Raw genomic sequence first — 144179 nt, 5'->3', positions numbered from 1 at the left:
AAAATGGCCACCGGAGGCAGCAAGTGCGCAGATTGAGATATCGGCTGGACCGAGTCCCCAATCTGCGCACGGCTTCAGGAACATGCCTGCCGGGAAAGCAATGATGCACTCTGCTCACCACCAACACCAAGCTCGCAGCATCGCCACACTTCTGCCGCCGCCGGCTTCCTGAAGAAGGGACTGTTATGATCTGCAACATGTACTAAGGAAAAATAGGGGAAAGCTGTCCCTACAGTAAGACTAAGCTGAATCCCTACGATGTAGCGGGCTGCCCGTTCCTAGCGAACAGACCCGCCTTAGTCCTCGGCTAGTCTGAACGAAGACCTATAGAATTAAGGGAGGGATCCTAAAAGAACTAAGAACTGGGACAAAAATGGGACACCTCCTAAACAGAAGTTGTTGCAGAACACAAAAAGACAAACTGACAAAATGTACTAGAGGTCCCAGAGGACGAAGCAAACTTGACAGAGAAAGGCACCGAAGCACCAGGCTAGAGAAACAGTCAAACACTGAAGTCCAGCACAGCCAGAAGGGCTGAGATGGGATATAAAGGCAGATGGTCACGTGACCGCAAAACACAAGATAGAACCCTCCTGTTTGTTTTTTCTAACAGTGACCCTGCTCCACCCCCACCGCAACCCCCCAGTAAGCCTGCATTTGGACTATAACACCCCCCCCACCCCAATTTACTCTCAATTTTTTTATGGGGGGGGGGGGGGAAATTACATCTTATAGTCCGAAAAATACGGTATGTATGTCTGTGTATACATGCGTGTGTGCTGTGTGTGTATACATATTTGTGTGCTGTGTGTACAGTACAGACCAAAAGTTTAAACACACCTTCTCATTTAAAGATTTTTCTGTACTTTCATGACTATGAAAATTGTACATTCACACTGAAGGCATCAAAACTATGAATTAACACATGTGGAATTATATACTTAACAAAAAAGTGTGAAACAACTGAAAATATGTCTTATATTCTAGGTTCTTCAAAGTAGCAACCTTTTGCTTTGATGACTGCTTTGCACACTGTTGGCATTCTCTTGATGAGCTTCAAGAGGTAGTCACCGGAAATGGTCTTCCAACAATCTTGAAGGAGTTCCCAGAGATGCTTAGCACTTGTTGGCCCTTTTGCCTTCACTCTGCAGTCCAGCTCACCCCAAACCATCTCAATTGGGTTCAGGTCTGGTGACTGGAGGCCAGGTCATCTGGCGTAGCACCCCAGCACTCTCCTTCTTGGTCAAATAGCCCTTACACAGCCTGGAGGTGTGTTTGGGGTCATTGTCCTGTTGAAAAATAAATGATGGTCCAACTAAACGCAAACCGGAAGGAATAGCATGCCGCTGCAAGATGCTGTGGTAGCCATGCTGGTTCAGTATGCCTTCAATTTTGAATAAATCCCCAACAGTGTCACCAGCAAAGCACCCCCACATCATCACACCTCCTCCTCCATGCTTCATGGTGGGAACCAGGCATGTGTTGTCCATCCGTTCACCTTTTCTGCGTCGCACAAAGACACGGTGGTTGGAACCAAAGATCTCAAATTTGGACTCATCAGACCAAAGCACAGATTTCCACTGATCTAATGTCCATTCCTTGTGTTCTTTAGCCCAAACAAGTCTCTTCTGCTTGTTGCCTGTCCTTAGCAGTGGTTTCCTAGCAGCTATTTTACCATGAAGACCTGCGGCACAAAGTCTCCTCTTACCAGTTGTTGAAGAGATGTGTCTGCTGCTAGAACTCTGTGCGGCATTGACCTGGTCTCTAATCTGAGCTGCTGTTAACCTGTGATTTCTGAGGCTGGTGACTCGGATAAGCTTATCCTCAGAAGTAGAGGTGACTCTTGGTCTTCCTTTCCTGGGGCGGTCCTCATGTGAGCCAGTTTCTTTGTAGCGCTTGATGGTTTTTGCAACTGCACTTGGGGACACTTTCAAAGTTTTCCCAATTTTTCAGACTGACTGACATCCATTTCTTAAAGTAATGATGGCCACTCGTTTTTCTTTACTTAGCTGCTTTTTTCTTGCCATAATACAAATTCTAACAGTCTATTCAGTAGGACTATCAGCTCTGTATCCACCTGACTTCTGCACAACACAACTGATGGTCCCAACCCCATTTATAAGGCAAGAAATCCCACTTATTAAACCTGACAGGGCACACCTGTGAAGTGAAAACCATTTCCGGTGACTACCTCTTGAAGCTCATCAAGAGAATGCCAAGAGTGTGCAAAGCAGTCATCAAAGCAAAAGGTGGCTACTCTGAAGAACCTAGAATATAAGACATATTTTCAGTTGTTTCACACTTTTTTGTTAAGTATATAATTCCACATGTGTTAATGCATAGTTTTGATGCCTTCAGTGTGAATGTACAATTTTCATAGTCATGAAAATACAGAAAAATCTTTAAATGAGAAGGCGTGTCCAAACTTTTGGTCTGTACTGTATATGTGTCACCCTGGCCTGGATGCCACAAATATAATAAAGCTGTGTCTGAGAGCAAGGGGGAGGTTCTCTAGTCAGGGGAACATTAGCATGCAATACCTCCTGTCTCAGGCCAGTAGGGGGAGCAGGCTGCCCCTATAAAAGCTGGAACTGGGGGCAGGGTTAGAGAGAACTGGACAACCTGTGTCTGAAGAAAGAGGTGTCCGAGAGCAGGGACAGACAGTTGTATTGCACCCTAAGAGGAAGTGTGGCAGTAGAAGAGCCACAAGCCAGAGACAAGAGGCGAAGTGAGCCTGTCTTGGCAGATAAAGAACTCCATTTTACCAGACTTTGGTGTCTGAGGATGTGAGGATTTCTCGTCCTGCAGCAGATAACCAGTCCGCAGGGGACTGTACATTCCTTGGCCTAAGAAGCCCGGAGGCTCTGCCACAACAGAAGGGACCAGCAAAGCCGTACCAGGCCGGGAGCAGAAAGGAACCCACGTTGCAGGCCATACAGGCGAGAATACACGGTGAGCTCGGGACCGTGGGCTGTTACCCTATCAGGAGGAGATAGCCAGAAGGAGCGCAGAGAGCACGGTAGGCCTACACCCTCACCCTGACCAGTGCCAATTTCCCAATGCTCTCAGACATCCAGGTCCCCTCCTAGCCGGGACTGTTTGTGGGTCAGTTCACCTGTTCTAGTAAAGACCCTGGACTGCAACCTGTTGTCTGTGTGCTCCTTGCTCCTCCAGCACTAACGGTACTGGGACGTCCTGCACCATCACCCCCATCTTCCATTATACTGCCCTGGGGCCGCACTCTTCCCGTGGGGAGTCACACTATCCCAGCAGCATATATCATCAGCCCCAACGGTCTGCCTTGCAGCGGCGGTTCTTAATAACTGCAATCCACGGGTGGCGTAGTCGGACATCACTTAAAACTTATAAAAGGACTGCCACTGGTCTGACCACCCTGAGCCACGGACCGGGTTGCCACTACTACCCCCATCGTCTCCCTATTGCCCGGCTTCGAGTACCCCACGGCCCAGGGGGTGAGTCATATACATATTTGTGTGCTCTGTATATACATGCTTGTGCACTATATGTTTACAGGGCCGCTATCAGGGCATTACTTCCCTTACTGCTATATGGGGCCAGGTGAGCAGAAGTACAGAGGCATGGCCCGGACTGTGTGGGCCTCCCCTCTTGTGCTTCAGCTCACCGGGCCCCAGAGTGCAACAAAGTGCCATGCGTCGGGGCGCAGCCTTAGGCAGCTCATGCCTCGTTGCTAGGAACTTCCCCGGAGCTCCATGGTTGTCAAACCTGAACGGCTGCGCAGCTCCAGCTCCCTCTGCCTTTTCCAGACTTCTAGTCAAGTGACGTCATCGTGCACTTGCCATTATTTGTGAGCGCCACAGACCTTTGCCAAGACACCAGAAGCGGAGCTGCGCCTGAAGGGGATAGTGAGGCAAGTATGAAAAAAATATTTTTCTTTATAAAATGAATTAAATGGGTGAGGGAGGAGGACTGCAAACGAAGTGGGGGACGGGGACTGCAAATGATTTAGTGGGGTGGGACGGGGGAGTGATGAATTGGGGTGGGGCAGCAAATAATGATAAATTGAGGGTGGGGGAGAGTAAATGATGTATTGAATGTGGGGGCAAGCAGTTGATAATTAATAGAGGGTGGAGGTGAGAGAGAAGACATGACAATGCATTGGGGCGGAGGGGGTATGTAAATATAATAAATCAGGGCACCGGAAGGTACAGAGTGTGGAGTTGTTGACGATGCAGGAGTTTGACTGGTAATGAGATGAGGGAAAAAGTACAGGTGCTAATTTATATATTTACTAGGTCGGAAAATGGCTACATATAGTTAGTGGGGTGCAGTGGTGGATTACAATTTATATTTGGAATGCTAGGTTGCATAACTAATTATATCTTAATAGTGGGTTCACGTGTCTATTCAGCTGTGTAGAAAAAGGGGAAAAAAGTGGGGAATGTGCTCTGGAAGCGATGCTCTAGATAACTGTGTATTATTTTCTGCAGAGACGAGTCCAGGCTGGAAGAAGTGATGGCGGTCTGCGCTGGATGAAGAAAACTAAAGATGAAAAGCTTCAACTAGAGATGTCACTGGTGATCACTGTATTAACTGTACACTATATACAGATCTCCTGTATATAATGTCACCAGTGATCACTGTATTACCTGAACACCGACACTATATTACAGAGATCTTGGGTATAATGGCACTTAGTACTGTGTTTTTTGTTTTTAATAATGATCAGTATGGTAATATTCGGTCACTATGCAGTGGTAATATGTGGTCAGGCGTTGATGTGGCGGTATTTGTGCCTTGTATGTGGTATTATTGGTCATTTTAAAAAAATGTATGACACATTCCCTTAAAGAAAAAGAAATAAAAATATACCTAAAAAGAGTATGGATATTTTAAGAAATATTTAATAGGTAGTAGTGTAGAGTAGGGCCGGCCAAAAGAGTCTACCTTGTCATGGGGGCAGCTTAAAAAAAATCTTTTGGCCAAAATAAAAGCCGATGGCTTTGTATGTGATGTTTGATGGGATCTGTTAATGTGTGATCGGTGAGGATGCGGTGCAGAAGTGGAGTTTTTCCAAGAGTGGGTGGTGGGACTGTGGAAGGTTCGAGGGGTGGAGGCAGAGCAGACGTGGATCCTGGATGGAGTCTCAAGGGGGCCTGAAAATTTTGCTAGTATGGGGCCGCAAAATTCCTGGCGGCAGCCCTGTGTCTGTAACATTCAATGTGTGTGTTACATATGGTGTATGTATGTAGCATCCACATTTATAAATACCAGCAACGCAGACGATAATTGATAGGTGTAAATAAGTCAGCAAATCGACCAACGAAAGAGTGAAATGCAGCTTGTTCATCGGGTGATTGGATTGTTCATCATGGAACAAAAATCATTGTTCACTGCAGCACATTGCCTGATGCAAACTGCAGATGTGCTTCTGATAACATGATACTGTATGGGGACAGCTTTATCTATTAGGGATTGTTCTGTGCCCATCATGCCTGGTCATCCGGTTTAAAAAGGCTGGTGAACAAGCGCCGAACGACTTCAATATTGTTGATCGCGCTCATTTAATGGTCTGAACTCAGCGCATGTAAATGCAACCTAAATATTTGAGTGTGATGGTGCAATATCTGAGCATCTAGGGCCCTACTTTAAACTTTTGCCCAGGGTCCCACTTTGTCTAAAACCGGTCCTTGTGGCTGGTCCTATGAGTGACTGACAGCTGTCTCCATATAAATGTGCACTTCACAGGTTTCTGCTGTTTTGTCAGCTTGTGGGCGGCACGGTGTGTACACCATATTGCACTCTATCTATACCAGCCAAAATTGTGGTCCAAAAGTCAAATAGTGCTTCTCCCCTTTGGAGTATCGCAAGTTATCTCATTTTGGAAACTACACCCCTTGTGGAATTTATCTAGGGGTGTAATAATTTTATAGACCCATAGGTGCTTCACAAAGGTCTTAAAAAACTGGGGTGCAAAAAAATAATTGTTTTTCCATGAAAATGTATCTTTGGCTCTAAATTTTTCATATTTTACAAACGATAACAGGAAAAATGTACCCCCCAAATGTATTGCGCATTTTCTTTGTGAGCACACAGATGCTCCCTTGTGTGGTAGAAATCCAATGTTTGGGCACATGGTAGGGCACTGAAGGAAAGGATTGCCATTTGACATTTCTAGCCCAATTTCGGCTCAAATAGATAATGGAGACAAGTTATATTTAACCCCTTTACAACCTATGACGTACCTAAACGTTGTAGGTCGCCTCCCTTTGAAGTGACTTTGAGGGGCCTATATGGCAGAATATACCAGAAAATGACACTTTCAAAAACTGCACCCCTTTTAAGTGATCAAAACCACATTCCATAAATGTATTAACTACTAATGATCGAGCACTAAAATGCTTGAGTGCTCGGTACTCCGATCGAGCAGGTCAGACGCTCGGACTGCCTCGACTTAAGAAAAAAAAAAAAAAAAGAGTATAAGGGAAGTCAAGGGAAAACGCAAGCATTTTTCCGGAAGGCCCTACCTGGAGGGCTGACGAAAACCACGCTCAAATGGAACGAGAACAGACTGGGGAAGACACCTGGACACATCAGACTCCCAGGTCCCTGCTGGGAACAAGGTTGTCAGAGTATTACTCCACTTTTTTACGGGCCGACAATAAAACATATGTAACGGGTCTGGGAGGCGGAACCTCTGAGCTACTATACAAGGGGGCGGTTCTTGTAAGGGAGCGGGTGGCGACCAGGCAGGCAGTCACAGCAGGTGACCGGGACAGTCTCTCGAAGAACGGGCAGGAGGTCACGGCAAGTGACCGGGGCAGTCTCTGGGTGAACGGGCAGATGGTCACGTCAAGTGACCGGGGCAGTCTCTGGGTGAACGGGCAGATGGTCACGGCAAGTGACCGGGGCAGTCTCTGGGTAAAGGGTTGGTACGGCCTGTGGCGGCTGATGGTAGACGTGAGCTCCCAGGTGAGCAGGCGAGAGTCTCTGGATAAACGGGTGGTCACAGCATGTGACGGCGGAGCCTCCAGGTAGGCTAGCAGACAGGCAGCAGATGAGCGCTCCCAGGTGAGCGGGCAGGAGTCACTGGACAGGCAGGTGGTCACAGCACGTGACGGCAGAGCCTCCAGGTAGGCTAGCAGGCAGGTAGCAGATGTGCGCTCCCAGGTGAGCGGGCAAGCTGGTCCTTAGACAGACTGACAGGAGTAGTAAGGCAGACCGTCGGACCTCAGGCTAGCAGGCAGGTAGCAGGATATCAGGCAGGAATTAGACAGCAGACTGGCAGGAATCTGGCAGGTATCTGGCAGGTAACTGGCAACGGGACCTGAGGGCTGAAGCAGAGTAGTGAACAGTGCTACAACATTGCTCGGGCACCTCCATTTTGGAGGAGGTGCCTTTTATATGGGAGGTCCTCCGGCAATTGGCCGGGGACTCCTTAGGACGGCGCGCGCGGTCCCTTTAAGAGAGGGGGAGCGCGCGCGCCCTAAGCACACTGCCGGGGAAGGAGCGCGTGCCAGAAGCAGCGGGGAGAGCAGCGCTGGAGGACGCCGCGCCAGGAGCGGGGAGGTGAGAGGGACGGCGTCTCTGCCTAGAACGAGGCAGAGACGCCGATGCTACAACATACAAGATCGAAGATTAAAAAATAAATAAATAAAAATATTCAGGAAAAAACATTATTTCCTGTATAATTAAAAAGAGAAACAAAAAAAAGCCTCCTCCAGTCTGGGCCATCTCCTACTGTATCTCCCTGTCGCCTATGACTACAGTTTATCACATAGTAGAGAGGGAAATAAAACTGCACCCACTGGTAGTCAACAATAAATGTAATTTTAACATTTTACTACCTTATCGGAGCATGTGGTATGTGTAACATGGGCAGACATATCCTGTTTAATCTATGAAGGAAGGACACAAACTCGCAAAGCCTATGCACACATTGCAAGAACTGCCAAAAATTAGAAGGAAGAGGGACTCTGATACACCCTGTATTAGACATAAAGGAGGGCCTCATATACATTCTGTTAAAATTGTTAGATAGTTTAACTCCTAGACTCAAAGCCTATGCAGGGGCTGCAAAAATTAGATGGAGGGACTGCAATACACCATGGAAGACAAATTTTGAACGAGTGCCATATGATGACCCTATAAAAATTTGCAGACAGTGATGCATAATGACCTTATAAAAATTTGGAGAGTATGATGATAATAACCCTCTTTAAATATGGAGGGAGGGCCGCATGATAACCCTACATTTGAATTAGCTTTATGTTCCGCTACGGTCATCTGTTGGGGGTTGAAAAGTTTGGGACAATCCAGGCCTTGTAAATTTTGTGTGAAGACCTCCTGCTGACCCTAAAAAGATTTTGAGTGAGGTCCACCGGTTGACCCTAAAAAGATTTTGAGTGAGGGACGCCTGTTGACCCTAAAAAGATTTAGACTGAGGGACGCCTGATGATCCTACATTTGAATTGGCTTTATGTTCTGCTACGGTCATCCAGTAGGGTTGAGAAGTCTAGGCCAATACAGGTCCTGTTCATTTTGATATGAGTCAGCCTGGCCGCATTTTTAGTTGACAGGTGGATGCGTTTATCAGTTCTTATTCCCCCGGCGGCACTAAAAACCTGCTCTGACAAAACACTAGCGGCATAGGAGGCCGGCACCTCCAAGGTGTAGAGGGACAGTTCATGCCACGTGTCCAGCTTGGATACCCTATATTTGTACAGCACAGAGATATCACAGAGCATGCTTGTACGGTCGGCTAGGTACTCAATCTTCAAAAACGTTTCCCTCCTTGTCAAACTACCCTGCGCATCAGGACCTGGGTGCTGGGAGTGTCTAATGAAACTGTCCCAGACATTTGATAGTGTTCCCCTACCTCTGTTGGACCTGGTGTGTGTCTCTCTCATCTCTCCTCCTTGGTTGCCCAATGATCTATGACCTGTATCCCCAGCGTTGTCAGATAGGAACTTTTTTTTTTTTTACTAATTATTCGACTAGGGCCTTCTGGTATTGCACCATTTTACTAGCCCTTTCCGTCGCAGTAAGGAGAAATATTAAGTTCTCCTTGTAGCATGGGTCGAGAAGGGTCAACAACCAGAAATCAGTGTGGTCCAAAATGCGTTTAATGCAAGGGTCACGGGAAAGGCAGCAGGACATAAGGTCTGCCATGTGCGCCAGACTGCCAACAAGCAAGACTTCCCTGTACTCACCAGGAGGACGACTCTCCATCTCCTTCTCTTCAACCCCTCCATGCTGAACACACGGCATGTAGCTGGTGTTAGTACCCTCTGTAGCGCAGGCAACCATCTACTGTTCCTCCTCCTTCTCTTCATGATCATCCAATCTGCACTGAGATGATGAGATGAGGCTGGGCAGTATCACTCTGTGCACTTTCTTCCTCCATCTCCACCTGGTCCACATGCAAAGCTTCCTCAAATTGTGAGCAGCGAACGTTTGAATAGACACAAAAGTGGGATGGTTACACTGAGTATGTCATCATTGCCGCTCACTATCTTGGTTGATTTCTCAATGTTTTGTCGAATCTCAGATATCAAACATCCATGCCCACTCGTCGATGGTTATCTGCAGAGGCTGACAGAAATACAGACGGGCATGATGTAACTGGTATTCAGCTACTGCCCTCTGCAGCACACAAAGCCTTGCCAACATATATAATGTTGAGTTCCAGCATGTGGTGACGTTGCTCACCAGTGGGTGAGCTGGCACTTGCAAGCGCTGCTGCAGCACTGCCAGACCGGCAGTAGCTATAGCTGACTTGTGGAAATGGACACACACGCAGTGTACCTTCACAAGTAGCTCAGGAAAATCTAGGGTAGGTGTTCAGAAACCGCTGAACCACTAAGTTGAGTATGTGGGCCAGGCATCGTACATGTGCGAGCTTGCCAAGCTTCTGAGCCACCAACAGGTCACGGCCATTATCACACTCGACCATGCCTGGTTTTAGGTTTAGCGGTGACGTACACAGATCTGTCTGGTCTCTTATACTTGTGCAGTTTGTCACCTAAACAAATTAGTTTCAGTACAGCCTATTACTGCTTCACTGAGGCAGTGCTTCCAGCTTGTGACTGATATGGATGACATGGTCTAAGATGACAATTAGGAAATGAAGGATGAGGAGAAAGGGGTGCAGGAGGTGGATGAAACCCTGATGGAACTAGGGGCCGCAATCCTTGGCGTCGATAGGACGTGTGCCATCCCAGGTTGTGACACGGAACTGGCCTCCATTAGATTCACACAGTGTGCAGTCAGAATGTAGCTTCCCTGACCACAAGCACTTGTCCACGTGTTGGTCGTTAAGTGGACCTTCCCAGTGACTGCGTTGGTCAGGGCACAGGTGATGCTATGAGAAACGTGCTGGTGTAAGGCAGGCACAGCACACCGAGAAAAATAGTGGCAGCTGGGGACAGAGTATAGAGGGCCGCTGCCATGAGGTTGCGGAAAACATCAGAGTCCACAAGCCTAAATCGCAACATTTCCAGGGCAAGCAGTCTGGAAATGTGGACGTTTACTATTTGGACCTGTGGGTAGGTGGCTGGGTATGTTTGCTTGTGTTCCAAGGCCTGGAATATGGACAGCTGAACTGGGAGCTGGGACAAGGAATTGGATGTGGTTGCTGATGGGGCTTGTGAAACAGGTGTAGGGCGGGAGGCATCCGCACCTGCGTCATGGACAGGGGATTGGTAAGCATGCACAGGTGCTTCTCACAAAATTAGAATATCATCAAAAAGTTAATTTATTTGAGTTCTTCAATACAAAAAGTGAAACTCATTATACAAGTCAAAACAAACATAGTGATCAATTTCAAGTGTTTATTTCTGTTAATGTTGACGATTATGGCTTACAGCCAATGAAAACACAAAAGTCATTATCTCAGTAAATTAGAATACTTTATAACAACAGCTTGAAAAAAGTTTTTAAAATCCGAAATGTTGGCCTACTGAAATGTATGTTCAGTAAGTGCACTCAATACTTGGTCGGGGCTCCTTTTGCATCAATTAATGCATCAATGCAGCGTGGCATGGAGGCGATCAACCTGTGGCACTGCTGAGGTGTTATGGAAGCCCAGGTTGCTTTGATAGCAGCCTTCAGCTCGTCTGCATTGTCGGATCTGGTGTCTCTCATCTTCCTCTTGACAATACCCCATAGATTCTCTATGGGGTTAAGGTCAGGCAAGTTTGCTGGCCAATCAAGCACAGTGATACTGTTGTTTTTAAACCAGGTATTGGTACTTTTGGCAGTGTGGACAGGTGCCAAGTTCTGCTGGAGAATGAAATTCAGAGGGAAGCATTTAGTGCTCTAAAATTTCCTGGTAGACAGCTGCGCTGACTTTGGTTTTGATAAAATACAGTGGACCTACACCAGCAGATGACATGGCTCCCCAAACCATCACTGATTGTGGAAACTCCACACTAGACCTCAAGCAGCTTGGATTGTGGCCTCTCCACTCTTCCTCCAGACTCTGGGACCTTGATTTCCAAATGAAATGAAATGCAACATTTACTTACATTTGAAAACAACACCTTGGACCACTGAGCATCAGTCCAGGTCTTTTTCTCCTTGGCCCAGGTAAGAAGCTTCTGGTGTTGTCTATTGGTCATGAGTGGCTTGATACAAGGAATGCAACACATGTAGCCCATGTCCTGGATAAGTCTGTGTGTGGTGGCTCTTGAAGCAATGACTCCAGCAGCAGTCCACTCCTTGTGAATCTCCCCCAAATTTTTTAATGGCCTCAATCCTTTCAAGGCTGCGGTTATCCCGGTTGCTTGTGCACCTTTTCCTTACACTCAACTTTCCATTAATATGCTTGGATACAGCACTCTGTGAACAGCCAGCTTCTTTAGCAATGATATTTTGTGGCTTACCCTCCTTGTGAAGTGCATCAATGACTGCCTTCTGGACATCTGTCAAGTCAGCAGTCTTCCCCATGATTGTGGAGCCTACTGAAACAGACCTTTTTAAATTCTTCAGAAGCTGTTGCAGGTGTTTTTTATTAATTATTCTAATTTACTGAGATAATGACTTTTGTGTTCTCATTGGTTGTAAGCCATAATCATAAACATTTACCAAAATAAACACTCGAAATAGATCACTCTGTTTGTAATGACTCTATATAATATATGAGTGTCACTTTTTGTATTGAGGAACTGAAATAAATTAACTTTTTGATGATATTCTAGTTTTGTGAGAAGCACCTGTAGAACAGGGGAAGAGGCAGTGGTGTCACCTGCAGGCACTGATTGTGGTCCCAGGCATTTGGCCCACCTAGTCAGGTGCTTTGATGACATGTCCCTGAGCATGCTGGTGGTGGTCAGGCCCCTGCTGATCTTGGTATGGCACAGGTTGGAAATGACCATTCTTTTATGGTCCACACTTTCTTTAAAAAAAAGTGCCAGACTTAGAAACACCTAACCCTTGGACAGGGAACTTCACATCTGTGGGTGCTCAGGGGAACAGTTGCCCACATTCTCCCTCTGTCCACCCTACTGCCTCTTCTTGCCTGTTGCAGATCCCTCCCCCTCTGCGCTGCTGGCCTTGCTCTGCATGGCACCTTACCAGGTTGGGTCAGTGACTTCATCATTCACCAACTAGTTTTCCACTTACGCACTCTGGTCCTCTTAACTTGTTGATTTAACATCACTTGTTGGCACCTGTGTCTCATCATAATCTACCCCTTGAGACACTAACTGCCATTCCCCCACCGTAGTCTTCTGACAGTGGCTACTCAAATATTTGTGCATTACTACACACGAGCTCCTCATGTCCCTCTTGAAACATGCAGGGGAAATGGCCAGAATCAATAAATGGAAAAGAAAAGAGCTCCTTGGAGTGTAGAAATGAGGATCAGGGTGAGGATTATGTGGTCCAAACTAATGGCTAGTGAGACTGGATCGTGTGGAGGACAGGGTGGTGCTGGGAAACATACTGGAAACATTACAATAGCAATATTAAACTCTGCCTAGATGGCTCTAATCCTAAACTTTCCCTCAACTGAATGCAAGCAACAGCGGTTTTACTACAAAAAGGAAAATATTTAGCCCTGAAAAGGACAGTTTTCGCTGCAGCCGACCAATCACAGTAATGCCAGTATCCAACATGGCCACATCATTACCGTGTGGCGGGAAATCCCCCCGCATGTTCATTGACTGTCTAACAGGCGCCAAACATGAGGAGCGGGGCGTCAAGCATTGCGCCTGTGCACCCGCGATACTCGAGTAAGAAGCATGCCCGAGCACCCAGACGCTCAATCGAGTATCGAGAATGCTCGCTCATCACTAGTGGTGACACTTTGTTTGAGAATCTCAGTGCACGATGGAATACTAAAATTTAGAGTCATCAAGGGGAGGAGTCGGCAGTCACTGCCGTAGCCTCTGCCTCCTCCTTGAAATGAAGCGTCATCAGTGATGATCATTTCAGGGGCTGAGATTGTGCACAGCGTGCAGGGACTATCACAGCGGGCGATCTGTGTTGCCGGTTCAGATCAGTAGTAACGAGCCGGCAACATAGAGGAGGGTGCACTGTCAGTGTGGTGCCAGAATATCAGACGGTGTGAAGGCAACAGTGCCGCCCTCACAAGTGACGCCACTTGAGGGGGTGGTGCTGTTCTCTGCACGCCAGGTACCCTGGCATCACGCTCTCCTATGTGTTGTCGGCTTGAACTACTGATCTTAATAGGACTATGATAAAAACATGCAATAACACTGAAGCATCATAAGTACATTTTTACAATGTGCACACAAGATGAACTTAAATAGGTTGTCTGGTCTAAAATGAAAAATGTCTGCAGTCACTGTGTGACTACAGACTTTTGAATCCCCCCAGCGCACGCACTGTGTGCTGCGAGGATTCACCTGTTTCTTAGCAGGGAATGGTGGTGATGCATGCGATCTGCATACTCTGGGGTAGAAGCAGTCTAGTGGGCGCAACTTCACTCCGTAGACAGAGTGACTGCACATTTTCCATTTTACTGTGCACAATCCATGGATAGGTGTAGAGTTGTTTTTGAAAGAAAGCAGCCATGTTTTCCTACTGTTATACAACCCCTTTAGCGCTCCATACCACTAATAGAGGAGGAGAGCATTCCTCTATTTCTTTCTTATGTTGTGAAATACATACGTATACTAGAATGCTTACATATGTAGAATTTTTGGTACCCAATGAGGAATTTATATATAGATGCCAAGTGCATCAATTGATATGTACTTTTTGCACAAACATCTCTGTAAAGGTCATTACAAATAGGGATATATCCCAGTTTTCTTTTCCAGACAGCTGCAGAACTTATCAGCAAGGATAGCATGTGCCACCTCTACCAGTCAGAAGTGACCTTTCTCTGATGTATTTAACTCCGGGAGATTGTTTAAGGTCTACAAAAATTTTCTAAATCAATGTAATCCCTCTCTCAGCATCTACCAACATCCTGTAACATAACACAGTAGGTCAAAGACCAAGAGATCTTGTGTTACAGTTAAGTGGTACAATGTTTCGAGGACATGCATTATGCTACATGTTAAGTGATAAAAGAAAAAAAAAATGGATTTGTCAATTAAATATTTAACAACATCAGAAAGAACTATGGTCAATATTCTGATTATGTTACTCATTGGCAGGAGGAGCGGGGTTTCAATTTATACCCCACAAGATCTTTTACCAAATTGAGATTTTTTTGTCTAAAACATCTTGAATCAGCAATTTGACATTCAGCTTAAATTTTTTTTACTTCATTCCAGCAGATGCATCTTGATTTCTACAAACTTCTTTGCTACCAGCTATCCTCATACACCAGAAGACTCCTCAGTTTCACAAAATGTTGGCTTTCATCCAAGTCTACTTTTTCTATATCTAATGATAGTGCACATCTGTGGCTTGGTAATCAAATCCAACCAACCAGAGACCATTTGGCAGAAACATCTGATGGAATAAAGTTTTGTTTTTTTTTGGGTTGTGTTCTAAGCCGGGGTTGAGGTCATATTGGGGCCACACATTTGTGGCTCCATTGGGACTTCCATTTAAAGTCATGAAAAACAAGATTCGGACAGAACTCGTGATGGAGCCGTTCACTATAATGAGGGTAGGACTGCCTATCCTCTGTTCAGGCAATGTCTGACTTTTTTAGGTAAGTACAAGAGCCTGGTAGACTGCACTTTTATGGCTGCCTAAAAAGACAGACACTGCCTGAATAAAGAACTGAAACAGTCCAAAGTAACTCCAGGGGAGATGGCGCTAGCGGTCGTACCAAGGCATTTTGTTTGGGATGGAGCCCATCTGCAATATAATATAAATAAAACATAGTAAGGTTGGAGCCTTATTAAAGATTTTTGTATCGAGATCCACAAGCTTTAAATTACACCTCAGCAGTGATACAACATTGGGTATGGCATGTCATTGCTCGAAGGATCTATACAAAATGGTCAGGGGACACTACTGCATCATCACAATGTACTTAAAGCAGATCCGTAACTAGACCAGACGTTAGACCGAATGAGACTAGTGTACTCACTTTGAAAATCCATGTCAGAGAAATCTTTCAAAAAGGGTGGTACAGTCATTATGTCATATTAAACTCAACATTTCTTCAGTCCAGCTGCTGCTAGACTTTAAGAACTATACAGCAATTGTGACAGCTTTTAGCTTTTCCAAGCAAGTACACCTATCAGGTCTGAGATCCAGTGACAGATGGACTTTAAGAGGTAATGGGCTTATTATATATAACCTTATTATTTTTGCTTTTTTCTTTTAAACTGCTAGTCAACCACTTAAGTGGCATCTTTAAAAGTAAGCCTATGCTTTACCTACAGCTGAGTCTCATCAGAAGTTGTAGAACTACAGCCTAAATACCTGGCAGAGCTTCACAATCCAGGGCCAAGGGAGGCATACGCTGCAGTGTTCACACAGAGCCAAGCCTCACAGGCACTGCAGACATTTTATATATTTTTTTTAACACATATACACACACAATCCTGCTTTGTAATTCCACAAGATCAATCAAATCCTTACACTTGACTGCTTAGACTCATTACCATCTTTTAGTCACCCTTCACTAATTGGCTTTGAACTCAGTCACATGTTTCAAGAGCTACTCAATGAAAAGGTTTGCATAAAACATTAACAATTGTAAAACAGAAGGTGGGTTTCTGCCAAACATTTGCCAAGGATCTTGCTGAAAATGTTTTTTTTTTTTGGTTTTTTTTTTAAGAGACTAAAATTCCAGCAACAGAAGACTGAGAATTTTTTTACTAATATGAATTGATAGCCATCAAGTCACTTCTCTCCTGATCAATGCATCTGCACATAGCTGCATTGTATATACAGCCTTCAATGCTGGCAATCTAAGATAATCTTAGTCGAAAGGGCATGACGTCTGCGGAAAAATTGCAACAGAACTTACATGCAATGGCTAATTCTCTATTATAACCCAGCAGTCCAATGTCAAAGATTCTCCAGAGTGAAACAATACATTTTAACTGTGCACATCACCCATACAATATTTCATACGTAGTGTATTCAAGGCTTATTTACTCGACTATTTTATAGTAACGGAAGCATAGAAGACAGAGCTACTAACCTGGTTGACGAAGATCAAGCTGCAAGTGAGCCGATTTCCCATTTCCTTTCGGCTTTTGCCTGAAATCATCTGTAATGCAGGAGTCAGGCCCTAGGTTAGTAAGACTGGATGCTTTGGTTTTGCCCCCCAGTCTGGGGAGCAACGATGGCTCTTTAAAAAATTCACATACAGGCCAATGCATTTCCCTCCCCCATGTTTTAGGATCATCCTCAAAAGGTTTTGTGGGCAAAGGGAGAATTCGGTGATGAAGATGAGGACTGGGTAGTTGCGATGAAGATGGAGACGAGCCAGGAGACACCTCTTTATTGACATTATTACTTGATGGGAAGAAATGACGGAGCATAGCACAGTCTACAGGCGGGGTTGTGATGGGTTTCTCCACTTTACTGTTAGATTGAGTCACAGTTGATACGTTTATAGATTCCTGGGAACTGGTTACCGGTTTCACCAAACTTGGGCAGACAGTGGCATGTCCTCCTTTGTGATCAACCTGCCCTAACCAATATTCTTTCTCCTCCACTTTATCACTTTTAAGAACTCTAAGTAGGCTCTTGTTAACAATAGCATGTACTTTTACATTTTCTGCTTTGTCCTTTTCATTTAGATTAAGTACATCAACTTTAGAAACCATCTCATTAGCCACCGCATAGGGGATAGGCATCACATTTTCACATGTGGCTTCCTTAGAAGAGGATTCTTCTGAGAAGCTATAGGAAGTCACCACTTTTTGTACACAAGGAATAAGATCTTGGACTTTGGCAACAACAGTCCTAACATCCTTCTCAGTGTTGGACTGATCACTATCAATATGTTCCAGATGGTCTTTGTTTAATAAATCGCTGTGAGCGGCAGTGTCCTTCTGCTGCTCATGCACCATCCTGAGAACATCTTGCAAGTCCCCCATAGAGGTGCCATTATGAGAAATTAAAGAGAAGTCACCAAAAACATTATTGTCATACAAGGATTGTGAACTGCCAGCCGATGACCCAGATCCAAGATTCCCTGAGCTCTCACTAGGTCTGCCATGAGTGTTTTTTACAGAAAGTCCCGACATATAAACATCCTTGTTCTCTACGGATTGGAGTCTTGGTCGTAACAAGTTATCCAATGAGTCTGCCAAAGTAACCTTTATCGATGGTGTCTTTTCTCTAACTGGAGCAGTTCCTGCTTCAGAAGTGCCTTTCCATTTAATTTTTTTGCTCACAAAATCCTCTATGCTTTCTTTCCTTCGACTAAACCTCCTTGCCTTTTTTCCTTTGGATGAGATGACCTTTTTTTCCACCGAGGCAGTCAATGACTCTTGGAAATCAACCGGGATGGAGGATTCCTCCAGAAACGGAGATGCTCCAGCCAGGTCCTGAAATTTGCCATCCTGGTTACCCATTTTAGATCCTCGGGTCTTGGCTTTGTTTAAGAGATCAACCAGCAATCTATCCTTAGCAGCAGTGAGCTTGTAAAGCTCAGAGAGCAGGTCCTGAGTACTGGTTTTCTTTAAGGCCTCTGTAAAGCTTCCATAAGGTGGATCCCTGTGCTGTGCACGCTCTGTCTCCTCCCTGGCTTGAAAACAGTTATCGAAGCATGCTCCAGCTTGGTCTCGAGTTACACAGCATTTGTATGTGAATCCCCTGACATTACCCCGAGGAAGATGGAAGCTGACGTAACAGATCTCGATAATGGGATTGTGCAATTGGAGGATGGAGTTATTGCTCTCCATTTTACGCCTCTAATTATTCCAAAATTTAAATAATATTGTCAGTGTTCTCTCTGCTTCATGACACAGCACGTGATATCCAGGCGGAGAATCATCTGACCAACATCAACAATAACTTATCCTGTTTGAACAAGATAAAAAAGAGAAAAAAAAAATACAGCGTATCAGATGCATGTACCCAACAGGAGTCATTTTATGTTTCTGCTATTAACTATATTCTGAACCTTCAGGACTTCAGCTTTCTAAATGGTAATAAAACGAAATCAATGACTATAACTAATGATCGATCATATAACCAATAAAACATTTTAAAGACATAGAAATATAGCAAACTCCCCAAACTGAGCAGAATTACATGCAAAAACAGCATCATCATGTCCAAACTACTGCAGACATAGCATGAAACAACTTGAAAAGATCTGCTATCCATCTAATAGACCCATTACTGCCACTATATATGCAATTATGATAATAAAAACTAGAGAATTTATTTAAAGGGATATAAGAGTTTTGCTACAAAATTCAAACAATGAAAACAGATTAACAAGCGATGGAGAAGGGATATAGTCTATACGAAATAACTATAGGACATTATACTTCATTTCGAAGGATACAGGGAGAAAAAAAAAAAATAATGAAAAATGGTGTATAAACATCCATCTATCTATACACACTTAAAAAGGTAGCAAAGCTGAATTATTTTTTTCCCTCTGTTTGTGGCACTTGCACATCTTGCCAACTTTAACCCTATGTAAAAAAAAATGCAAATTTTGATATCTTAAGCAAAAATAACAACCTCTGCTCTGCTTTAATAAAAACATTTATTAGACAGTATAAAAACAAATCAAGACCAAAGCAAAAATGGACAAGAAAAGCTGAGGAGAAAAAAAACATGGAATATTAACCCTTTCAGAGATGCTAACAATCTCAGCACTTCCCGGGGTTTACAGGAAATCACATTAAGAGCAAAGCAGGCATCACCCATCACAATACATCCTGACTCACCATTCCTGACAAGTAGAGTGAGCACTACAGGAAATTAAACCAGCGCGTTATCCTGCTGTTAGCAGTACGGTAGCCACCACATAAGAAAGGAAGCCAGCAGATGTAACTACGTAGGGTGGGGTATCTGTAAGAACTGGCAGTAATTCATAACGAATAGGACTTCCATCATCAGGGCGAGACGGCGCAGTAAGGAGCAAAAAACATTTACACAACCGTGAGATCGTCGTTAGATTGCAATCAGGATGAAATGAGGACACTGCCCTGTTCTAGGTGGTTTACTTCCCAGATGGAAGGGACATTAAGCATCAGCAGGCGTATCCCAAAACTCAAATTACATTAAAGCCCCGCAAATAAAATGTACCTTGCAGTAATTATATTAATCGCTTCTTGTCAAGACTCTGGTCAAAGTCTTGATTTGATTCTCTGCAGACTGACAGAACGCCCACGAGAAGTTAAATAAATTAGTCTGCTGTTGCCCTTCTCTGCCAAGACTCCGGCTAAGTCTGACGCAGCAGGTTGCCCGCGCCTGGCTCACTATATATGAGAACCAGCGAGATGAAAGTGTTGATCAGAACATAAGTTTGATTTATACACTGTATCCAATTAAAGCAATACTTAGCAGCCAAGCAATACTAAGTAAAACACCTTAGTATTGTTATACTTGCTCAAATTCCACAGTGCTTTATAGACAAACTCTCTATCCCCATCGGGGTTCACAATCCACATTCCCCATCATTATGTCTTTGGAGTGTGGGAGAAAACCAGAGAATCCGGAGGAAACCCACACAAACACGGGGAGAACATACAAACTCCTTGGTGGGATTTGAACCCAGGACCCCAGCACTACAAAGCAACAGTGCTAACCACTGAGCCACCGTGCTGCTATTACAGGGGGTTCTTATGAGATGCCTTAATTAATAGCAGACAAACTGTATATCATAAGGACTGTTTTTTTTTAAAGGGAATCTGTTACCAGTTTTTTACTATGTAATTTGACAGCAATATGATATAACTGAAAGTGGTGTGTCACTCACTAGGCTGTTTTGCTGTTTCAATACAGTGTTTTATCAGCAGGAGATCATCATTAGTTAACTATTGGCCTCTGCATCCTAGTCCAACCCTGCCCCCAGCGCTGATCAGCAGCTCTCTGGTGTTGACGGTAATACAGGGCTCAGCATTTCGAGCGCTTCTAGTGAAAACAGATTCCATCATAATGGCTGCACCCAGTAAAATAAAAGTGATGCATCGGTGGAATCAAAGCTTATGTCCCTACATCATGCTGCTGTCAGATTATAAAGCAAAGACATGCTGACAGATTCCCTTTAATATCACAGACAGAAAAAAGTGCCCTGCCTTGATAGTTCCCCAGTAGCCATTCTCTGTTCTTGGAACTGTGATAATCTAGCTCTACATTGAACTATCAGATTGATAACCTTGACTTGTCGCCCATCAAGAGGAACGTGGCAGTATTGGTCTCTCTCCCCCTACATCTTTGCTCTGTATAATGGAGCCTTCCACAGCACAAATAAAACAAGAGAAGAACATAGAGGGCTTTAGACCTGCGGAGAGAGGTGAAAAGGTATACTTGTTCACAAATCATGATATGATATATTGTTGTTTTTGAATATTTGAATATGGCGCCAACATTAGATTATGTTATGGGGGAAAAAAAAAGGAATATGGTGAATATTCTGGATTAAAAATTACAGTAATTGGAGAAAAATGTCTACCGCCAAATATCTTGGAGTATAAAACTATTAGAAATAAATAAAGCATTTACATTTGGGGGAATAAGGATATCTAAAAGTGAAAAAAAAATAGTCATTTAATATTAGTAACAGCTGAGCATTAAAATTTACATAAAAAAGTAAAAATATGTAATTAATTGCCCGCATATAGAATTGAGCTAATAAAGAAGCTGTAGCGTTGGCGTCCCTGTGCTATTCTCACCCCCCTCTCCTCTGGCGGGGATGCCGACTCACCGCCCCAAATCCTTACCTCTTCGGTCCTTCTGCGTCATCAGTCCAATGCTCACTGGATTTTCAGATTGCCTTCATTAGTGCAGACATCCCTAGGCCTCTCGGCTTTGATGAGAACCCGTCAAAAGATAGGCATTGTTACCCTGAGTAAATCGATAACTTGTTTTGTAGAAACACGTTTTGACGTTCTATATAAATTAGCTGCAAGTACATTGGAAAGCACTTAGAGCTATATTCTAAACTGCCCACGATTTTTTTTAATCAGTATTTTTTTTTCTTTCAGCCATCATTGTATAATTAAGACAATACTGAGCTGTGATCTTGCTACATAACTTGGGGCAGGTTTTTTTTTTTTTTTTTTTTTTTATAATTTTTAACTGAAAAACGGCCATTGTTGCCTATGCCAACCAAACACGGAGCTTTTTTATTTTATCGGAAATACCCAAGAAGGAAGGCCAACAACTAAGAGGGATACTCCCAACAAATACAAGAAACCAATAAACAATAGAAGCAGAACACCCAAATCACTATAATAATCTTTATTAATACAATCAGAACAATAGAATACAAACTGGATTAAAGATAGGAGTGTGGAACAAAGGACCCCACACCCCCAGGAGAAGCTGATGCAAAAGGCGCGCTGGGGTCTGCACTTCACGCCCTCCAGGCTATTCCAATCTTTCTTGGTATATTTGTTACTTTTCCCCCCATTTTGGGATTTTTTTTGCACTTGCACTTTCCATTTTTTGGCTGTTTGCCCTTTATTTTGGGATACCAATTTTATGTGTCTATACTCTGCTGCTCTTTGCAGAATTATTACACATTATTGCTTCCACATTTTGACACAAGTATGTCTAGTTGGAGTTATATAGATGTGTACTTAAATATGTGATTGTACTTATAAGGGCTCATATCCATGTGTGTGAAAAAAAAGTTTCGATATATGGACTGAAAAAACGGATGAGTGTCATACGTTTTTCATGTGAGAACAATGCGATTTTTCACACCTAGCATCCGATTCTCATGTGTATGTGATCCGATTGCAATGCACATGCACTGATGTCATTGAGATGATTGGAGTTCATTGGATATGAACTCCAATGACCTTTCTGCTGGCACCGCGAACTTGAACCTTCTTACACTCCCGGTGAAGTCTGAGAGTTGAATGGCGTTCATTGGATATGAACCCCGCTCAACTTTATCACGTCACTGCTAGACAATGAGGTGCGCAAGCATGCGTAGCTCATTGTCTCTTTAGGATGGCAGGCTGTATAGTCGCATCATGCAACAATGCAGCCTGCCATCTAGATGTAGCAGAGCTAGACCTGTCATGGGACACATGGATTATATTCTTGACGTCGGAGAGATGAGAATGAGATTGCTTTATTATTTTATTTTTATTGCAGGTGACATGGGCTTCAATGGAATGGGCATAACGGTAAGTAGAAGGCTTTTGGTTAAATTTAGATTTATTAAATGCGTCTGTTTATTTCAAATTATTTTATTCTGCGTCTTGGTGTTTTATTTCACTATATGACTATAAGGTTAGTAATGGGGGCGTTTTATAGACGCCTCCCCATTAGTAACCCCTGGGCTTGATGTCAGCTGGCAATACAAAGCTGACATCAACCTCAACCCTATTACCCCACTTGCCACTGCACCAGGGCAAGTGGGAAGAGCGGAGGCTAAGCGCCAGAATTGGCGCATCTTATGGAGGCACCTTTTCTGGGGCGGCTGAGGGCTGATGTTTGTAGTCTGTGAGGGGGCCAATATTCATGGCCCCTTCCTAGGCTATTAATATCAGCCCCCAGCTGTCTGCCTAGCCTTTGCTGGTTGTTAAAATAGGGGAACCCCACGTCAATTTTTTTTGGGGGGGGTCCCCCATTTTAATAACGAGTAAAGGCTAAGTATACAGCTGAGACCTGATATTAATAGCCTGGGAACCTCCACGGGAATTACCCCCTTCTCAGGCTACAAACACCTGCCCTCAGCTGTCCACTTTACCTCTGCTGGTTAATAAAATTACGGGGGATTTCACACCATATTTTTTCAGAAATGTAATAATTTACTGATCAATTACATGTACAGCAAGCAACACAGTCACTGCAATAATTATATATGTCACTGATATCTTTCTATCTATTCTATGTATATACATATTCTATAATGTCTGGTACCGCTGTGATTTTGTCCTGTACACGGCTGATGAATTGTTGGGTTTTCAAATCGGACAGCACTCGCATGGTCCGAGTGCCGTGTGATTTTTGTCTCACACCCATTGACTTGCATTGGCTACTGTGGTCTGAGATACGCGGCAATACACAGCTGTCCGATTTCAGCTGAGAAAAAAAGAGCGCAAATGAGCTGTAACCCATTGAATAACATTGGTCAGAGTGCAATCTGATTTTTTATCGGATTTCACTCGTCCATTTTTCTTGCAGATTAGTATGAGCCCTAAGCCTCACATTCCTGAATTTCTCTTACCTGTACCAGTTTCATGTTGGTCCCTGGGGGGAGTGGGGTACTTTGTTCCACACTCCTATCTTTTATCTCGTTTTTATTCTATTGTTCTGATTGTATTTAATAAAGATTATTATAGTGATTTGGGTGTTCGGCTTCCATTATTTATTGGTTCTTTGATTTTATCAGAACAGTTTAAAAAATAAGTTGTGCTTGGTTGCGATGGGAAACAAAGTTCAAATAATATATGGAGGTGGTCCTGTTTCCTGTGCCTTTTTAAGGTAGATCATAGTGTCCCAACATGAAGTCATATTGATATAAGGAAGTGACGCGCCCCCTGTAGCCGGGCTGGTCAATGCTAGGGGATGTCACAGTGGCGGTGACCCGGTTCGTGACCCAGGGCGGTCAATAAAAGGGGTTTTAAAGAAAAGGGAATAGAGTTTCTATATATAATGTTTGTGACGCCACCTGTGGAATGTGGCTATAAGGAGCCGCCGCTGCGGTGCAGATCCTCTGGAGCGGAGATGACACAGCAGAGTGGGTTCAGCTCTCCACAGGCAGAGCTTAGCTCCAGGGCAGGAAATGGTGATGTTATAGATGTTGCTGTGCAGTGTAGTGCAGGGGATGGCGCAGTTAATAATCAGTCCACAACTTAATGGCGGTTTCCTCTTATCTTTACTTGCGGTGGTTAGGAAGACCGGGGCACGGGTACTAGCTGGTAGTAGAGGTCCGGGCGGCCTGGAAGCAAGTTGGGAATCCACCTCACCAGGTGAAGTTGGAGGCTTTCCCTTTGCGCTAATCTCTTTGGTTCTGCTGTGCTGTGGCCCTTGTCCCTGAGTAAAACATCTTTGTGCTCACCCGTATGGCAGGCAGCTCGGGCCTGCCTGGAGTGTCGCTCCCACGTGGCGGTGCTGGGCCCTATGTGCTGCTGAACCTCTGGGCGTCTGATGGGGCCAGGAGACCTGCAGTCTCCTGCCCTCCCGTTTCTGCTGCTGGGCCTTCAGTGCCCCACAACCTCGGACTCCTGTGTCCGGTTCTTCTACGCTCCTCTTTGGGGTGAAATGCCATGCAGGTCCACTCCCCAGGCCTTTCCTCGTCGCTGTCCTGACTTCAACTCCTCTCTGCTCTACTCACACTAACTAACCCCGCCTCCAGATCCTAGTTGCTAAGGGGAGGAGCTCCCCTTGCTGGTCTGGAGCCAGGAAAGTGTTGCATGCGAGCAAAACCTGATTAGGGGACCCCTCCTTGCTTAAAGGCATGGCATCACCCCCTTGTGAAGGAGGCAATGCCACTGTGGCAACCGGACTCCTGGGGTGCCACAGAAGCCCACTATGTGTTTAGTCTTCTGATGGGTCTAGAAAAAAATACAAAAATAAACAAAACTGAAAATGGTAGAAATATTCTTGACTATTATTTATAAGTGAAATATGCACAGGACTCTACAACTATGGTGACATTGTGTATTTGAGTAATACAATTACTCAAAGTTTTACCACTTAAAAGAAAAAAAAAAAACTACTTTGGAGAACAATAACTTTTCAGTGCCTTGAAATAACTCATTCTAATTCCACATTAATTTTTCATTGCTTTGTAGATTAATCAGCCTTCTATTCTGATAAGCGGAGCTTAATATATTTCATAAGAACAAAGTCTACCAAATAGAGCTGTACTTTCTCTTTCCCACAAAAATTTCATCCAATTATTAGACTTCAGGACCCAAAGTAGGATTTACTGATCCATGAAAGAAAAAAAAAAAAAATAATAATTTTTTGCTCGTACGAAGTACTGAAGAGACTGAAAGCTCTTTGGCAATTACTTATAGGATTTCCATTATTTTGCATGGCTTCTTAGTTTATGCGGACTATTGCCAAAATCCTATTGGCCAACACATGAGCAAAAGTCTTAGTAGACTTTTACCACAGAGTACAATAAATGGGTGGAGTGAAGAAAAAAATCTCCATGTGGCAAGATGCTATGCGAGAACAGTAATGAGTTTTTCCCACAAAGGATAGAAGGAAATTTGTTTGCTTGCCCCTTCATTGCTTTCCATTATTCTTAAACCAATCTTACCCCCCCCTCATTGGATAACAACTCAAGTTTCCCAGGAGATGGGATTCCTGCCCAGCATCTTGTCACCTAAAAACAAAGAGGATTGGACCAACGCTCTTTCAAGTGGGCCTATACAGCCATAAGGGCTCTCTTTCTGGTAAATACGTACTTGGTCGAAGATTTGGAATTGATGGCAAGGAGTGCGGTTTTTACATGCGGTTTTCCCGCGCAGGTAGAAGTGTTTTTGAAGCGTCTTTGCATGCATTTCTGCATGCGGGTTATCAAGCGCTTTCCCAAGAGATTTCAGCATCACTTGGAAAAGTGCTTAACAACTTGTTCACACTATATAAATCCATGCAACCGGCATGGATTTATAGTAGTGTGACCAAGTTAGTTAAAAAAAAAGAAGAATAAGAATGGTGAAAAATAAAAAAAAATAAAGTTTATACTCACCTTCCGATGTCTTCCTGGTGTTTTGTCTGCTCCGTCCAGTGTCTTGCACTGCTTGCGGTGGTGTGAAGGACCTGCGGTGACGTCATTGAGCCATGTGATGGGTCACATGACTCAGTGACGTCATGGCAGGTCCTTCACATCAACGCGAACATTGCAAGACACTGGACGGAGCAGACAAAACACCGGGAAGACATCGGAAGGTGAGTATAAACTTTATTTTTTATTTTAAATTCTTTTTTTACAGTTTCTATGGTACCCAGGTCTGGATGAGAGTCTCCTCTCCTCCAGATTTGGGTACCATCCGCACATAGAAACGCATAATATCCGTGACGCATAATATCCGTGTGTACAAATGTACTTACACAGATATTATGCGTTTCAATGCAAGTCAATGGCGGCGATTACGCTGCGTGTCTGCAAAATTAATGGACATGCTGCGGATTTTTGAGCGCAGCTTAAACGCTGCGGAAAAATCCGCAACATGGGCATTGAAAGTGCGGCTTGTCATTGGGGACCATGGGGGGCGGATTACCAAGCGTTTCCCAAGCGTTTATACTGCGGAAATTCTGCAGCATAAACGCTTCAAAAACGCTTGGTAATCCCCCCCCCATGGTCCCCAATGACAAGCCGCACTTTCAATGCCCATGCTGCGTTTTTTACCACAGCGTTTATGCTGCGCTCAAAAATAAGCACCATGTCCATTAATTTTGCGGAAGCGCGACGTAATAGTCTCCATTGACTTACATTGAGACGCATATAATCCGTGTCAGTACATTTGTACTCACGGATTATATGCGTTTCAATGTGCGGATGGTACCAAAGTCTGGAGGAGAGGAGACTCTCATCCAGACCTGGGTACCATAGAAACTGTAAAAAAAAGAATTTAAAATAAAAAATAAAGTTTATACTCACCTTCCGATGTCTTCCCGGTGTTTTGTCTGCTCCGTCCAGTGTCTTGCAATGTTCGCGCTGATGTGAAGGACCTGCCATGACGTCACTGAGTCATGTCACCCATCACATGGCTCAATGACGTCACCGCAGGTCCTTCACACCACCGCGAGTAGTGCAAGACACTGGAAGGAGCAGACAAAACACCGGGAAGACATCGGAAGGCGAGTATAAACTTTATTTTTTTTATTTTTCACCATTCTTATTCTTTTTTTTAACTAACTTGGTCACACGACTATAAATCCATGCCGGTTGCATGGATTTATATAGTGTTAACAAGTTGTCAAGCACTTTTCCAAGTGATGCTAAAATCGCTTGGAAAAGCGCTTGATAACCCGCATGCATGCAAAGACGCTTCACAAACGCTTCTACCTGGCGGGAAAACCGCATGTAAAAACCGCATGCATTTTTCCTGCCAGGGAGAAGCGTACAAAATATGCAGCATTTCTGCATCGTGGGCACATAGCCTTAGAAGACTGTTTTGGTTTTACTGTAGTGATGTAAAACCTGGAAGCAGCTGTATGACTCAGACTACTGAACTTTCTATAAATAATGGCTCATTCAGATGGCAGACATTTTTCTCGCACGTAAAAAACAGTACAATTTTCATTAGCGGTTTGGATTAATTTTTCAGCAGTGTTCAATGATGATTTTCTCACACGGAAAAAAAAATTAAAAAACTTCTCCAGCCCATTACAGTGTTAAAAACAAACAGCACACAGATGGCATCCATATGCTGACTGATTTTCACAGACCCATTGACTCACATTGCATTGGTAAGTTTGATCTGTGATTTGGATGAAAATGGACATATACAGTACAGACCAAAAGTTTGGACACACCTCATTTAAAATTTTTTCTGTATTTTCATAACTATGAAAATTGTACATTCACACTGAAGGCATCAAAACTATGCATTAACACATGTGGAATTATACTTAACAAAAAAGTGTGAAACAACTGAAAATATGTCTTATATTCTAGGTTCTTCAAAGTAGCCATCTTTTGCTTTAATGACTGCTTTGCACACTCTTGGCATTCTCTTGATGAGCTTCAAGAGGTAGTCACCGGAAATGGTTTTCACTTCACAGGTGTGCCCTGTCAGGTTTAATAAGTGGGATTTCTTGCCTTATAAATGGGGTTGGGACCATCAGTTGTGTTGTGCAAAAGTCTGGTGGATACACAGCTGATAGTCCTACTGAATAGACTGTTAGAATTTGTATTATGGCAAGAAAAAAGCAGCTAAGTAAAGAAAAACGAGTGGCCATCATTACTTTAAGAAATGAAGGTCAGTCAGTGCTAAAAATGGGGAAAACTTTGAAAGTGTCCCCAAGTGCAGTTGCAAAAACCATCAAGCGCTACAAAAAAACTGGCTCACATGAGGACCGCCCCAGGAAAGGAAGACCAAGAGTCACCTCTGCTTCTGAGGATAAGGTTTATCAGAGTCACCAGCCTCAGAAATCGCAGGTTAACAGTTGATCAGATTATAGACCAGGTCAAAGCCATACAGAGGTCTAGCAGCAGACACATCTCTTCAACAACTGTTATGAGGAGACTTTGTGCATCAGGCCTTCATGGTAAAATAGCTGCTAGGAAACCACTGCTAAGGACAAGCAACAAGCAGAAGAGACTTGTTTGGGCTAAAGAACACAAGGAATGGACATTAGACCAGTGGAAATTTGTGCTTTGGTCTGATGAGTCCAAATTTGAGATCTTTGGTTCCAACCACAGTGTCTTTGTGCGATGCAGAAAAGGTGAACAGATGGACTCTACATGCCTGGTTCCCACCGTGAAGCATGGAGGAGGAGGTGTGATGGTGTGGGGGTGCTTTGCTGGTGATACTGTTGGGGATTTATTCAAAATTGAAGGCATACTGAAGCAGCATGGCTACCACAGCATCTTGCAGCGGCATGCTATTCCATCCGGTTTGCATTTAGTTGGACCATCATTTATTTTTCAACAGGACAATGACCCCAAGCACACCTCCAGGCTGTGTAAGGGCTATTTGACCAAGAAGGAGAGTGATGGGTTGGTACGCCAGATAACCTGGCCTCCACAGTCACCAGACCTGAACCCAATCGAGATGGTTTGGGGTAAGCTGGACCGCAGAGTGAAGGCAAAAGGGCCAACAAGTGCTAAGCATCTCTGGGAACTCCTTCAAGATTGTTGGAAGACCATTTCCGGTGACTACCTCTTGAAGCTCATCAAGAGAATGCCAAGAGTGTGCAAAGCAGTCATCAAAGCAAAAGGTGGCTACTTTGAAGAACCTAGAATATAAGACATATTTTCAGTTGTTTCACACTTTTTTGTTAAGTATATAATTCCACATGTGTTAATTCATAGTTTTGATGCCTTCAGTGTGAATGTACAATTTTCATAGTCATGAAAATACAGAAAAATCTTTAAATGAGAAGGTATGTCCAAACTTTTGGTCTGTACTGTACATATTTTTTTTTAAAGCTGTCCGCAAAAAAATAAATAAATAAATAAAAGATTGATTATAACGAGTGCATGTTTTAACAGTGAAAATTGGGTGTCTGAATGTTCCAACTTACAATACTTACTAACATTTAGATTATTTTCTTAGTAGATAAACTATAGTGGGAAGTACAGAAATACACTTCATATAGCCCTCAGCCAAAATTGCTTGTGTTTAAATTGGAAGCGTGGAATAAGCTGCTGTCAGACACTTCTAATAGCAGATGATGTCCCCTGAGAGCAAAAGGATCCTGCATGTTGATATTCAACTGCCGGACCCTTCTCTCCCCCATACATCTGCCATTCGCATACAGTTGGGAGGCCTCCATACAAATTAGTTGTTAATGGACAACATTATTATGATGATGATTGTTGCCAACCTGATACAGGATAGAGTTAAAGAAAATCCATCACAGGCTGTACCAAGTATATAACTTGTATCTGCTCCCACTACAGACTGGTATGTGACTGAACCAGATATGCAAATTAAATCACCATTGCAATTGTGACATCACTGTAGTCTTTACTACTACTCTAAATAGAGGTTAAATATTCAAGACTTAATCTTGTATTTGATTTTTTTTTTGTTATGATTCCTCAGCTCAGTTGGTCTTGGATGTAGTGAGTGTCTGCTCAGTCGTCAAAGCTAGTGCAGGGGACGTGCTGAGCTGTCAGTATTGCGAGACAGCTCAGCCGTCCAATCTGAGACTGGGAGGTGCTGAGCTTCCTTCAGGTATTCCCTGTTCTAAATGATTACCCAGCTACTTAGCCAAGTTGTCAGTCCCAGATCTCTGCCAATCATAACATTTCCTCAGTGGTCCTTTGCCTTGTATTCCTGCGCTCTGTTGATCTATTGCTGCCTGACATTAGACCTCATTCTGACCATCTGTTTGCCTAGCCCCTTCGCTCAGATCTGCTATTTTCCTGGTATTCTGACTTTGCACAGTTACCGGACTATGCCTTTGTCTTCCCCCTTTTGTTTAAAAGCTTTCTTGTTATCTGACCCTGAAACGTTTGACTACCCTGTCTCACAGCTTGTCCGTGAGTAGTGACTAGCATCACATTTCTAATCTAAATGTCGCATAATTATCTCCAACGACAGATTTTCATTAAATTGTATCCCAAATTGTTGCAAGTGACAGAGACAGGAAAATACAATATTTTGCTTACTTAGGTCAAACGTATTTCAAGCATACAAATTTGAAACATATTCCTACCCCAATGGAACCAAGCTGCAGCATGACTAAGTATCCATTCAACATCTGTGTTTGTTCCCTGCACTGACCCTCAGCAAAGACGTACAATATGTAGTTTTTACGAAGTGCAAGAAAAAGTTTATATAAAAATATGCATATATTTTCTCTCTGCTGAAGGTTTTGACAGATGGGCATTATGTAGAGACATACATGATTAATGCCTCGTTTCCCTCAGCTGAATTACATGTAATCCAGATTTACTGCCAAATCTCATACCAAGTAGAGGGTTATATGTACTTACAAAAGGGCAAAAATCGACAAACTCAAAGGTTAACCACAAATATAAATCAGAGTTCATTCATTAGGATGGTTATCATAGATTAAAAATATATATATATAAGATCAAAAGAAATAATGACTGCATGACCAGTCTGTGGAAGACTTGCTTAAAGTCTTCAACCATGAAAATGGTTGTCAACTTAAGCTGTCCAGAAAAAAAAAAGCCATCTTTTTTTTTTTCCAATATTTTTTATGGACACATTGGAAAACCATAATAAATCATGATTATGGGCTCATGGAGATCCAACAAAACATCGGATCGCATCAGGATTAATGTTATGCTATAGGGCCGTTCACAAGACTTATTTTTTTCCTTGGACAGAGCTGTATCTGCTATGTCCGAGGAAAAAAAAAAAAAAAATCAACATGCCTGAGTTTGACTTGCATGGCTGTGTGCGATCTGAATATCGGATCAATGAGCATGTGGAAAACATCGGACTGCACTCGGATGACATCTGAATCCAGTCTGATTTCCAAGGACTGACAGAATGGAGAAGAAGGATTATTTGTTTTCTCCCATCTTCTCCCGATCCGAGATAATCGGTTCACACAATCCTTAAACTCTAATCAAAATTCGATCATTGTGTGATTTGCATAATTGGCCCAATTTTCTCAGATGACAAAAAATATGCTGGTCTGAACTTTGCCTTTAAGTGATAGAGGCCATAATTCTGATATTAAGACATCAGCAGCATTTACTGTAACTTATTATAACAGTTAAAATAATCTGTATAATTTTTTTTCAGCTTCAAAAAAATCTTAGACAAATTTTTTTTATAGACAAGGCAAAAAAGTCCCCTATTTTTATGGACTGTCCTGGAATTTCAGGACAGATGGCAATCCTGGCCATGAAGATGCATAGATTAAATTATTAAAAAAAAAAAAAAAAAAAAGTTTTCTCAAAGACTATTGGCAATTGTTGTTATTCTATATACACATTGGAATAAAATAATAAGCCATTGAAAATGTGGATATGCACTTTACAGTTGGGTCGTAGCTGTGCATGCATGCTATGTATGGGTATGTGCCAGCAGACGCCCACCAGAGAAATGTGTCCAACTGTGAAAACTCATTGATAGATACTGCACATAATATGGTCTTGGAAAACCTCTTTGAAAAAGGAGTAGCCACTTCTTGCTGCAGAGTAAGATCAGATTGTTTTGTTTTTTTTTATAAAAGTTTGAATTATTAAAAAACAACAAAAATCATTACAGTATACAAAACAATGATCAAGGCCACTGATTATTTGTGCTATATGTAATATTATTAAGTTTGGCAATATTCAAACAGCTTCTTTCTATTAAGAAGAAACAGTTTATTTAGCCCACAGTCTAGAATTAACATTAACACTATGCATAACGCTCATTATTTTATTTTATTTTTTTTTTAATATAAAGTCATCTTTGTAAATTAAGGAAAAATAAATAATATTGATTTAATATTTAAGACAGCTGACAGAATCCATAATTAATTCAAGGATAAATAACAGATTTACTAAAATGTTAAAATGATCCAGACAATAATCTTTTATCAACCACATCCATCTGTCAGTCATGTCTCTTTTACGCCATCTGCTACACTGAAGACTCAGACCGTTACCCTTCAACCCCTTCTCCACAATCAGATAAGATTAGAGAGAACTCGACAGTTGTGCACAAGGAGCGGTGAATAGACTAACAGGGCACCAGAGACTAATGAACACTTTGCCTGAAAGAATAATCAGCATGTGATCCATGTTCCAGTTAATATAACTATGCAATAAAACATGAGCACTAGACTGAGACACTTACATGAAAAGACTATCCTCCCATCTTCTCCTGCAATAGCCTTAACAAATAGGCAAAAATACAAAAAAAGAGAAGTCTCCTACAAAAAAGCTGCTGTGAGACTAGCGGATGCATAATTTAAAGAGACATAGCGTTGATGCAGTCCAGAGGCCAAGAGACTGAGGGGGGCCCATGCAAGGGCGACTTATGAGAAGGGCAATCTGGTCTGTTGTTGAGGGGGGCCATGGCCAGTTTACCCTCATCACCGGTGACGTGTTGGGCAGGGAGCATTTCTGCATCTCTGTTACCTACAGGAGAAGATGGCAGCGAAACAAAAAAAATGAGCTGGAATATAAGCTGGTATACGTGCAAAGTGTAAGAGAATATGCACACTGTTGTCACTTCACAGACAAAAGCAAAAAAAAAACTGAGCATATACCCTACAGCAAGTAAATAGTAGTACTACATGTAAGTAACATAGGATACATAGTTAACGCTATTTTGATAAAAAATAATCATAAAAGCCATTCCACTGCGACAAGTTAAGGTTTTAGGGTGCGTGCCCAAGATGCGGATTTAATGCGTTTCCACGGTTGCATTTCTGCCGCGAAAACGCATTAAAAATGCTTGTTGTCTGCCATGTTTCCCAATGATAATCCACATGTGCTGTGCACATGCTGCCAAAATTTCCGCGGCGGATTATCATTGCGGAAAAATCTGCAGCACTACCATCAATTTTGCAAAATCGCCACCATTGACTTACATTGAACCGTATAACATCCGCATGCATACAAGTATGCATGTAGATATTAGGCGATTCCATGCGCGGATGGTACCTGGGTCTGGAGAAGAGGAGACTCTCCTCCAGACCCGGGTACCATAGTACCTGTAGTTAAAAAAAAAGAATAAAATTTAAAAAAAAAAAAAAAAAAAAACCACACACAACACACACTTACCTTCTGATGGCCCCCTGTCTGCTCCCGGCGGCGCTGCTGGCTCTTCAGCTGCTCGCGGTGGTGTCAAAGGACCGTCCATGACGTTGTTTAGTCATGTGACAGGTCAAAGGACCGCTGACATCGCGTGACCTGTCACATGACTAAATTACACCATGGAAGGTCCTTTTTAGAGCACTGCGAGCTGCCAAAGACACCGGACGCAGAGGAGAAGGAGACTGGGGGCCATCGGAAGGGGAGTATAATTTTTTAGTTTTTTACTATTGATGCTGCATTTGCAGCATCGTAACTTGGTCACATAACATAAATCCATGCTGTTTGCATGGATTTATATAGTGTGACGAAGTTGTCAAGCACTTTTCCAAGTGATGCTAAAATCGCTTGGGAAAAGCGCTTGACAACCCGCATGCGAAATCGCATGTTCAAAACTCTTCACAAACGCTTCTCCCTGTCAGAAAAAACGCATGTAAAATCCGCATGCGTTTTTTCTGCCAGGAAGATGCAGAAACACTCCGCAGCATTTCTGCATCATGGGCACTTAGCCTTGATACAAGAGACAGGATATGACTGTCCCGACGGGTACACCTTGTTGCGGTGCAATGGCTTTTAATTATTATTTTTTTTTAAATCAAAATAGCGTTAACCAAGTACTCCGTTATTTACATGTACTGTTACTATTTACAGGTGCATCTCACTAAATTAGAATATCATCAAAAAGATAATTTATTCCAGTTCTTCAATACAAAAAGTGAAACTCATATTATATAGAGTCATTACAAACAGAGTGATCTATTTCAAGTGTTTATTTCTGTTAATGTTGATGATTATGGCTTACAGCCAATGAAAACACAAAAAAGTCATTATCTCAGTAAATTAGAATACTTTATAACACCAGCTTGAAAAATGTTTTTAAAATCCAAAATGTTGGCCTACTGAAATGTATGTTCAGTAAATGCCCTCAATACTTGGTCAGGGGCTCCTTTTGCATAAATGCAGCGTGGCATGGAGGCGATCAGCCTGTGGCACTGCTGAGGTGTTATGGAAGCCCAGGTTGCTTTGATAGCAGCCTTCAGCTCGTCTGCATTGTTGGATCTGGTGTCTCATCTTCCTCTTGACAATACCCCATAGATTCTCTATGGGGTTAAGGTCAGGCGAGTTTGCTGCCAATCAAGCACAGTGATACTGTTGTGTGTAAACCAGGTATTGGTACTTTTGGCAGTGTGGACAGGTGCCAAGTCCTGCTGGAGAATGAAATTTCCATCTCCAAAAAGCTTGTCAGCAGAGGGAAGCATGAAGTGCTCTAAAATGTCCTGGTAGACTGTTTTGGTTTTGCTGCAATCTTTTCTACAAATGGGGCGTGGCCCCAATTTCTTCTCTAAGTATTTCATCTATATAACTTCCCATGAATGGGTGTCTCAGTTGAGACCCTGTCCGGAACTGCCCTTATTCAGACTGATATCGTTTGACACAAGGTAAGGTTTTAATAGTAGAGAAAGGTTAGGACCATCCCGATGGTTATATCTTGTCACGGTGGGATGGATTATGTTTTTTGATCAAAAAGTTAACTGAGAATCCTACATTATTTACATGTACAATTACAATTTAATTGCTGTAGGGTAAATGCTCATTTTGTTTTTTGTTTTTTTTCTTGGACAGCGGAGTTGCAGGAACAGTCTCCAGTTTCCTGCCTAGCGCTTTCTCTATGACTCAGGTGTGCTGCGTGAGGACATCAGCACATCACCTGCATCATGAAATACACCAAAATAGAAGAAAAATAGTTTTATTTGATATGAATGGATATTCACAAAATATATATATATATAACTACATAGTAGGGTGAATAACAAAAGACAAAGAAAATTATATTAAAAAGTTATACATTTTATTGGTATAAGAGGGGCTAAAGGCTATATTCTCATTGCATCAGTTATATAGGAGATGAAAGATAGCTTATATCTATTAAATCACTCAATAAATGTGTAAATACAAAAATAGATAAATAGATACACTGGATATACATATTACAAGAACGACATACCATAAAGGAGAGAAATAGCATAAAGTATAGGACCCCAAGACTCCAACGTACGTTTCGCCCTCGACGAAGATGAATAAGAAACAAGAGAGAATGATTGACCATCAGATGAGACATCTCCGGCAAGTCACGACATGTTAATATTTATTCTGTATCTACAATGTATGACTTGCAATAATTCTCTTGTTTGTAAGACAACCTCCCTTAGGCTACATTTACACATTCGTGTGAAATGGCCGTGTGTTGCCAGATTTATTTATTTTTTTAAATCAGACAGCACACGCACCCATAGAGTTTAACAGAACCGTGAAAACTACAGAAAAGAGAAGGAGATCCGTTAGACTCCGATTATGTCTTATTCTCAAAATCGGATCAGAATAAGACATACTCAATAAGTGTGTGCTGCCTAGAAAAATGAATAATTGATCAGCACACTGACACTGCACATGGATGAGTGAATCTAGCCTTATTATGTATTGCACCGCCCCTTAGTAAAGGCCGTACTCTTGTTGTATATAGCACCGTACCTTATTACATAGCATTCTCTTGTTGCGTACAGCACCATGCCCTAATACTGGTATCTTCTCTAGTTATGTATGTCACCGTCCCTTATTACATAGTGTCATCTGTTATGTTTAGCATAGTCCCTTACATAGCGTATTATCGTTACTTTGTTAATCACGGCGTCCCCTCTTTATTACATAGTCCTCTCTTGTGAGATAGAAAATAACTGCTGATGAAGCATCTTACCAGAAGACCAGTCCATTATCCTTCTGTTAGAAAAGAAGCTTTCCAATCTTCTATCAGCAGTGATTATATTTTATATCCAACAAGAGAGGACACTATAAAATAAAGACAGGGTGAAAAATAAAAACAAGCGAATTTACTGTGTAAGGGATCGTAATGTACATAACTAGAAAAGATACTATGTAATAACGGGAAATCATTATACGTAAGAGAGGACACTATGTACTGAGGAACGGTTAATTAAAGAGGATGCGATATAATAAGGGACAATGCTATACACAAAACTGGAAACTATGTAATATGTATACCCACACATAGTATACATAATCTGCAGTTTTGCCACTAAAAGGAGAGGGGCACAGTCACACTTCTTACACAAAGCCCCCAAGCGGTCAGTGTCTGCCCCTGACCTTCAGATATAGGGGTAATCTGCAGGCTGCTTTACTGGAGCAGCAGCTAAAAAGAGGAAATAAAGTTATATTCCCCTTTCAGCCGCTCACTTCCAGTCATCAGGGTGGGGCAGGGAGCCGATACAGTCACAACTCACTACACAGCGGGTGCAGCTGTTATCACTTCCCTACACAGACAGCCAAGGAGAATAGGAACTTCATTTTCCCCCTGTAGTCACGGCTCCAGTAAGGAAGCCGGGCATGGTTTAAAGGTTATATCTGCACATTATCAATGTATCAGCAAGTAAATAATGTAACAGGTTACCTTTAAAGCTAGAAACGCCGTGTTTTTTTTTAAAGTTTTCGATTGCGTCCCTATTTATAATTTGTAGAGCAAGGGATAGAAAAGCGTACCTTGTATGCATCTGTAGCGCCCCGAGGGTTCGGCCGCTACAGAGGTATTGCATCTCATCCAGATGTGCGATATCTCACTTCCAGGTAAGGATGGAGTGTGGATCAGGACCCCGACACCTGCATGCACTACACCACATTTCCGGGGGGCAGGGCGACCGATATGCTCCAAGTAGAGCAAGACAGTCCCTGTCCCTGGCTGGAGTGGGGGGAGGGAACACCGAGGAAGGGGGGACCCTGTAGTGCATAGAAGGGAGAGGGCAGTTCCTGGGTGCACTTAGAGGGAGGTATAAAAGGTGGGCACCATCTTAGGTCAGTTCAGTCAGAGGAGAAGACAGGGAGCAGAGGCTCAGACCGAGCTCTGCTCCGCAGGCAGGCCTGGGGAAGAGGCTGGAGCCTGGAGGAAGGAGAAGGAAGGAAGAGGAGCGGAGAAGGCTCCAGGAACAAAGAACGAAGGGACCCCAGGGGTGTGGACCGGCGAGTCGCCACCGCACGCCCGAATCTACCTGCGTAGGGGGGGGGGGGTCAGGCCAAAGGGGGAGACCGGTCCCCAAAACTAGTGGAGGCGGGGAACTACCCTCAGCTAGAAACCGGAGGCTGTGACATTTCAGGTGGCGCAGCCCCTCGCTACACCCGCTAGGAAGGCACCACATAGGGTCAGGGAAACGGCGCCAAGGTTTACCAGAGAAGGCCCGAGTCAGCCAGACAGAATCGAGGTCACTGGCAGGGTACGACAGGCCAGAGAAAGGACACACAAAGGGGGTCCTGTGAAACGCTCCAAAGTTATCTGGGAGTAGACCGAGCCCCTCACCTGGTGAACACAGTGCGCCGTGGGACGTTATGACCAGCTGTAGTAACGTGGATAAAGAACTGTGAGTAAATACCCTGGACTGCATTACAGGACTCTGTGTTGTTACTGCTGCTCCCACACACCATCACCCCCACCATCTGCACTCACCGCCCTGAGGCTATACTCCTCCCGTGGGGAGTTATACTATCTTCTGCTGCACCCACACCACCAGCCTCAGCGGTCTGCCCTGCAGCGGCGGTTCACTCTGACCACAATCCACGGGTGGCGTAGTCGGACATTTAATCACAAAAATCCTATAAATAGAACGCCATTTGAGTTGACCACCCTGAGCCATGGGACCGGGTCCCCGCCACGCAAGGACTACAATCCCCAGCATCCACAACGGGCCCGGTTCCGGGTATCCCCACACACACGCGGCCCAGAGGGCGCGTCACATCAACCAAAAAACGTTATTCGGTAAGTGAAGGCTAATTCACTCACCTATACCAGCAGTGCAAGACAATAAAAGTAAAAGGTAAAACTGGAGAGACAAAAAGCGCAAAATAGGGTCTTAAATGGTAACAAAGTGGTGTAAATTATTATAGGTACGCTCACCTGATAGGGTTGGGAGTGTCACAACTCTTATAGAAGTATGTAAAGGCTGCTGCAGGACCACCAATGGGATACTATACAATGAATGAGGAATGCGGTGGTTCAGAATCCGCGCTGCCCGAGGTTCAAAAGTATGATTACACACAGAGGTAAAGCATGAATGCGGTTTATTGTGTCAACACAATTCAAGGTTTTCAAACATCTTCATCAGAACCAAACCACACTCATTGTGGTTGGTTCCTCTACACGTTTCGGGGTCAAATCAGACCCCTTCATCAGGTCTACCCGATAAAGGGTCTGATGGACTCCGAAACCGGTAGTTTTAATAAAGCCTCAAATTTCTACCTCCTCCGGACCATTTACATCCTTGGCAGCACTCACAGCACTAGCAATCTTTTCTCTACTTCTTTATTATTTGTGCCCTACAAGTTATCACTTCTCCTACACTGGACACAATAGATAATAAAAGTTATGTATTTTGTGCATTGGTCTGCTGTCCATAGACAGATCAAGAATCTAGTTGTATAGAGCCTGGTGACTCTTCCTCTGCAAGAGAATGTGGATGTTTCTTGTAATCATGCAACAGAGTTTCTAAAAGAGGTTATAAGAAATTAAAAGACAGTCTGCTTTCTTCATGGAACAGCATTACATTTGTCTATGGGGCTGGCTCAACTGCAACACCACACATACCCCAAGTACAAGAGGCGCACTGTTTTTGGAATTCAGTAAATATATTTGATTTTTATCTTCAACAAGATGATTGTAGGAAAATAAGTCAACATGGCAAAGTCAGAAGTTCAAGGGTTTCATATATCGTTAGTACGGTTATCTGCAGAGAACTGATCCACATAACGTGTGGAATGTTGGAAAATCTTATTTATTCCTCAAACATTAACAACAGTGAAACAGTTCTCTAAATTGAAGGGCTTTCACCTTTAATGTGAAAAAAAAATCATAGAGAATTATTCTGCTTTTAATAACATTATAAAAAAAGATTCTAGTCACAGAACACTTCAGCCACATCTGCATTCATTACCCACTTGACCTTTTCAAAAGTTTCGATACAGAAAGAACTAATTAATCCATCAGCAAAGCCGACTACACTGGACAGAAACGTTAGAAATATTTCCCAGGCACAGCAACAATGCATCATACGAGTACTAAGTAAAATGAGAAGCAAAACCAGTTCTGTCAGTATAGAGTCTCCACTGTGCATTGAACCTTCTTGGGCCCATTTCCAAAATGTTGACCACAAAAATAAAAAAAAAATTGGACATCAAAATGGATCTAATTAACCTGAATTGGACACTCATACATCGCTCATAAGTTAGTCATTGCCTATCCTTGAATGCAACATTTTCTTGTCCTGTGTAAAACATCTGAGCGTCTCCCCCCCCCCGCCCCCTCACCAATAGTTCCCGTTTTAACATTAGACAAAAGGAGTGACAGACAGACGAAAAAAAATGTCACAAATTAAAAAAACAAACTGACTTTTTCTAAGTCTCACCATTTAGTGAAGGTACCAATTTTCCATCTGCTTTAGCACAGAAGGGATGTTATATAAATGTGACCTAGGAATCTGGAGATTGCTGCTGACTTTCATAGTCATTTAGAAATGCTGTACCCTCAGTAAACTACTGACTCTTAGGCCACGGCCACACTATCAGAATTCGATCAGTATTTTTTCTCAGGAGTGGGAGCCAAAACCAGGTGAGGAACAATCACAGAAAGGTATAATAGAAACAAGTCACCAATTCTGCATTTATCACCGACTCCTGGTTTTGGCTCCCACTCCTGAGAAAAAATACTGACCAAATACTGATAGTGGGGACGTGGCCTAAGGGATACCCGTCATCCAGAGAAGTGAGAGCTGCGCCTTCTCTCTCACTTACTCCAGATGTCTAATTTGTCTGAAGGAGGAGACAGTGAAGCAGCCACTCATGGGCCACAGGGATCGCGTGACAACGTCACGTGAGCCCCAGGAGAAGCAGTGGTGATACTGCTGGGATGGCACAGGATGTAAGCATAGGTGTTATTATTTTAGTTGGGTGAAACAGTGATTGAGAAGAGTTTGTCTGAGTAGTGGACAATCCCTTTAATTTTTTTTTCAGTACATTACATGGTAAAATAAATGGCATCATTTAAAACTAACTCACCCTGAAAAAAAACAAAAAAAAACAATGGCTATGTGGATATAAATATAAAAGCTAGATATGGCTCTTGGAATATAAGGAGTAAAAAACGAAATTACAAAAACTAAAAACTCCTGGGTCCTTAAGTGGTTTAAGAGAATATTAGATTATCTTCTGATGTTAGATATACACAAAATCACATGGTGAAGTCCTGATTTCCAGCATGAAAGCGTTCTATAAAGAGAAACTCCTTTGGCACCACTTAGGTAATATAGACAATTCAAGAAGTTAAGGTGAGTATCAAACGTTTCCTGCTGTTAATAAACAGCCAAACTGTATAGTAAGAAATAACTCACCAGTACAGTCACCAGGGATTGCTCTGGAGGGGGGAGGGGACAGGGCAGGAGCGGGCATATGTGGAAACTGCAGGCCTCGACGTGCGTTTCGCGGGGTTTGTTTTGTCAAGAGGCGTCATATATATACCTTATATAGTTTTTCTCTCCTGTCATCAGTTGTTATATGAACTTTTGGATTGCTCTTCCTTTATGGTGTTACCCTGCCATGCACAGGGCTACTTTTGCCCCATTTTCTTATGTAAAGACTAAGTTGCCCGCAGCTAAAACTAGGACATTGGGCTTAGTCGATTGCTAATTTCTTCTGCATGGTGACTGCGGGCATCCCCTGGGTAATTCCTACATTAAGACTTGCTGTGCAATTTGCACATATTTGTTATGTATGTTTCACTATGAATTTATATTATAACTAATAAAGCTCTTTTTATATGCCTTATACTCAGTCTTTTCTAGCGTCTAAATATCTATTTTTGAGTAGGCATTATCTCACGGCTATGGGGTGTGAGCTGTGTTTCTTCCACACCTCCTACTCGTGATTCTTATCATGCTGGCCGAAGTGTTTATTATCTAACCCTTTATTATGCAGAATTGAAGAAAATCTCTTGACTAAATCTTAACGGTCTACATGTGATTCCTATGGTGTCAGAGACCCTAGTGGACCGGATGATATTACCGTAAACTGCCAATATGAATTTCGGAATTGCATCTAGTGGATTATTATCAGATATAGTCTTCTACAAGTATCTAATTTCTAAAAGATGAAAAAGAAATGACTACAACTAGAGGTCTAGAATGTAGTCAACTGTCCTCAACAATGGAGGTTAGTGGAGGAATCTTCATTCCATATGGACCTCTTGACGAAGCTTGGTGCGAAATGCGAGTCGGGTGCGGTGCTCCTCATTGTCTGGTGAGATCCCCTTTCCATTGCCACTGTGCTTGCATATATTGCCTATCCTATGGGTTTTTCATTTTTGTTATTTCATGATACTCTATCCTAATTATAGCCCTTATGTAATAACATTTTTCTCGATACTCCCTTTACATTGGTATTCGTCCGTAATATTTGGACTATATATTGCATAGTATATTATATCTACTTATGTACTGACTGCTGTACTTTACTCATTGATTTACCAAAAAATTTGTATCATGCTACCTATTTTTCTCTCATCAGCTATGACTGCCTTGTGTCTTACATGCGTTGAAAACCCCTTTTAAACCAAGTCAAAATTGTTATGCTATCCATACATTTCTGTGCATCTAGGCTCACCTACTCAATGCTCTCTTCTAGATCTATCTATGATAAGCACAAGAATTAAAGTTACTATCGGGATCTGCTCACTTTCGCATCGGGAGGCAAGCAAGTCCGGTGGGGTCAGGTCTCTAGATTATTGCCGGTTTGTGAACTTGAGCAATAGGTTTCAAATGGTGGCAGGTATCGCACAAATTCAATTTTTTTATTTAAATAGGTCAGGTGCTTGATACCTAACATTTGTGCACCCTGTCTTATTAGAAGATAGGACTCCTTGAATATGCTCCCTATTGATCGGAAATTGCTCATGCAACATGTTTTTTTGCAGTGAGGTTTTGAATGCAGATTCCTCATGAAATCCAAACTAAATGTGATATTGAAGTAAAAAAATCAGCAAAAGGTGCATGAAAAAAAAAGAAAAGAAACTTGAAAAAAAAAAATCACACGATAAGTGAATACCTTGATGAAAAACCCTTACGGATTTCTGGCAGAAATTTCTATGCGATACCACATCAGATTTTTTTTACCTAAAAACATAAAAAAAAAAAAAAAAAACTGCCTGAGGACACTATCAACAAGCAATGTCAGATTACAGCAAAGACTTATTGCAATTTAGTAAAATCTTTGGAGAATTTTACGGTAAAACCACTAATTACTTATTACTGCCACACATGTCCACAGTGGGTGCGAAAAGTGGATGATTCATGGGTGCTAATAACAGAAGACAAGTTCATTCACAAGGTGATTTGAAGCAGCAGAATGAGAATGAGTCATGTCAAGTATATGGAATAAATAGGCTTTGTGTGGCCAGATCAAATGATGTCTGGATGGAAGCTACATTTTATACCATTTATGCACAAGATATAGAAGGGAATGACATTATTACTCTTTTTTTTTTAATGCAACAGTATAATCCTTATGCCATTATTCATGGATGGATGTCCCATTGGCCTTGCAGAGTGAGGAAGCTGCAATTCGGAGGTACAGTGGGGAAAATAAGTATTTGATACACTGCTGATTTTACACGTTTTCCCACCTACAAAGAATGGAGAGGTCTGTAATTTTTTATCGTAGGTACACTTCAACTGTGAGAGACAGAATATAAAAATAAAAGCCAGAAAATCAAATTGTATGATTCTCAAATAATTAAATTGCATGAAATAAGTATTTGATCACCTACCAAAATGCAAGAATTCTGGCTTTCACAGACCTGTTAAATAAAAACCAAGAAGCCCTCCTACTCTGCACTCATTACCTGTATTAGTTGCACCTGTTTGAACATTACCTTTATAAAAGACATCTGTCCGCACAATAAATCACACTCCAACCTCCCCACCATGGCCAAGACCAAAGAGCTGTCTAAGGACACCAGGAAAAAAATTGTAAACCCGCACAAGGCTTGGATGGGCTACAGGACAAAAGGCAAGCAGCTTTGTGAGAAGGCAACAACTGTTGGCACAATTATTAGAAAATGGAAGAAAAACAAGATGACTATCAATTTTCCTTGTTCTGGGGCAAGGATGATTCTGAGAAAGGTCAGGAATCAGCCCAGAGATACACAGGAGGACCTGGTCAATGACCTAAAGAGAGCTGGGACCACAGTCTCAAACATTACCATTATTAACACACTATACCGTCATGGATTAAAATCCTGCAGGGCACGCAAGCACATGTCCAGGCCCGTTGGAAGTTCACCAATGACCATCTGGACGATCCAGAGGAGGCAAGGGAGAAGATCATTTGATCAGATGAGACCAAAATAGATTTTTTTTGGTATCAACTGCACTCACCGTGTTTGCAGGAAGAAGGATGAGAACTCTAAAAACACTGTCCCAACCGTGAAGCATGGTCGGTGAAACATCATACTTTGGGTGTGCTTTTCTGCAAAGGGGTCAGGACGACTGCACCGTATTTAAGGGAGGATGGATGGGTTAATGTATCGCAAGATTTTGGCCAACAACCTCCTTCCCTCAATAAGAATATTGAAGATGGGTAGTGACTGGGTCTTCCAGCATGACAATGACCCAAAACACAAAGCCAGGGTAGCTAAGGAGTGTCTCCATAAGTAGCTTTTTAAGGTCCTGGAGTGGCCTACCCAGTCTCAAGACCTGAACCCTATTGAAAATCTTTGGTGTGGTCATTTAATATGCAAATTGCCTCCTCAGAGAAAAAGAGTACTTGAACTCTATAGCACCACCTATTGGAAGTAGCAATCCTACAAGTCAAAATCAACCGAGTCGTGCAATATGACTTAGGATAATAAGGAGGGGTCACAAACTCAATGTTGCCCAGTGACACCCCTGAAACCTGAAAGATCTGAAGAAGAGCTGTATGGAGGAGTGGGCCAAAATCCCTGCTGCAGTGTGTGCAAACCTGGTCAAGAACTACAGGAAATGTCTGACCTCTGAAATTGCAAACAAAGGTTTCTGTACCAAATATTAAAGTTCCGTTCTTCTATTGTATCAAATACTTATTTCATGCAATAAAATGCAAATTAGTTATGTAAAAATCATACCATGTGATTTTCTGGATTTTATTTTTAGATTGTGTCTCTCACAGGTGAAGTGCATCCATGACAAAAATTACAGACCTCTCCATTCTTTGTAGGTGGGAAAACTTGCAAAATCGTCAGTGTATCAAATACTTATTTTCCCCATTGTACTTTGGGTAGTTCATACATTGGCAGTTGGTGCAATAAATCAATACTTTTATACATGCTATGGTGGAAAAAGTGTATATTCTGGGCATACATTTTCCTTATTTAAGGCAATATTCACACAGTCAAGTTTATTATATTAATCTCAGATGCTGATGATGGTTCTAAAAAAAACACTATGTTAACACTGCCAAATCTGCAGTGTGAAATAGCTGTAAGGTTAGGGTGACATGAGCGGATTTCTAAAAAAAACAAACAAAAAAAAAACGGTCCCATTATTCAGAAAAGTAGGATGATTTTTTTTTCCACTTGTCATCCGTATGCAGTGTGTATACAATCCAAATACAGTTGAGGAAAAAAAAAAACGCAGATCTGTACTGCCTCACTGAATAACATTGGTTCAAGTGCAATCCCTTCTTTTAATCGGATTGCACTCTACAATCTCGTATGAGTGAACCCTAAAAGTAGATGACCAATTAAAAAAAAAATCAAATTTAAAGGGTTCCACACGTAAGGTGTTGTCCCATAACATACATTTTTGGCATACCTACAGGATATATCAAATACACGTAATCCCACAAAGTATCCGACACTTAAGTGGGCACCACTGTTTTTGGAGTTAAAATTGAAAATACTGTGCTGGACCCCTATTCTGGAGATACAGGGAGGTCCCAGAGGTATATTTATCAGGATATGCCATGAAAGTCTAAAGACGCAACCCTTTTAAAAAAGGTCCTTCACCTAAATAAATACATACTAGCACATTTGTATCCTTATCTGCAATACTGTAAATGCACTGAAAACTGTTGGTTTAAATTACTTGTAAAGTAAAGAAAAGTACAAAGCAATAAGACAGAAAATAATTGGGATTGATTTCCAGCCGGCCAAACTTTAGTTTATGCTGTTTTAACTGTCCCGTCTACACCACAGTCATTAACAGAACCTGTGAGGAATATGAATATATATATATATATTTTTTATTTTTTTTTATTTTATTTGCAGCAGTATTGCACCTCTACTATTATAGCATTTTGCATAATTTTTAAGCGGTGTTTTTTTATTTTACCAGTGATCTCTTATTATCAAAAATGTTTACCACCACAAAAATAAAAATCAATAGAACAGAATTAAAAATAAATAAATGGAGCGGTTTTATTTAGTGTTCATTTTTTATGGTCCTTACAAGGGAGCGTTGCTCAAAGAATTCTCTGGGGGGCCTGTCTTTATGCTACACTTCATTATTACCTTATGAGCAATGCCCCTTGGTAAACGTGATAAAAATTTTCAGCAAATAAAAAGACCCATATCTCTAGAACTGAATGCTAAACCTAACAAAAGAAAAAAAAACACAAGAAACTGCATACTAGCAGGAGCAGGGGGAAAAACTGGCCACTTTTGATGTTGTGACAGGTCCCCTTAGGGCTCATTCATCACATGTTCAATTTTTTCTCAACCGAGAGGACCACGCAAGATCACGGACACATGTCCAATTTTGATCAGAATGGTGCATCAAAATTGACAAGGCAAGTCAAACGGTCTGTGAAAAAAAAATTAAAAAAAAAAAAAAAAAATCAGACAGTACTCGAATGACATTTGAGTGCAAACCGAATATTCACAGACCATCATAAGTGTAGATTTATTTTTGTAAAAATGTTTCCACGCATGAGAAAATTGGAGGACAATTGTACCACTCTGTTCAAACTATGTTTAGAGTCTGATCAGAATTATCGTTCTAATTTTCTCATATGCAAAAAATATATGTCTTATCAGAGAGATTTGCTTCTCTCTCTGCCAAAATTGATCAGTCATTATCAAAATCCTCAATTCTGAGGTCAAAATCTTTATTCAGTGAAGACAGACTTTCCCATCACCGAGATAGGGGATGGTAATTGTTACTGATGAGATTCTGTGTAGACAGGAGGATGGAGAAGGGTCTGTAGCTTCTCCCATCTACACAGAATCTCATCAGTAACAACTGCCATCTTTTATCTCATTGATGGGAAAGTGTGTTCACTGAATGACACCATTCATTTTACCACAGTGTACTGAAAAACGGGGAAAAAAAAATTACTTACAACATGATTATTTTCCCAAGTAGGATTACGGCGATTCTAAACATGTCCAATTTTTTTTTTTTTTTTTTTTTTAAGTGGTAAAAAAAAATATTCTCAGAGTAGTACCTTTATTGGCTAAATCAGAAAAAAAATATAATATATATATTCTTTCCTCAGCGTACATTTCTACAACAAGGATACCATCCACTGGTAATAGATGAACAGATCCACAGAGCTACAAGAATACCAAGAAGCAGTCTCCTGGATTACAGACAGAGGGAGGACAACAACGGGGCACCTCTTGTGGTCACATACAACCCCCACATGAACATCCTAAGGAAAATTGGTGCTGATCTCCAACCCATATTCCACAAAGACCACAAACTGAGAGAAATATTCCCAGAACTACCACTTCTCTCCTACAAACAGCCCCCTAACTTAAGGAATCTCCTTGTCAGAAGTGTCCTCTGATCACCATCAGTGACGGGCACATTCCCTTATAACAATAAAAAATGCAAAACTTCTACCCACATATTACCATCAAATACAGTCTGCATACCAAACACAAATCAGGACTACAAAATCATGGATGTCTTTTCATGTACATCCTCCAATGTGGTGTACATGATACAATGTACAAGGTGCCCGGAAGGAGTTTTTATTGGAGAAACTATGCAAAAACTACAAACGAGAATGAATTTACACAGACACACAATTAAGAATGAACTGGACACGCCTGTGGGAAAACATTTCTCTGGCCTGGGACACTGTATGACAGATCTAAAAGTTTTAATACTAAAAGGTCATTTCAAGGACTACCGAGAGATTAAAATTTGGGAATTCAAATTGATAAGAATGTTCAATTGCTTGACAGCAGGACTCAATCTAACACCTGGATTTATGACTCACTACATGGATTCAATTCACACCTCCAGACGGTCTGCAGATAATAAAACATTCCCACAGACTTGCCATTTGCAACTAAAAACCCTAAATTTGATCTTTGACTTATCATTAGGAGGCATCACCCCTTACACCTCATGAACAAATGTCTTGCTGCAACATCTATTAAATATTGTGCCTTTTGTCTTATCAATTCATTTGTAATATTGCCTGAAGAAGGAGCCTCTGTGCTCTGAAAGCTTGCATATACAGTGCCTACAAGTAGTATTCAACCCCCTGCAGATTTAGCTGGTTTGATAAGATGCAAATAAGTTAGAGCCTTCAAACTGCAAACGAGAGTAGGATTTATGAACAGAAGCATAAATCTTACAAACCAAAAAGTTATGTTGCTCAGTTGAATTTTATTAAATTTTAAACATAAAAGTGTGATTCAATTATTATACAACCCCTATGTTTAATATTTTGTGGAATAACCCTTGTTTGCAATTACAGCTAATAATCGTCTTTTATAAGACCTGATCAGGCCGGCACAGGTCTGTGGAGTTATCTTGGCCCACTCCTCCATGCAGATCTTCTCCAAGTTATCTAGGTCCTTTGGGTGTCTCATGTGGACTTTATTCTTGAGCTCCTTTCACAAGTTTTCAATTGGGTTAAGGTCAGGAGACTGACTAGGCCACTCCAACACCTTGACTTTTTCCCTCTTGAACCAGGCCTTGGTTTTCTTGGCTGTGTGCTTTGGGTCGTTGTCTTGTTGGAAGATGAAATTACGACCCATCTTAAGATCCTTGATGGAGGAGCGGAGGTTCTTGGCCAAAATCTCCAGGTAGGCCGTGCTATCCATCTTCCCATGGATGCGGACCAGATGGCCAGGCCCCTTGGCTGAGAAACAGCCCCACAGCATGATGCTGCCACCACCATGCTTGACTGTAGGGATGGTATTCTTGGGGTCGTATGCAGTGCCATCCAGTCTCCAAACATCTCGATCTTGGTCTCATCAGACCATAGAACCTTGAACCAGTCTGTCTCAGAGTCCTCCAAGTGATCATGAGCAAACTGTAGACGAGCCTTGACATGACGCTTTGAAAGTAAAGGTACCTTACGGGCTCGTCTGGAACGGAGACCATTGCGGTGGAGTACGTTACTTATGGTATTGACTGAAACCAATGTCCCCACTGCCATGAGATCTTCCCGGAGCTCCTTCCTTGTTGTCCTTGGGTTAGCCTTGACTCTTCGGACAAGCCTGGCCTCGGCACGGGAGGACATTTTCAAAGGCTGTCCAGGCCGTGGAAGGCTAACAGTAGTTCCATAAGCCTTCCACTTACGGATGATGCTCCCAACAGTGGAGACAGGTAGGCCCAACTCCTTGTAAAGGGTTTTGTACCCCTTGCCAGCCTTGTGACCCTCCACGATCTTGTCTCTGATGGCCTTGGAATGCTCCTTTGTCTTTCCCATGTTGACCATGTCTGAGTGCTGTTCACAAGTTTGGGGAGGGTCTTAAATAGTCAGAAAAGGCTGGCAAAAGAGATCTTTAATCCACACATGTGAAGCTCATTATTCTTGGTGCCTGAACTACTTCTTAATACTTTAGGGGGACCAAACAGAATTCTTGTGGTTTGAGGGGTTGAATAATAACATGACACTCTGAATTAACTTTTAACGTTTTAAAAAAAAAAAAAACAACAACAATATTTGCTGCAGTGCATTTCCCACTTCCAGGCTGATCCACAGTACAAATGTCACAATGCCAAGTTAATTCCGCATGTGTCAACCAGCTAAATCTGCAGGGGGTTGAATACTACTTGTAGGCACTGTATATATTTTTCTTCTGGTTAGCCAATAAAGGTATCACTCCGAGAATAATTTTGGCATTTTTGGGCATAAAAGTATTTACATCGATTTTTCAGGCAAACACGGTACCACAATATAACTTTGTATTGTACATAGTGGTAAAAAAAAGTAAAAAAAATAATATTTCTTGCATGCGTCTGCATTTTCCAAGACCCATGAGGTTTTTATTTTTCAGTTGATGGAGCAGTGTCAGCTTTAGAGAGGAGAGAAAATGGTTCTACTGATGCAATTTTGTGAAGGATATGACATTCTGATTGATTTTTACAGCATTTTTTGCAGCGTTGCAGCGACCAAAAAGAACTGCAATTTTGCCATTTTGATTTTTTTTTCAACTCCGTTGAAGCACAGATGCGCCAAATGGCTGTCGTTCTCTTTTCTTCCCTCCACTCAGATCCTGCTCCAATGAATTGGAAATTAAGGACTGTATGAATCACATACCTGGTGCGTGTTGCTTTTCTTCAATTTTCTTGGATATATTATTTGGAACTGTAATGTGATCAGGCGTATTGCTCTGCAAGTGAGGGCCCTTAAAGCTATACACACCACTTAAAGTTGGGACTGGTGCCTGAATAAGCTTCCCTGGATGTTTCTTATTATTCGTATTCGTAGTAGTATTATCATTAGCATTGTTATTATGCTGACATTTTCCTGATGTTATCATTTTTAAGTTCATAGATATGTGTGAGGTCTTATTTTTTGCAGGGCAAGATGACATTTTAATTGATACCATTTTGAGATAGATAAAACATTTGGATCGCTTCTTAAGCATTTTTTTTTTTGCAGTTTTGTGGCCATAAAAGAACAAAAAAAAAAACAATTTCATAGAATCATAGAATGGTAGAGTTGGAAGGGACCTCCTGGGTCATCTGGTCCAACCCCCTGCTCAAAGCAGGATTCACTAAATCATCTCAGACAGATGTCTGTCCAGCCTCTGTTTGAAGACGTCCATTGAAGGGGAACTCACCACCTCTCGTGGCAGCCTGTTCCACTCATTGATCACCCTAACTGTCAAAAAGTTTTTTCTAATATCTAATCTGTGTCTCCTCCCATTTAGTTTCATCCCATTGCTTCTAGTCTTTCCGTGTGCAAATGAGAATAAAGATGATCCTTCTACAATGTGACAGCCCTTGACATATTTGTAGACAGCTATTAAGTCTCCTCTCAGTCTTCTTTTTTGCAAGCTAAACATTCCCAAATCCTGCAACCGCTCCTCATAGGACATGGTTTGCAGACCAGTCACCATTCTGGTCGCTCTTCTCTGAACTTGCTCCAGTTTGTCTATGTCTTTTTTAAAATATGGTGCCCAAAACTGTACACAGTATTCCAGATGAGGTCTGACCAAAGAGGAGTAAAGACCGATAATGACTTCACGTGATCTAGACTGTATGCTTCTGTTAATACATCCCAGAATTGTATTTGCCTTTTTTGCTGCTGCATCACACTGTTGACTCATGTTAAGTCTATGATCTATTAGTATACCTAAGTCTTTTTCACATGTACTGTTGCTTAGCTCTATTCCTCCCATTCTGTATATGCTTTTTTCATTTTTATTGCCCAGATGTAGTACTTTGCATTTTTCCCTGTTAAAAACCATTCTGTTGGTTGCTGCCCACTGCTCCAGTTTATTTAGGTCTTTTTGAATCCTTTCTCTCTCTTCTCTAGTATTAGCTATCCCTCCTAGCTTTGTGTCATCAGCAAATTTAATCAGTTTACCCTCAATTCCTTCATCTAAATCATTGATAAAGATGTTGAACAATACAGGTCCCAGGACGGAGCCCTGTGGTACCCCACTTGAGACATTCATCCAGCTGGATGTGAAGCCATTTACAACCACCCTTTGAGTCCGATCACTAAGCCAGTTATGAATCCACCTAACAGTTGCCTGGTCCATTGCATACTTGGTCATTTTTTCAATAAGGATGGTGTGAGATACTTTGTCAAATGCTTTGCTGAAGTCAAGATATACTATATCTACAGTATTTCCCTCATCCACCCAGTCAGTGATTCTGTCATAGAAGGAAATTAAGTTAGTCTGACATGACTTGTTAGTTACAAACCCATGCTGACTCTGGTTAATCACTTCATTCTTATCCAGGTACTTACATACATGTTGTTTAATAATTTGTTCAAAGATCTTTCCTGGTATAGAAGTCAGACTCACCGGCCTATAGTTCCCTGGGTCCACCTTCTTCCCCTTTTTGAAGATAGAAACAACATTTGCTCTTCTCCAGTCTTCTGGGACTTCTCCTGTTCTCCAAGAATTTTCAAAGATTATGGAGAGTGGTTCTAAAATTTCTTCTATGATCTCCTTCAGTACTCTGGGGTGTAATTCATCTGGACCTGGAGACTTGAACTCATTTATGTTAGCTAAATATTCCCTCACAATCTTTCTGTTTACAGATAACTTGGATTCCTCTATTCCTTTAAAAGGACAGTGAAGATCAGTTGATGTTACATTTTCTTTCTGAGAGATAACAGATGCAAAATAGGAATTAAAAAGTTCGGCCTTCTCAACATCCTCTCTTACCATTTCTCCATTTTCATCCTGTAAAAATCCTATAGCATCTTTGACTTTTCTTTTACTTTTGACATACCCCCAAAATCCTTTTTTATTGCTTTTGACATCTCTTGCAAGCCTTAATTCATTGTCAGCTTTAGCTAACCTGATACGTGCCCTACAGGATCTGCAGACTGCATTATAATCTTCTTTAGATATGCCTCCCTCTTTCCATTTAATAAACATTTCTTTCTTTCTTTTTAGCATGTGTTTAAGTTCTGTGTTCATCCATCCTGGTTTCCTTAAATGCTTCCCATTCTTCCTACTTTTCGGGATTGTTAACGATTGTGCTTTGAGAATCTCATTTTTAAAAATTTCCCATCCTTCCTGGACATTTTTGTCCTTAAGGACATCCAGCCATTGGATCCCTCCTATTCTCTTTCTGAGTCTCTTAAAATCTGCCTTTCTAAAATCTAACCTTGAAGTTTGAGTCTTCACATGTCTTCCTCCTCTAGTTATCCAAAATTCTATAATAGCATGATCGCTGCCTCCTAGAGTCCCAGCCACCTTTACCTCCTCAACCATTTCCTCCCTGTTTATCAGGATTAGATCCAAAGTAGCAGATCCCCTTGTTTTCTCCCCTACCTTTTGGAAGATAAAGTTGTCAGCAAGAGAGGATAAGAATTTGCTTGACCTGTTAGTTTTACTTGAGAGAGATTCCCAACAAATGTCTGGATAGTTGAAATCTCCCATGACCACTACGTCATATTTTTTGGAGAACTTGGTCATTTGATACATAAAGAGTTCATCCATATCTTCAGCTTGCCCAGGTGGCCTGTAGTAAATGCCTACAATGGTGTCCTTTCCGTTGTTCTCTCCTTGTATTCTTACCCAAACAGTTTCCACAGAACTCCCAGTCTCTGAAGCTTCAATCTCTGTGCAGATATACGCTTTTCTAACATACAATGCGACACCTCCTCCTCGTTTATCAAGTCTGTTTCTTGCAAATAAGTTGTATCCTTTTAGCCTTTTATTCCAATCATGTGTATCATCCCACCAAGTTTCAGTGATTCCAATGACATCATATTCCTTTTCCTGCGTTAGTAGTTCCAATTCTCCTTGTTTGTTGCCCATGCTTTGTGCATTTGTATAAAAACATTTTAGTTTGTGATTGGTTTCTCTTCCTCCCATATTTTTATTATTTAAATTGTTTTGTCTTTGTTCTTCCTTCCCACTTCCAGTAGCAGAGATCTCAATAGTATTTGTCAGCTGTATGGCTTTTTCTGGCCTTTTGCTTCCCTTCCCACATTGTTCTAGTTTAAAGCTCTCCTGATGAGTGTAGCAAGGCGACTTCCAAATACATGTTTTCCAGTCTTCGTAAGGTGCACCCCATCTCTAGCAAGTAGTCCATCGTATAGGTAATTCATTCCGTGATCCAGAAATCCAAATCCTTGTTGACGGCACCATCGACGTAGCCAGTTGTTCACCTGTAGAATCTTATTCCACCTCATTGTTCCATGGCCATCCACTGGGAGGATGGATGAGAAGACCACCTGCGCTCCCAATTCTTTCACTTTCTTGCCTAAGTCTTCAAAGTCACTGCAGATGGTTTCCAGGTCCTTTCTTGCGGTGTCATTTGTCCCCACATGTATTAGCAGGAATGGGTAGTGATCTGTAGGTCTGAAGAGTCTTGATATCCTGTCAGACACATCTTTAATTTTTGCTCCTGGAAGACAGCACATTTCTCTTGAGGTTATGTCTGGTCTGCAGATAGCGGCCTCTGTTCCTCTTAACAGGGAATCCCCCATGACCACCACTCTCCGTTTTTTCTTCACAACATTCTTCTTTCTCCATCCAGGAGGATTCTGAGGGCTTACAAGGTTATTCATTGCTGGCAAAGTCTTATTTTGCTGTATTTCTTCATGGTTCTCCTGCGTGAGAGCCTGGTACTGGTTCCTGAGCAGTATGGGTGCTGACTGCCTCTCGATCCTCCTGCTTCTCTGTGTCACATGCTTCCATTCCTCTGTTTCGTCAGGTGCAGTTCGAATTTCTTCTCTTTCTGAATCATGAAGAGATAATTCTGCTCTCTCTAAGAACTCTTCACCTTCCTTAATGATTTTCAAGGTAGTTAACCTCTCTTCTAGATTTCCCAACTTTTCCTCCAACAGGGACACAAGCTTGCATTTCTGGCATGTGAAGTTTGGCTTTTCCACTGGCAAGTCTGTGAACATGTAGCAGGATATGCAGCTCACCAAATGGCTCCTGGACTCTTCCATGTTCTTACTGTTAATGTTCTGAAAACAGTGAAAAAAGCTTAAAAAAAAAGCTTCAAAATGCCGGCGCGCGGTTTACCGATGTCCTCTTTTCAGCTCCAACAGCCAAAATCCAGTGTTCTTTGAGCTCGCGGAGACTCTTCAATTACCCCAAAATGCAGTGGGAATATGCAAATTATCTCCTCAGGACTCCTCCCCTGGTTTACCGATGTCCTCTTTTCAGCTCCAACAGCCAAAATCCAGTGTTCTTTGAGCTCGCGGAGACTCTTCAATTACCCCAAAATGCAGTGGGAATATGCAAATTATCTCCTCCCCTGGTTTACCGATGTCCTCTTTTCAGCTCCAACAGCCAAAATCCAGTGTTCTTTGAGCTCGCGGAGACTCTTCAATTACCCCAAAATGCAGTGGGAATATGCAAATTATCTCCTCAGGACTCCTCCCCTGGTTTACCGATGTCCTCTTTTCAGCTCCAACAGCCAAAATCCAGTGTTCTTTGAGCTCGCGGAGACTCTTCAATTACCCCAAAATGCAGTGGGAATATGCAAATTATCTCCTCAGGACTCCTCCCCTGGTTTACCGATGTCCTCTTTTCAGCTCCAACAGCCAAAATCCAGTGTTCTTTGAGCTCGCGGAGACTCTTCAATTACCCCAAAATGCAGTGGGAATATGCAAATTATCTCCTCCCCTGGTTTACCGATGTCCTCTTTTCAGCTCCAACAGCCAAAATCCAGTGTTCTTTGAGCTCGCGGAGACTCTTCAATTACCCCAAAATGCAGTGGGAATATGCAAATTATCTCCTCAGGACTCCTCCCCTGGTTTACCGATGTCCTCTTTTCAGCTCCAACAGCCAAAATCCAGTGTTCTTTGAGCTCGCGGAGACTCTTCAATTACCCCAAAATGCAGTGGGAATATGCAAATTATCTCCTCAGGACTCCTCCCCTGGTTTACCGATGTCCTCTTTTCAGCTCCAACAGCCAAAATCCAGTGTTCTTTGAGCTCGCGGAGACTCTTCAATTACCCCAAAATGCAGTGGGAATATGCAAATTATCTCCTCCCCTGGTTTACCGATGTCCTCTTTTCAGCTCCAACAGCCAAAATCCAGTGTTCTTTGAGCTCGCGGAGACTCTTCAATTACCCCAAAATGCAGTGGGAATATGCAAATTATCTCCTCAGGACTCCTCCCCTGGTTTTTGAATTTTTGTTTCCAGTGTTTACTGTTTCAAGTTAATTATTTTTGTATTTTTGATAGATCTGATTTGTATGGATATGGCAATACCACATGTGTATTTTTATTGTATGATCTTCACTTTTAGTGTGGGGGGGGTATTTAAACTCATGTTTGTTTGTTTTTTTTTTATTAGTCTCCTTAGGGCACTTGAAGATGCGATCGCTTGTGCTATATATACACACCACAGTATTGTTGCCTATAGTAAAATCCACGGTCTTAATTGAAGCACAGCCAGTTGCTTGGCTTCAGGGGATCTCGGTAATGCCAGGCACGGAAGTCTGCAACAGACCCCCAGCTGTCATGGCGATTCGAGATAACGTCAAGGGGGCGCCGATGTGCATATAGAATGACTCGCCCCTATACTGGCGCTCTGTTAATGCCACTGTCAGAGTTTGACAGTGGCATTAACAGGTTAACAGTTGCGGGCTCTGCTCCGCTCCACCCGCATCTATGCCACAGCTATTATCTGCTGGGTATGGATCAGGCTCACCCTATGAGCCCACTCCGTACACTTGTTATCGTCTTAGGCCATACATGTACAGTGTTACTCGGTAAGAGGTTAAAACAATTTATTCTCTTTTCACTGTATTATTTAGTCCCCTTAGGGGACTTAAACCTGGGATCACCTTATATTATATACAGGAATATCACACTGAGGCCAGAGTCACACTAGCGTATTATATTGGATGCCACCCTCGGTTCCTGCTCTGCTGCGAGCGTGAGCCGAGTGTCAGTGCTCTGTGCTCCCGTCCTCTCACATCAGAGCATCGGAGCACAGATGCAGAGGAGACGGAGAAAGTAATTTCTCCAACTCCTCTATGGCCGGCGTCCGCAGAAATCTCACTGCACTTGGGTGATATCCGAGTGCAGTGTGAGGTTTCACACGCACCCATAGACTTGTATATGTGCATACAACCCAAATCTCGCAGCCACTCTCAGCATGCTGCGATTGTTTTCGCATGACAAATCGGCACGAGAAAGTAATCGCAGATGGGAGCTGCCCCATAGTTTAACATTGGGCAGAGTGCAATCTGATGTTTTATCGGATTGAACTCGTCTGATTTAATCCCAAGAGCGAGCCCTAATGCTGTATATATCAAAAATCAGTCTCCTTTGAAGTCCAATAGATCTCTGTAATGTCAGGCACAGGAGTGTACAAAAATTCCCCAGCTAACATTAACAACCCATCAGCACCCCACAATCACGTCACAGGGTGGCCGATGGAAGCATAAAAAGACACGCCCCCATGCCGGGGCACTGCTAATGCCATCAGAGATTGACAGTGGCATTTAACAGGTTAACAGTCACAGGCAGTGCACTACTCCAACTGTGGCTGTTAAGGAGCAGTAAGACGGCTGTATTATTCGTGCATCGCAATCCTCGGACTGGCCGTCGGCTTTCCTGACCTGAGCATGACAGCATGTATTTCTATATTTCCTTTATTGGTGGTTCTGTGTATAAATTAACTTGCACCCAGCATAAGCGTAGCTTTGATAAAGAAGGCGGGCTTGCGTTCGAAACGCGTTGCTGTGCCTTCTTCTCACCATGGAATCCTTTTATATTCAATAATTTTTTTTAAAATTGTTGAAGCTGGAATACCTCCTTTTTTACCTTTAAGCAAGTGGTCCCTCAAGTTCCGTGCTTCAGGACGCCGGGATGGGCGAGCTGGTTCAATCATTTTTTATCTATGTATTTCTATGCAGCTGTCACACTTGGGTCAGGAGAGCTGATGGTCAATGCGATGCAATATGCGAGTAATAAGGTCGTCTGTCTGCTCCCTTAGAGGCAGGTCCTGGCTGTGACACGCAGCCATTATCTGTCAGGCATGGTGCGGGCTCTGCCTGCGAGTCCCCTCCATACATCCATTCCTGACTTAGGGCCCCGTCACACTAAGCGATGCAGCAGCGATCCCGACAACGATACGACCTGTCAGGGATCGTTGCTGCATCGCTAATACATCGCTGGTGAGCTGTCAAACAGGCAGGCTCACCAGCGATCAGGGGAGCAGCGATATCGTGGAAAGAATCGTTCCACGATGTCCTGCTCCCGTTACCAGCCTGCTGCAAGCAGGAGCAGGCTGGTAACTATGGTAAACATCGGGTTACTAAGTGCGCGTGTGCCCCTAGTAACCCACTGTTTACCATGGATACCACTCTGCTACGGTGCGCGGGAGCCTCCGAGCACCGTAGCAGAGTGGTATCCATGGTAAACAGCGGGTTACTAAGTGCGCGCGTGCCCCTAGTAACCCGATGTTTACCATAGTTACCAGCCAGATCGTTGGTCCCGCTGGTCACACACAGCGATGTGTGCTGGCCAGCGGGAGGCCAACGATCAAAAAATGGTCCAGGACACTTTGCAACGATCAGCGACCTCACAGCAGGGGCCTGATCGTTGCAAAGTGTCACACACAGCGACATCGCTGGTGAGGTCGCTGGTGAGTCACCAAAACCGTGACTCAGCAGCGATATCGCTATGTGAGACGGGGGCTTTACACAGTTTATGTAAGGAAGATGTCAACAAAAGGTTAGAGATTGCTTCACAATGCCACCTATGCTATGGATGTGTGGTGAGTTGCTAAAGGGACTGTCAGCACAGAATGCCTGTTCAAACCAAGTACAGGTGCTTGGTGCACCCTTGGCGAGAACAAACATTTAAGTGCACCTCCTACCTACTTGTTTACCATCTATTCACCCTTCTCTTGTTCTATAAAGCCAGAGCTGTCAATCAAATTAGAGTGGGGGTGGGGATAGAGGGAACACAAGTAGGTGGGAAGGTGCACTGAACTATTTGGCCACACCAAGGGTGCACCAAGCCACTGTACTTGGTTTGAACAATCATTTTGGGATGACAGACTCCCTTTAAAAATGTCTGATCGCTGGAGATCTGGCAGTGAGAGCCACACTGAAACCAAGAATATGGCTTTTAGTCCCTTGTTAGAAAGGAGCCATGGTTACACAAACATTCCACTCCTCTATTCCACCAAGAACCATTGATGTTTTCCAAGCTCTAATTCCTACGTGTCAAATGGTGGTGAATTATCTATGCTTGAATATATGTCCATTTGTGGCCAAAACTTTGTGTATGGTCATTTAAAACAGAATTTAAACACAGGTGACTTTTGAGCAAATAAATACTTAAAGGGGTTGTCCAGGCTTAAACTACAAGTCTTTGGTCACTTTATGTGAGTTCAGACTTGTGAATCTTCAAATTGAACATACTGCATGCTGAGGATTATCCGGTGACGGCACATGAGCGAGTGGTCGTGTGTCTGCAAGTATTCCTACTACACCATTTCCGACCTTGTTCAATACACTTATTGAGCGATGCCAGAAACAGTCTAGTCCGAATTTGGCTGGGAGTATGCATATAGCATACTTGTGGTAACATGACCTTAGTTCCCAGTGCTGGCTCTGGAGAATCCTTAAACTTAAAGTTTTAGACCGGACAAACTCTTAAGAGTTATTTCCTCACATTTTGCAGTGGTAAAGACTGGACATGGAAATGTTCTAATCATCATTCAGAAATATACCGTATATACTCGAGTATAAGCTGAAGTACTTAATTTTACCACAAAAAAACTGGGAAAACGTATTGACTCGGGTATAAGCCTAGGGTGGGAAATGCAGCAGCTACTGGTAAATTTCCCCAATCCTGGCAATGCATGGCCCTACTCATCCCCAATCCTGGCAATGCATGGCCCTACTCATCCCCAATCCTGGCAATGCATGGCCCTACTCATCCCCAATCCTGGCAATGCATGGCCCTACTCATCCCCAAACCTGGCAATGCATGGCCTCAATGATAACAGGCATGTGCTGTGCACATGATGCAGAAATTTCCGCTGCGGATTATCATTGCGGAAAAATCTACAGCACTACCAATTATTTTGGGGAATCGTGGCGTTTTCGCAGCCATTGACTTGCATTGGACCGCATGGAATCCACATCACTGCATCTGCAGATGTGGATTCCATGCGTTTCAATGTGCGGATGGTACCCGGGTTTGGAGAAGAGGAGACTCTCCTCTGGACCCGCTGCAACCCCCCCCCCCCTTCCGCCGCAACCTTCCGCCCACTATCCACCAACAGAACATGTATATACCTGAGTATAAGTCGAGGGGGGCTTTTTCAGCACAAAATGTGCTGAAAAACTTAGCTTATACTTGAGTATATACGGTAATAAACTTTTGGACGGGTGCATGTTAAAGAGCCTAGATTTTTATTAATAACAGTCTGAAAACTCTTTGTACTTCTTTTTTTTTTTTTTTTTTTTAACCATGAAGCTCTGTCCCACAGAGGTACCAAGACACCAGTTGACATGAGGCTTTGAGGGCTGAAAGGTTAATCTTATTCATCCTTTCAAAGGAACTAGAGAGAAAGGGCTGGATAGACATGGATAATGAAGCAGAAAAATGCGTAGGAGGGGGCATGCGTAAGAGAAAAGACATTAATGCCAGCCACTCTACTATAATTCAAACCTCGATCAAATAGTTATAGTGCAGGACCAAACAAACCAGTAATGCTAAAAATAAATAGCAACGGCAAAAACCGTAATGGAATTTATCATGCTCATGCACGACTACACGCAACTAGTGCTGTCCACTACTCAACAAGTAAATGTTGCATAACTAGTGGAAAGATGCGACTATCCTCCTTGTAGAGCTTCAATGGAAGTGATACATGCTGCTGGTCATGCTATAGTGCGCCATACTTTTTAGGCATTGGGCTGTACGTATGGTACAACAGGATAGTTGCACAGCGGTTTTCTATGCTCTCATAATATGGTGAATTCATGTGCGGCAGGTTTGTCACAAAATTCTGTGACTGTCCCATTCATCTGAATTAGTTTTTCGGGAGTTTTTGACACTGCGTATTTTTGAAAAAAAAAAATGCAATTAACATATTTTACTAAAAAGGTGCAGAAATCAATGTGAATGGTGCAAAAATACATTCAGGTGAAATGGTGGCAGAAAATTTTGCCATGTGAACATACCCTTACACACTAGCCATTCATAACCACAAGGCATTAGAGACATTTCTAAAAAAACAGAGACGGCAGTAGTACTCACAATGTACTCTATATAGTGACCAGAATGACAGTCACATGATCCTCCATTACAGAAGTTCACATTCGGTTTTCCCAATTTTGCACCTACCCCTCAAAAAGTTGAGTCACATAAGCAAATCGCATTGGATTTTCAGCCGCGATCTGCAGCACATTGCAGTATAATCAGTCAGAATTCATGACAAGGCAATAAATAAGGTTTTCTTGCAAAGAATGATCCTCCAAACAGTATTTTATACAATATGTGATGTCGGTTCAGTGAGCATGGAGTCGGATTTTACTGCATAGGAATCAGCTGTAAAATCCCAGATAAACAAGAAGACCCATTGCAGCTCTCAGAGTGACGTCTCACAAAGTAACGAACCAACGTAAAGCAATGTATATACATAAACCTTATACTAACAAACGCCATGCATGTAGCAAAAGCAACATTTGTTACACAATATTTACCATACACTAAAATCGATACATAATATTATAGATCTGGCTACAGATGCCGGTGCATTCATGATATGTTATAAAGAGTATTGATCCAGCTGTCAATCATGTACATTATAAGGTGCTGAGCTCCTGCTCACCATGCTGGATGGCCGGCTGTTTCCTCCAGGGTCTCCGGGGGTTGCACTTTAGCTTCCTATTACTTCCAGCCTTTCAATTCAATCTGTTCTTCTCTACTCAGTGTCATCTCCATCTCCTCCTGGGCTAGGTCTACATCTAGTGTCCTACTCCATCTAGCACATGTCTAATGATGAAACCTATAGGCTTTATGGTGTTCCCGGCTCCATCGCCCAGCTTATATGGTCAGTCACCTACATATAATAAGATGCATGAATCCCTCTGGTTCAGTTTATTACATGAGGGTCCCAGATCCCCAGCTTCCCTGGGCTGCTGTGTATGGTGGTACCTCAGCTGCACGCTGGCTTGTATGTATGTGACCTCTCCTGCAGCCTGCAGCCTGCTAGAATACAGCTAGCCAATCACTGATCCTGGGGGCGGGGTTCAATCCAAAAGTTCTTAACCTCTTCATGACCAACCACAGTTAACAGCACATATCGACAATCCAAAGTATTGTGATGCACTTGAAATGTGGAATCAAGCATGCAGTTTTGATGCATTTTTTTGAGCCAAAACTAGAAGGATTTCATGCTGGAAAAAATATATCATATGAAAACACTTCTGGATTCGGAGTAAATGCATGTGTGATTTGACCTAAAGAATATTAGGTTGTTGAGCAGGTAGTAATTTCATAATAGACTATTTGGAAAAGCTGCATTTGCTTGTATGTACAGTAGGATATCTGCAAGGATTTCACACTATGGCCACGTTCACACGTTCAGTATTTTACATCAATATTAGTAAGTCAAAACCAGGAGTGGGCAAAAAAGTGCAGAAGTGGTGACGTGTTTCTACTATACTATTCCTCTGATTGTTCCACTCCTGATTTGGGCTTACAAATACTGATAAAAACAAAGACAAGGGCAAAATACACAAATACCTGAAAGTATATGAATAAATTGCACAGTGCATAAAAATAATAATAAATAATAAAGGGTATTTAGTTAACATAAATTTTGATCAAAATAATGTACAAATGCTGATGTAGAATACTGAATGTGTGAATGTGGCCTAAGGCTAGCCAAGCTAACTCCTCCCAAGGTATATGATTGGCACGTTATGCCCCTGTTCACACATTAAATATCAGTAATATATGTGCATTTTAATCACTTATATGGCACCATCATATCATACAGCACTTTACAGACATTATTGGCACTGTCCCCATAAGGAATTTAGATTGTGAGCCCCAATCAGTATGGCTTTGGAGTGTGGGAGGAAACCCACACAAACTCCTTGCAGATGTCATCCTTGATGGCCTTTGAACCAAGGACTCCAGCGCTGCAAAGCCACCATGCTGACCACAACCATTTTATACAGCCACATGGGGTTTGTAAATGCAGTTAAACTCCTTGGATTCTACGGTTAAATACACATTACTGTTTTTTTTTTTACTTTTACAAAATGGTGTAAAAAGTAAGGAAAAATCTTTTTGGTATTGTTGTAATGTTTCAAATTAAAAATGTATTTAGTCGGCTACGGAAGCTATGAAAAAAATAAATAAAAACAAGAACACCACTTTTTTGGTTGCCGTACAGCCACAAAAAATGTTGTAAATCATATTACCAAAAAGTGGTACCAATAAAAGTCTTTTATTAGCAGAAAAATTTAAGTTTTGAATCTCACATCAATGCAATACCAAATAAGAAAATAAAGTTTTTTTCTTAATAACAGTACAACAATTAGATCCTAAAAATTTTAACTACCCAAGTAATCATAGAGACTTGCAGGATACAGCTGCCATGTAATTTTAAAATGAAACACGAGCAAAAAAAAAAAAAAAATGCATTGTCTTCACAACTTCAATTTTTCCTCAATCTTCAGCAACTCCCAGTTATACTCTTCACAGTGCCTTAAGGTAGAATTTCACTTTGGGGTTATGTGCCATAGTTTTTAGATTGGATCCTCACCGATAACACCCTAAAACACTCTAGGAAAAATCTTTAAATTCATTCCTATGGTAAATACATGTTGCTGTTCATATAAGTAGGGGGGGGGGGGGGGTTGTTTTTTTTTTTTTTTAAGTTCCACAGTCCTGAATAGGTTATAAAAAATTTCTGCTGTTAGAAAAGTGCACGTCAGTTCTCTGACAAGGTTCTTCAAGAAAACCTTTCCAAGTTATGAAAATTAGAAGAAAAAAAAATAGTCTAAGTTTTTCATACTCTGGACAAATTTTCTTACGCTAATCTGCAGGGGCCCTTAGGCCATGTTCACATGTTGAGTATTTGGTAAATTTTTTACCTCAGTATTTGTAAGCAAAAACCAGGAGTGGGTGAGAAATGCATTAGTGGTGACGTGTTTCTATTATACTTTTCCTCTTAGGCCATGTCCACAAGTTCAGTATTTGGTCAGCATTTTACATCAGTATTTGTGCATCAAAATCAGGAGTGGAACAATCAGAGTAAAAGTATAAGGCCACGGTCCCACTATCAGTATTTGGTCAGTATTTTTTCTCAGGAGTGGGAGCCAAAACCAGGAGTGGGTGATAAATGCAGAATTTGTGACTTGTTTCTATTATACCTTTTCTCTGATTGTTTCTCACCTGGTTTTGGCTCCCACTCCTGAGAAAAAATACTGACCAAATACTGATAGTGGGGCCGTGGCCTAATAGAAACACATAACCACTTCTGCATTTTTCACCCACTCCTGGTTTTGGCTTACAAATACTGGAGGTAAAAAAACAAACAAAAAAAAACAAAAACAAATCACCAAATACTCAGTGTGTGCACGTGGCCTTTGGGCAGGGGCAGATGGCTGCAGATTCTCTCAAATGAGAGAATCGGGGCAATTATGCAAATGAGTGTGCCGCAATTCGTAGAAAAAATATTTTGTCCAGATTCTCCATTTTGTCTATGCACGGAAATCGGACAGCACTCAGATGTCATCCGAGTGCAGTCTGATGTTTTCCATGGACTCATTGATGTGCATAAGCGAGCAAGATCAGAATATCGGATCAAATGTGGGCATGCAATGATATTTTTTCGGACAGGCTCTGTCCGAGGAAAAAAGTTGGACATATGCATGGCCCGTAGACAAACATTGTTCAGAGTGCGATCTGATTTTTTTTGTTGGTTCGCACTAGGACTGAAGTTAAGGTGGTGTGCACCTACACTTCGTCTGATCAAAAGATTCCACAAAACACTTACAAAATCTGTTCCAGGCCCCCATCACGTTTGTGTTTGCAGTACGCGTTTCATCAGTTCTTTTCTCGGATGACACATGATAACCTATCCTGCAATGCACGTCCTTTTTTTTTTTTTTTTTTTTTTTTTACGGCAGCACTGATGAAAAGGTCCAACACAAGTCTATGGGCCAGTGAAAAACACCATGTCATCCGTGTGCTGTACGGATTTAACATTGCAAAAGTACAGGAGAAGCTTTGTAATTGAATTCTTTCTTTAACCATACCAGAAACACACTGAAGGTAAGCGCGGATACAAGGATGTCACACTGATGGAAAACACTAAATGGCATCAGTACAGTTTTTTAATGTACATGCTTAAGCCCGGACGTGTGATGGAGGCCTTAAGGAAGTGTAAACCCTTCTAAAAAGGAAACATTACTGATGTAGTTTCTGCTTGAAAAACCTTGTGATTTTTGAATGACTCAAATAACTCCTTGTGATCATAGCCTAGGGTTTGTTCTTGGGTCCAAGAAAAAGGACAGAGAATTGCCACACTAACACCACACTGAAAAAACATGGCAGAACCATACATACAAGTACATTCATGCATGCATGTTTTGTTGCATTCAGCAGTATATATAATGAGGCCTACCAGCAATTAGTTTAAGCACTGCATGACTGCCCAAAAATAAAAAATGCATTTTCATTAAGTAAATCCCTGCTTTCTACGGTATGCAAATGAGTTGCTAAGTGCAATGGGTGAAAGAATGCACTTACTGAAACTTTGTCTCCTGGGTTATTAACATTATTGCTGCATCCATCTATTGATTGCTAGTTCACTTAAATTCTGATGTCAGGAAAGCACATGCCTGTGCAGATCAGTGGCCTCTTTGCTCCAGCGTAGCAACCTGCCCTTCTGTGGGAAAAGACTTCATTGTTCCAATGCGGTCTAAGAGTGGCTACGCAGTAGTACAGCAAAGCCAGCGCCCTCAGGAAGGGCAAGTTATGGCACAGAAGCAAGGACACCACTGCTCTGCACAGGCACACGATTTCATACATAGCACCGGACGTCACAGGGAAAGACGGGTAACAATTGACAGAGGGAGGTGCCAATAATATTAATAACTGTGAAGTCAGAGCTTCAGTAAATGCATTCTCCCGCCCATTGCACTTAGCTATTATTTGCATACTGCAAGAAATGGGAATTTATTAAGATTCACAACAAGATGCAAATCTAAAAGTAACAATGAGTTCAACTTTCAATGGGCTACATGTGCATATAAATGGTGGTGGGAGGTCAAACTTACTTTAAGATTCCCTTTAAAACATAAGAAGTATCTATAAAAGGAATACAATTGTAACAGATAACACGCTGTATATAAAGAAATATAGAATCACAGCACGCTCTGAACTCAGTTTTCTGTCTATATATACCATTGTGATTTTTACACCTTTCTCACTAGAATAACATCTGACTACTGCTGTTTATCACCACAAAGACCAAATTGTACATAATCCAATACATTTCTACATGAAAGGCAAATTGGGTAAGTGACTTAGTAACACACTGACCTTAAGGCTACGTTTTCACAACGAGCAACCGTGTGCCGCATCAGGATCACACGTACAGTAGCTTGGGAATCATCGCTACAGTTGGCACTGTTCCCAAGCGCTGAATGCCGCCCTCATCATGGTTCCCTGCCAGCGCTGCGATCAGCGCCAGCAGGGACAATGATGGGGGTAGTAGTATCTGCTCCTGCAGTGTCCACCTGTAAAAATAAGAATAAAATAAAAAAATCCATATGCTCACTTAAGTTTCCCCCACTGTAATCCATGCGACCAATCAGCAGAGGAGCAAGGGAGAATGAGCTGCTCCAGCAAGCAGGCACTGGATCTCTGCTGAGATCAGGAGCGGTGTCCTGTCACTCACTGAGCTCAGCACAGCCCCAGGGATGCTCTCTGCAGCAGTTCATTCTCCCTTGGCTCCTCTGCTGATCGGTGGCATGGATTACAGTGGGGGAAACTTATGTGAGTATATGGATTTTTTATTTTATTCTTATTTTTACAGGTGGACACTGCAGAAGCAGACACTACTACTCATCATTGTCCCTGCTGGTGCTGATCGCAGCGCTGGCAAGGAATCATGATGAGGGCAGCATTCAGCACCAGGCGCTTGGGAACAGCGCTAACTGTAGCGCTGATTTCCAGGCGAGCTATGTGTCACAGTGATGACACACGGATGTCATCCATGTGTGTTCAGCGTGTGGCACTTTTGTGGACCGTGCATCCACAAAAAGAACAGACTTGTCAGCATGTGGAGAACAAGGACACATGGTCTGTGGAAACGCACTGATATGAGCGCAGACCCTTAAATCTGAATCGGTCTGCGTGTCAGTGTCTCCAGTACTTGTGGAAACTTTCACCACACGTGCATGTGAAAGAGACCTTAAACGGAGCTTTGCAGATTAACAATATTGATAGCTTACTTTTAGGATGGACTGTCAATATTTGATCAGTGGGCAACCTAATCTAAGCACTCGGAGACCACGTTCAGTATTTTTCATCAGTATCTGTAATCCAAAATCATGAGTGGAGAAATCAGAGGACAAGTATAATAGAAACAAGTCACCACTTCTACATTTTTTATCCTCACCTGATTTTGGCTGACAAATATTGAGGGGCAAAACTCACCAAATACTCAACATATGCACGTGGCCTAAGTCTGTGTGCCCACGATGAGTTTTTGATGTTACTTATTTTCGCTGTGTCAAAAAACGCAGCGTCTTACAGATCCAGCAAAGTGGATGAGATTTATAGAAATCTCATGCCCACTGTGATTTATCTATTTATTTTTCACTCAGTGGAAACTCCACGGCAGAAACAAATCAAAAATGCCCATACTCCACACATGACTATATCAATAAAGTTTTATCAAAGCCAAATACCAAGAAGTATCAAAAATAAAGCAGCTTTGTTTAAAACATGACATACCAAAAAGACAAAATACAGGCTAAAACACGTGTAAAAAAAAAAAAAAAAACCACAGGTAAGCTAGTTTACTTAATCGGTGGAGAAAATCTGCAACAACAACTCACCAGAGTTTTTTGTAATTAATCATAAATGTGGTTGTTTCTGGAGCATGTGCAGGAATTTCTGCAATCCCTTTTCGGATCATGGATGCAGTTACATAAATTCAGTCTGCGAAGTATGAACTTTACGTTTCTATATTATCACTATGTGTTAAATATGTATTTTGATCCTTTGTGCGTCTTAATTTTCAATGCTGAGAATGATCAATATTGAACATTTATTCCTATGTTACAATGTATACAATAAGTGAAATGACTATCTTAGTATTACACAGCACGTTCCTTCTAGCTTTGGCTCCTAAAAACATACTCCTCCGCTTCTTATGTTTTAAATGAGTCTTTTACATTCAATCGGGATACATCTTACCTTCTAATCAGTTTGTATTGGCTTTTAATTTCACAAACTCATAAGTCCGTTGACATCTTTAACCTGTAGCTTGAAAATCTGAATGATTTTCAGGGAGGGGTAGAAATGTGTTTCTTCATTGATCAGAGCACACTACACTTCTATCTCTTTGGATTTCTTTAGTTCAGGTGTGTAGAGGAAGCCTAGTGTTAATCATCTCACCTGTGCCCACACTCCACTCTAGAGACGTCCCTTCTCACATGTGCCTGCCTGATCCATTCTACGGGTGAAGTATGATAGTTGCCATTTATCTATTGCTTACTTATTTTTTTTTTCTGAATATTTTTATTCTGATTCTACATTCAGTTTCTTAATATTTTGTATATGTTGTTCTTTTAATTCCTGAGAACCCTACTGATCGCTCAAAAAAAAAAAAATGGCCTGCTCAGGAGAAAACATCTCCTGCCTCAGCTTGCATACATAGAATGGAGTATAGATGCAATATATGGCTACGGCGACACTATCAGTATTCGGTCAGTATTTTTTCCCAGGAGTGGGTGATAAATGCAGAATTGGTGACTTGTTTCTATTATACCTTTTCTCTGATTGTTCTTCACCTGGTTTTGGCTTTCACTCCTGAGAAAAAATACTGACTGAATACTGTGGGGCTGTGGTCTAAGGCCACGTTCAGTATTTGGTCAGTATTTTCCATCAGTATTTGTAAGCCAAAATCAGGAGAGGAACAATCAGAGGAAAAGTATAATAGAAACCCGTCACCACTTCTGTGTATTGTTCACCCACAACTGGTTTCGGCTTACAAATACTGATGCGGAATTCCGCAAGCGTTTATCGCGCGTTTTTCACTCGTTTTCGACATGCGGAATTGCCTTGTGTTTTTTATTGCATTGTATAAGGCAATTCCGCTTGCGGAAACGCAAAATTAATGAACATGCTGCAGATAATTGAACGCAGCATAAACGCTGCGGAAAAATCCACAGCATGGGCATAGAACTTGCGGATTCTCATTGGGGACCATGGGATGCGGATTACCAAGCGTTTTACAAGCGTTTTTGCAGCGGAAAATCCGCAGCAAATACGCTTGTAATCCGCAACGTGGGCACGCAGCCTAAAGACCCTGGCTTTACCTGCAGTGCACAGTGCAATCATCATAAAAAATATTAAAGGGGCAGTGCCTGAAAATCCAAACATGTTACAATACAGAAAAACCTGCAAGAAGCTAAATGAAAATAAACCCTGCTATAAATAAATAAAAAGCAGGGTTCACCTTGTCGCTGGTGCGATAGCTTTCATACTATTTTTGATCAAAAACAGTGTTACTAAGAACCCTATTTTATTTAAATGCACTTGCTTTTTATTTATTTACAGCAGGGTTTATGTTCATTTTGCTTCTTGTAGGTTTTTCTGATTCATGGCCATTGTGAAACATGCATTATTTGGTGCATGTATACAATTTCAAACCAAGCTCAAATTTTTTGTTTTTTTTCCCATGTTATAATACATATAAAAGGCAATAATAACCATATATATACATTGACATGACACAGCAACACAACAATAATGTGCAATTAGCTTCACTAATGCTGGGAAACAATTCAAGTGCACAGAAATAATAAAGTTTAGTCCATATGCATTATTGTCTGTCAAAAAATTGGATCACACTCGGATCAATGTTATTCTATGGGGCCATGTACATGTCCGAGTTGGAGCCGATTATCTGATCGCATTCGGCCATGCAAGTCTACGGGTCTTGGGAAACATTCGACATCTGAGCGCAGTACAACTTTTCACGGACTGACAGAATGAAGAACAATGAGAAATTTCTTATACAACTTCTGATCCAAGAAAATCGGATCACACTTTCACCAGAGTGTGTTTAGCATAATCGACCCGATTTCTATCAGATAAGAGAATGTAGGCTGGTGTGACCCTCGCCTTAGTGCTCGTGTACGACCATGTAAATGGAACGAGTGCAATCCGATTTAAAAAAAAAAAAAAGGCATTGTATTTGGACCAATGTTATTCAATGAGGCAGTGAAGATGAACATATTTTTTTCTCAGACCTAATCTGCATGAGAGAAAAAAATTGTGGCATGCATTGATTTGCTTTGCCCATTCAAGTCTATGGGTGGAAAAATAATAGGGTGCCATACAGAGACACCATAGTATAGCATCCAATTTATATAGATACATTGCAATCCTGGAACGTAGGAACTGTAAATGGTCCTGTAAATGATTAATAGCTGCTGAGGAAAAAAACGGATTGTATATGGACAGCAAAGGAGAAAAAAAACTGGATGCCATTCTGATGGTCCATATGGCATCTGATATTTGCTTTGTTCTTGCACCCATTTTATTTCAGAGTAAAATCGCAGCATGCGGCAGTTTTCTTCTCACACCAAATTCAGCTGAGAAAATAAACGCTGATCTGCGCTGTCTCAGTGAATAACATTGATCTGAGTGCAATCCCTTTTTGACCGGATTGAACTCGTCTGAGTTATACGCTCATGTGAATGAGCTTTTAAGCTAAGTTCCCACGATGAGTTTTTGGAGCTTTTTTTTTACCCTACGTATTTTCGAAAAAATGCAAGTAACCTATATTAACTAATGGGTGTAGAAAATCTGCCACATCAAAAATTTACCAAAAGCTCATTGTGGGAACGTAGTTTTAGGGTTCAATCACACTGGCGTCGATTCTCTCATAGAAGAGAATCAGGCCGATTATGCTAATCACACTCTGCAATCTGTAAGGCTGTGTGCCCACTATGCGTTTTTTAAGCGTTTCCGCAGCGGCAATTCCGCTGCAGAAACGCTTAAACGCATGGTAGAAGGTCTGCAATGTTCCCCAATGATAATCCGCATGTGCTGTGCACATGCTGCGGAAATTTCCGCTGCGGATTATCATTGCGGAAAAATCCACAGCACTACCAATTATTTTGCAGAATCGCAGCATTTTCACCACCATTGACTTGCATTGGAACACATGACATCCGCATCACTACATGTGCACATGCGAATATCATGTGGTTCAATGTGCGGATGGTACCCAGGTGTGGAGGACAGGAGAATCTCCTCCAGACCCGGGTACCATAGTACCTGTAAAATAAAAAATATACATTATACTTACCTCCTGATGGCCCCCGGCTTGCCGGCAGCTTGCAGTGGACTAGAAGGACCTGCGGTGACGTCATTTAGTCATGTGATGGGTCACGCGACCGCTGACTTCGGCTGTCACGTGACCCGTCACATGACTAAATGACATCATGGCAGGTCCTTTTAGTCCACCGAGAGCTGCCGGAAAGCCAGGACGGATCGGATAAGGACACCGGGGGCCATCAGAAGGTAAGTATAATATTTTTTATTTTTTTTTACCATTCTTTTACGGTCATACTATATAAATCCATGCCGTTTGCATTGATTTATATAGTGTGACCAAGTTGTCAAGCACTTTGCAAGTGATGCTAAAATCGCTTGGAAAGCGCTTGACAAACGCTTGTAAAATCCACATGCGTTTTTTCTGCCAGGGAGATGCAGAAACGCTCAGGAAAAATCCGGAGTATTTCTGCATCGTGGGCACATAGCCTAAGAGTTTGACCCGTGTGTCATCTGTAAACTAATCGCAACACGGAGAAGACAGAGAACATATGGTAATTTCTCCATTGTCCTTGTGAGTTTACATTGGATTGCACTCGGGTGTCATCCGAGTGCAGTCCAATGTTTAACATTCACCCATAAACTTGTATGAGTGTGCGTGATCCATATATCTGAGCCATGCCGAATTGGCATGAGAAAATAATCGCACATCTGCACTGTCCCATAGTATAACATTGGGCCGAGTGCTATACAATAAAACATTGGATAGCGCTCGGCGGTATTATACGGCAATGTGAGGGAGCCATTAAGGTGATAAATGCTTCAGGTTGAAATGTCCCTTACTTCAATGGATCCTTGTGCACTGAGCTTGTATATTAGCAGATGGAAACCCTGCAGCTCCATACTCCATATGGCACCTTACTATACAGAGGATCTCTCTTTGAAGCAGTACATCTGAAAATGGCAAAGCATTATACTTTTTTTTTATAAAATCACTGGTAGGCATATTGTGGTACAGGATGGCAGCATAGACATTGGTGCCATATTATTAGATTTTCTTTATAGTAGCCTATTTGAACAAATGCTGACATATGTATGCTCAATAGAAATATATGTTTATGTTCATATGTGTAGGTTTTGCAGCAATTCCACAATGCAAAAATAACAGTATGGTATTTAGATCTGCCTTTACATAATACATCCTTTTTTAGAATGCAATTTAAGAGAATATGAGCGTTCCTGTAAATATACCTGTATTATATATTTTTATTATTTAATCTATGCTTTACATACTGTTAGTCTGTACAAAGGTTTATATTATCAGCTTATTTTTATGGTATGTCATTTTATGATTGTTTTATTTGCTACTGTTTAGCACATTCTTCTATGTGCAGTTATTGATTGTATCACCGAAGCATCAAATGGCTCTGCGATTAGAGATAAAACATGTATACTAAAGTAATTATCGTATGATGTAAAAAATGGCATTTCTATTATGAATGGATGACCTGTTTACATCACTTTGAATATTCGTCTCTTGTGTGTGCGGTATTTTCTCAGACCCTGTAGATTATTACACAAAAAGATGATGCTGAAGAATGTGTATGCATGTGTGTGTATATATATATATATATATATATATATATATATATATATATATATATATATATATATATATATATATATATATTTTTTTTTATTTTATTTTTTTCACAAATAGGTGAACAAATCTGTAGCATGTCTATAATTTGTAATTTTTTTAAAATTCAATTTACATACATTGTAACATATAGCCTGATGAGGCGTTGAGGCATTTCAAGTGAAATTGCAGGCTCAGATAGTGAGGAAGTGTAGGAAAATAGAATTATATGGGTTCCCTATTATGGATATATTCACACGTGGTGTTTTGCTGCATATTTTACTCTTCTTCTATTTTACTTTACCATTACTATTACTATTTAACTTTTACTATTTTCCTTATTTTACTTTTATATTTTTATGCAGCGTTTTACAGCACCAGTGTAATTGATGAGATTTCTGACATTTCATGCAGATCCTGCTTTTAGCCCTGCTGCGTTTTTGCCAAGATGCAGCATGCAAATTAAAATGCAACTAAAAACGCATGTATTGGGTGCAGCATTTCTTTTGCCACCACTTTGTTTTTGTGCTGAAAAAAAAATGCAGCAAATATACACCGTGTGAACATAGCCTAATGAATATCTACCATGGAGGTTGAATCGCAATCCTTCCATTGTGCTGATTAGCATGGTATTTCAATGCCAATAATTCTATAATTAGACAACCATATATTGGGGTTTACAAGACTAAGTGTCTCCCTTTTGTGCTGGTGAACATAGCTACCAGTGCCAGGTTTTTATTGGAAAAAGGTTTCACACATTATAACCTAAAGTCGCCACAATGTACTTAGAAATAATCAACTTTTGTACACTCTTTTGGTGTGCTCCTTTCACGATTCCTCCTCTCAGTGTGGTGAGTGGCAGCTCAGCCATCTAATCTGAGGCTTGGGCATACTGAGCTGTCAGTGTGGTGAGTGACAGTCCAGTTGCCCAACTAGGCCCGGGGCATGCTGGGTTTCCTACGGGGGCCCTGTTCAGAATGAATCCCGGGCTATATATCTCTGCCAGTTCGTTCTATACTCAGTTTGCTCTGTGCTTTGAGTTCTTGTATTTTTATGTTTGTTTGGATTTGCCTTTCACCATCGATTTGCCTAGCCCCTCTGTCTTGATCCGCTACCTTCTTGGAATTCTGACCCTGGACTGTGACCTGACTACGCCTTTGCCTCACCCCTCTGTTTATGACGTACCCTCCTGGCTTATGACCTCAGACTCCCTGACTTTCCCACCTCACAGCGTTTCCATAAGCAGTGAATAGAGTCACAGCTGCCTCCAGTATGTATGTGTAGTATATATTAGTATAATTAAGTCAAACATGAGCAGATATTTTGTTAGGCCACGTTCACACATTCCGTATTTGGTCAGTATTTTACATCCGTATTTGTAAGCCAAAACCAGGAATGGGTGAAAATTACAGAAGTGGTGACGTGTTTCTATTATACTTTTCCTTTGATTGCTTCACTCCTGGTTTTGACTTACAAATACTGAATGTGTGAACGTGGATTTACCACTAGAGGAGGACTGCAATAACACAAAATACTCTACAGACTTGAAAAGTGCAAACCAAGTAATGATATCTTCCCAAAAAATGGAGACGGGTTGGGAGGGCAAAATTTCCAGATAGAGTTAACTTTAAGATAAATACCTGCTTAGATTTTACTGATAAGCAAGGGGGTAATGACTGTGGCCTCAGAGGATAAGAGACATCTATACCAGGATGGGACCCAGGATAAGGGACATATAACAGGATGGGGGGTATATATACCAGGATGGGGCCCAAGATGAGGGACACATATGGGGTCCCGGTCCAAATCTTGCATCGGGGCCAATCGGACTCTAGTTATGCTACTGCTGATAAGGCTTCAATGCTGTCAAAGTAGACCTGTCAGCTTGTGTTACAAAGGAAATTAGCCTAGATTATCTTTTCTTATAATTGTTGTACTACTTATTCCTACTATCTTGACAAGAGGGCCATGATCCACACTGCTGTTCATGTGTATGTGTATTCAAGCAGAAAACGCTTGAGGAAACGCTCCTTATTTGGAATTCTTTTGTTTCCCGAAACATTTCCTAAAGCTATTTTCAAGATTTGAAGTACTGTATATACTCACAAATTATTTTTTTTACATTTTTATCATGCGATTGAACCAGCTACGTTTTTGAAGAGGCAAACTCTTTGGGAAATACTGTTTTTTTTTGTTTTTTTTTTTGTTTTTTTTTTTATACATTTCCTTGCAACTTTTGGGGCATTGATTTTACCTGAAATTTTCTGTTTTTTTTTTTAAACTACGGTACATTCAATAATAAAGAAACCGCTAGTGTTTTGTTTTTTTTAAGCAAAAACTGTTGAAAATGCTAAAAAAAAAAAAAAAAAAAAAACACCCAGGAGTATTTTGATGTTTAGTATTCAAACGTATTGTACCGTATGGAACATTTTCTGAGCAGAAAATGCCTATAGAATAGTCAGATCACTTCTTTTAACCACTTGAAAGACTGAACATATGAGCAGCAAGTCATTTTTCCATAGAAATATTCACGTTCAATCTTTAGGGGCGAGTCAGACGTCTGTATAAATCAGGATTAGAACACAGAGCACGGACTGGCCGGCGGCTCTCCAGATGTAACATGTTGACATGTCTTTCTAGCAATGAGCTCATATTTATGACAGTGTAAATTTCTCCTGCAATGACTTAGTCCGGACATTGGGGTCAGCAAGAAACAAGTAAAGAAAAAGCCCAGGGATCTGTAAAAAAAGCCCGGGAAAGAGAGATCCAGGAAGTTCTGTGAGAAGGCGACATGCATCTGAATGCTGAGTGACGTTGGAGAGCTTGTACAGACTGCAGCCCGACGGTGTGTCCAAGAAGAAGCTGTGCCTTGTGAGTAACTGAGATATGTGACTGGTCACCAACTGTGTAGTCAGTTAGGGAAAACTAGTTAGTGATTCCAGTAGTGCTGAGAACTGCCTGGTGTATATCACTGCTGATGGAGTGATCCGGCTTGATCCAGAGATCGTGAAGGATCTGGTACTCTAAGACTCTGTGCACGTGGATACTACTAAGGAGCCCTGTTGTGAACTACACTTTGAGACTGAGATTGATTCTAATTCCTGCTGACACCTGGATGTGCTGGAGAGCTTGGTGAGAAGGAGAAGCTGATCAAACCCTGTGGCCGGAGATTAGGGTCTAATTAAAGGTTTAGTTTGTTAACTGTTTGTATATGTATTAAGTCTGAGAGATTTCTCTTTGCTCTTGTGAGAAGAGAAACTGTACACTGTATAGGTAACTCGTTGGTTAAATATATGAGTGTTCTCTAAGGGGAAAACAAGGGTACCCGGATCTCATTGTATTAGTGTGGGAGGGGGTTGTAAGGTTATATTCCTGGGAGGACCATGTGCCATGTCCGCGGTAACATCCTGGGTAGGCCCCGTACTGAATAAGGGTGGGAGCGGCATAGCCCAGGGGTAGTTTGGCCCATTCCCACGAGATTGGCACTTGGGCTCTCTCGGGCTGCATAACTTGCATTTTGTGTTAGTGGCTGTTGTGGCCCATATTTTGTAGAATTGTTTAACCCTGTCAATTTTTGTGACCAGTATAAAGAAAGTTATTTGCCACTATACAAGGTCGGAGTCATTCATAGCAGCGCCATATTCCTCATACACATTCGACCGGCGTTCCGGTCGTTACATCTTGGCGTAGTCTGCAGGATACGGTGCTCGCCATTAATGGTGCGCGGAAGGTGCTGCCATGTCTGCTGTAGTACTCCACCCCCCTACTCCCGTTGTGACCGGTAGAGACCGGTTAGTTGGTTGCCCTGCAACGGGCGCACTACATAACCACCTGGCCAAGTTTGATGGGTATAACTTGCTGTTCAGTGACTGGGTAGGCAGGTTGAAGAATGCCATTGCCTTGCATGGTGTCAGCTCTCAGCTGCAACCAGAAGTCGCGCTGAATGCTCTGGAGGGGGATGCCCGTAAAGTTGTCTTGTTAAAATCCGAGGATAGGCGAAAGACGGTCGACGACATCATCCGGATACTAGAGAAAGCATTTGATCACGTGGCGGCAGCAGGGCAACTACGAGTACAGTTTTTCGCCCGGACCCAGAGAGATGGAGAAAGCCTGATCCAGTATGCTACAGCGCTGGAGGAATTGCATCGGGAGATCAAAAAGAAGTCGCCTGTAACCGTGGGTTCTGAAGCCGATGTCGACAGCATTCTTCGGGATCAGTTCATCGAGGGGATACGGAGTGAGGAGCTAAGGAGCGAATTGTTGCTGAAGGCGTGGAATACCCCTGGTGGCACCTATGCCGAAATACAGGAAGAGGCGGTAGCACGGACTTTGGAAGTGAAGCCTGCTTTGCAGTGGAGTAGCCTGCAAGTGGCTAACACAAGAGAGCCAAGACCAGACCCTGTTCAGGCACAGCTTGCTGCTTTGCAGAAAACCTGACTGAACAGGTACAACAGATGCAAGTTCGGGGGACGCCTCCGATATGCTCAGCCTTGACGAACCCCTCTAGTCCCCTTTATGGTCAACCCCCCCCCCCCCTATACCTCAGGAAGGATGCCGACAGCTCCTAGACCTGAGGCATCCGGAGGTAGGGGAAGAAGACCAGTTCAATGTTGGCTATGCCGAGAACTGGGGCATATGCAGCGATACTGCCCAAGGAGTCTGCCAGCTGAAGTCCCGCCATCGGTAAAAGAGAGGCCCTCGCTGTAGTTGGGCATACAGCGAGGCAGGAACGAAAATCAGCGCCCAATGTCTGTTCCAAGGATCTGATTGCAGAGAGTCCCACGTTGGATGTGCAGTTTGCAGGACAGAAGGTGGCGTGCTTGGTGGATACCGGATCGGAGTTGACGACCATGCCGATGGAATTTTTCAAGACGCACTTCGAAGAGACTGTCAAAATGGAGTCGGGACACCTGCTAAGGTTGAAGGCCGCTAATAATGAAGAAATTCCAGTGGCAGGCATCGCTTGGATGAGAGTACAGCTGTGTGGCCAGGAGTTGGGAATCAAAGGAGTGGTGCTCGTGAAGACTCAGGCGAGGCCGAATCTCCGGGTGGTTCTGGGAATGAATATCTTGAGAGAACTGGACTCCCTTTTGTTTGAGCGCGATGGTCCGAGATACTGGAAATGAGCGACACCCCACAAAGCCACTCAGAGGGCCCTGCAACAGGTGGTCCATTCACGCGGCATTCAAAAGAGTTCGGCTGAAGGAAGAGCAGTGGGAGCGGTGTATGTCCCACGCTCCGGGTCAAGAGAAGCTTGTGTTGATACCGGTAGGGACGCACAGGAAACTGAATGGTGTGGAGGTGATTCTGGAACCGGTGGGACGATCAGAAGATACTGATAGCCCGATGATAGCCCGAACATTGGCCATTGTGCAAGATGGAAGTGTACCAGTGAGATGTCTGAATCTGCAGAATCATGAGGTGACTCTGGCAGTGGGCACGAAGCTGGCTGATGTGTATGTGTGTGGTGAAGGAGTCATCCCCAAAATCCAGTTCACACTGAGGGCAGACCGCCTGGACCCTGTCGATGTAGACGACAGCTGAAGAATCCCCCACGCCTGAGTGGAATGGCATAAGGATTATGGAAATCATGGGAGTGGATGAGTCCCAGTTGACTCCTGAACAGGCTCGCAGACTGGAGGCTGCGCTGTGGGAATATCAGGCTGCCTTCTCCAGGGGAGATGAAGACTTTGGTTGCACCAAGGCTGTGGAGCACGAGATACCCACGGGAAACACCCCCCTCAATTCGGGGGAGATATTGCCAGATCCCACCGAGTCTTTATCAGGAGGTTAAAGGAATGCTGGCGCAGATGCTGGATAATGGGGTGATCCGGCCGAGTCAAAGTCCTTGGGCCGCACCGGTCGTGCTGGTCCGGAAAAAGGATGGGACCATACGGTTTTGTGTTGATTACCGTAAGCTGAATGCGCACACAGTACGTGACTCCTACCCATTGCCCCGGATCGAGGAATCCCTGTCTGCCCTAGGAAAGGCGAAGTACTTCTCCACTCTTGACCTGGCCAGCGGCTACTGGCAGGTGCCCGTGGCAGCTCTAGATCGGCAGAAGACAACATTCATCTTGCCAATGGGACTGTACGAATTTAATCGAATGCCCTTCGGACTGACTAATGCTCCAGAAACATTTCAGCAGTTAATGGAATACTGCTTGGGCGATTACAATTTCGAGTCCGTGTTGATGTATTTGGATGATGTGATTTATAATTGGAGATTCGTTCGACGACCACCTGAAGAAGCATCGGCAAGTGTTGCACCGACTGAGAGACAATGGACTTAAGATCAAGCCAAAGAAATGTCACTTGTTCCAGACACAGATCGAGTATCTGGGGCATGTAGTGTCTGCTGAGGGTGTGCGATCAGCACCGAGTAAAATTGAGGCCATTCAGGGGTGGCCCCGTCCCAAGACGGTGAGAGAAGTACGAGCGTTCCTTGGTTTAGCTGGGTACTACCGTTGGTTTGTGAAGGACTTTGCTAAGCTGGCTGAACCACTGAATGAGTTGTTGAGAGGGACGGCACAGGGGCCCAAGAATCAGCTAATTCGGTAGACTGACCGACAGCAACAGGCATTTGATCGGGTCAGGGCCGCCCTTGTACAGGCACCTATATTGGCGTATGCTCTCTTTGACCAACCGTACACCCTGTACACGGATGGAAGTCTCCATGGTCTGGGAGCTGTGTTAGCCCAAGAACAAGATGGGCGTGAGAGGGTCATAGCATATGCTAGCCGGTCTCTATGGGACGCCGAGCGAAATCCGGACAATTACAGCTCGTTTAAGCTGGAGATGTTGGCCCTGGTGTGGGCCATGACTGAGAAGTTTGCAGAGTATCTGGCTGGTTCTGAGAGTCTCGTGATGACGGACAATAATCCGCTTGCACACTTGGAAAGCGCTAAGCTTTGAGCCCTGGAGCAGAGATGGGTGGCCTGGATGTCCAAGTTTAACTACCGGATTCGTTTCCGTTCGGGTAAAGAGAACTCCAATGCTGACGCATTATCACGAGTGACCCGAGGCGCACCCAAGCATGGGGTGGATGAAGACCTCGAGGATACTGAGATCCCCGATTTGAGGCGATTGCCTGTGTTCGTGGACGTGGCACGTTCAAGTGGGGTGGCGACACGGGTCGCCACGTTGCTGGGCAAGACTCGTCAAGAGTGGGCTGAGTTACAGGACGCAGACTCTGAACTGTCACAAGTAAAGAAATGGCTGAGTCAAAAGTCCTGGCCCGATGGGAGAGCGAGAGCCCGGCTGGGTGCTGAAGGACAAAAGCTGCTAAGGCAGTGGGATCGATTGGTCATAGCGGAGGGGATACTGTATCGCTGGATCTACATAGCAGCGGAGCTGGGGTACCGTTGGCAGGTAGTACAGTAATTCCAGCTTCAGTGGCTCCGGACATTGCCCAGGAAGCTCATACGCGGGGTACACATTTCAGGCCTGAGAAGACTTATCATTGGCTGCACCGGTACGTGTACACGCCTGGCTTAGAAGAAGTTGTGAGAGAGGTGTGTGGTAGGTGCCGGGCATGTGAGCTGAATAAATCCCCAGAGCAGAGGGATCCTGTCCAGACAATCGTGACGTCTGCCCCACTGGAAGTGCTAATGGTGGATTATTTGTCAATTGGGTACACCAGAAGTGGTCATCAGTCATGACTGATCACTTTACTAAGTTTGCCGTCACTGTCCCCACCAAGGATCAGACTGCTAATTCTGCAGCGGAGGCAATTTGTAAGCATTTCATCCAGGTTTATGGGTGTCCTCAAAGGATACATTCAGATCAAGGTGCTTGCTTCCAAGGTCAGCTCATAATGGAGTTGCTACAAGTCTATGGCATTCAGCAATCCCGGACAACGCCCTACCATCCGCAGGGAAATGGGGCCTGTGAGTGGTTCAACCGAACCTTGCTCCAGATGCTGAGAACGCTTGAACAGAGGCAGAAGGAGCGATGGACTGAGCTCCTCCCAGAACTTATGTGGGCCTATAACAATCGGGTCCATAGCACCACAGGATTCACTCCGTACGCGATGATGTTCGGTCGGCCTGGGCGAGAGATTGAAGAACTTAGTCTCACTGTACCCGATGAACCAGAATATCGTACAGCCAGTGAGTGGGTCCAGGATCATCGCCGAAGGTTGCGTGAAATCCACCAGATCGTAAAAGACCGTGTGCAGGATCCTCCCCACCGAGATCGGGGGCCTGTGCACCTAGATGAGTTCCGGGTGGGTGATAAGGTGCTAGTGCGAGTCACGCGTCCAGGAGGGAAGTTGAGCGACAGGTGGGAGGAAACGCCCTACACAGTAGTGGAAAGGGTATTCCCAGGGGGAAGTGTGTACACAGTGGTTCCCGAAGGGCGCATTGGACCCCGTCGCACAATGCACCGGAACTGGCTAAAGAGGTGTATCTCCGACACACCTGCCTGTCACCCTGAGTCATCTGCGCCACCTACGGCAGTTGCACCGAGCAATGTTGAATGCGACTGTTGGGATGACTTTGGGGTGAGACCATCGGAAGTGCAGAGTCCGATAGCGCAAGTTCCAGGTGTTCCAGACACCGTCCCTGATGTTACTGTTCCACTAGATGCGGTGGACCCTCCACCGAGCTCGGCAGGTACTGGTTTGCGGAGATCGGAGAGGAGCACAGCTGGTGTTCCCCCGATACGATATAATCCTGAGGAGTATGTGTTACGTATGAGTGGTATGAAACCATTTGTCGGGACGCCAAATTGTAAGTGGGGTGGAGTGTAACATGTTGACATGTCTTTCTAGCAATGAGCTCATATTTATGACAGTGTAAATTTCTCCTGCAATGACTTAGTCCGGCCATTGGGGTCAGCAAGAAACAAGTAAAGAAAAAGCCCAGGGATCTGTAAAAAAGCCCGAGAAAGAGAGATCCAGGAAGTTCTGTGAGAAGGCGACATGCGTCTGAATGCTGAGTGACGTTGGAGAGCTTGTACAGACTGCAGCCCGACGGTGTGTCCAAGAAGAAGCTGTGCCTTGTGAGTAACTGAGATATGTGACCGGTCACCAACTGTGTAGTCAGTTAGGGAAAACTAGTTAGTGATTCCAGTAGTGCTGAGAACTGCCTGGTGTATATCACTGCTGATGGAGTGTAACGGGTCTGGGAGGCGGAACCTCTGAGCTACTATACAAGGGGGCAGTCCTTGTAAGGGAGCGGGTGGCGACCAGGGAAGACGGGCAGGAGGTCACAGCAGGTGACCGGGACAGTCTCTGAGTGAACGGGCTGGAGGTCACGGCAAGTGACCGGGGCAGTCTCTGGATGAACGGGCTGATGGTCACGGCAAGTGACCGGGGCAGTCTCTGAATAAACGGGCAGATGGTCACGGCAAGTGACCGGGGCAGTCTCTGGATGAACGGGCAGATGGTTACGGCAAGTGACCGGGGCAGTCTCTGGATGAACGGGCAGATGGTCACGGCAAGTGACCGGGGCAGTCTCTAGGTAAAGGTTTGGTACGACCTGTGGCGGCTGATGATAGACGTGAGCTCCCAGGTGAGCAGGCGAGAGTCTCTGGAAGAATGGGTGGTCACAGCATGTGACGGCGGAGCCTCCAGGAAGACCAACAGACAGGCGGCAGATGAGCGCTCCCAGGTGAGCGGGCAGAAGACTCTGGACAGGCGGGTGGTCACAGCACGTGACGGCAGAGCCTCCAGGTAGGCTAGCGGACAGGCAGCAGATGAGCGCTCCCAGGTGAGCGAGCAGGAGTCACTGGAGAGGCAGGTGGTCACAGCACGTGACGGCGGAGCCTCCAGGTAGACTAGCAGGCAGGTAGCAGGTGTGTGCTCCCAGGTGAGCGGGCAAGCTGGTCCATAGACAGACTGACAGGAGTTGGAAGGCAGACCGTCGGACCTCGGGCAAGCAGGCAGGTGGCTGATGTGCGCTCCCAGGTGAGCGGGCAGACTGGTCCTTAGACAGACTGACAGGAGTAGTAAGGCAGACCGTCGGACCTCAGACTAGCAGGCAGGTAGCAGATAATCAGGCAGGAATCTGGCAGGTAACTGGCAGGTAACTGGCAACGGGACCTGAGGGCTGAAGCAGAGTAGTAAACAGTGCAACAACATTGCTCGGGCACCTCCATTTTGGAGGAGGTGCCTTATATATGGTGAAGTCCTCCGGCCATTGGCCGGGGACTCCTTAGGACGGCGCGCGCGGCCCCTTTAAGAGGGAGGGAGAGCGCGCGCGCCCTAAGCACAGTGGACGGGAAGGAGCGCGCGCTGCCAGCAGAGCGGGAGGAGGACGCCGGGCACGGAGCAGGGAGGTGAGGGGAACAGCGTCCCTGCCTAGCAGAGGGCAGGGACGCCGGCGCTACAGTACCCCCCCCCCTTTAGGCCCCCCCTTTTTTAGGCCAGACAGAAATTTAGCTAGGATAAGAGGGGCATGGATGTTCTCCCGGGGCTCCCACGTTCTCTCCTCAGGACCAAACCCCCTCCAATCTACTAGAAAAAAGGTCTTTCCTCTTACCCTTTTGGTGGCAAGAATGTTCTCTACCTCAAACTCGTCCTCAGCAGAAACCGGAGCAGGAGGCGTACCTGTAGACTTGGAAAAAGAGTTAAGTACCACAGGTTTGAGGAGAGATACATGGAAGGAGTTAGGGATCCGTAAGTTGGCCGGGAGTTTCAATTTATAGGCCACCGGGTTGATCTGACTGATGACCTCCAGAGGACCGATGAACCGAGGCCCTAACTTGTAAGAAGGTATCTTGAGTCGGACATATTTAGACGAGAGCCAGACTTTATCTCCAGGACGAAATTGTGGAGGATCCAGGCGTTTTTTGTCAGCGTGTCTTTTCATCCGTTCGGACGACTGGAGGAGTGCGGATCGGGTACTCTCCCAAATGGAGGAAAATTTGCTAACGAGAGATTCCGCAGCCGGGTTGTCCACAGAGGTGGAGACAGGAAAAGGAATCCGAGGATGCTGACCGAAGACTACAAAAAACGGGGATTTGGAAGAGGATTCGCTCTCGTGATTGTTATAGGAGAACTCGGCCCATGGTAGGAGATCCACCCAGTCAGAATGATGGGCATTAACGAAGTGCCGGAGGTAACTGGTCAGGTTCTGATTGATCCGCTCCACTTGACCATTAGACTGTGGGTGGTAAGCGGAAGAGAAGTCCAGGGTGACGTCTAGCAGTTTACAAGTGGCTCTCCAGAAACGTGAGTTGAACTGTACCCCACGATCCGACACAATGTGGAGGGGCAGGCCATGAAGACGGAAGATGTGGCGGATAAAGTCTTTAGCCAGCTCGGGTGCAGACGGGAGACCAGGCAGGGGAATAAAGTGAGCCATCTTGGAAAAGCGGTCAGCGACCACCCAAATGACCGTACAACCGGCAGAGACGGGGAGATCAGTTATGAAGTCCATAGCAATATGCTGCCAGGGGGCAGCAGGCACAGGAAGCGGAAGAAGGCGACCGGCTGGCAGGTGTCTCGGGACTTTGTTGCGGGCGCAGGACACACAGGCAGAAACAAAGTCTATTACGTCCTTGTGCAGGGTAGGCCACCAGTAGTGCCGGGCAATAAGCTGGAGGGTCTTTTTTTGACCGGCGTGGCCAGCTAGTTTAGACGAGTGACCCCAGTGTAGGATCTTCTCCCGATCAGGTACTGATACGAACGTCTTACCGGGAGGGAGACGATTTAGGCTCACGGGAGCCACCTGCATTACTCTGGCGGGATCGATGATATGTTTAGGTTCTTCCTCGAGATCGGACACCAGAAAGGATCGGGACAAGGCATCTGCTTTGACGTTTTTGTCAGCCGGGCGAAAATGAAGAACAAAATCAAAGCGAGCAAAAAACAAGGACCACCGGGCTTGGCGCGGGTTAAGTCTCTGGGCATGCTGGAGGTAAGCCAAGTTCTTGTGGTCAGTGTAAATTATTACTGGGTGAAGAGCCCCCTCGAGTAGGTAACGCCACTCCTCCAATGCCAGTTTGATGGCCAATAACTCTCGGTCTCCTATGGAATAGTTGCGCTCAGAAGAGGAGAAGAGTTTGGAGAAGAAGCCACAAGTTACCATTCTCCCGGAAGATGATTTTTGAGTAAGTACCGCTCCGGCTCCAGAGGAGGAGGCGTCAACTTCCAGGAAGAACTGCTTGTTGCCGTCCGGGCGATGCAGCACCGGGGCGGAAGAGAAGGCCTGTTTTAGGGAAAGAAAGGCCTCCTCTGCTTCGGGCGGCCACTCTTTGGGATTAGTACCCTTACGGGTGAGCGCGGAAATTGGGGCAGTCCGGGAAGAGAAGTGTGGTATGAAGAGGCGGTAGTAGTTGGCGAAGCCCAGGAATCGCTGAATGGCCTTCAACCCCTCCGGTCGAGGCCATTTCTCGATGGCAGACAGTTTCTCTGGATCCATTCGTAGGCCGGTCTGAGAAATAATGTAGCCCAAAAACGGAAGCGAGGTCTGCTCAAAGAGGCATTTCTCGTATTTAGCGAAGAGGTGATTCTGCCTGAGCCTGAGCAGGACCTGACGAACGTCCCTCCGGTGAGTCTGGAGATCCGGAGAGAAGACCAAGATGTCGTCCAGGTACACCACTACGCAGGAGTAGAGAAGGTCCCGGAAGATGTCATTGACCAACTCTTGAAAGACGGCAGGAGCGTTACAGAGACCAAAGGGCATTACCAGATATTCATAGTGGCCGTCCCGGGTGTTGAATGCCGTGTTCCATTCATCCCCCTGACGGATACGGACCAGGTTGTACGCCCCACGGAGGTCCAGTTTGGTGAAGATTCTAGCCCCCCTCAGACGATCAAATAACTCCGGAATGAGCGGAAGGGGGTACTTATTCTTCACCGTGATCTGGTTAAGGCCTCTATAGTCTATACAGGGACGGAGAGAGCCGTCCTTCTTTTTGACGAAAAAGAAGCCTGCTCCCGCCGGGGAGGTAGATTTCCGGATGAATCCCCTGGCCAGATTCTCCTCAATATATTCGGACATCGACCGGGTCTCAGCAGCGGATAAAGGATAAATACGCCCACGGGGAGGAGTAGTACCAGGTAACAGGTCGATAGGGCAGTCGTATGGTCTATGAGGAGGTAGTGTCTCTGCTTCCTTTTTATTAAAGACATCAGCATAAGACCAATAAGGAATCGGAAGTCCAAGTAGATTAGCTGGGGTAGGAGAAGGACGGACGGGATGGACGGGAACCAGACAGGTATTATGGCAGTCCTGTCCCCAGCGAAGGACTTCTCTGGTCTGCCAGTCAAGCACGGGTGCATGTCTCTGGAGCCAAGGTAGGCCTAGCAAGAGGGCGTGAGAGAGTCCAGGCAGAACATGAAAGGAGATACTCTCAGAATGCAGCATTCCCACCTGCAGAGTAATGGATTCGGTGATGAGTTGGATGGGGCGTGGTAAGAGGCCCCCATCCACGGCAGCAACAGACAAGGGTACAGCCAGAGGTTTGGTGGGGATGTGGTATTTCTCTACCAGGGACTGTGAAATAAGATTCCCGGCTGCTCCAGAGTCAAGTTGGGCTAGTTCGAAATAACGGTTCTCCCCGCAGACGATTGAGACTGACAGCAGCAGAGATGGAGAGGATTTATTCTTGTCTAGGTTGACCTCTCTGAGCGAACCTAGACACAGGCGTTTCCCGACCTCTCCGGGCAGGCACGGATCCGGTGCTCCTTACTGCCACAGTAGAAGCAGCTCCCTTCGGCACGGCGTAAGTCCTGACGGGTTTTGACCATCTTGGTCTGGTCAACCTGCATAGACTCAGGAGAGTGTACCTGGGTAGAGACGGAGGGAGTGACGGGTTTCTGAAAAGTAGGAGCTAGACATGGTAACCTCCCCTCACGGGTGACCTCTTTGGCACGCTCCTGGAACCGTAGGTCAATCCGGGTGGCAAGAGTTATTAGGTCATCGAGAGTGGTAGGAATGTCCCGACCGGCAAGTTCATCTTTAATACGGCCGGACAGACCCTCCCAGAAGACGGATACCAGAGCGTCGTTATCCCAGGCCAGCTCCGAGGCAAGGGTACGGAACCGTATGGCATATTGGCCCACGGTGAGACTTCCCTGACGGAGGCGTAGCAGTGATGATGCGGATGAGGTCTTCCGTCCGGGTTCGTCGAAGACTTTCCGGAAAGCCGTGAGAAAAGCAGGCAAGTTGGACACCAGGGGGTCTCCTCTCTCCCATAGAGGATTTAGCCAGGCCAGGGCCTCCCCGGTGAGATGGGACATGATGAATGCAATTTTGGCTCGGTCGGAGTTAAACTGGTGGGACAATAGTTCAAAGTGCAGGGTGCACTGATTTATGAAGCCCCGAGCCTGGGCGGAGTCGCCTCCGAAGCGAGGAGGTGCAGAAAGCCGGGGTCCGGGGTAGGATACCATGGTATTAGTGGGCAGCGGAGCTGCCGGATTGCGAGACATGGCACTGGCGGAGGTTGCTGGTGGAGCAGTCAGAGTGTCCAGGCGAGTATTGACATTCCGCAGGTGACCCAGGATGGACTCCTGTTGGGACCTTTGACGGGACAGTTCATGACACAGGTCCGAGAGCGAGGGAGCTTGGGTGCCACCGGGTTCCATGGCCCGAGCAAACTGTAACGGGTCTGGGAGGCGGAACCTCTGAGCTACTATACAAGGGGGCAGTCTTTGTAAGGGAGCGGGTGGCGACCAGGGTAGACGGGCAGGAGGTCACAGCAGGTGACCGGGACAGTCTGAGTGAACGGGCTGGAGGTCACGGCAAGTGACCGGGGCAGTCTCTGGATGAACGGGCTGATGGTCACGGCAAGTGACCGGGGCAGTCTCTGAATAAACGGGCAGATGGTCACGGCAAGTGACCGGGGCAGTCTCTGGATGAACGGGCAGATGGTTACGGCAAGTGACCGGGGCAGTCTCTGGATGAACGGGCAGATGGTCACGGCAAGTGACCGGGGCAGTCTCTAGGTAAAGGGTTGGTACGACCTGTGGCGGCTGATGATAGACGTGAGCTCCCAGGTGAGCAGGCGAGAGTCTCTGGAAGAACGGGTGGTCACAGCATGTGACGGCGGAGCCTCCAGGAAGACCAACAGACAGGCGGCAGATGAGCGCTCCCAGGTGAGCGGGCAGAAGACTCTGGACAGGCGGGTGGTCACAGCACGTGACGGCAGAGCCTCCAGGTAGGCTAGCGGACAGGCAGCAGATGAGCGCTCCCAGGTGAGCGAGCAGGAGTCACTGGACAGGCAGGTGGTCACAGCACGTGACGGCGGAGCCTCCAGGTAGACTAGCAGGCAGGTAGCAGGTGTGTGCTCCCAGGTGAGCGGGCAAGCTGGTCCATAGACAGACTGACAGGAGTTGGAAGGCAGACCGTCGGACCTCGGGCAAGCAGGCAGGTGGCTGATGTGGGCTCCCAGGTGAGCGGGCAGACTGGTCCTTAGACAGACTGACAGGAGTAGTAAGGCAGACCGTCGGACCTCAGACTAGCAGGCAGGTAGCAGATAATCAGGCAGGAATCTGGCAGGTAACTGGCAACGGGACCTGAGGGCTGAAGCAGAGTAGTAAACAGTGCAACAACATTGCTCGGGCACCTCCATTTTGGAGGAGGTGCCTTATATATGGTGAAGTCCTCCGGCCATTGGCCGGGGACTCCTTAGGACGGCGCGCGCGGCCCCTTTAAGAGGGAGGGAGAGCGCGCGCGCCCTAAGCACAGTGGACGGGAAGGAGCGCGCGCTGCCAGCAGAGCGGGAGGAGGACGCCGGGCACGGAGCAGGGAGGTGAGGAGAACAGCGTCCCTGCCTAGCAGAGGGCAGGGACGCCGGCGCTACATGGAGTGATCCGGCTTGATCCAGAGATCGTGAAGGATCTGGTACTCTAAGACTCTGTGCACGTGGATACTACTAAGGAGCCCTGTTGTGAACTACACTTTGAGACTGAGATTGATTCTAATTCCTGCTGACACCTGGATGTGCTGGAGAGCTTGGTGAGAAGGAGAAGCTGATCAAACCCTGTGGCCGGAGATTAGGGTCTAATTAAAGGTTTAGTTTGTTAACTGTTTGTATATGTATTAAGTCTGAGAGATTTCTCTTTGCTCTTGTGAGAAGAGAAACTGTACACTGTATAGGTAACACGTTGGTTAAATATATATGAGTGTTCTCTAAGGGGAAAACAAGGGTACCCGGATCTCATTGTATTAGTGTGGGAGGGGGGTGTAAGGTTATATTCCTGGGAGGACCACGTGCCACGTCCGCGGTAACATCCTGGGTAGGCCCCGTACTGAATAAGTGCGGGAGCTGCATAGTCCAGGGGTAGTTTGGCTTATTCCCACGAGATTGGCACTTGGGCTCTCTCGGGCTGCATAACTTGTATTTCTCCAATAACCCCCCACGACTGCACCAAAGGAGGATGTCACCCCACCCTATAGGGACAGGAAACACAAAGAGGTTAAATAGCCCCTCCCTCCAGTGTTTTTTCCTGTCCCTATTGGGATGAAGAGGTCATCCAGGGTGCTCTGTGCCGGCGGCAAACACCTAGCATACCTTTAAGCCGGGCAGCTGGGACCGGGCAGTTTTTCTTCTCCTTCCCTTATGCTGCTCCCGTCTCATCCGGGACTCGGGACCCCTGTCCCCACTGAGTCCGCGCCTGCGGGTAAGGTCCAGTGGGTGTCGGGCTGGAGGCCTCCTCGAGCTCTCCAGCCCCGCTCCCCCCACCCCCCCCCCCCTCCCCCCCCACTCAAGGCGGCCTCCGGCAGTTTCCATAGCGGTGAGACACGTGCTGAATCCCGGAAGTGACGCGGACCGCCGATAATGTCACTTCCGTTGTGCGTTCCACCCTGGAACGCAGTAACTTGGAAACGGCCGGAAAGTGACGTGGAAAAGGGTCCCTTAAGTCACTTCCAGTCCATTTGGGCTCTCAGTAGAGGGAGAGAGAAAAAAAAAAAAAAAGCGAATAATAAATAACCCCGCAGGTGATCGCAGGTGTTCCTGCTTCACCAATTGGACCAAGGGGGAGGAGCCTTGCCACCCCCCTCCCCAGGGAAAGAGGGAGAGTGCTGAGTCCAGTCGCCTATATAAGAGCCGTGGACTGAAGACATCTAAGGTAGGACCTAATCCGTTTTGTATTGTTACATTGGATGGTCAGGAATCTATCTTCTCCATGTCTGCGGAGCCCAGCGCAATTCCAGTCCCAGTAAGTCTGGCACTGGGGGTCCTTTCCTAGGTGCAGGTTAGAATTGATACATTAATTACCCTTCTCCCTCTTTTTTAGGGGGACAAGGATCCTGCACCAGGAAATAAATCTAGCCGAAAATGTGCTATATGTTCAAAAAAACTATCTTCTTCAAGCAAAAAATATTTATGCCAAAAATGCACAGAGAAGATTTTGAGGGAAGAACAGCCGTCCCTCATAGACGAGATCAAAGGGATAGTTCGTCAGGAGGTTCAGTATTCATTGGCCTCCTTTTCCCGATCCACTTCTGATTCGCCGCCAAAGGCGAAAAAGAGGAAAATTTCCCTGGAAGAAAAAGAAGACTCGAACTCCCAGGACGAGATGTTCCTTCCAGAAGACCCTATAGAAGAAGGTGAAATTAGTCCAGCAGAGGAATGTCTGGAAGATAATAAATATTATTTCTCAATGGAATTTATGGAAGACCTCCTCTCGGCAGTAAGAAGAACGATGGAAGTGGAAGAAGAGAAGCCCTCTAGATCAGTCCAGGAAGAGATGTTCGGTGGTCTCCGCTCAAAGAAAAAGATGTTGTTCCCTATACATAAAAACATTCAGGATCTAATCCTGGACGAATGGGAAAATCCTGAAAGACCACTGAATACACCAGTGGAATTGAAAGACAGGTTTCCCGTAGATGAAGAAACCTCAAAATGTTGGCCCGAGATACCTAAGGTCGATATTCAGGTGGCAAGAGTCGCTAAAAAGACAGTATTGCCATTTGAAGACTCAACGCAACTAAAGCATCCTCTGGACCGCAAGATGGACAGCCTTCTCAGAAAATCCTGGGAAACATCAGCAGTCCTTCTGAACACAAACATAGTCTCCACGTGTGTTGCACGGGCCATGTCAAGATGGCTCAAAGAGGAGATACAAGCTTCCCTACCTTTACTGCAGAAAGCCACTGACTTCCTGGCGGATGCTTAAGCGGAATCTGTGAGGGTAACCGCCAGGGCAGCAGTCCTATCGAGCTCCACAAGGCGAGCACTATGGCTGAAATCGTGGAATGGTGAAGTGGCTTCTCAAATAAAACTTTGTTCCATTCCCTTCAGGGGAGAATATATGTTTGGCCAGGCCCTTGACGACCTCCTGGAGAAGGCGGCTGATAAAAAGAAATCCCTGCCTGAACCCAGACACTACAAGAAGACCCCCTTTTGCCCCCCCTGGGGAACAGAAGCCCCAGTACAGGGGAAAGGCAAGTCTGGTCAGTGGAGCTACTCCAAAGGGGGGAAAGATAGGAATATTTTTTTCCCAAAAGGACAGCGACAACAGAAGCGGTGACGCCAGAGCAGTGGGAGGACGAATCATGAAATACCTTCCCCAGTGCCAAAAGATCTGCTCCAATCAATGGATCTTGAAGGTAATTCAAGAAGGGGTAAAGATCGAATTCTCCTCCTATCCTCCAAGAAAAGTAAGGATAACTCGTCTAACTTCCCTGAGATTAAGAACCGCAATGATGTCAGGCCTAAAAGACCTACTATCCTTGGGGGCTATTTCACCGGTCCCAAAAACAGAAAGACACACAGGCCACTATTCACGCCTGTTTATGATAAAGAAACCAAACGGCACCTACAGAATAATAATAAATCTGAAACCCTTAAACCAATACATCATCTACCGAAGATTCAAAATGGAGTCCATCAGATCAGCAGTTCCCTTGATAGGACAAGGATATGTGATGGCAACCATCGTCTTACAGGACGCATACTATCACGTCCCTATACATCTAACATACCGGAAATTTCTAAGGTTTGCGGTGGTTCAAGAGGATCAAACGTTGCATTTTCAATTCAATGTATTGCCGTTCGGGATATCCTCAGCACCAAGAATATTCACCAAAATTATGTCAGAGGTAGTGGCTTCAATCAGAAAAGAAAAAATCGGCATCATTCCCTACCTCGACGACTACTTACTAGTAGATCCCTCGGTGGAATCACTCCAGGAAGATCTGCAGAGAACAATCCAAATCCTAACCACCCTAGGGTGGTTGATAAATCATCAAAAGTCAGACCTGGTCCCTGCCACAGAAAAAACATTTCTGGGTGTTCTACTAGACTCTGCCAGACAAACCTCCTTCCTACTGAAAGACAAACAGATACTTTTGAGATCCAAGATATCGAATCTGAAGGCCCTGAACAGAGTGTCCCTAAGGTCTGCCATGTCAACCCTCTGCTCCATGACAGCCTGCATCCAATCCGTAGCCTGGGCTCAGGCTCACACCAGGGTGTTGCAAACCCATATTCTTGCACAGTGGGATGGATCCCCAGACTCCCTAAACCGGATGATCATGATCCCTCATTATGTGAAGCCATCCCTATCATGGTGGCTCAGCCCAAAAAACCTAGGAACAGGGGTTCCATGGTCTCAGTTCCCTCTGATAACAGTCACGGTAGACGCCAGCAAGACAGGATGGGGAGCCGTCGTAGCTCAAACCCTCTTCCATGGGGTCTGGACAGAAGAGACCAGTAGGAGATCCTCCAACTTCCGCGAGTTAAAGGCAGTGGCACTCAAAATGTCGGCTCCAATCATTACGGGCAAACACGTAAAAGTCTATTCGGACAACATGACTACCGTAGCTCACCTGTCCCATCAAGGGAGTACAAGGTACGAGAATCTAAAAAGTATCTCGGCAAGAATATTCTTCTGGGCAGAAGGACATCTTCATTCCTTATCAGGTCTGCACATAAAAGGCTCAGACAACATCCAGGCCGATTTTCTGAGCAGAAGGAATATCCATCCGGTTGAATGGGAGCTGGACTCAGACATTTTTCACATGTGGACCCGACAATGGGGTCGTCCGGAGGTGGACCTCTTTGCAAGACGCCAGAAAACCAAGGCAGAAAAATACTTCTCCCTAGATCCAGACGACGTATGCCTGGGGATAGATGCATTCGCTCACCCGTGGCGTTTCCATCTGGCTTACGCTTTTTCCCCAATTCCATTGCTAGCCAAGACCTTACAGAAAGTAAGGACCGAGGAGGTCAAGATAATTTTGATAGCCCCGCTTTGGCCCAAAAGGAGCTGGTTCTGTGCACTAAACAGTTTAAGCATAGAGGGACCCCTCATTCTGCCAGCAATCAAGAACCTTCTCCATCAGGGTCCAATACTTCATCCAGATCCAGAGAACCTCCATCTAGCGGCCTGGCTTCTGAGTTCACAATCCTGAAGGCCAAAGGACTCTCAGAGTAATTCATACCCTACAAAAAAGTAGGAAACAAATCACAAACTCCATATACAGCAAGATATGGAAGACCTTCCTAACATGGTATAAACCAAATATACCAGATCTTCGGCATCCTGACATGACCCAGATCTTGGATTTTCTACAGGAAGGGCTGGAGAAGGGCCTTAGACCTAGCACCCTCAAGGTTCAGATCGCGGCACTGAGTATTTATTTCGATCAGAGCCTAGCTGAACACCGATGGGTAAAAAGGTTCAGGACCGCAGCTACTCGCCTGCGTCCCAGAATAATTAACCATGTTCCCTCCTGGGATCTTAATATCGTCCTTAAAGGTCTGACACGACCACCGTTTGAACCTTTGGCCTCAATAGAGCTGGATAAATTAGCCTGGAAAACAACATTTCTAGTAGCGATTACCACTGCCTGGAGAGTGGGAGAAATCCAAGCCTTCTCAGTGAATGACCCATATCTGAGAATCCTGGATGATGGGATTATTCTACAACTGGACCCATCTTTCTTGCCAAAGGTAGTCTCAGACTTTCATAGGTCTCAAGAGATAATTCTTCCTTCCTTCTGTCAAGACCCAAAAAATAAAAGGGAAGAAGAATACCATACTTTGGACGTAAGGCGGGTTGTTCTTCACTACCTCCAAAAAACAGAGGCCTGGAGGAAGGATCAGAACCTCTTTATTCAGCCATTTGGTCAGAACAGAGGGAAGAAGGTCTCAAAGGTTACCATCGCCACTTGGATCAAGAAAGCAATTGTAGAATCATATCCGATCCAAAATCTCTCACCACTAGAGAAACTGAAAGCACGCTCTACTAGAGCCATGTCCGTCTCCTGGGCAGAGAAGGCTAGCGCTTCCCTCGAGCAGATATGTAGAGCAGCTACATGGTCCTCGGTCCATACCTTCACCAAGCATTACAAACTTAATTTAATGTCCATTAAAGACTTGGCCTTTTGGCGGAAAGTGCTTCAGGCCATTGTCCCTCCCTAAACATGAGTCTTTGGTACTCCTCCTTTTGTGCTGTCATGGGGGGTTATTGGAGAAAGTAGAATTAGACTTACCGGTAATTCGGTTTCTAATAACCCACCACGACAGCACTGGTAATTCCCTCCCAGGCTTGATTAGCCAATCATTTTAATTTTGAACAAAATATAATTTGAAGCATCCATACTTGTGTGGTCCTTTATAAAAACACTAGAGTGAAGATGAGGGAGGGGCTATTTAACCTCTTTGTGTTTCCTGTCCCTATTAGGGTGGGGTGACATCCTCCTTTGGTGCTGTCATGGTGGGTTATTAGAAACCGAATTACCAGTAAGTCTAATTCTATTTTTGTGTTAGTGGCTGTTGTGGCCCATATTTTGAAGAATTGTTTAACCCTGTCAATTTTTGTGACCAGTATAAAGAAAGTTATTTGCCACTATACAAGGTCGGAGTAATTCATAGCAGCGCTGTATTCCTCATACACATTCGACTGGCGTTCCGGTCATTACTCAGACATGAGCGTGACAGCTTCATGTATATCTATGCAGCTGTCATGCTTGGGTCAGGAGAGCCGCCAGCCAGTCCGTGCACTGCGTTCCACTCTTGCTTTGATTTATACGCCGCATGACTCTACCCTCAGAGCGTTTTTCAGGCTAGTTTCAGATTGAACCTGCACAAGGAGAAAACATCTTGTGCACATACAGTAAGCTTATAGAAGTGTTTTGAAAAAGCTTTTTTCCTGATGCTTTATTTTTTTGCAGCATTTTAATGACAGTGCCTAGTTTGGAGCAGATTTGATCAGGATTTGCTTCAAAGATCAACATTTTTTTGGTAAAACTGCATGCAGTCTATAAATTTATTATAAAAGGCTGTTCATTTTTTACAGATAAACATCAATTCTACCCACAAAACTCCATATGAGTTAACAGTCAACTTTGAAAACTAGTCCATGTGAATTAGCAATCAATTTAAAAACAAGTCATTTTCCTGTGAAAGCTCTTGTCACTGCAGTCTCTGTCCGCATTGCGATTGAGCTGTGAACTTACAGTAGCAGCAAGTCCTGAAGGTCTCCAGCTGGCAAGTCATGCTGGGAGGGAAAGTGACAGTGGAACACATTTTTCCAGGACGTCCCTCCTGACAGCACCATGGAGGTCGTCCTTCTTATCCTTATGGGGACAGGAAACACACGAGAGGTTAAAAGATCCCTTCCACCCAAATTTGTGCAAGCAATTCTTGATTGTGCACACATAGCCTTAGTGTTTTTCCTGTCCCTGTAAGGACAGACAGGACGTCTGAAGAGAAAAGAGCCTCAGAAGTGAGGTTACCTGCAATGGAATCGAGCAATGGGGGTGGGGGGTCATCCTCTCCTTCCCCCTGTCAAGCGGTCCATGACCGACACCCACCTGAAGGGTGGTTCCTCAGCCGCAAACCAGTCTAGCAGGGAGACCTCCTGGTCTTCGAGCCACTTCCCTCCAGTGGGGGGCTATCGGCTCAGGCATCGTTCCAGGGCAGAGCGGGTGGCATGAGTGAAGAGGCGCACTTAGGTGACATCACTGAAGTGCGCGAGCAGCACATACTTCCCGGCCGGGCGTGCGTTCCACTGTGGAACGCAAGAGATCTGTAAAGAAAGACAAGTTAGTTTAAAAGTATTACCATTGTCTATTGGGGCAATGCTGACATATGCAACACAAGGATGGAGGATTCAGGTCGTGCAGATGCCCCTGTAGAGCAGATCATGGTAAATATGAGTAAGCACTAAAAAGATTACTCACTATTTTTTCCTGTATACTTAGTATCTTTCCCGTTTTTACAAATCTAGGACAGGGGAGCCCTTGCTACACCAGTATCAGCACCCAAAAGGGCTGGCAAGGCTTCAGGGAAAACTAGATGTGCTATCTGCAATGTAAAATTGCCCGAAGAATGCTGGAAGCAGTTATGTGAGGGTTACACCTAAGATCTAAGATCATCAGGAATGAATAGTCCACTTTCCTATCTGACATGAAGTTCATGATTAGAAAGGAGGTCCAAGCCTCTATCTCTAGTCTCATTCCCCCACGTACATCTCAACCTGGTCCCCGTGCTAAGAGACAAAGATGGGTGATGAAACTAAGTTCAGAAGAGGATATACAATCCCTTGGTTCTGATCAGGATGAAGAGGGGGAGATAGCTTCAGAACCCCTGGAAGAGGGTAAAAGATATCTCTTCTCCTCTGATGATACAGACTAGCTCCTACGGGCAATCAGAAGCACTATGCAGGTGGAGGCAACTCAGAAGTCTCAGTCTATCCAGGATGAAATGTTTGTAGGTTTGAGATCCCGAAGGCATAGAGCCTTTCCGGAAAATAATCACAATCGTGCCATGATCCAGGAAGAATGGGACGATGCCGAGAAAAGACCCCGTGACTTCAGGATTCGTCTACTTTTTGAACTGGAAGACATAGAGACCTGGGAAGAGATCCCGCAAAATTGATGTCCCAGTTGCCAAAGTTGCCAAGAAAACCTCATTCCCATTTGAGGATTCTTCAAGCCTAAGGGAACCCATGGACAGGAAGGCTGATGGTCTTCTAAAAAGAGCCTGGGAAGTATCAGCGGCGATAATGAAAGCAAATATAGCCACTACCTCCGTTGCCAAGTCCATGCATCTGTGGATCGATCAACTGGAGGAGCATTTAAGAAATAAGACTCCTAGGGAGGACATCTTGGGGTCTCTTCCGTTAATGAAATTAGCCACAGGATTTATGACGGATGCTTCTGCAGAATCTGTTAGATTTTCAACTAGAAATAATTCCCTATCTAATACGGCCCGTCAAGCTATTTGGATAAAACATGGTCTAAGGATAACCAATCGAAAAACAGCTCTGCTCCATTCCCTTTTTGGTTCAAGTTCAGGATCAAGGAGGAAATTACACCATTGGCATAGGGGGCGGCTCAGGCAGTTTGCAGGGAGCTGGCAGGACATATCCTAGGACCAGTGGAGTCTAAAAACTATTTCACAGGGTTATATGATAGTTTGTCCAGTTGCCACCCAAAAGATTTATTATAACAAATCCTCACTCCCCAGCAACCAGTTTCCCTATGTAGTCAGACATAAAAGATCTATTAAAATCAGGAGTAATAGTCCTTGTTCCCCCAGTAGAGAGATATAGGGTCACTACTCAAGCCTTTCACCATCAAAAAGCCTTCGGGCAAATCTCATATAATAATAAACTTAAAGACTTTAAATCATTGGGTAAAGTAAAAAAAGGTTCAAAATGGAGGCCATAAAAACAACCATACTCTTAATAGACAAGAACGAGGTGATGTGCGCGTTAGATTTAAAAAATGCGTACCATGTACCAATACATCCTTGTTGTCAAAAGTTCCTCAGATTTGCAGTAAGATTCCAGAATCAGATTTGCCACTTCCAATTTCAGTGTCTTCCTTTCGGTCTGGCCTCAGCTTCGCGGGTGTTCATGGAATTGATTGTAGCTTACCTATGGGGAAAAAAGGTATCATTATAGTCCCCTACCCGGATGACTTCTTGTTGGTGGCCAACTCGACAGAGGAACTACGGAACCACTTGGAAGTATCGGTCTCAACGTTAGAAAATCTAGGCTGGATGCTAAAGCTAGAAAAGTCAGACCTGGTTCCAGGAACCAGGAAAATATTCCTGGGTGTCCTCCTAGACTCCCGTTTGAGAGTTGCATAATTACCAGTAGGACTAATCCCTGTTTTTTTTCATTTAGTCTGATACCTGGTCCTTGTGTGGTTAGGGTCTTTTAGTCTGTACAAGGACCAGTTGGGGGTGGGTGCAATGTCTCCCTGTAGTATGTCTTACCTTTTCCCGTTAATTGTGACTGTGTGTTCATACGTTCATAACACCTGCGGAGAGCTACAGAAAGACCTGGAATCATCAGGTACAATTGTAAAAAAAAAAAACTAAGTAATGCACTCAACCTCCATGGCCTGTATACACGTACACCACGCAAGACTCCATTGCTGAACAAAAAAGCATGTTAAAGTGCATTTACAGCTTGTAAAATAATGGGAGAATATAGTCTGGTCAGATGAGACCAAAATTGAACTCTTTGGATGCCATAATATGCACAATGTTTGGAGGACAAAAGGCACTGCACCCCAAAAAAATACCAACAGTGAAGTTTGAATATGGGAACATCATGGTTTGAGGCTGTCTTTCAGCATACGCCACTGGAAAATTTCATATAATTGAAAGAAGGATGAATGGAAAAATGTACCGAGACATTCTTGATAAAAATCTGCTGCCATCTACCAGGATAATGAAGATGAAATGAGGGTGGACATTTCAGCAAAACAATGATCCCAAACATACAGTCAATGAAACTCTCAATTGGTTTCAGAGAAAGGCTGGGCCATTCTAGAAGCTTAATTTTCTATCTCCTGACTTGAATTTAACAGAATATTTGTGAATGGAACTAAAGCTCAGAGTTCATAGGAGGCCATGAAACCTTCAGGATTTGAAGAGTGTTTGTGTGGAAGAATGGCCCAAAATCACCCCTGAGCAATGCATGCGACTAGTTTCTCCATACAGGAGTCGTTTTGAAGCTGTCATCACCAACAAAGACTTTTGTACAAATTAAATTTCTGTAAGTGTGTTCAATACTTTTTTCCCTGTGTCATTTCTCATTATTACACATATCTTCATTTATGGACATTGGGACAAAGTCACTGGCAGAGTACTGGAGGGGAGATATGTTTCACTGCGGCTGTTAACATGCTGGAATGGTTTCAATTCAGTGAGGCTATGTGCAGGGGGGGTTAAACAGCCATTTTAAAAGGCTTGGTTCTTTGTGAATGGCCATAGTGCAGATAGGAGTCCATTCACCGTATCTCCACCCCAGGGTGTCGTCTGAGCTATAAATAGCCAGCCTTTCGACTCAGATGTTGTTCAGTCTATGGAGAAGCTAGCTCTAGAGAGAGAGGAACTTGTTTTTTGTGCTAACCTGGACTGTGTGTTATTGGTAACCTAAGAACTGTTCTGTATCTTTTCCTTTTTCTGTACTGTTATGCCAGAAGGGATGTGTTTATTTTATGAACTTTGCCAGGGTTTATGCTGTTTTAAATAAACAACTAAGAAATTTAAAGAGACAGTGTTCCATGTCTACCTCCGAGTGCAGCAGAGCGAGACAATCTACCTCAACATCTATGGTTTAATTTCTTTGTGGATTGGATGGGTTATTACTGACATCTGATGAGAATTACATGTCAACAGCACCTTTTAGAAATATATTTACTATGAAAATTGGTGACGAGTTCAATATTTATTTCACCCGCTGTATATCCTGATATTTATGTTAACCATTCCAACCAACGTAGCAGCAGAAGCTGGATCTATCAGTCATTGAGCTTCTGTAAGACTTGTGCTTTCTCACAACTCAACCAGGTGAGCAATTACCGCACCATATAAATGCACTAGATCTGTATAACGCCCTATATGCACTTTGTCTTTTTTTAGCTTCTCTTCAAAACTTTAAAAGAGGACGTTTTTATTTTAAGCTAAACCTTCTACAGCCCTGTTATATGTACCCACAAAATAATTGCTACTAGTGAAGCCCATTTGTTTAACCACACAGTACGATACCAGTTTCACGGCCCCCACAGTGCCTCCTACACTATATGATGCTCTTATTGCTTATGGCACCACCCACAGTCCCCTCACATAGTATGAATCCCCCAGACCCCCTACAGTAAGTTCCATCACAGTGTGCTGCACAGTATGTGATTATATATATATATATATATATATATATATATATATATATATATATATATATTATGTCATCTTTAAATATAGCTATTACTGACTTGTCCTGGCTCCAGCACCAGTCCACTCATCTCTTTTCTGCCACAGCTGTTTCTTTGTTCTGGTGCCCATCAAAATGCTATAACCTGTTGTGCACCTGTTGGAAAATGTTCAATGCAACAACTCCATTCCAATGTATGTAAATGTTTTATTGCTAGGTTTGTGTATTGTCTATAAAGTTTAAAAAAAAATAAAAAAAAACTCCCAGAGGCTCACACACAGAAAAGACCATGTGACTGTGTTCAGTTTCCTGTGTCTGTGCGTGAGAGGAGAAGCAGCCTGCTGATGCTGCACAGAGGCACTTGGCTTTGTGGAAACAGGAATATACAGTTAGGTCCATATATATTTGGACAGAGACAACATTTTTCTAATTTTGGTTCTAGACATTACCACAATGAATTTTAAACAAAACAATTCAGATGCAGTTGAAGTTCAGACTTTCAGCTTTCATTTGAGGGTATCCACATTAAAATTGGATGAAGGGTTTAGGAGTTTCAGCTCATTAACATGTGCCACCCTGTTTTTAAAGGGACCAAAAGTAATTGGACAGATTAAATACCGGTAATTGTAAATAAAATGTTCATTTCTAGTACTTGGTTGAAAACCCTTAGTTGGCAATGACTGCCTGAAGTCTTGAACTCATGGACATCACCAGACGCTGTGTTTCCTCCTTTTTGATGCTCTGCCAGGCCTTCACTGCGGTGGTTTTCAGTTGCTGTTTGTTTGTGGGCCTTTCTGTCTGAAGTTTAGTCTTTAACAAGTGAAATGCCTGCTCAATTGGGTTGAGATCAGGTGACTGACTTGGCCATTCAAGAATATTCCACTTCTTTGCTTTAATAAACTCCTGGGTTGCTTTGGCTTTATGTTTTGGGTCATTGTCCATCTGTAGTATGAAACGACGACCAATCAGTTTGGCTGCATTTGGCTGGATCTGAGAGCACAGTATGGCTCTGAATACATCAGAATTCATTTGGCTGCTTCTGTCCTGTGTCACATCATCAATAAACACTAGTGACCCAGTGCCACTGGCAGCCATGCATGCCCAAGCCATCACACTGCCTCCACCATGTTTTACAGATGATGTGGTATGCTTTGGATCATGAGCTGTACCACGCCTTCGCCATACTTTTCTCTTTCCATTATTCTGGTAGAGGTTGATCTTGGTTTCATCTGTCCAAAGAATGTTCTTCCAGAACTGTGCTGGCTTTTTTAGATGTTTTTTAGCAAAGTCCAGTCTAGCCTTTTTATTTTTGATGCTTATGAGTGGCTTGCACCGTGCAGTGAACCCTCTGTAATTACTTTCATTCAGTCTTCTCTTTATGGTAGATTTGGATATTGATACGCCTACCTCCTGGAGAGTGTTGTTCACTTGGTTGGCTGTTGTGAAGGGGTTTCTCTTCACCATGGAGATTATTCTGCGATCATCCACCACTGTTGTCTTCCATGGGCGCCCAGGTCTTTTTGCATTGATGAGTTCACCAGTGCTTTCTTTCTTTCTCAGGATGTACCAAACTGTAGATTTTGCCACTCCTAATATTGTAGCAATTTCTCGGATGGGTTTTTTCTGTTTTTGCAGCTTAAGGATGGCTTGTTTCACCTGCATGGAGAGCTCCTTTGACCGCATGTTTACGTCACAGCAAAACCTTCCAAATGCAAGGACCACACCTCAAATCAACTCCAGGCCTTTTATCTGCTTAATTGAGAATGACATAACGAAGGGATTGCCCACACCTGTCCATGAAATAGCCTTGGAGTCAATTGTCCCATTACTTTTGGTCCCTTTAAAAACAGGGTGGCACATGTTAAGGAGCTGAAACTCCTAAACCCTTCATACAATTTTAATGTGGATACCCTCAAATGAAAGCTGAAAGTCTGAACTTCAACTGCATCTGAATTGTTTTGTTTAAAATTCATTGTGGTAATGTCTAGAACCAAAATTAGAAAAATGTTGTCTCTGTCCAAATATATATGGACCTAACTGTACATATCTTATCATATCTGTACCTGTTTATAGCTAATTAAAGCTTTGTTCTGTTGTCAACACGCTTTGAGAGTATCCTGAATGATCCGCTGCCAACAGCACCCCTGATGTTTTAATCCTCATTTTCTTAAAGCTCACTCTAGTGGCAGCTCAACATCTAGGTATTCATAGAATCATAGAATGTTTGTGAGGCTGCGTGCCCACGATGCGTTTTTCAAGCGTTTTTGCTGTGGAATTTGCGCAGTGTAAATGCTTAGTAATCCGTCCCCCATGGTCCCCAATGTCAATCCGCATGTTCTATGCCCATGCTGTGGATTTTTCCACAGCGTATTTTATGTGCGGAAAAATCAGCAGCATGTCCATTATTTGTTAGTTTAAGAATGCGGAATTGCCTACTCAATGCATTTGAAAAACGCATGGCAATTCCGCATGTCCAAAACGCGTGTTAAATTCCGCATGCGTTTTTTTCCGGGAAGGACATGCAGAAATGAAGCGGAAATTTTCCGCTTCATTTCTGCATCGTGGGCACATAGCCTTAAAGTCGGAGGGGACCTCCAGGGTCATCTGGTCCAACCCTCTGCTCATTGCAGGATTCACTGAGCCATCTCAGACAGATGTCTGTCCAGCCTCTGTTTGAAGACTTCCATTGAAGGAGAACTCGCCACTTCTCATGGCAACCTGTTCCACTCATTAATCACCCTCACTGTCGAAAAGTTTTTTCTAACATCTAATCTGTATCTTCTCCCATTCAGTTTCATCCCATTGCTTTTAGTCGTGCTTTGTGCAAATGAGAATAAAGCTGATCCCTCTACAGTGTGACAGCCCTTGAGATATTTGTAGACCGCTATTAAGTCTCCTCTCAGTCATCTCTTTTGCAGCTAAACATTCCCAAATCCTCTAACCGTTCCTCATAGGACATTGTTTGCAGATATTCATTCATTCATTCATTCAAATATTCATTTATTGGCATGCACTGCTAGCATATGCATTCTAAACTCTGACCACTTGACTAATAAAGCTCTTTTATAGCTGGGCTCTTGTGCAACTTTACAAACACTCCTCTGCTGTTCCAAGGTGCTGTCTGCACACTAAGATCTGCTACAACAAGTTATCTGCCTTCTAACTTGTCTCTTCTGTACCAAGGTTCTACAGTATCTGCATACTCAGCTCTGTTCCAACTAGGTATCTGCTTACCTACTAATCTCTGCTGTAACAAGGTACAGTCCGCACTCATCTCTGCTGCAACTAGGTGCCTGCGTACCTACTTATCTCTGCTATAAAAAGGTGTGGTCTACAATTTGGCTCTGCTACAACAGCTCTGATTTTCTAAAGTGCTCTCTGCTCTTTCTGTTTTGCTCCAACAAGGTGTCTGTTTTCCTTTTTCTTATCTGCTGTTATAAGGTGCTTTCTGCACATTCGTTTACTAATTCAAGTTGCCTGTCTACATGACTTTGCTTTTCCAGGGTGTTGTCTGAAAAAACTCTGCTGTTTCTTTGTGCCTGCCTGCATATCCAGGTCTGCTGACTCTCTCTGTTCAACATGCCATCCAGCAAATTCAGTTGCGCTATCCCACATCTCTATGTGTAAACTGGCTCTTCCATTTCTGCTATTTTTTGAGTTGCTAGACCTGGCCAACTCCACTACATCAACACCTCTGGAAGATGTTTCTCACACTGACCTACAGCTCAGTGAATCCACCTGACCAGGAGAGTCCATTACAATTGGCTACAGTTAGGAAAAGACCATGACTTAGAAAATAATTACATGGTTGGTCTATCTTTCTGAAAAACACTGGATGCATTATTCTTGACAAGATAACTTTCCTCATTGCAGATTAGAGAACATTTTGGATCAGGTGACACCTTTCTTAAGCTTCCTAGTTTACGGGTTAGAGAAATGATATCCCTTACATGGTTTAGTCAGTCCAGTACAGCTCATTGTCCCTTACAATATGCAATTTGGCTGGGAGAAATGGCATTTATGATTTTATTGATTTTGCCTAATGGATTCAGATGAGAGATCACTTCACATTGGTGAGTAATATTGCTAGTAACACATAGAAAATGACATTGTTCAGATTTCTAGAGTATTGTTGGTACGTTTTGGTGCTACTTGCCAAATTGTAATTTTATCTCTAATTTTAATACATTGAAGTGAACATAGATATTATTTTTCTAGAGGTTTTATTTTTTTGCGTCATATTCTGGATATACAGTATTTACAAGGCAAAAATGCAATATTGTTGCCCTGTCCACAATACGCTGTCCGTGGTTTTTATGATCTAAAGAACTACTTCAGAATACATACTGTGTATCTAAGTTTTCCCTTGTACTAGTATCTGTTCATTGTTGATGCCTGGCACTATAATTTATTCCATACCTTTTTGTATTGTACTGTTTCTTTATTTTTTTTCTCAGGAGTGAGAGCCAAAACCAGGAGTGGGTGATAAATGCAGAATTGGTGACTTGTTTCTATTATACCTTTTTTCTGATGGTTCCTCTCCTGGTTTTGGCTCCCACTCCTGAGAAAAAATACTGACCGAATACTGATAGTGGGGCCGTGGCCTAAGGCATTTTTCATGACTTTTACCCTGTATTTTCTGTAGACCATATCTTGCCTGAGAAAATAGTACAAATGTGCCTCAACCGTGTAATATAGGAGCATTGCTTCTTGAAGTGCAAAGTAATCGGCCATCATGGTGACTGACAAGGTCCAAAGGTCCTCTGCCAAATAAGAAGACACCAAAAATTTAAATGGCTGCCACATGGTAGGTAGATTTAACATGGTAGCCCAGGAACTAGGATGTATGCCTCTGGGTAATACACTGCTCAAAAAAATAAAGGGAACACTCAAATAACACATCCTAGATCTGAATGAATGAAATATTCTCATTGAATACTTTGTTCTGTACAAAGTTGAATGTGCTGACAACAAAATCACACAAAAATCATCAATGGAAATCAAATTTATTAACCAATGGAGGCCTGGATTTGGAGTCACCCCCAAAATTAAAGTGGAAAAACACACTACAGGCTGATCCAACTTTGATGTAATGTCCTTAAAACAAGTCAAAATGAGGCTCAGTATTGTGTGTGGCCTCCACGTGCCTGTATGACCTCCCTACAATGCCTGGGCATGCTCCTGATGAGGTTGCGGATGGTCTCCTGTGGGATCTCTTCCCAGACCTGGACTAAAGCATCCGCCAACTCCTGGACAGCCTGTGGTGCAACGTGACGTTGGTGGATGGAGCGAGACATGATGTCCCAGAAGTGCTCAATCGGATTCAGGTCTGGGGAACGAGCAGGTCAGTCCATAGCTTCAATGCCTTCATCTTGCAGGAACTGCTGACACACTCCAGCCACATGAGGTCTGGCATTGTCCTGCATTAGGAGGAACCCAGGGCCAACCGCAACAGCATATGGTCTCACAAGGGGTCTGAGGATCTCATCTCGGTACCTAATGGCAGTCAGGCTACCTCTGGCGAGCATATGGAGGGCTGTGCGGCCCTCCAAAGAAATGTTACCCCACACCATTACTGACCCACTGCCAAACCGGTCATGTTGAAGGATGTTGCAGGCAGCAGATCGCTCTCCATGGTTTCTCCAGACTCTGTCATGTCTGTCACATGTGCTCAGTGTGAACCTGCTTTCATCTGTGAAGAGCACAGGGTGCCAGTGGCGACTTTGCAAATCCTGGTGTTCTGTGGCAAATGCCAAGCGTCCTGCACGGTGTTGGGCTGTGAGCACAACCCCCATCTGTGGACGTCGGGCCCTCATGGATTCGGTTTCTAAACGTTTGTGCAGATGATGCGCCCCCTGGGCCGTGGGGTACTCTGTGCCGGGCCAGTCGTTGCTAGTGGAGATGTCACAGTGGCGGTGACCTGGTCCATGACCCAGGGCAGTCAGTAAAAAGGTGATATGTACAAGGGAATTAAAGTTCTTATATACAGTTCGTGACGCCACCTGTTGTATGCGGCTAAGGGAGCCGCTGCTGCGGAGCAGATCGTCTGGAGCTGTTGTTAATGCAGCAGAATTGGTTTAGCTCTCCACAGGTAGAGCTTAGCTCCAGGGCAGTGTAGATATTGCTGTTATGGTGTAGTGCAGAGAATGGCGCAGTTAATAATCAGTCCACAACTTAATGGCGGTTTCCTCTCATCTTTACTTGCGGTGGCTAGGCAGACCGGGGCACGGGTACTAGCTGGTAGTAGAGGTGAAGTTGTAGGCCTTCCCTTTGTGCTAATCTCTCTGGACCTGCTGCGTATAGCTATGCTGCGGCCCTTGTCCCTGAGTAAAATGTCTTTGTGCTCATCCGTATGGCAGGCAGCTCGGGCCCTCCTGGAGTGTCTCTCCTACGTGGCAGTGCTGGGCCCTATGTGCTGCTGAGCCTCCGAGTGTCTGATGGGGCCAGGAGTCCTGCCCTCCGGTTTCTGCTGCTGGACTTTAGGTGCCCCACAACCTCGGACTCCGGTGACCGGTTCTTCTGCGCTTCCCTCTGGGGTGAACTGCCGTGCAGCTCCACTCCCTAGGTCTTTCCACGTCGACGTCCTGACTTCAACTCCTGTCTGCTCTCCTCACACTAACTAACCCCGCCTCCAGATCCCAGTTGCTAAGGGGAGGAGCTCCCCTTGCTGGTCTGGAGCCAGGAAGTGTTGCATGCTAGCAAAACCTGATTAGCGGACCCCTCCTTGCTTCCAGGCATGGCATCACCCCCTTGTGAGGGAGGCAATGCCACTGTGGCAACCGGACTCCTGGGGTGTCACCCAGACACATGCACATTTGTGACCTCCTGGAGGTCATTTTGCAGGGCTCTGGCAGTGCTCCTCCTGTTCCTCCTTGCACAAAGGTGGAGGTAGCGGTCCTGCTGCTGTGTTGTTGCCCTCCTACGGCCCCCTCCACGTCTCCTAGTGTACTGGCCTGTCTCCTGGTAGTGCCTCCAGCCTCTGAACATTACGCTGACAGACACAGCAAACCTTCTTGCCACAGCTCGCATTGATGTGCCATCCTGGATGAGCTGCACTACCTGAGCAACTTCTGTGGGTTGTAGAGTCCGTCTCATGCTACCACGAGTGTGAAAGCACAACCAACATTCAAAAGTGACCAAAACATCAGCCAGAAAGCATTGGTACTGAGATGTGGTCTGTGGTCCCCACCTGCAGAACCACTCCTTTTATTGAGGGTGTCTTGATAATTGCCAATAATTTCCATCTATTTTCTATTCCATTTGCACAACAGCATGTGAAATTGATTGTCAATCAGTGTTGCTTCCTAAGTGGACAGTTTGATTTCACAGAAGTTTGATTTACTTAGGAGTTATATTCTGTTGTTTAAATGTTCCCTTTATTTTTTTGAGCAGTGTATATGCACCGTATAAGGTCTGTATTGCACATTATACCACTCATGGCAGCTATTTATTATCATACATTTTTAATAATATCTTGCATCACAAGTTCTATACATGCATCATATTTAAAGTTTGATCTACAGTAGGGATCTCCAACCTTTTTGGTTCGGGAGCCACATGTGACTTGCAGGCCCAAGGTGTGTGGCTCGCGGCTGTCTGCCAGCTTGGTGCATTAGCACCATGTATAGGAAACAACTCTGAAGAGCAAGTCTCTAGACACTGACTTTTTTGGGTAGTCATGAACAGAAGAGCAGATTTGAATGTGCATATACTGACCTTTGGTTTGGAAAGATAATTAAGTAAATGAGAAGTTGGACATAGGATGATACTGCCAGTTAGAGAGGTGCTTGAAGCTCGATGTGATATTGTGGTGGCAGTGCCTGATGTGAGAATTCACAATGGGGGTAAGGTGGGAACGCCTGGATGCACGTATTCTTCCTTTGTTATTTATGTCGGGAACCTTTGGTTGTCATTATGCTGATGATAATGGAGGCTCTTGGTGTTACTATTGTGGCTGGGAAGGCAGGAGCTAGATGTCACTATTCGGGGTGAGGGGAGAAAAGAGCTCTGGATGTGGCTCATGACCCTCTCTTAGACCTGAATATGGCTTTCAAGATAAAGAAAGTTGGGAGCTACTGATTCCCACTCCCCTCCCTCTGCCATTGAATTTCAGTGTCTTACTCAAGTGTAAAGTTAGTATGGTACGTGCCTCATTGCTTTCATTTAACCGTTCTAGAATGGATGAAACCAAAGAGATGTGAAGCTGGTCCTTGATTCAACCTGTACTGAATAGTCAATATTCTTGAAGTTTAATGTCGGTATGGGGAATGAAGAATCACTAGGTAAAAGTGAACTGACTGCTACACAAGTTATTGTCTTTATGAGTATTTTATCTTTCATGCACCTGCATATGTATGTTTATATTACACATCCGCATGTGTTAAATAATTTTAAAGGGGTTGTCCAGCCTTAGGGTACAAGTCTGCAGTCACTCTATGCGACTGCAGACTTGTGTGATGCTCGAAAGCCCTACCCTTGGAGATGGGGAACTCGGAGCCGGGTCCTAATGTTGTCGATGGGGTGCAGCCGTGGCCCGGACCCGCTCCATGCCCAGGGCAGTCACATTAAAAGGGATGGTACGGGCTTATCCGGGTTGAGTGGCTGATCTCGACTACGCCACCTGTGGCACCTGGTGAAGGCGCCAGCGCTGCTGCAGCCCGCTGAGGCAGGATGTTATGGCAGCCGTCGTTGTTACTACTCCCCACAGGCGGAGCAGGGCCTCAGGGCAGAGAGAGACAGGATGGAGGGGGTTGTAGTATAGGATGTCTGGTGCTGCGTAGTGCGGTGTAATGCAGAATAAAGAGTCTGGAGGCCATAGGGGTTAACTTCCAGGGTTTTTACTCACGGTGGAGATTGCAGTTGAAAGGCTTCTCCCTGCTCCTCGCAGAGTTCTGCGGTCACCAGAGATGGGGGGGTCTGACAACCTCCGAGTAAGTCCAGCGTTCAATCAGGACCCCGCACCAGAGTGTTCCTAGACTTCTGACCGGGTCCTTTTCTGTCTGTGTGTGCGTAGATAGGCCGGGTCTCCCTCTGAACTTAACTCAGAAAAAGGGTACGGTTGGCCGCTCCGCTCCTTCCGTTACCCAGTGGGATCCTCAGGGCCTACCGGACTTCCCTGACCAGGACGTAGAGTAGCAAGGTCACATGTCTGGGGCCGGTACCCAGGGCCAGCGTCAGCACCCGGGCAAATGCCGGGGCCCTGAGCAGGCAGAGGGGCCCACTGGCGGTCGCGCACCCCGCTGGGCTATGGGCGGAGGAGAGCGGTGTCAGCGCCCGCCCTTCTCTGCCGCTTGCTCAGGGCCCCGGCAGCCGGATACTTACCTCTCCCCGTGCCTCCGCAGATCAGCTGTCTTCCTGCTGTGCGCTCCCTGTGACGTCTCAGGTCAGAGGACGCTATGACGTCTTTACACCGCGCCCTCCCCTGAGCCGTCACAGGGAGCGCTGAGCGGGAAGACGCCGACAACGCTGGAGTTCGGACCCGAGCAGCGGGCAGCAGGTAGCAGGTGAGGAGAAGGGAGGTGAGTATTTGATTTTTTTTTTTTTTAATGTATGGAGGCATGGGGCATAATATGGGGGGTGGCATCCTGCATGGGGCAGTATAAAGAGAAGGGGGGGTGGCATCCTGCATGGGGCATTATAAAGACGGGGGGGTGACATCCTGCATGGGGCATTATAAAGCGAGGGGGGGCATCCTGCATGGGGCATTTTAAAGAGAGGGGGGGACATCCTGCATGGGGCATTATAAAGAGAGGGGGGGACATCCTGCATGGGGCATTATAAAGAGGGGGGGGGTGACATCCTGCATGGGGCATAATATGGGGGGGGACATCCTGCATGGGGCATTATAAGGTGGGGAACAGCCTGCATGGGGCATTATAAAGGGGGGGGGCAGCCTGCATAGTGCATTATGTGGGGGGAACAGCCTGCATGGAGCATTATGTAGGGGGTAACAGCCTGCATGGAGCATTAAAAGTGGGGGGGCCTGTATGGGGCATTATGTGGGGGGTAACAGCCTGCATGGAGCATTATAAGAGGGGGCAGCCTGTATGGGGCATTATGGGGGGGTGCAACAGCCTGCATGCAGCATTATATGGGGGCCAGTATCCTGTATGGAGCGTTATAAGGGGACCGGTATCCTGTATGGAGCGTTATATGGGGGCCAGTATCCTGTATGGAGTTTTATAAGGGGACCAGTATCCTGTATGGAGCGTTATATGGGGGCCAGTATCCTGTATGGAGCTTTATAAGGGGACCAGTATCCTGTATGGAGCGTTATATGGGGGCCAGTATTCCGTATGGAGCCTTATATGGGGGCCAGTATTCCGTATGGAGCCTTATATGGGGGCCAGTATTCCGTATGGAGCCTTATATGGGGGCCAGTATTCTGTATGGAGCCTTATATGGGGGCCAGTATTCCGTATGGAGCCTTATATGGGGGTCAGTATTCCGCATGGAGCCTTATATGGGGGCCAGTATTCCGTATGTGGCCTTATATGGGGGCCAGTATTCCTTATGGGGCCTTATATGGGGGCCAGTATTCCGTATGGGGCCTTATATGGGGGTCAGTATTCCGTATGAAGCGTTATATGGGGGCCAGTATTCCGTATGGAGCCTTATATGGGGGCCAGTATTCCGTATGGAGCCTTATATGGGGGCCAGTATTCCGTATGGAGCCTTATATGGGGGCCAGTATTCCGTATGGAGCCTTATATGGGGACCAGTATTCTGTATGGAGCCTTATATGGTGGCCAGTATTCCGTATGGAGCCTTATATGGGAGTCAGTATTCCGCATGGAGCCTTATATGGGGGCCAGTATTCAGTATGGGGCCTTACATGGGGGCCAGTATTCCTTATGGGGCCTTATATGGGGGCCAGTATTCCGTATGGGGCCTTATATGGGGGCCAGTATTCCGTATGAAGCGTTATATGGGGGCCAGTATTCCGTATGGGGGCCAGTATTCTGTGTGGAGCAATTCACCGGTTTCTGAGCTATTGTGGAATTTACAATAGATATCACTCATGTAATGTAAGAAGTGAAATCTTTGCATTGTATTATATATCTATATTTCTCCGCCGTATCTCTGCATCATGAATCGTGGTATGTTGGTATGTGTTAAAGGGGCCCACTGAGACTCTTTCGCCCGGGGCCCAGAAAAACCTGGAGCCGGCCCTGCCGGTACCCCTCTTGCAGTCGGAATCCCTCTGAATAGATCAGATAGGCGAAGACAGGTGGCGTATACCGCTCCGTCTGCATCCTCCCCGGGATCCATTTGCGGTGGAGCTACACTCCTGAACTCCGGGCCTTCTTGGTCATGGTCCTTGACCGGGTTGAGACATTCATTATCTGCAACCTGCCCCTCGACCCAAGGCCAGGGTACGAGGGCCGCGCCTCCATCCTCTGCAGGTCCACACAGGATCCACACTCAGGGAGGGAGGTCACGATGAAAGAACGATCAAAGAACCATCAAAAAAGAACCAAGAACCAAAATGGCTGTGTATTAAATATGAAATTTAAAGTGTCACTAAAATGTGAATCCTCCACCCTCACCCACTAATTGTTTCCCCTATCTTTTGGTTCCCCAGTCTCCCAAGTTCCAGTAGGGGCAGCACCTGGTGCCTACTAGCCCCCTCTGGCGGGAGAAGTGTGGTGTTGGATGTGGAGGTAGGGTCCTGACCATCGCACTGTTCTTACCTCAGAGGAGGAACACCACACTCCATTAGAGAAGTGCAGTATCCCTGTGGCGGTCGAACCCTCAGGGGAGCCACACTTGACATTCCTCATATCTGCGCACTGCGCGCTGTCAGGATACTCTGGTGCTGGCGCCAGGATCTGGCGGTCATGTGACTACAAACTCCCTTTTACAGTGGGACAGGAGCCGCCCCAAACATCTTGAAATGGGTATACCCAAAGGACAGTACATGAGACTGAGAAGGAATTGCACTGACATTGCTACTTTTGAACTTCAAGCCAGATCTGAGAGAGAGGTTCAAAAATAGGGGCTATCCCAACTACATCTTGAGGAGAGCCTATCACCACGCTAATGGTCAGACTCAATCAAGCCTGCTTGCACCCACTAAGAGGCCCACCACTACTGAATCCTTTAGGTTCATCACCACCTTTGATAATGGGGCCCAACGGGTCAGGGAAATTCTTAACAAACATTAGGCCATCTTTATAATGGACTCTGATATTGGGACCTTATTGATGGACAGTCCCTTGATAACATACAGAAAGGGAAGATCCCTTAATGATCGACTTGTTCAAAGTCACTTCCAAGTCTCTAGAACCCCTACATGGCTTGAAAACCATTTCTTCAAATGACACAATTGTGTGTCCAGTCGATATGTCCAGACAGGCTCCAGCTTCAGGAGCAATATTACCAAGAAAAATTATGATCTAAGATCTATCATTAACTGTTGAACTCGGGGCGTAATCTACAAGGCTACTTGTGCCTGCGGCTTCAAGTATGTGGGCAAGACCATTCGAGAGTTTAGATGCCGTATAGGCGAACATGTTGATGATGTTGAATATCAAAGGGACACTCCACTTGCCAGACATGTGTATCTGTATCATAATGGAGACATTAAACTGATTTAAATTTATGCTGATTGATCATATTCGTAGGCCCCAGAGAGGTGGAAACTGGGACAGACTGATATTACAGGCGGAGACCAAGTGGATTTTTTTATCTTAATACAGTGGTACCATCAGGACTAAGGCTATGTGCCCACGATGCAGAAATACTCCGGATTTTTCCTGAGCGTTTCTGCACCTCCCTGGCAAAAAAAACGCATGCGGATTTTACATGCGTTTTCCTGCCAGGGACAAGCGGAAGTGAAGCGTTTTTGCATGCATTTCCGCATGCGGGTTGTCAAGCACTTTCCAAGCGATTTTAGCATCACTTGGAAAGTGATTGACAACTTGGTCACACTATAAATACATGCCGGTTGCATGGATTTCTATATAGTGTGACCGCAAAAGAATGGTAAAAAATAAATATTATACTTGCCTTCTGATGGCCCCCGGTGTCCTTATCCGATCCATCTTGGCTTGCCGGCAGCTCTCGGTGAACTAAAAGGACCTGCCATGACGTCATTTAGTCATGTGACGGGTCAAGCGACCGCCAACGTCGGCCGTCGCGTGACCCGTCACATGAATAAATTACGTCATGGCGGGTCCTTTTTAGAACATCGCGAGATGCCGGCTAGCCAGGACGGATCGCTATGGAGACCGGGGGCCATTAGAAGCGAAGTATAATGTATATTTTTTTATTTTATTATCTTTTTTTGTTTGTTTTTACTGGTACTATGGTACCCGGGTCCGGAGGTGAGTCTCCTCTTCTCCGAACCTGGATACCATCCGCACATTGAACCGCATGGTATCCGCATCTGCAGTCATGCGGATGTCATGCGGTCCAATGCAAGTCAATGGCGGCGAAAACGCAGCGATTCTGCAAAATAATTGGTAGTGCTGCGGATTTTTCCGCAATGATAATCCGCAGCGGAAATCTTCGCAGCAGGTGCACAGGACATGCGGATTATCATTGGGGAACATGGCAGACCTTCTACCAGGCGTTTTTTAAGTGTATCTGCAGCGGAATTGCCGCTGCAGAAACGCTTAAAAAACACATAGTGGGCACACAGCCTAAATGAGCAATGTACAAATAATTGTTTTATTTAAGGTCCATATCCTCTCAATTTTGGTTGCCCTCTATATGGAAATCCTGTACTAGGTATTACTTTAGTTCTAATAATTCAACACTGGCCGACACCATATAATTATGTTCCTGGCTTAGACCCTGTACCGCCAGAGGTAATTTTATTATTGTAGCGTCGGCGTCCCTGCCTCCTGCTAGGCAGGGACGCTGTTCCCCTCACCTCTCCGCTCCGTGCCCGGCGTCCTCCTCCCGCTCTGTTGGCAGCGCGCGCTGCTTCCCGGCCACTGTGCTTAGGGCGCGCGCGCGCGCGCCCCCCCTCTCTTAAAGGGGCCGCGCGCGCCGTCCTAAGGAGTCCCCGGCCAATGGCCGGAGGACCTCACCATATATAAGGCGCCTCCTCCAAAATGGAGGTGCCCGAGCAATGTTGTTGCAAAGCCTTCACTCTGCTTCAGCCCTCAGGTCCCGTTACCAGTTACCTGCCAGTCACCTGCCAGATTCCTGCTTGTTACCTGCCAGTCACCTGCCAGATTCCTGCTTGAAACCTGTCTGATATCCGCTTACCTGCTTGCAAGCCTGCGGTCCAACGGTCGGCCTTCCGACACCTGTCAGTCTGTCTATGGACCAGCTTACCCGCTCACCTGGGAGCGCTCACCTGCTACCTGCCTGCTAGCCTACCTGGAGGCTCTGCCGTCACTTGCCGTGACCACCTGCCTGTCCAGAGACTCTTACCCGCTCACCTGCTACCTGCCTGCTAGCCTACCTGGAGGCTCTGCTGTCACTTGCCGTGACCACCTGCCCATCCAGAGACTCTTGCCCGTTCACCTGGGAGCGTCCACCTGCTACCTGTCTGCTAGTCTACCCAGAGACTGTTCCTGTTACTTGCCGTGACTACCTGCCCTTCTACCCAGAGACTGTCCCTGTCACTTGCCGTGACTACCTGCCCGTCTTCCCTGGGAGCCACCCGCTTCCTTACAAGGACCGCCCCCTTGTATAGTTGCTCAGAGGTTCCGCCTCCCAGACCCGTTAAAATTATTTTGTACATATATGACATTCTTGTGCAAAGTCCATTATACTGTGCTTCTATACATTGCCAATATGGTGTGAGACCCTTAATTATTGTGGTATAGACACAACAACAATATACCTTTGTATTTGGCCCCTCTTTATTTATCTAGGGGGGGTACCTTGCTTTCTTTTGTCTAAATGAGCCATGCTGTTTATACGTGTTCGGGTATTGCCCCTTTTATATATGCCTAATGGGGTCATTATGTAGTTTGCACTTCTGTGACACGGGTCTGAATTACTACAATGTATAAATGGTAATTTTTTCTGCATTTGGGTCCGGGCACCGCCCCCCAGCGACGCCATCTTCTGGGCTCTTCTAATTGAGATGCTGCGACCAGTGCAAAGATTGACCAGTGATGACGTCGCTGAAAGTAATGCCTCCGGAAATGTCGTCACCGGAAGTGACGTCCGGTGCGTTCCACAGACATGGCATGCGTTTCACATGCTGCCGTGTTCATCCCACCGGATATGACCTCACCGGAAGCGCTACCACCGGAAGTGGCATGCGTTCCACATGGCAGGCGTGCGTTCCACACGCTGCCACATGCCACTATCCGATGAGTCGTTTCCTTATATACACGCAGTTAAAGGGTCTCACACTATTGGCCAGTGCAGTGGACCTATATCCACCTGGCTTCTCATATTTGAATAATGGTAGAATATATAAACTCTCCCCTTTCTTGCCATAACACTACTTCACCTGAGATTAGTGAAGACAGCTATGCCTTACTATGTTGAGATAGCTTAGCCTCCATGGTGCTACATGTTGGGGTCCCCTGATGACTCCAAAAGGAAGAAACGTGTCGGGACGACAGGGAAAGCTCAGGGCTATCAGAGCAGTCTAGATGTGGACTGTCCTTGTCAGGGCAGGAGCAAAGGGGTACAGGGTTAGCGCAGTCCATGTAGGGTGTTAATAGGGGCAGCTATATATGCCTCCCCTGGACTTTTTGCCTGCTTACCTGCCTCCCCTCTAGGAAGTATCTCCTCTCTCTACTCCATCGTGACGTGCACTACTCCGCAAATATCGGGTGAGGATGTTCCATTACTCTTATTCAATATCTTAATGCTTTATGTATATGTAAGGTGCCCCAGCGAGGTAGTCGTGGGCGAGCTGTAGCCCCCTCTCGCTATGGCACCCTACAGACAATACGTGTCCTCCCTCTGAAGTGTGGCTGTGTATGTAGTGCTCTTCACTTACTTCAAGCCATCCGATCGCGGCCGTCTCCAGGCAATTTTCTTCTGGGACCAGGGCAGCAATAATTTCAGAGGACACGAGGATCTTAACCAGAACTTGGACTTTACTAGGGGAAGAGGAATATATACAATATTTACAGTCAGATATAATGGATAAGGCCCGACAGGCAATCATCTCCCTCACAGGCGCCGTTAACTGCTTCAGCCCTGGTTCCCTCTTTAAGCGGAGCATCTCTGTGGCTATAATTCCTGGCCCTAGAGACTCCTCTGTATTAACAGTGAACGGATCCGATATCTCTCCCCCACGTCTTGGCTTGGAGTACTGTTTAGCTTCCTCTGCTGCCTGCAGACCAGAAGTGCCCCGTGTCCTCACTACGCTTTGGTGAGTTTCTACGGCGAGCGAACAGGACTCGTGCTCTTGCGTGGGGAGAACTGCGCACTGGGATCTCACTGTCTGAGGGTTCGGAGCTCCCGTCTACCCTAGCAGCCACTATAGTAAGGCTGTCTCATCAGGTCGCAATCCCTTCTTGTACTACTGAATCACTTCCTGATTCAGGAAATTAAAACAGAGACTTTCCTAATATGCCCACCCTCAGTGAGCTGTCATCACAGAACCTTAACCCATCACTGTCTATAGCTCGGCTGGCAGACTCAACCTGACATCTGCACCCCGAACAGTGGCATCTTGTGGCTGTTTTCAGGTACTACAGCCCAGAAGGAACTATACCAGGAACAAGCTCTATATCTCTCTAGGCTTGATAAGGGCACTAAGTTCCCCCTCTGCTCTACCAACTGGACCACTAAAGCTAACCCCCTTAGCTTGGCCTACCACAGTTGGGGAGGTCTGTCTTCAGGAACTCTTCCTTTTACTCTCTCAGTCTCAAGGGAAGGCTACGCCCTTCCCCACTATTACATATACATATGTATGGATGATATATGTTTCTTCTTGATGATGTAATTGCCACAACTTTACTTCATCTACTTTGAATGTGTTTGAGAAACACTTGATTTCGTTCATCTTAAGACGTTTATCTCGTGATAATGATATGATCATCACTTGACACTATTTGATTTCGCTCGATAAATGTCTAACCTTGTCCACTTGTTCTTTGGATATTTCATACGGACCCTGTGTCATTAAGGCTTTTGTTTGAACCTGCTTGACCAGGGCCCGTTACGCCATTCAGGAGACGTGTTCTGCTCCCTTATCACAGTTTTTGCCACGACCTGGGGAGTATGTTTACTTTGTCTCCGTCATATTTGTTATTAATTTTAATATTTTAAACTGGTCTATTAAAAGTTATATTTTAGAGTCTGAAATACCCTTGCTGTATTCTACTGATGACTGGGTTTGATATATATGATCACAAATCATTTTTTTGCTGCCTCCACGGTCATGTGACTACAAGTATGCAATTTGCATACTTCTGGCCACAGTCCAACTAGACGTGTCTGGCCTCGCTTAATACACTTGCATTGAGCGAGACCATGCACGTGTACTTGGCACGTGATAAAATGTATGCAAATCGTAAACTTGCGATCACTCATCCGGTACCGGAGAATCCTCACAATGTATAGTGTGCTTGATGTGAGAGTTCAGTAGTCTGCAGTCACATATAGTGTCTGCAGACTTGTACCCTAAGGCTGGACAATCCCTATGAAGTACCATCTTCGTACATACAGTTTTTTACAAGTACTTTTGTGTCACCCTGGCCTGGATGCCACAGATGTATAATAAAGCTGTGTCTGAGAACAAGGGGGGGTTCTCTGGTCAAGGACCATTAGCATGCAGCACCTCCTGTCCCAGGCCAGTAGGGGGAGCAGGCTGCCCCTATAAAAGCTGGAACTGGGGGCAGGGTTAGAGAGAACTGGATAACCTGTCTCTGGATTGAGAGGTGTGCCAGAGCAGGGACAGACAGTTGTGTTGCAGCCTAAGAGGCCATGTGGCAGTAGGAGAGCCACGAGCCAGGGACGGAAGGCGAAGCTAGCCTGTCCTGGCAGATAGAGAAACTAATCTACCAGACTTTGGTGTCTGAGGCTGTGAGGATTCCAAGTCCTACAGCAAATAACCAGTCCGCAGGGGACTGTATGTCCTTTGGCCTAAGAAGCCCGGAGGTTCCGCCACAGCAGAAGGGACCGGTGAAGCCGCACCAGGCCAAGAGTTAAAAGGGACCCAAGTCGCCAGCCATACGGGCGAGAAGACACTGTGAGCTCAGGAACGTGGGCTATTACACCACGAGGAGGGAAATAGCCAGAAAGAGCGCAGAGAGCACGGTAGGCCTACACCCTCACCCTGATCAGGGCCAGCTTCCCACTTATTCTCAGACGTTCAGGCCCCCTCCTAGCCGGGACTGTTCTTGGGTCGACTCACCTGTCCTAATAAAGACCCTGAACTGTTTAAGAGGCCTCCGTCTCCTGGCTATTGCGACCGGAATCATCCCCTCTATCATCCATCTATATACTGCCCTGGGGCCATACTCCTCCCGTGGGGAGTTGTACTATTCAGTGCTGCACATTTACATCTGCCCCAGCGGTCTGCACTACAGCAGCGGTTAGCCCTGACCGCAATCCACGGGTGGCGTAGTCTGACATTGCAAAACATATAGTAGTCTGCCACTGGTCTGACCACCCTGAGCCACGGACCGGGTTGCCACTATTACCCCCATTATTGCCCTGTTGCCCGGATCTGAGTGCCCCACGGCCCAGGGGGCGAGTCAGCTTTGGCGTAGTCGGCAGGATTGTAACCAACCCGCCACAAACGGGTATTGCGCGCCTGAAAAAGACTGTACACGTACCTTAAAAAGAGGTTTCCCGCCATTTTCAGCCGTTTCCCGCCATTTTCAGCCGTCTCCCGCCATTTTCAGCCGTCTCCCGCCATCTTCAGCAGCTTCCCACCATCTTCAGCCGTTTTCCCGCCATCGGACGCCATCTGCAGGACGCCGCGCGGGAAGAAGAGGGGCGTGGACGTCGAAACCGCGCGAGACCCGAAGCTCCGCCCTACGCACCGACGCTGCGCAAGGTCCTGAAAGGGAGAGAGAGCGACGCTGACGTCACCAGGACGCGTCGCAAGGTCCTCGTCCGGAGCAGCACCAGCAGAGCCGCGGCCTACAGAAGAGGAAGGTAGGCCACGCTTAACTAGGGGGGAGGAAGATGTCGGACACGGAGGCGCCCACTACCACCAGCGCAGCTGCAGCAGCGGTGATGCCATTCTCCCTACCTTACATCCCTGGAGCGGCCTGGCTGCCCAAGTATTCAGGGGAGCCCCATGCACTAACTGACTTTAAGGAAAGGCTGTACAGTTTGTTCCAAGTTTACCCCCTGACAGAGGAACAGAAGATTAGCATACTGACAGGGCAGTTAACTGGCGCAGCCCAGCGGGAGGTAAAGTCATGGCCCGCCGAGGAGAAAAGGACCGTAAAGGATATTCTGGCCCGGCTGCGGGGTACCTTTGATACACGTACCTCCGCTGAAATTAAAATGCGGTTCTACGGATGTAAGCAGCGGGCACAGGACAGCATCAGAGACTATGCCCTAAATTTGCAGGAAGCCTTGAGAGCCAGCAAACAAGCTGACCCTGGCAGCGTGCAGGATACGGATAAGCTACTAACAGAACAGTTCATAGAAGGTCTGCTGTCTAGCGCCCACAGGACCCAGCTGCGCCTCATGTTCTTTCAGAACCCTGATCTGACCTTTGCCCAATTCAAGGACAGGGCCATAAGGGTGCTCCGTGAACCCGCAACAAGTGGCGCTATAAACCCCCGGCGCCCTGCTCTCACCTATCACCAGGAGGCAGCGCCCTCCTCTATGGACACTGTGGGGGCCGATGCACAGGCCCTGAACCAAGCCCCGTCGAAAGATCTGCACCACCAAGTCCAGGAGCTGACCAGGAGCGTCGTGGCGTTGACCAGGACAGTCCAGGCGTTACAAATGGACCCGTCAAGACCCATCGAGTTGGCTTCAAGTCCGGAGGATGTCCCGTGGCGTCGACAGAGGAGGACCCCGTCGTTCCGAGGGAGGCCCACAGACCGCTACGCAGAGGATGGACAGCCCATTTGCCGTCGATGCAACCAGCCCGGACACATTTCCAGGTACTGTAATTTAAACGGGTCCAATCTGGGGCAGAGGGCCAACCCCCAGACATAAGATCACCAGGCCCTTACAATTGGTGTAATAAGTACGTTGGGGGGTGCCCGGTTTTACCCGTGGTGCTGGACGGTATCCCCATGAGCGCCTTGCTGGATACCGGGTCGCAAGTAACTACTATCCCTTATGTACTTTTTAAGCAGTATTGGACTGATGCTGATATAACACGGTATCCAGACAATGACTTGAGCATCATCGCCAGTAACTGCTTGCCCGTGCCGCAGATGGGGTTCAAGGAGATGACCATTAAGATTGGTAAAGTTGAACTGCCGGCACAGGGAGTGATTATTGTGGACATTGATCGTCGTGAAAGTCACCCTAAAATAACTGTGGGTACTAACGTGATTGAAAATTGTCTTTCAGAGGTAATTGCAATTCTACAACAGGTGGCGGTGAATGCTAGTTCCAGCCAACAGAGAGTCCTCAACAAAGAGATAAAGGCTCTGATGAGACAGCAGCAGGTAGAACTGTCTGGTGGTGAGATCGGTAGCGTAAGAATGAGTGACCCATTCCCCATTTCCATGCCTCCCAAAAGTGAAATGATGATCTGGTGTCGGACTGTAATCGGGTTGAAAGGTAGAGACTACCAAGCCATGGTAGAACCCGTGTACTCAGACAGCAGGCCCACCATTTTGACAGCCCGGGGGGTGGTTGATGTCCGTCTTGGGAGGGTGCCCGTTCGCATTCTCAACATTGGGGAGAGGCAGGTACACTTACCTACATACGCTACACTTGCCAAACTGTTTGCTGTCGAACACAAAGCTATCAGGGCTGTGAAGCCTTTGCCTCCATCTCCACAGGCGGATGGTAATTGCTCCCAGAAACAAAAGGAGGACTGGTGCCAGAAACTCCATGTGGGTGCTGACTCCACTCCCCTGCACCAAAAATAAGGAGTCTACCGGGTGGTTCAGGAGTACGAGAGAATCTTTAGTAAGCACCCGCTAGACTTCGGCCGAGTAAAGGGAGTGGAACACCACATCCCCACGGGGAGCCACCCACCAATAAGAGAGGCACAGACCTGTACCCCCTGCACATCATCAGAACGCAAAGGGCATGCTAAGAGAAATGAAAGAAGCTGGGGTCATTAGAGATAGCTGTAGCCCCTGGGCAGCCCCCGTGGTTCTGGTAAAAAAGAAAGACTGCACCATGAGAATGTGCGTGGACTATAGATAAATCAACCGTATCACCCATAAAGACGCATATCCGCTGCCTAGAATAGAGGAGTCTTTAGCCGCACTAAAATCTGCTAACTTCTTTTCTACTTTGGACCTTACTAGCGGGTACTGGCAGGTTCCTGTGGCAGAGGCTGACAAGGAGAAGACCGCCTTCACCACCCCGATGGGATTAAGTGAATTTAACTGCATGCCCTTTTTGCTCTGCAATGCCCCGGGAACCTTCCAGAGGCTAATGGAATGCTGCCTTGGGCACCGCAACTTTGAGGTGGTCCTACTTTACCTGGACGACGTGATCATCTATTCGAAGACCTACGAGGACCATCTAAAACACCTGGCAGAGGTGTTTGAAGCCCTGGCAGGCTACGGCCTGAAAGTGAAACCCTCCAAGTGCCATCTGTTGAAACCGAAGGTCCAGTACCTAGGGCACGTGGTAAGTGCAGAAGGAGTAGCCCCCGACCCTGACAAGGTCACAGTAATCAAGAGCTGGCCAAGCCCCTCAAACATCAAAGAAGTGAGGCAATTTCTCGGGTTGGTAGGCTACTACCGAAGGTTCATCCCCGGTTTCACTAAGATGGCAGCCCCTATGCTGGACCTCCTGATAGGACAGTCTAAGTCCAGAGGCCAAAAGCCACCCTTCAAGTGGGACAAGCCGGAAGAGGAGTCCTTCCGCCAGTTGAAGATGAGATCCTGGCCTACCCCGATTATGGCCAGCCTTTTATTCTCCACACAGATGCCAGTAATGTGGGGCTGGGAGCCGTACTGTTGCAAAACCAACAGGGCAGAGAAAGGGTGATCGCGTATGCCAGCCGGAAGCTGAGGCCCACTGAAAGGAACCCGGAGAATTACAGCTCCTTCAAGCTAGAATTCTTGGCAGTGGTGTGGGCCGTCACAGAAAGGTTTAAGCATTACCTGGCCTCTGCAAAGTTCACCGTGTACACGGACAACAACCCATTGACACACCTGGACAATGCAAGACTAGGTGCCCTAGAGCAGCGGTGGATGGCGCAACTCTCGAATTATGACTTCACGATCAAGTACCGGGCAGGCAGAACCAATGCCAACGCTGACGTCCTATCGAGAATGCCTCACTTACCTGACGGAGGCGAAGACCCAGAAGAGCTGGAGGAGGTAGAACTCCCTGCGTTTCACCGGTATGGAGCCACTCAATACTCCCACCGCGTGAAGGAGGAAGACTTAACAACCGTCATGATCAATCCCCTGCCTCACCACAGCTGGGCCGAGACCCAAGATAGTGACCCTGCAATCTGCATGGTGAAAGACCTGTTGACCCGAGAAGACGCCCGTCTAGATCCGGATGCTCCAGAGGAAGCCAAGCAGCTATGGAAAGAGAAGAGCAGGCTGTTCCTCTATGAAGGTAAGCGGTGCAGAAGGCTCGTCAACCACTGGACGCACGAGCTGACCTGGCAAGTCGTGGTCCCAAGGCAAGATGCAGCTATGGTCCTGGAGGCTTACCATGACAGAGCGGGGCACTTTGGCTGGAAGAAACTGGAGTTCCTGCTAAGAGGACAGTTCTATTGGGTCGGCATGAGAGTGGCTGTAGAGAAGTGGTGCAGAGACTGTGGCCCTTGTAACCTAAGGAGGAAGGACCGCACCAGCCAGAAGACACCCTTGAGGCCCATCGTCACCACGCAGCCTCTTGAGCTAGTAGCTCTGGACCACGTCAAATTGGCTCCAAGCCAGTCAGGATACGTTTATGCCCTGACAATCGTGGACCACTAATCTCGATTTCTAGTGGTGGTCCTTGTAAAAGATTTGACAGCTCAAACGGCGGCCAGAGGCTTTCAGCAATACTTCTGCCGCCCACACGGGTATCCGGAGCAGGTCCTGACAGACCAGGGCCCAGAGTTCGAGGCCGATATCTTCCAAGAGTTCTGCAACCTCTATGGCTGTAAAAAGATTCGGACAATGCCTTACCACCCACAAACCAACGGGATGTGTGAGAAATTGAACAATATAGTCATTGATCTCCTGAAGACGTTGCCCCTGGAGGAATGCAGTCTGTGGCCAAAAAAACTACCGGACCTGATAGACTTATACAACCATATCCCGGTGAATGTTCCAAACTGCACCCCGGCTTACCTGATGCGAGCCAGACCAGGTAAGCTGCCCATAGACCTGGAGATGGGGGTCCTGACACCCGAGGACACCTCCCCTGATGCGGACTGGGATACGGAAAGGCGACTGCAGTACAAGAAGGTACAGGAGAGTGTGGAGAAGAGCCCTGGCCCAGGTGAGGGAAAGGCAAGAGAGACTCTTCAACCAACACGCCCCTGCTGGTCCTCTAGAACCTGGTGAACAGGTCCTGAAGCGAAAGAGAAGGCTACACAAGCTGGACGACCAGTGGGAAAGGGAACCCTACACAGTACTGCAGTCTGATCACGACAACCCGAAGGTTTGCGTGGTCACTAAGGATGGAGGAGAAACCACTAGTACCGTCTCCAGAGACCACCTAAAAAGGTGCCCCGAGCAACTACGGAATGCAGAAGAGGATCAAAGAGACCTTGAACCCGCAGAGGACAAGGAAGAAATGATCAGCACCATTCTCGGAGAGTTCCCTCAGTCCTGGACTCGAATAAACGATGCCATAGTGTTACCCGTCCTGCATTTCCTGCAACCAACTCAGCAACAATCTACGCCAGGGCGTTAAAGTGAAGAAGAACAAGCAGTTCCAGAGGCAGAAGAGCCTGTACCAGCAGCCCAGGAGAATCAACCCTCTGCTGACAGTGAGCCTGCCATGCCTGCGGTAAGCCAGAGGACCTGCAGACAGCTGCCTGCCCTGCCTGTAAATCTAGCCAGTGACTGTACCCTAAATGGTAGTGAAGAAAACCAGGTTAGACCACCACCAGACAGTGGGTTACGCAGGTCAACCAGGAGCACAAAGGGGCAGATACTCGCTCGCTGGAGAATATAGGGTGCACTAAAACTGTAAATAACCCTATTGCCAAGTGTTGAAATGTTTGCAAAGTTACATGCATGATTAGTAATTGTGTATTTCAGTTTCTTACAGTTGCCGTACGGACTCAAAGGTTATGAACTTTTAATAACCGGGACTTTGTATGGACGGCGTTCGGAGCCTAACCAAGGAATGAACTAAGACTGTAAAGGACTTGGGGCTAGGACAGACCCCCACCTGGTTAAGGCTCCCCGTTGTGTTGGTGAGATGGACACCCGGTCACAGACCACACTGTGACCTTAAGAACTCAACCTGTGCTTCACTTGCCTAATAATGTTTTATGGTCAAGCATAAGTATTCTTGTTTAGTCCCGGAGTACTAAATTTTACTAGGGGGGGAATGTGTCACCCTGGCTTGGATGCCACAAATGTATAATAAAGAAGTGTCTGAGAACAAGGGGGAGGTTCTCTGGTCAAGGACCATTAGCATGCAGCACCTCCTGTCCCAGGCCAGTAGGGGGGAGCAGGCTGCCCCTATTAAAGCTGGAACTGGGGGCAGGGTTAGAGAGAACTGGATAACCTGTCTCTCGGACTCAAAGGGTGGTTGTAAATGGCTTCACATCCAGCTGGATGAATGTCTCAAGTGGGATACCACAGGGCTCTGTCCTGGGACCTGTATTGTTCAACATCTTCATCAATGATTTAGATGAAGGAATTGAGGGTAAACTGATTAAATTTGCTGATGACACAAAGCTAGGAGGGATAGCTAATACTAGAGAAGAGAGAGAGAGGATTCAAAAAGACCTAAATAAACTGGAGCAGTGGGCAGCAACCAACAGAATGGTTTTTAACAGGGAAAAATGCAAAGTACTACATCTGGGCAATAAAAATGAAAAAAGCATATACAGAATGGGAGGAATAGAGCTAAGCAACAGTACATGTGAAAAAGACTTAGGTATACTAATAGATCATAGACTGAACATGAGTCAACAGTGTGATGCAGCAGCAAAAAAGGCAAATACAATTCTGGGATGTATTAACAGAAGCATACAGTCTAGATCACGTGAAGTCATTATCGGTCTTTACTCCTCTTTGGTCAGACCTCATCTGGAATACTGTGTACAGTTTTGGGCACCACATTTTAAAAAAGACATAGATAAACTGGAACAAGTTCAGAGAAGAGCGACCAGAATGGTGACTGGTCTGCAAACCATGTCCTATGAGGAACGGTTGCAGGATTTGGGAATGTTTAGCTTGCAAAAAAGAAGACTGAGAGGAGACTTAATAGCTGTCTACAAATATGTCAAGGGCTGTCACATTGTAGAAGGATCATCTTTATTCTCATTTGCACAGGGAAAGACTAGAAGCAACGGGATGAAACTAAATGGGAGGAGACACAGATTAGATATTAGAAAAAACTTTTTGACAGTTAGGGTGATTAATGAGTGGAACAGGCTGCCACGAGAGGTGGTGAGTTCCCCTTCAATGGACGTCTTCAAACAGAGGCTGGACAGACATCTGTCTGAGATGATTTAGTGAATCCTGCTTTGAGCAGGGGGTTGGACCAGATGACCCAGGAGGTCCCTTCCAACTCTACCATTCTATGATTCTATGGATTGAGAGGTGTGCCAGAGCAGGGACAGACAGTTGTGTTGCAGCCTTAGAGGCCATGTGGCAGTAGGAGAGCCACGAGCCAGGGACGGAAGGCGAAGCTAGCCTGTCCTGGCAGATAGAGAAACTAATCTACCAGACTTTGGTGTCTGAGGCTGTGAGGATTCCAAGTCCTACAGCAAATAACCAGTCCACAGGGGACTGTATGTCCTTTGGCCTAAGAAGCCCGGAGGTTCCGCCATAGCAGAAGGGACCGGTGAAGCCGCACCAGGCCAATAGTAAAAAGGGACCCAAGTCGCCAGCCATACGGGCGAAAAGACACGGTGAGCTCAGGAACGTGGGCTATTACACCACGAGGAGGGAAATGGCCAGAAAGCGCGCAGAGAGCACGGTAGGCCTACACCCTCACCCTGATCAGGGCCAGCTTCCCACTTGTTCTCAGACATTCAGGCCCCCTCCTAGCCGGGTGATCCGAGTGCCCCACGGCCCAGGGGGTGAGTCACTTTTATTAAGCTTTTTTTTTTTTTAGAATGAAATTGTAATGGGAACTGAGCCTACAAAAAATGTGAGGTTGAAGTGATTTCTTGTAGGTAAAGGTACCTCTGGCCTTTAATTAAACTCTGAAGTTCTGTGGTTGATTAAAGGGAATAAATGCATTTTTATTATATAAAATAGTGGACTAGCAGTTGCATGGACCTTTTGGAGCCTCTGGGTTATTGTAGACTAGTAGGTGGTGCAATCCAGCAAGTAATACATAGGCAGGATAGTCGAAGGCAGGGAACAGTCTCCCTGAGATCCAAAGCTGCACATAAGAACCTTCCTCCTCTGTGATATCATTGGCTCTGAACTGCTGACTGCAGTATTCTCCAGAGTCCTGACCATGTGCTCTGCTTGGCTACATTTCTGTGTCTGACTCTTTGCTTCCTGACCTAGTTATGTTATAACGCTGTGGTCACTGCTTTCTGGTTCTTCTATCCTTTAGTATACAGGCCCGGAGAGAATAAGACACAAGACAGGTAGTATGTGTCAACAGACTCTAATTTTATTACAAAGCATAGGGTTTATATACACACTGGAGGCTGAAACGGATTTACCATATATGGTCCGATCATACAATTTCGCTGTGCAAACAAAAGCTGATTTCTGTTCTCGTGACGCCTAGGTTTGTAGTTGAAACATTTAATCAGACACATTGAATCAGACACATTCTGATGACTAGCAAGGACACGTTAGTCTCTATTGATACAAGGAAGGAACATTTAGTTGTTGTTGTTGTTGTTTTTGACCTAAGGTAACTGTCAGACTTATACAGCATAGATGGGGTCTTTGCCTTGAGGGACCTCATCTTCTGCTATAACATTCCGTCCTTTTGTTCCTTCATTTATCAATATGAATTTCTATATTTTCTTTTTCTTTTAGTACAACGCTGAATACACATTAAAAAAAGCTTAAAAATCAAATAAACCGCAAGACACATTAGCAAAACCTAAAAATTAGAATTATTGGCCAAAGTATCTGAGCAGTTCACCCAAAAGTTTCTCTTCCCATGAGACTGATACAGCGAGAAAGGGTATGCTAGTGGACGTCACAGGGGCATGTGTACATATCCAACAATTAGCAATAGTCTGGTTTTGCTCCTTTAGTCCATCGATTAGAGCAAGATGGTGTTTAATGAATCTATTGTCATCTCCAAAAGTGAGCAGTTCACCCAAAAGTTTATCTCTTCCCATGAGACTGATACAGCGAGAAAGGGTATGCTAGTGGACGTCACAGGGGCATGTGTACATATCCAACAATTAGCAATAGTCTGGTTTTGCTCCTTTAGTCCATCGATTAGAGCAAGATGGTGTTTAATGAATCTATTGTCATCTCCATCTGTGGTGCCTAACGTAGTCCATGCACCTGTGGTCGCAAGGATGCAGGTAAGTATAAACAATGTCTTCATTCTTTGTCCGATCGGTCTCCTAGTATCTTTTTGCAATGGGACGCGTGGATCCAGGCCTCTTTTCCCTCTAGCTTAACGGCTGTGCTTGTGGTCAGCAGAACTTGAAAGGGTCCGTCAAACCGTGGATCAAGGCTTTTCCTCACGTGTCTTTTTATAACCACCCAGTCTCCAGGTTGCAGCATATGGCTGCTAGAGTCTTGATCTGGATCTGGAAGAGAACTGAAAACATTATCCTGTATTTGCTTGATCTTTTTGTGTAAAGCCCTCACGTAGGAACTTGGCACATGGTTGTTCATTTCTAATGCTTGCTTATAGAAACACCCTAGGCTGGGTACGTTGCCAAACAATATCTCCTATGGAGAGTGTCCAGTCTTTTTATTGGCCGTGTATCTTACTGAAAACAGAGCAAGTGGTAAACAATCCAGCCATGGTTTTCCTGTCTCAGGCATGGCTTTCTGAATTTTTAATTTCAATGTCCCATTCAGTCTTTCCACTTTACCACTACTTTGTGGGTGATATGGGGTATGGAATGCTTGTTGAATTCCTAGAGCTGACATGACTTCATTCATTATTTCACCCGTGAAGTGTGTACCTCTGTCACTCTCAATTACCTCTGGTACCCCATACCTGCAGACCACCTCCGCAAGCAGTTTCTTTGCGGTTGCCGCAGCTGTGGCTTTGGGAATCGGGAAAGCCTCTGGCCATCCTGAGAACAAATCAATACAGACCAACACATATTCCCATGATCCTGACTTCGGCAGCTGAATATAATCAATTTGCAGTCTCTGGAATGGATAGAGGGGCCGGGGGGGTGTGTTTGGGTGGTGTTTTAACTACTCTACCCTGATTATGTGTAGCACATATCATGCACCCTTTTATCAGTCGTTCAATACAGGTGGAGAATCCTGGTGCCACCCAATATTTCTGCATCACATTCATCACCGCCGTTTTAGATTGGTGTACCTGCCCATGTAGCATCTGGGCAGCCGCTGGGTATAGTGCCCTTGGAAGGCATTGTCGTGTCCCTTTCCCCCATACCCCATTTGCTTCATTCAGGCATGCACCTTCCTTTAACCACTTATCAATCTCCTCCTTCAGAGCCTGAGCCTGCATTTGGGATAAGATGTCCTCCGACACAAAGGGGTTTTTAGGGGCACTTAACTGACGTACTGTTGACCCTTGTTGTGGCTTGCAGGCTGCTGTTTTTGCTGCTGCATCTGCCATCGCATTACCTCTGCTTACCTGATCGGTGCGTCTGGTATGTGCTCTTACCTTTATGACCGCTACTTGTTTGGGTAATTGTAGCACATCAATTAACTGCTGGACCGCATCAGCATTCTTTATGGGGTAAGACCGTCATAGAGGGGCTGCATTAAAACAGAGACGGCATGAATCCACTGTCTGCAATAGGAAACAAGTCCAAGAAAAGTTCTGAGGGCTGCAACATTAATGGGGACAGTGAGTGCCTGTACTGCTAGTTTACGTGCATTTGTCAAATGGCGGGCTCCTGGTGTAATGCAATGTCCCAAAAAGGTGACTGAAGATTTACAAAACTGAAGCTTATCTTTCGACGCCTTGCAGCCAGCGTGATAGAGAAACAACATAAGTGATATAGTTGCGTTATGACATTGTTTCCTGGAGGGGGCACAAATGAGCAGGTCATCGACATATTGCAGAACAACGATATGTGGTTCAGACCATCCCTCCAGTATTTCCTGCAAACTTGCAGTGTACATTGTGGGTGAATTCTGGGCACCCTGTGGCAACACTGTCCATGTATATTGACTGCCCTGGAACGTGAAAGCAAACAGGTACTGGCAGTCAGGATGTAATGGTACACTGAAAAATGCATTTGCCAAATCGACCACTGAAAAACAAAGAGAGTTAGAAGGTATCTGTGACAGAAGAGTATGCGGGTTGGGCACAACTGGTGTTAGAAGTTCTGTGGCTTTGTTAACCAACTGGAGGTCATGGACCATTCTATATGCGGCTGGTTGTCCTGGCACGCTCTTTTTCTTTACTGGGAACAGGGGAGTGTTGCAAAGGGACTGGGTTTTGACTAGGACTCCCCTGTGTAGTAATTTTTGGACTTGCTGGGCTATGGCATTCTCCTGAGCCGAGCTAAGGGGATACTGCTTCTGTTGAGGTAAGATTGCTCCTGGTTTTAGATTCACCATTACTGGTTGAACTCTTAACCTACCAACATCTGTGTTATCTGAGGCCCAAAAGTCGTAGGGTACAGCCTGCTCCAATATCAGGGGAAAATCGTTTGTCTCTTCTATGCTGGCAATATCTAGTGACATAATTTTGCAAAGGGTGCTTGGTTTTAAACCTGGGGTCATGGTGACAGTGCCATCAGGATGATATTCGATATGTGCTTGTAATTGAGACAATACATCGTTTCCCAAAAGGTTACATTGGCCTCGGGGCGATACCATGAGCTGGCTATGTACAGTAGCTCCTTGAATTTGCAGGGGAATTTTTTTAGTGACAGGGAGCAGGACAGACGGGGAATTGAAAGGGGTGGCAATGACATGATGTGAAAAATCAGTGTCAGTGTATGGCCAATCACCTCGCGTAATTACTGAATTGTCGGCCCCCGTATCTACTTGGAAATCGATTTCATGTCCCCCTGGTAGGTTCACCTGCACTATACAACTGGGAGTTGGGGGTAAGGAGATGAGGGGGTTCATGTGCAAGCTACCCTCATCCTATGGGGGCGTTGTTTGGTTGGCTGGAGGACCCGTACTCTGAGCATCCGGATGCGGGTTGGTCCTACAGTCCTTTCTAAAATGTCCTGGCTTTCTACATCCGTAACATAGTCTCTGTACCCCTCCTGCTGTCCGTCCTCTGCCTCTGTTGTTTCTGGGGGTCGTCTCTACTATATGTATTCTGGCAGCTCTCTTTGCCTGTATTATGTCATGCTGTGCCCCCTGAGCTATCCTGGCCAAATCCTCTGCCTTCACTGATCTCCACTCTGGTCTACTTGCTTTTACCTTTTCTGCAATCTCTTTCTTTTGTCCGTTCATGAAAGCACTTGCTAATACCCTCTCACTAGTCTTATTTTCAGGAATGAACCCCATTTCCGACCAAGTCTTCCTTAGAGCCCAAAAGTAGTCTTTGGGGTCCTCTTCCTTACCCTGAACTCGGTCTTCTAGTGTAACCTGCCTTTCTCCCTTCCTGTCTTTACATGCTTTTACCAATGCTGTTGTGAACAGGACTCCGGCCGCTGCATTATTGGGTTCCGCGTCTTCGGGTCCGGTCCTATTGTTATACTGCTTGTACATTTCGTCTGTCAACCTATCATAGCGGGCTTCATCTGCCAATTTTCCCTTAATTACCCCTTGTAAATCTAACCTAGTTGCATTGTATGTATCCTGTATGGTTCTTCTCATTCTGGCAAAACCCATCGGGGACTGGGACAGATCTGGCAACTGGGAAATCAACGCCAATTGTTCTGAAGGACTCCATGGTCTATACATTAACATTGTACGGGCTTCTTGACCTGCAACAACTGCGTCCCCTACTGCTGCTGCTGCTGCGCCTGGTGCTCCTGGCACAACTACCATCCTCATTGGGAATAGTCTAGCTGGGTGGGGTCTTGGTCCTCCGCATGTCACACAGGTATCTACAGTCAAGGAATTCTGCTGTCCACATCTGGGGCAAACCCAGCAATTGGGTTCCTGGGAATTCTGGTACTGGGGTGAGGGTGACGTCGGGGGCAGATAGGGAGGAAAATCTGTCATTTCTTTTTTTTGTCAGTCTGTAATATCCGTTTCCTAATTCTTCAATTCTTCCTTCAAAATGAGCACATGCATTCATCCATACATCCACTGTCCCTAACAGACCCTTATCTCTCAGCCATCCATGATAGGAGTTAAAGAAGGATTTCCATTTCTCTCCGTTCATCTCTCTATTTTCATTCATTCCCGCCTTACACAATATTTTGTCAATTCCAATCAGTGCCTGTTTCCCTTCTCTGCGTACTACTAAGTCTTTGGCTGTAATGCCTTCTTTGGCATTTTGGTTCCCCATTTTTTCGGTTCTCCTCACTCAGAGTAGACTCCTCAGTCACATAGACAATGGGCCGCAAAGATTTCTGAACTACACCACTACTTGCCCTCCAGGACTTATACGCCAACCAGAAAAACAGACCAAAAACACCGATCCCGAGACACACCCACAGCACAATCATCGGATCCATGCTGTCATTCTTAAGTTCTCCAAAGGATAGAAGGCAGGACTGACAATTTATCTGAGGGGATTCTACTGGTTCAAAGGGACCTGAGCCAGACAACAATCTGTGAATTACCTGGGAGCCGACCGCTCGGGGGTGAGGGAGTCTCTTCTATGTAGTGATATAATTTAGGTAGAATATAACATTTATTCTTACCTCAGCGCTGTATATATCACCAACGGAGAGCTTCGCTTGTCCCACGTCTCAGACCGGTCGAGCACCCCTGGGCAGATTAACTCAGGTCCCTGTTCGGGCGCCAGCTGTGGTCGCTGCTTTCTGGTTCTTCTATCCTTTAGTATACAGGCCCGGAGAGAATAAGACACAAGACAGGTAGTATGTGTCAACAGACTCTAATTTTATTACAAAGCATAGGGTTTATATACACCCTGGAGGCTGAAACGGATTTACCATATATGGTCCGATCATACAATTTAGCTGTGCAAACAAAAGCTGATTTCTGTTCTCGTGACACCTAGGTTTGTAGTTGAAACATTTAGTCAGACACATTTAATCAGACACATTCTGATGACTAGCAAGGACACGTTAGTCTCTATTGATACAAGGAAGGAACATTTAGTTGTTGTTGTTGTTGTTGTTTTTGACCTAAGGTAACCATCAGACTTATACAGCATAGATGGGGTCTTTGCCTTGAGGGACCTCATCTTCTGCTATAACAACACCATTAACTGCTTCTGTCTCAGCCCCTGTTGCTAACTTCTGAACTGTGTGACCTCGCTTTACCCCTCTCTCGTACCTTTCTTGGTATGTTTAAATAGACTTTTGGTCGCTATTGGCCATATGAACAAATTGTACAATTCCATTTTTTGGTTTCGCCCTGATCTAACAGTTTTTCAGCAAATTAGGACGCATTCAGACATAAGTTTTGCTTGTACTTATTCTATCTATGTATTCATAGATTGAATTCATACCAATTAGTCTATGGGGCTGTTCACATGTCTTTGTGTATTTGCTGCCCAAGTGGTCCACACAAAATTATGGAGACATGTACACTTTTGATCAGATTCTCGGATCAAACTCACTAAAGCACATCTATGGGTACGTGAAAAAATTGGAAAGCACTCGTATGCCATGAGTGTGCTGGCCATTTTTCACATACTGCTGATTGGAGACATTTGAGAGACCCCATCAGTTCATTTTTTCATCTGAGAAAAACTGATGAAACTCAGCTTTTACCATCAGAGTTTGGTCTGCAACAGACCTGACTCTGTTGAAACTGATTAAGAACATTGATGAAATTCTGCCTGTTTTTTGCATACCAGAAAAATCACTGATGTCTGAATGAGCCCTTAACTAAAGGAATAAATAGAGATAAGTAAATCTTTGGCCTAGCTGATCTGACCATAACCAAAGTTTTTAGATAAAGGGTACTTCAAGTGAAATTTTGCCATACAGTTGATATTTTTTCTGGGTGTTCTATAAGCCAAAATATTAAAGAAAAAGAAAAATGCTGAATGTTTGTTTCTGTTTTAACCTGATACAGTCTTAATTATTGACAGTTTTTTTTTGTATGTTAATATTGACATGTTTTATAGGGAAGTGCAATACTGTGATATTTGTAGAGAAATCTCATGGCTACATATAGGATAGTTCATTGACAATGTAGGGCAGAACCTAATCTCGCAGACATCACTGCTTCATCTCCTCTCAGCAGCATAATCAGCTTTTCAACAGCAACCTGGATAAATTCCATGCACTGGATTCTTTAACCTCCATGGAAACAAACACTGAATAAACATCATTAACCCTTAGATCCTACAAATGTTCAAGGGATTCTGCAGTTTTTTTCACTTAGGTAACAGGTTTTAGGAGTGAAGTGACCGCGGGCAAGGCCGCGCATTGGTATCTATGATCTGGCCCAGCAAGATCCCCACACACAGACTCTATCTTGATAACCGTATCTTTACTCGTATACATTTTTAACACAGCAAAGAAAAACCATAAATGACAACCGTAAATATGCACAGTAATAACGTGTACTGATAAGCTGACCCTCACTGTCCCTACTCACACGTTACCAGTCCTTTACTCCAGAAGGATGTGTCCCCCGTCGCAGGCCTGTCTGTCTTTGCAGGAGGGCGTCCCAGCCGGAAAAAAAACAGGAACAGCAGAATTCGCGGAAAGAAAGGAAGGGATACTTCGGCCTCTCGCCAGAGGTCCCGCTTACAGTCTCTCTGATCCGGATAGAAGCTCTGGTGGGTCCCCTTATGTAGTCCACACTCCAGTAGCAGGGAGTGTAATAGCTGTATCCTTCAGCAGTGCAGAAGCTGGGGAAGGCTCAGAGGATATGGTGTTAGATAGAAGAAATCATGTTGAGAGTCTCTCCTGCGCCACACACGAGGGCCTGCACACCGTCCTGGCTCTTTTCACAGACCACAGCAGACTCTTCGCGCGCTTTTTCCTGCTTCCCACTTTGGTCACGTGACTCTCTAGGGCGGGACACAGGAGGCTCAGTCTTTTTCTCTGTCATCACACCCTGCGCAGGTGCAACCTCTAGCCACAAGGTGGCAACATCATCCTGTGTAATCACTTCTGTGATAATTGCTATAGAGCCTGTTACAGAACAGCCAGAGCCGGCCAGCTCACTACATGCCCCCCCACTCAAAGGTTGGCAGTCCCTGCCAATGACCGGCTCCAGGGCGGCGATGGCTGTGGATGTGACAGGGGGCGGCTGGGAAGAGGGCCACACATATTGGTCTCTGTAGGACTGTCCTGGAGGTACCCCTGCAGTGGTCCTCGTTGTCCGCCTAACGGGTTGGATCCCCTCTCTCCTTTCAGTCACCCCACTCTCTTTCCCAGTCGACATGTCAGTAGAGAGGTAATCGGTTCAAGTGCATCAGTCGGACGGACAGGGGTAGGCATGCATTCAGTCTCTACATCCCCGGGGTCAGTGTCTCCGACAGTATTAGTGATATCCATCTCTCTAGGTATCACAGTAGGGGAGTCAGGCTGGGAACGGCAGGGGCGCAACATATTACGGGGCAAAGTTCGGATGCTGCCGCTGTCTTCGCCCTGCACTCGATAGACGGGGCCGCCGGGGTACGGCTGTCCAATTACTCGATAGACTTCGGTCTCCCACTTGGGCCGGAGTTTCCCTTGCGGCTTCTTTATTTGGACTAGGACCAGTTGACCTACATTCAGTGGGTCTTCTTGTACCGGAAGTGGGTCAGCGTGCACTTGATCCTGAATTTGTCGGCCTACTAGCCGGTAGACAGTCTCCATTCTCTGGCGGTGTGTTTGTAGCCAGGAATGATAGGTACCACAGGTATCTTCCTCAGAGCTAGACAGTTGCAACTCATGGATGTCTTTGCCTGGACGGCCAAAGAGAAGGGTGTATGGGGTGTATCCGGTGACGGAATGGACCTGATTATTATAGGCCCACAGCAGTTCTGGGAGGAATCGAGGCCAGTCGGGCTTTTTGTCTTCAGCCAAAGTCCGGATCAGTTGAAAGAGGGTCCGGTTAAAGCGTTCACACGCGCCATTCCCTTGTGGATGGTAAGGGGTGGTCCTGGACTTCTTGATTCTATACATCCGTTGGAGTTCTTCAATGACTCGCCCTTCGAAACAAGCCCCCTGATCAGAGTGTAGCCGCTCCGGACACCCGTAGACCCGAACGAATTGCTGACAGATAGCCTGTGCAGCTGATTCAGCAGTCTGATCCTTGGTAGCAACAGCGACAGCGAATTTCGTGAAGTGGTCCACCATCACCAGACAGTACTGGTAGCCACTATTCGCCGTTCCGATCAACAGATAGTCCACCATCAACAGCTCGAGGGGCCTCGACGTCTTAATAGTCTGGACGGGGGCCCGCTGCTCCGCGGACTTGTGGAATTCACAGGTACGGCATGCTTGACAGACATTTTCAACCAACTTACGGAGCCCCGGACAAAAAATGAACTGCTGGGTCCACCGGAGGGTCTTGTCTATGCCGAAGTGGCCGTTCCTCCTGTGAGCTTCGCCCACCATCTCATGGGCCAACTGCACCAGGACGACAATCTGCAAACACTCCTCCAGCATATGGGATAAAAGGGCCCTGCGACACAGGACTCCATCTTTCACGATCAGCCGATCCCACTGGGCAAGCAGAGCCAAGGCTCCGGTCGATAGTCGGGCTCTCACTTCGGAGGGCGGTTTCTCTTGTTTATTCACATACTGTTTCAGTAAGACGTGCTCGGGATCTCGAACTTGAAGCTTGGCCCATTCTTGTTGGGACAGGGGAGATCCCACTACGGCTTCAATCCCTCCTACCGCATACTGGCGGCTATCTTCTATTTGCTTTGCGAGCCGGGCAAAGTCAGGCATCTCATCTTCCTCCAACTCTTCATCCCGGTCCCCCACTGGCGGGGATGACGTCACTCTAGACAGGCTGTCAGCATTCTGATTTTCGTTCCCCGCTCTGTATTTAATTTTGTACTGGAATCTAGAGAGCCTGGCCATCCAGCGCTGTTCCATTGCCCCTAGTTTGGCATTCTCTAGGTGGGCAAGAGGATTGTTGTCCGTCATGACCAGCACCTCCGCTCCTGTCAGATAGCCGGCAAATTTCTCCGTCATAGCACAAGTCAGAGCCAAGAGTTCCAAGCGGAAGGAGCTGTAGTTGACGGGATTCTTTTCGGTGTCACGGAGAGACCTACTAGCATAGGCTATCACGCGTTCTTTATTATCTTGAACTTGAGAGAGGACCGCCCCTAGACCTTGAAGGCTGGTGTCGGTGTGCAACTGAAACGGTAATGTGTAGTCTGCATATGCCAGTACAGGGGGTGATGTTAGAGCAGCCTTAAGTGCCTGAAAGGATTTTTCTCGGTCAGGCCCCCAACTGATGCGTCGTCCTCTGGGGCTGTTCGCGGTCCCTCGGAGAACCTCATGCAGTGGTTCAGCAAGCCGAGCAAAGTCCTTGACAAACCGACGGTAGTAGCCTGCTAGCCCCAGAAAAGCCCGGACTTCTTTGATGGTAGTTGGCTGCGGCCACTCTTGAACGGCTGCTATCTTCTCCGGAGAGGGCTGGATGCCTTCGGCCGAGATCCGGTGACCCAAGTAGTCGATTTCCTGCTGGAACAGACGGCACTTGCTGGGCTTCAACTTCAAGTCGTGTCGCCTCAAGCGCTGGAACACTTGGCCAAGCTTGTGAAGATGATCTTCAAAGGTGGCGGAGTATACCACGATGTCGTCAAGGTATATCAGCGTAAACTCAAAGTTGAAGTCCCCCAGACAGCGTTCCATTAGTCTCTGAAAGGTCCCCGGTGCGTTATTCAAGCCGAACGGCATCCGGTCGAACTCGTACAGGCCCATGGGAAGGATGAAGGCGGTCTTTTCCCTGTCCTTCTCACTCATTGGAACCTGCCAAGATCCACTGGCCAGGTCTAGGGACGAAAAATATTTGGCCTTCTTCAGGGCGGTCAGTGACTCTTCGATCCGAGGAAGTGGATATGAGTCCCGGATAGTGCAAGCGTTCAGCCTACGGTAGTCCACGCAAAACCTTAGGGAGCCATCTTTCTTTATGACTATCACCACGGATGCAGCCCACGGGCTCTGGCTTTCACGTACCACTCTGGCGTGTAGCATAGATTCTAATAGGCTTTTCACCTCCTGGTATTGCTGAGGTGGTATCTGCCGGTACCTCTCGCGGATAGGGGGGGGTATCGCCCGTGGGTATCTCGTGCTGGATACTGGTGGTACACCCAAAGTCTGTGTCATGCTTTGCAAAGGAGTCTTGGTGTTCCCGGAGGAGTTCCTCCACTTGAGACACTTCTTGTTTGGTGTACTGAGACGTGTCTAGCTGCACTTTTTCCCGTAGTTTTCGCCCAATGTCTTCATCGTCTACTTGAGCGTTTATGGCTGAGACGGTTACCGTCCAGTCGCCTTCTGTAGACGGGGTGAATTCTAGGGGCCCAATGGGATTCACTTCCGTGGGTAGAGCATATACCCGGGCAAGTTGAGTGCCGGCTTCAAGGGCTAGGCCTACGTCTGCGGTGTTGTTTAGCCTGACAGGGACTCTCCCGTTCCTCATGACGGCTAGAGTGCGAGCAACTAGTGGGCTTAGCTTACCCCCACTTGGGGTCCTCGGCTCGATCAACACTTCAACCCCCTCAAGTTGTCGGTGGGTGTTAAGGGGTAAGGAAATGACTGTCTCTTTTTCAGCGGGCAAAGTAATCCGAGTACGGCGTGGCACCGTAATGGCGGCTAGGGGTAGTTGTTCCTCTGCCATCTGTTGAAGTCCAACGGTCCGGATTACGCGCTGGAACGCCAGACGAGTCGGCTTATGTTTGGTGACTTTCTGCCAGTATTTGGGTCCTTTTCTTGTCAACAGCATAAGATCCAGGTCCTTCAAGATGTTCATTCCAACTATCACTGGGGTCTCTGAGCCGAAACCTTCCTTGACGATGACGATCCCTCGTTTTCCTAAGTCCTGTCCGCAGGCCTTTGTGTCCATCCAAGCAACTCCGGTCACTGGAATGGGTAGATTATTAGCCGCAATAATCTTAATGGAGGTGTCTGGGTCACGAGCAGTTCTTGGTTTGAGGTAATTTTCATAAAACTGTTCAGAGATCGTGGTCACTTGTGACCCGGTGTCCATCAGTCCCTGTACGGCAATTCCTTCCAGGACAACTTCAAGTGTCGGGCTATTCGCGGCAAGAGCACTCCGCCATCGGCTCTGTTTTTCCACACCCCTCTCCTTGGCCTCCCCTGCTGCGCGAGCCTCAGCTGCAGGGGTGTCTAGTTTAACGGCGGCCATTGTGGTGAGGCCCGGCGTGGTAGCTCTGCTTGTGGATATGGCTGGGGTTCCATTCGCTGGTCTGATCGAAATTCCCTTCGCTGGGGTGACTGAGGGTTTGTTCGTTGGTGCGACGGAGGTTGTTGCGGAGGGAAGTGTTGAGGACAACGATTTGCCCTATGGTGAGGATCACCGCATGACCAACACTGTCCCACGGGACGACTAGGCTGTCTTCGCTGGTCTCCCTGTCGGTCTAATGTTAACTGTAATATCTGTCTCTGTAAGTCTGCTACCATCTGTTTCAGGTCTTCCGTGTCACTGTTCGGATTTTTAATGTCAGATATGGATCTGCACGCAGCACCTTGAATCCCCACATCCATGACGGGTCCCCTTGAACGTTCTATGGCTTCCTGTTTGACTTCAGCAAAAGTAAGAGCCGGCATCATCCGGATCAAGTCCTGTAACGTGCGGTTAAGATACTGGTCTCTCAGTCCTATTACAAATTGGTCTCTCAGTACCAGGTCACGAGAAGCCATACCAGCTAGTTGCTCCCCTTTTCCACAGGTTTGTTCAAGGAGTACCTGAAGGGCGTTCGCATATTGGGGAATATCCTCCCATTCAAGCTGCGTCCGTCTAAAGACCATGTGTCGCAGTGTTCCCTGGTATGTGGTCGGCCCATAGGTGTTCTCCAGCACCCGCACCAAATCATCTACTGTACGCTGGCCCCTGACCGTCTCCAGTCTGACTGTCGTCCATGCCTCCCCCTCTAGCGTCAGTACCGCCATTTCTGCCAAGGTCTTAGGGTCAATATTATACATTTCCCCCAGTATCCGGACTTGTTCCGCCCACTCTGGTACAGGGTAGTTTCGTCCGCCAAATTTCCTGACCTGATTCACAATAGACACCGGCGGGGCTTTCTGACTGTACACATGGCCTGGGTGGGAATCCTGTTGGTCACAGATCCTGCCGACTACGCCAGATGAAGTGACCGCGGGCAAGGCCGCGCATTGGTATCTATGATCTGGCCCAGCAAGATCCCCACACACACTCTATCTTGATAACCGTATCTTTACTCGTATACATTTTTAACACAGCAAAGAAAAACAATAAATGACAACCGTAAATATGCACAGTAATAACGTGTACTGATAAGCTGACCCTCACTGTCCCTACTCACACGTTACCAGTCCTTTACTCCAGAAGGATGTGTCCCCCGTCGCAGGCCTGTCTGTCTTTGCAGGAGGGCGTCCCAGCCGGAAAAAAAACAGGAACAGCAGAATTCGCGGAAAGAAAGGAATTGATACTTCGGCCTCTCGCCAGAGGTCCCGCTTACAGTCTCTCTGATCCGGATAGAAGCTCTGGTGGGTCCCCTTATGTAGTCCACACTCCAGTAGCAGGGAGTGTAATAGCTGTATCCTTCAGCAGTGCAGAAGCTGGGGAAGGCTCCGAGGATATGGTGTTAGATAGAAGAAATCACGTTGAGAGTCTCTCCTGCGCCACACACGAGGGCCTGCACACCGTCCTGGCTCTTTTCACAGACCACAGCAGACTCTTCACGCGCTTTTTCCTGCTTCCCACTTTGGTCACGTGACTCTCTAGGGCGGGACACAGGAGGCTCAGTCTTTTTCTCTGTCATCACACCCTGCGCAGGTGCAACCTCTGGCCACAAGGTGGCAACATCATCCTGTGTAATCACTTCTGTAACAGGCTCTATATCAATTATCACAGAACAGCCAGAGCCGGCCAGCTCACTACAGGAGTACTGAAACTTGGACAGTTATGGTCCATAGAAAGTCTTGGTGGATAAGAAAACTGGCTGCATTTTGAGTAAAATAATTTGTTGCTTTGTAGCTTTGAAAATGTTTTATTGTCAAGTACTTGTATTTGTTCGAATGTGGGATCAGCAACTGTTTTGTAAAATCTGTGAATTAAAGCGCCACCCTAGAGGTTTTTTTTTAATTTCATCGCTGGAGTGGTGCAACTAATCTAAGTTCCCTTACCCTAGTAATATATTTACCAGCTGCCATCTTCCGCTCTTCCCAGCACCGATCTACCATCTTCTGACTGACTGGAAGTTAGAGGTAATGGTCACAATTTCTCAATGTAAGTCTGTGAGAGCCTTGTTCTGGTCCCATTCTAACTCTCATAGACTTAAACTGAGTTGTGACTTCCGGCTCAACCAGCAAACACTGGAGAGATCTGGAAGGTCACAACCTGCAGAAGACTGACTGGAGTGGTGCTGATAACTGTAGAAGATGGCTGCTGATAAGTAGAATTCTGGGGGCAGGAAACTTGGATAAGTAGCACCACTCCAGTGCTGCAAAATGGCAGTTTTTAGGATTAACTGGAATTTTGGGTGGCACTACAGCTGTTTTACCATTTTTGGCATTAGATCTGGCAGTAGGAAGCATGGTGGATCAGTAGTTAGCACTGTTGCTTTGCAGCATTGGGGTCTTGGGTTCAAATCCCACAAAGGACAACATCTGCAAGAACTAGATGGGCTCTGGCCGGGAGTGTGCATATCGTATACTTGACCGCCATTCCTGGTGCAGACACTAACAAATCCTCGCTGCACACAGTGTGTGCACTGGGAGGATTCATAAGTCTGGACAACGCCTTTTAAAAAATCCATGAATTTAACTTGCCTGTATCCTTTTTTTGAATTCTGTCCTGTTTTTGTTATTGGTGAAGCCATGCCTTTTCGTTCGGCCAGCCTTTCGTCCTATCCAGACATTACTTCGATCCACTGTCGACAGGTCATGTACCATGGCATATATAGGTTTTAAGGGGTTGTCTGAACTGAAATAAAGTGTCTAGTCATTCCATGTGACTGTATGCTGCCAAATCAAAACATTTTGTGATGCATACTCTGGCTTGATTCCCATTTTCCCTGTGTGGGCGGGAGGTCATGTGATGATTAGACTCCTTCTGTTTCTCTCAATAGAAGAGAATTGGGATGAGTCTAGATGTCACATGACTGCAAGCATGCAAATCGCATACGTGGTCACATGACAGCCCATCCACACATGGAATATAGTGGAAGTGTCACTGCATGTGCATTGCACCTTGTAATTATTCGGCAGTCCCATCTGACATTTCAGCCTCAACAACCCATTTAAACTCACTTTATATGTGATATGTGACCTTACAAGTTTTAAACCCTAAAGGGAGTAAAAATACAGTGAAAAGTTTTTTTTTTTTTTTTTTTTTTAAATTATATATATAAAAACAAGTTCAAATCCCCCCCACCCCCATTTTGCCCCATTAAAAATCAAACTGCTAAAAAAATAAATAAAAATACACATCTGGTATTGCTGCGTTCGTAAAAGGCCAATCTGTTCAAATATAAAACAAATTAATCCAATCGGTAAACAGCGTAACAAAAGAAAAATCTAAATTCCAGAATTTTTTGGCCGCTTCATCATTGCAATAAGAGGCAATCAAAACATTGTATCTACCCCTTTACGGCATCAGTAATAACGTCAGCTAGGGAGCAAAAAATGAGCCCTAACACAGCCCCATATCATGGAAAATGAAAATGCTATGGGTCTTGTAAATGGCGACAAAAGCAAAAAAATATTTTTTTCTTTTACAAATTTCTGATTTTTTTTTTCACCACTTAAATAATAAAAACAAAAACTATACATGTTTGATATCTGTGTACTCATAGTCACCTGGAGAATCCTATTGCCAGGTCAGTTTTACCATTATAGTTAACACGGTAAATAAAAAAATAAAAGTAATATATAGTTGTGGAATTGCTCTTTTTTTTCTTTTTTTTTTGCAATTTTAATGCACTTCAAATTTCTTCCTGCTTTCCAGTGCACCACATGATAAAACTAATGATGTCACTCAAAAATGCAACTTGTCCCGCAAAAACAAGCCCTCATGTGGCTATGTGGACTGAAAAATAAAAAATGTATGGCTCTTGGAAGAAGGAGAGGAAAAAGCTAAAAAAAACAAAACGGAAAATCTCCTGAGGTTGAAGGGGTTAAGACTAAATGAAGGGGCGTTTTGGAGTGGGATATGTCCAATGCAGGCACATTTGCTAAATTTGGGAGGCTTCTGTAGCCATACGCCATCCTGCACTGGGTCCTCCCCAACTCTGCCCCTTTTGGAGCAGCTGAAAAGTTGTCAAATTTGTGCTCATCTCCAAGTAATCTGGCGTCAATGCTTTGATGTATTGTCTCCTAAGTCTTTATGCTATAGGATATTGATCTCTTTGCTCCTGTACTGCACAATCCCTTGTGAGAAAAAAAAGCATTGTAACTATTTGTAGCTTCCAGTAGCCACCACTAGGAGGCGCTCGCTCAATACATGACGCTCGCAGCATCTGAAAACCAAGTCCATTTCCTGCCATTTATCCATTCTAATGCTGAAATGTCATGTCCACAAGGTCATGATGCTGAGGGTCGAGGAGGAGGAGGGCCACTCACTCCTCATTAAACACAACTATGTGCAGCTTTTGGAAACATAAGAGATGTTTTGCCATCTTGAAGTACTTTTAAAATGTAATGGTTTGGAAATAACCATGTTAAATAGCCATAGTTGGTCTCCATGGACTAGTTCTGGATTTAATCACTGAGCACAGAGATAGCTGTGAGGTGAAGGCCAAAGAGACCGACCCAAAATGTCCGTCATCTGTGAGGAAAAGTGACGACTTGAGGAAGACCACACAGGAGCGACTGAGGGTGAAGATGTGCCGAAATGTCACCTGGAGACAAGAGGACAGAGCTCGCCGAATATCTACAGAACCAGGTGCCGTAGTGAGGGGAATATCTGAAGCCCGACATAAAACTTTTACTTTCTTTTTACCTCAAAGTAATGGTGACAAATATCTTCAGAAAATGGTACAATAGTGACGAGTAGTTATTATGTACGGTTTTCTACTTTTGTCACCAATGTTTTGAGGTAAAAAGAACGTAATTTATATAAATGTATCCCGCCTGGGGTAGTATCCGGTGATTACCAGGAGTTCAGTGTGACACATTTGCTTTCTTTTTACCTCAAAACAATGGCGACATCTTCTTATAGAAACAGCAGGGAAACTTCCAGAAGCGTCTAGTCATAATAAATGATGGAGCTAGATTAGATTTTCCTGTGGTGATGATAATAATAATCACATGAAAAAGTCAAATCCAGCTCTAGTATTTAATATCACTAGAAGTTTCCAGCCGTTTCTGTAAGAAGGTTTTTATCATAATGGTAAAATATCACATGAAAAATCAAATCTAGCTCCTTGGTGTTTCTAGATGTCGCCATCATTTTGAGGTAAAAAGAAAGCGAATATTTCATTATAAGCTACTGGTACGGTGTACTACCCCGAGGGAGAAATTTCTACCCCAATTTTTTTTTTTTTACCTCAA

At 45.1% G+C, this 144179-nt stretch overlaps 1 protein-coding gene and 1 pseudogene across 3 annotated transcripts in view; one reads left to right on the top strand and one right to left on the bottom strand.

The window, feature by feature from the left end:
- Window positions 1–62096, bottom strand: part of FMN1 (formin 1) — a 336510-nt gene extending 274414 nt beyond the window's left edge. Inside the window, exons 1-2 of one of the 3 annotated variants that reach the window (XM_073639006.1) lie at window positions 61723–62096; window positions 16565–18396 (exon numbers count right to left, since the gene is read on the bottom strand). In XM_073639006.1, coding sequence (XP_073495107.1) covers window positions 16565–18278 — 1714 coding nt within the window. In that variant the 5' untranslated portion in view covers window positions 18279–18396; window positions 61723–62096. Of the gene's footprint in view, window positions 1–16564; window positions 18397–19280; window positions 19403–61722 lie in introns of those variants that run through there. The other 2 variants (XM_073639007.1, XM_073639008.1) reach the window with 2 other exon arrangements.
- A 16562-nt stretch (window positions 62097–78658) lies between these two features.
- Window positions 78659–133179, top strand: LOC141155364 (uncharacterized; annotated as a pseudogene).
- Window positions 133180–144179: the final 11000 nt, after the last annotated feature.

This window comes from Phyllobates terribilis, unplaced genomic scaffold (assembly GCF_046119375.1).
Source record: "Phyllobates terribilis strain yellow unplaced genomic scaffold, ASM4611937v1 Scaffold_7__3_contigs__length_470593459, whole genome shotgun sequence".
NCBI lineage: Eukaryota > Metazoa > Chordata > Amphibia > Anura > Dendrobatidae > Phyllobates > Phyllobates terribilis.
This window is presented reverse-complemented; position numbering and strand designations above follow the sequence as displayed.